This window comes from Acipenser ruthenus, chromosome 4, assembly GCF_902713425.1.
Source record: "Acipenser ruthenus chromosome 4, fAciRut3.2 maternal haplotype, whole genome shotgun sequence".
In the NCBI taxonomy this organism is placed as follows: domain Eukaryota; kingdom Metazoa; phylum Chordata; class Actinopteri; order Acipenseriformes; family Acipenseridae; genus Acipenser; species Acipenser ruthenus.
In genome coordinates this window covers 43,739,358-43,861,253 of record NC_081192.1, presented here as the reverse complement: position 1 = coordinate 43,861,253, position 121,896 = coordinate 43,739,358, and the positions used below count along the sequence as shown (strand labels likewise).

Below are 121,896 nucleotides of genomic sequence, written 5' to 3'. Positions count from 1 at the left end.
CACAAATATCCTTAGACCTCACTAGTATTACAAAAAGGTGAGAGGAGCTAGTTGTTTTTTTTTTTTTTACTGTATTGTAACAAAGTACAACAGGAGGCTTGCCAGGATGGCTGGATTTACGAATTGAATGGTTTATTAAAGAATAAACACAGAAAAATAAAAACGCAATGTGGAGCAAAATAACCATCACACAATCTGCAATAACGACAGTGTTCCCTTCTCTTCTTCTCATCAGCTCCAACCAATACAATACAGATTTGCCCTGTTGATATAAGCCTATTCAGCTCACGCCATACCGCCCGTCCCAACAACCACAGGCACGCACCGGTCTCCTCCCCCTGTGCACCTTATGCACCCCACCATTCACTTCCATTGGGGGCTGCATGCATGCCTGTGACTGGTGGTCCTTATTCCCGCCGGCACAAACTGGCTTCATGCTTGGTGTCCCGCACAACAGTCCCACAGGGAGAAACCCCAGCTACACACAACTGTTCCGCCCAGACCGGCTGTTACAGTATTTTTAAATCTGAGAAGTCAGTTCAAGTTATTGGTTGGCAGAAAGTGAGCTTGTGATTTTCCTTGTGTGACTACTTGGCTTATTTAGTTATCCTTTTGGCTTTGTAATATTTTGTATTATAAGGCAATCCTTTGTCATCTTGGCTGAGGGAGTCTTCCTTTATCAGACCTGTAAAAAGTTGTTCTCTGATATGAAGACTTGTTAGTTTGGACCATCCATTTCATACCTGAATGATATCCGTTGAAGAGGGAATTGCCAGAATTCCTAATCCCACTCATGTAAAAATAGTTCCCTTTCAAGTACGTGTAACCATTACTGTATGGCTATTTACCTCCTAAAGACCCGGAACCTGAATAAGATACCAAAGCTGCTCAGCCTGAGACACAGTCATGCCCCGCCCCCGAGGGTACAAGAGGACTGCACTCACAGATCTTAGCGCCATTTTTCCTTTCAAGACTGACCTGACCAGAGAGCTCCCCCCCCAGGCTGCAATAGTTCCAACTGGAGTTATTTATTCCTTGTTATGGCTTTGTCTAAAAATACGAGACATTTTATATTATTTATGTAATTGTTTAAATTACTGTATTTGTTAAGTTTGTTTTTATTATTATTATTATTTTTTACAGAGACTAACGCAGGCCTGTCTGCAACGTGGTGCTCAAGCACACATGCAGCAAGAGCAGCTGCTGGGCTCAGCAGCACTGTGCAGGACCAAGATACTTGCATCGGTTGTGATTGCTTGCAATCTCTTCCACAGTATCTTGATTATTATTATTTACTTCTTAGCAGACGCCCTTATCCAGGGCGACTTACAATTGTCACAAGATATCACATTATCTTTACATACAATTACCCATTTATACAGTTGGGTTTTTACTGGAGCAATTTAGGTAAAGTACCTTGCTCAAGGGTACAGCAGCAGTGTCCCCTACCAGGGATTGAACCCACAACCCTCCGGTCAAGAGTCCAGAGCCCTAACCACTACGCCACACTGCTGCCCACTGCTTCCGTTTTGGTGACAGCTTTAGCATCACCATTTCAAAGGCTGTTAGTACCATTCTAACAAACAGGCTTTTCTATCTCTGTCTCGTGGTACTGACTGAGTGGTTTTGCCAATGGCTTGTACAGGTGGGCATCCCTGTATGTTGCCACCTGCGGTGACTGCGAACCAGTGGACCTGTACTGTACCGTTACCAAGGTCACCGACCCGGTGCTAAAGTCAGCGTCCTGGTACTAAAGTCACCATCCCAGTACTGTGACTTTAGCACCAGGTCAATACGGATACGGTATCAGGTCGGTACCGGTACGTGTGCACTGGTTCGCGGCACCGACCTGGTGCTACAGTCACCGAACCAGTAATGAACTGGCCCAACCAGGTTCTGAACCACTACCGAGCCGGTGTTAAATACACCAATCTGATTCCAGTACACTACTGACCCGTGCTCAAATGAAAGTGCAGTCGGTGCAGGTCTTGATGATTGACAGTCATTTAAACAAATGAGAGCATTCTAGCACTGCTTCTGTCAACGAAATCTGTCAGACCAGGATGAAAGGACTGATGGTGAACCTACAGTAGCCTATTAAGCGACCCCTAGCCATTCCGAGCAGAATGGAGACAGGACAGACAGCAAGTATAAAAACTACACAAACTAGAAATTATTTCTAAATTATTATTTTTGGTAAGAAAAAAAAGCGAGTGGTTTTACCTACATTTATCCTATATAAATTTATTTTGGTCAAACTCATTTTGTGATTTTCACGTTTTACCAATTACAGTAGCAAGCCTAATAATAATTCAACGTTTCATACATTTGTATTCTCATAGAAACTGCTATCAGATCACACCTCACTGCTTTTTCACAAATTGCTATTTGTTGATGATTAGTTATATTCTGGTGTCCTTCACCGAGACCAGTAATGAACTTTGTGAATTCCAGCCCAAATTAAGCGAGCCTGTTAACACTCAGTAAATCTAAAAAATACCTCAAGAGCAGTTACTTGCATTGGTTGACTTTATATTGACGTGCATAAACCATTGTGGAAATGCAGGATTTATTGCATGAAGGTTTAAGCTCACATACTAATATAACATGACCAACTGTATATCCAGTTTCATGTGTCTGACAATTATAAATCCAGTTTTTATAGGTCTACATTTCAAAGAAATTCATAGGGTGTTGTTGCTTTAACTCTCTACACTGAGCAATTCTGTAAAAATAAAAAAAATAAAAATATTCCCGACTAGTTGTTTGAAAATCTGTCATTTAAAAGAGATGTCTTGTATTTAATGCCATAGGCTTATTTTTCACTTGTATCTAAACATGTATTAAATATTACTCCACACCTAAAAATAAATAAATAATAATAAAAAAACCTCAATTTGTATTTCAAAACAAGCTTTTATGCCTCATTGGTAAAATGTTGTATCTTCTTGTTGAATAACTTGGGACAAAGATTTGATGTACCATGTCCCCTTATTGCAGCCTAGAAAAGACATTCCAGTCCTTATTTTATTAACCCCTGTCCATGTCCTCCTAACCCTCCAGGGCCAAAGAATGAGAGAGGACCAATAATGTAAGACTACACAGTCTAAACACACTTCAAATCTTTAAAACGATTATTTTTGTGAAATTACAGTCAACCAAATTCAATGGGATAGTTTGTGCAGAAAATAAAAGATCTGTACATTAAAAGAAAGCTATTTAGCAGCTCAGCATTATTGTTGAAATATGGACCCTACAAGTGGGCATTTATTTTTATAAAAAAAAAAAAAACGGCTTTAAACCTGGAATAAATCAAATCAATTGTAAAATACCTTAAGTGCACCTTTGTAAAGGAGTAAATAGTCAGTTGATGGCCCTTCCCTTGAAATATGTAGCTACTCTATTATTGGAACACATTCATTCCCTCAACTAAACAAACTAAAAGTAAAACACTTGCATTACTATATGACCTACACAGGTGTTCTAGGTCACGTGTACAGCCACAGTAAAGGGTATAATATGTTATACTGCATTTCCACAGCATATTCCAGTTTTTCAAAAAAGTTGAGAAGCAGCAAAAGTGATTAAGAGTTCCATCTTAACTTGTATATTATGTCAAGCTTTATTCTGAAAAGTTTTTAGAAATCAATAGCCAAATAAGCAGTGTTGTGTTAAAGTAATTTGATATCTACAGTATGTACAGAACAGTATGCATTTTTTAAAGGTTGCCTTAAGTAGCAAGCGTATTAAGGATCAAGATGTTTGTATTACACAATTTTTTTTTTTTTTTTTTTATACACAGTACTTAAGGGGTTGGGGATATTCAAACCTAACTTAAGAAAAATAAATGCCACAAAAAATTTACTATTGTACTTTTTTCAGTAAAAAAACATTTAATTTTTGTTTTTTTTACTAGTCTTAATATCCTAAATACATATCTAAAACCACTGCAGATTAAATGAGTGCATTTATAGTTCAGGAAATACATTACAACAAATCAAATCTGGGAGTCCAACCAGGACAGAAACATAAGACATGTTTTTCATCCTCAAGTTTATTTTGAAATTCCCTACTTCCTCTATACAAGAAAAACTCACAAAACCTTCCAGAAAGGCAGCAGTGAAGTTTCAGAAATATTAAGTATTTTGTTTTTGGGCAAAAACATAAAATATAATAAAATATAATAAAATAAAGAAATTATAATCACAGTGTAAATTACACATTTTTGCTGTCATCTTTGGCTGGGGTTAGGCTAACAGTTTACTGTCTAGCCAAATACCTGGGAGGTTACAGTCAAAACTGGTAGAGCCAAGATAAGTGGGCTTTTAACTTTACAAACCCAATGCAGGAATGTATGCTTACTCAGAAAAGAGTACTGCCAGGGATTATAACAGCATTAACTTCCATTACATTGTGTAGACAAATAAAAAAAGAATACATCTACAAAACTGCAACTAGTAATATTACACAACAATAAACATATCTGTTTTTGTCATCCTACACAAAACCAAAGTTCTTGGTTTTAATGGCTAGTAACAGTTTTTGTTTGAGAATCTGTTTGGAGGAATAGAGTGGCACATAGAGGCGGGAGATACAAGTGTTTGCAGTTGGCAAGTGCTGGTCGTCGGGGGGTCTAATTGTGATGGATGGCATGGGCTGGAATCCCTCCTCGCTAGCAGGCAACGATGGGCTTGATGTCCAGAAGTAAACCTAAAATGAATGAAAAGATGACGTTTAACTTCCTTTATCTACCCCAAAACAAAACCACAGAATCTGTACATTTAAATTCCCCAGGAACCAAAAAAAAAAAAAAATTCAACAACTTGCCAGGTCTTGTCTTTCAGTCATGCTCATCTTCTCTACAATTGACCAAAACCAACGCTTGAACTGCAAAAGCTTCTCAGCGTTTTCCCCTGTTGCAGGCACACAGAAAAACATTTCAGATGCATTTTCCTCAGGATTAAACAAACTGATCACACATGTTTTTAAACATATATCGCAATAGGCACACTGTGAAACAAATACCATACCCAGTCATAAGAATTAACAGCTACATACCTGATTCATCGTTAAAGGAAGTAAAGCTGATGAGCATCTGTACATTCACTTCTCCACAGCCATTCACCAGCAGCCTGAAATCCTCAGCTGTAAGGTCTTCAAGGGAGTTTTTAGGAAGTACATCCAGTAGTCCTTTCCTCATTGCCTGAAGTGGTGAACAGAGTCAGGTGTTTCACTCTTCAATTCACTTACTTATACTGTACTGTGTTATTTATTAATTAGTTAACCCAGGTTACAAAATGCCATAAAGATAAATAAATAATGTTTTATATAATATATAAAAGTATTTCCCCCCTGTCTGATTTTCTGCAATTTTGCATATTTTTGACACTGAATGTTATCAGATCTTCAACCAAAACCTAATATTAGATAAAAGGGACCCTGAGTGAACAAATAACACAACAATTTGTTACATATTTTATTTATTAAAGAAAGTTATGCAACACCTAATGCCCCCGTGTGAAAAAGTAAATCGCCCCTTTAGACTCAATAACTGGTTACGCCACCTTTAGCAGCAATAACTGCAACCAAACGCTTAATGTAGTTATTGATTAGTCTCTCACAGCGCTGTGGAGGAATTTTGGCCCACTCCTCCATGCAGAACTGCTTCAACTCAGTGACATTTGTGAGTTTGAGGATGCTCGTTTCAGGTCCCACCACAACATCTCAATGGTTTAGGTCTGGACTTTGACTAGGCCATTCCAAAATTTTACATTTCTTGTTCTTCAACCATTCTGACGTAGACATGCTTGTGTGTTTCGGATCATTGTCTTGCTGCATGACCCAGCTGCGCTTCAGCTTCAGCTTATGGACGGATGGCCTGACATTCTCCTGTAGAATTCTCTGATACAGAGCAGAATTCATGGTTCCTTCAATGATGGCAAGGCGTCCAGGTCCTGATGCAGCAAAGCATCCCCAAACCATGACACTACCACCTCCATGCTTGACCGTTGGTATGAGGTTCTTACTGTGGAATGCAGTGTTTGGTTTTCGCCAGACATAACGGGGCGCATGTTGGCCAAAAAGTTCCACTTTTGACTCATCTGTCCATAGAACATTGTTCCAGAACTCTTGAGGATCATCCAGGTGCTTTTTTGGCAAACCTGAGACGAGCATTCATGTTCTTCTTAGTGAGCAATGGTTTCCGCCTTGCTCCTCTGCCATGAATCCCATTTTTGCCCAGTGCCTTTCTGATGGTGGAGTCATGAACACTGACCTTAGCCGAGACGAGAGAGGCCTGCAGATCCCTGGATGTCGTTCTAGGGTTCTTTGTGACTTCCTGGACGATTTTACGCCTTGCTCTTGGAAAGATTTTGGCAGGACAGCCACTCCTGGGAAGATTCACTACTGTCCCAAACTTTCTCCATTTGGACAATATGGCTCTGACTGTGGTTCGGTGGAGCCCCAGAGCATTAGAAATGGCTTTGTGACCCTTTCCAGACTGATAGGCATCAACAACTTTTTTTTCCCCCGGAGGTCTTCAGAAATTTTTTTTGTTCGTGGCATGATGTGCCTCTAGAACCTGTGTGCTGACAACTTCACTCTGATGGTAAGGGCCAAAGTTAGTCAGATTTATATTGGGCAGGGCTGGCCCAAATCAGGCCTGGTTGTTAACCAAAGTACTCCACCAGCTGACCCTAATTGTCCCTTTAATTGGGTTGAGTTAACTAGGGGGGGGGGGCAATAACTTTTTCACACCTGACGATTGCATGTTTGGATTACCTTGCACATCAAACAAATGAAAGAAGCACCAAACTTTGGTGTCATTTTTTCTCTCAGACTCCCTCTATATACTACTACAACCCACAGGACAAAAGGTGACTGCAAGATGAGGCTTAATTTCATGAAATTATAATTTCACACATTTGACAATTCTCACTAAGGCTGTATTCTTTTCATGGTAAGAAATGGCTTATTTCACAGTCTCGAAATAATAATGAAGATATTTCATGATTGTCACATTCAAAACCGATCATGAAATCTGTGAAAGAAATAGCCTTAATTCTCATTAGTACCTTAACAAAGATCAATTAGTTTCTCGAATAACTAAATTCCAAGTCAATTAGAAGTATACTTCATTGTACAACAAACTACCGAAAGATCAGCGCATTACTTTGTGACAAAAACACTTACATGGAGAGGCTGCTCTGCAACCACCAACATCCGGTGTTCAGCATATTTTCTGACATATTCGTATACATTCAGAGGAGTAACTGGTATATTTACACCACCGGATACAAGTTCCACCTGGGGAAAAAAAACAAATTGTATTCCTATTTTCATTTTTTTTTTTTTTTTTTTATACTAGGTATTCACCAGGTTGGATTTAAGCTTTAATTTAAAAACAGAAGCATTAAGAATTTGGTCCTGCTGGGGTAATAAATACATTGCCACCTTTTCTTTATGAAGACCTTGGAAGATACAAATAATGCATGCATTCAAAAACAACTGTTGATGCAATCCCTGTCCATTACAAAGCGACAACTTGTCCCTTACAAGCATAACATATAAAATGATGTTCAAATAAGATTATAGTACTGATTAAATAGTAAACATCCCTACGAAAGTAAAACTAAAGACCATTTGTATAGCAAATCTGTTAGTTTTACCTGTCCTCCCCCCTCCTCCTTACAGAGGTCAATTGCGAATGCCAGATCCATTGCGGCAAAGACTGCTTCCGCATCCCCACTCTGAGAAGCCAGGATTAGTTGCCGTAAACTCTCATACATCACAGGATCAAAGAAAGCAAAATCGTGCCAATTAACCTAAAAAAATAAAAATTAGAACACATTGGTCAAGTAAAGTTAATACATCAGGGAACAAATTAACCACCACTTTTCTTCCTACCAAGGCTACTGCCATAACCTACCTTCAGGTTTAAGACCATTACTGTTTTAAATGCATCTGTTAACTTAATTACATCCATTCTAGCTGCTGAAACAGAGATAGGAGACCGCAGAGTTACAGATACCAAGTTCCTGAAGTGTCCAAATCACTTTTAATGAAACTGTTGAACAAATTTGTTCCACTCACCTTTTAACATATACATTTAACATAACATGATTTAATTCCTGCTGTCAGCACTTATAAGATAAGTATAAGTTAACGTGTAAAGTGTATAGATAAAATTAACGTGTATAGATAAAATCAATGCTTACCTTTCTACCTAGTAACACCTTGATAACATGCCTATTTAATGTTATAGGGCACAGTTCATTCTGCAGCAGGCATAACCCAAGTATTCTGAAAGGAAAGAACACAATCATATCTTTACAATTTCCACTTAGCTGCTTAGTTGATTTGTGACACACTGACTATTCGCAAGTAACAGCTGTCTGGGTTTATTTTACAATTAAAAGAACCTACCACCACCTTCTGCTATATGAAATACTATATCAAATATTGCAAAGAGAAAGATAATGGTAGGTTTCCTATATTTATACAGGGAAACTAATGTCAAGATTTATTATGGCACAGGAAGCAATCTATACCTGCCAATGTTTCGGAAGCAATTAAGCCGTGCCTCTGTGCTCTTGCCTGGCCGTGGTGAATAGAAGCCTCGTTTTCCAGGTTGATAGAAAAGTGGTGCATTGTCATCACCATCTTCTGTATCATCCAGCTCCATATCCACCACACTGCGACTGGAGCCATGTCGTTTTCTGCTCTCTTGCTGCAATATATTCCAAAACAGTTCATTCATTCATCACATGATAAATTGTGTTACAAAAGAAAGGTCTGACTACACTGGCCACAGTAGCCGAACACCACTTAGGATAGTAACCAGAGAGATTTTTTTGATAATACCGCAAGGCAAATTTCCATCTAGACCAATCAACTGAAGTTGTTGTGTGACGTTAACTGCACTATGTACAGCAAGAGGTGGCGAACGAGAGTGCAAAAATGCCCTCAACTGTATGATACGCCCGTCCAGATTATAAGGATACGCTAAAGAAGCAAGACACTTGGGACACCATAGCGGCCAAGCTAGACATGTCAAGTAAAAATATTTGCATTTGAAGAGCAACAGAAAATACACTATATAGCGTACTGTATGCCATAGACCTCCAAGCAAAACACTTCAAAGTTGAAAAAGAAAAAGTGGTCTCAATAATGACAGGCTTCTTACAGTATTTCATGGAGGTTTTTTGTACAGGATTTTAAATTATATTGCCATAAAAAACTCTTGGATTTGCCATGTCAGGTAAATAATTCAGTCACGCAATGCACACTATCTTTACATGGTGCGGAATAACATTGCTTGGTTCAGACATGAGTTAAAAATAAAAACAATTATATATTTTATTTATTTATTTATTTATATATATTTTTATATCTCATTATGTCATTATACATTATACATAACGTTTACTTATTCTCACCTGGAGAATGCACAAATATAGCAGACCATAACAGTCTAAATGTTGGACGACACAATATTTAATATGTGTATGGTTCAAGTTTAATATTGGTAAGGGAAGACATTCCAATTCACATTATTGGTTCACTTGCCTGTGTCTTGTCAGATGCATCTAGCAAGCCAAGGTCCAATATACTGTCGGCACCATTTTCCCTGTAAAAGACATTTGATAAATATTTCAGAATTTAGCTTACATTAAAACAGATATTACCCGATGTTAATGCAGCAGATATAGATTATATATATATATATATATATATATATATATATATATATATATATATATATATATATATATATATATATATATATATATATATATATATATATATACACACACACACACACTTTTTTTATTATTATTTTTTTCCTGGCCTGTATTGGAACTTGACTTAATCATTCAATACAGCTCTATAAAACAATAAATGTTGTCTACCAAGTAGGTTTTGACAACATAACAGCAGCCCAACAACCAATTAGGAGATTGAGAAAAACAGTTGGGTAACAAATGTGAAGCCAATAGCATTTTGTTAGGGCAGCAGTGTGTAGTAGTGGTTAGGGCTCCGGACTCTTGACCGGGGGGTCGTGGGTTCAATTCCAGGTGGGGGACACTGCTGCTGTACCCTTGAGCAAGGTACTTTATTTACCTAGATTGCTCCAGTAAAAACCCAACTGTATAAATGGGTAATTGTATGTAAAAAATAATGTGATTGTATGTAAAAATAATGTGATATCTTGTAACAATTGTAAGTCGCCCTGGATAAGGGCATCTGCTAAGAAATAATATTAATAATCCATAAAACTACAAAGTCACAGGTCAAAACAAAGTGTGCCATTACATTCTGGCCTGGAGTTTCCATAATACTGAAAGAAATATATACTGATGCACAAAAGAAACGCAACACTTAGGTCTAATGGATTTAAATCAAATATCTTAAAAGCAGATATCAAACAAAAATCACAGAAAATGTGAACAAATACAGATCAAAGAATCATGATAAGTTCAGTATGAAATGCGACACACTGTCAAAGTTAGTATTGGGTATGACCTCCTGGCAGCGTTGACGAATAGACCTGATCAGCCTCAGGACAGACTGCTGTGGGATGTTCCGCCACTCTTCCTGTGCAGCTGCAGTCAGCTGGCGAAAGTTGGCTGGTCGTGCTGGTCTCCTGTGGATGGCGATTTGGTCCCACAGATGTTCTATTAGACTCCGGGCAGGAGAAAAAGCTGTCCACGGCAAGACCTCGACATTGTTTTCTTGAAGTCATGCAATTGTAATCCTAGCACTGTGGTCTTGCATTGTCCTGCTGGAAAATAGACACTTCCGGAGTGGCTTGCAGGAACAGAAAAACTGTTGCCTTAAGGACTTTGTCAATGTATCGCGGAGCAGTAAGGTTGCCCTCAATCTGCACCAAAGGTGTTCTTTTGTTAAAGGAGATTACGCCCCACATCACACTTCCTCCGCCCCACCGGTTGACTTGAACAATGCAAGAGTCAGCATAACGCTCACCACGACGTCTCCACACACGCTGTCTTCTGTCAGGTCTGTCAAGGGCAAAACGACATTCACCGGTGAATAAAACACTCCACTGCTCTCTCTGCCGCCACCTAAGATGTTCTCTGTCCCACAGAAGACGACGCTTTCGTCTCAGCTGTCCACATGTTGCCCCTGAACGGCCTCCGAGCATGCAAATCACTTTCATACAGATGGCGAGCTACAGTCATTCTGCTGATCCACGGGTTATTTCTTCCTGGAATTTCTCGTGCTGTAGCCACTGCAGTCTGAAAACGATTACGCAGATGGATCAGTCGGATGTGACTGTCCTGGGCCGGTGTGGTGACCCTCTGCCTTATTTATTTCTTAGCAGACGCCCTTATCCAGGACATGGCCTGTCCCTCACAGAGCCGGTTTCCTGGTTTCTCTAAACTAGTCTGCTGATTGTTGAAGCAGAACATCTCAATCTCCTGGCAACTTCTCTCAGACAGACAGCCTTCAAATCATGTTGATAGCAACCAAGCGATCTTCGTTATTGAAGCAGGGCATGGTCGCTGTTCTTGCGTTAATTAAAATCATGTCTTTTCAAAATGGCTATTTATACAGATTCTTAAAATCAACTCATTTTGGCAATTTTAACTCAACTCAAATACCAAACAATGAGCACCTGGGGTTCTTAAAGAAATTTGAGCTCAGTATTTTGTTATCCCAAGGAATAATACTATTCAAACAATCAACAAACCTATCCGCTCACTATTTAAAATGTAAACATTATGTATGTGCCCAATGAGCTATTGATGTAAAACTTAGACTGTTGCGTTTTCATTGTGCATCAGTATATATTTTTTTTGATGAAAAAGGAATGCACGATAGTACTTTGTTTTTTTACCTTCCATGTGCAATAATAAGTTCCATTGCCTCATCCACACGGGCCCGTAGGGAATCTTCACTAGCAAGAAGTAACAAAAGCTGTGCGGGGGAGAGTTCCAACAACATTCCTGTGATTTTACTAGCAAATGCCTAAAATTAAAAAAAAGAAAGAGTCAGTGCTTTATTTTATTTTAGTAACACACCAATAGAATTGGTAAGTAACATTTCTATAGTTGTAAACCTTACCGGTTGCATGGCTTGAACTCGTGGGTAAAGCCTCTCCCCAAGTGCCTGTCGATGTGCTGGGAGTGGGTCAGGGTCATCACTAGGATTGCCTTCTAATGCTGGTCTGAAGGGCCGGGTGTCTATTGACAGCAGCCTCCTTGAATCCCTAGAATAGAACCACAATGGTTTTCTTCACAAAAACAGCCACCGTTAAGGACAACATAAAAAATAGGGCTGTTCCGATTAACAGATTAAAAATTGGACCAATTAAATCACTAAAGAGTTGATCGCAGATTTTTTTTTTTTTTTTACACAATTTAATCGTGCAGAACTTTTTTTTTATACCAATTAAAAATCAACCAATAGAATATCTGCATGTTCTCCGCGGCAGTCCAATCATAAGTGAGCCGAGTCGGGACAAACGAAGGTCTTGGGTAAGTTTAACCAATGGGAGAGTCAAAGATCTGCTCTGGTTTTGCAGCTGTCCAACCATTAGTGAGCAGAGGCGGGACAAATATGATAAGGTAAGAGTTGTAGAATACTTGAATTTCGCGCAATATTGCTTATTATAGAGACCATTACTGAGAAGTAATATTTCGAATTAGTTTTTACAAAAAGAAAATAAAAAAAATATATATATATATCAATATATCGTAGTCGATTTGGTTATGAATCCATTTTCAAAAAGAACTCAGAAAAAAGTGTTAAAGGGAGGTATACACCACAAATACCTGAATTGACACAGGAAGGGATATATTCGCCACTTCCAAAATCCAAATTATTAAAAAGGTGTCCCTGGCTTACCAGTAGCTATCAATTTAAAAAAAAAAAATAATAATAATTGCTGAAACTGTTCTTGTTCAGCACAGAAAAGGCGATATATCTACAGCAATCTAGAATGTCCAACGAAGTCAGCAAAAAAACATGAGCATTCCCAAGGTCACTTGTGAGCCACTGTAATACTCAAAACTTTAGGACAAACCCGGATTGATGTTCAACTGGATGAGCAGAAGCGCAGGGATTAGGGATGTCGCGGTATCAAATTTTGATGGTATGGTAACAGTGTTTTCAGGTATGTGACAGTGGCCAGAAACAACGGTTCTGTAAAAATGTATTTACTAAAATAAAAATACCAAATGCTTTAAAAAAAAAAATTCCCATTGGGCTTTGCTTTTTTTTTTTATTCTATTGATTACGTATTACTATGCATGACAGATATAAGATCATTACTTTTATAAAAAATGTGGACGGATTAATCTACCGGTTAAATCAACTAATGCCCATAAATTAACCAAATCAAAGATTTTAATCGAGTAACAGCTCTAAATATAATCTAGCCTCAGTTAGTGGGGGTGGTAAGGCAAGTTGTTACTTAATATGTATTCTATTTTAGGTTGATAATTGCAGTCTCAAGTTTTACTTCACGGTAAAGTTCCTGCATGTGCGACATTTACTCACCCACATATAATTTATCCAAAACTGATGAGTCTGGTTTGAGATGTCATACATACCTGTCCCTGTCTCTACGAGAACCTGCTCGCAGTCCACCACTTCTTCTTTCTCGCTCCCTGTCTCTGTTCCTCAGTCGCTGCATAAGATCTAGGCACACATAAGGTAAAGGTCAAATGGTAAATACAGTCAAAACACATTTTCACACCACAAGAAATAAATTAACTGAGAATAAAAACTTATAAAAACAGACCAACCTTTAAAATTGAAATTGCCTTTAACACATGAAAAGTATGTTTCTTTTTGGTCTTACCCTTTCTGGACTCAATTTATAACTAGGCATATCCAAGATAGTGTTTACGAGCAGGTTCAATTTAACTGTACAAAACCACACATTAGTACCGATACATTTGTATTTTTTTAAAGTTACAAATTGTATTGCAAAATGCAATACAAATGTATGTGCTCAGTGGTGTTCACTATATTTAAAAGGCCTGCTTGTACTTACTACTAGTCTGCATTCCCTTGCTGACATTCTGTATGCAGTCAAGATTGGGAAGTTTCTCATTGGACAGGAATGCCTGCGCTACAGCAGTGTAGAAACTTCGAGCCACTCCGCTCCCCTCTCCTGGCTCGTCTTTAAACGTGACCTTGACTCTGTGCACTGCCATGGGAGTTGTGGTGCACCTGCGGCCGAAGTGGCTGTTCAGCTGCCTCATGGTCTGCTGAATCAGGAGGTCTCTGTCCCGATCCACTTCCAATGCCAAGTCTCTCGACTGCTGGTTCCGCAGTTTCTCCATTTCCCGGCGGAATTTTGATTCCTTCACTTCAAAGCCACCAAGCTCAGTCAAAATCTAGATGAGCAGAAATACAAATGTTAGTTCCAACAACTCAATCTGTGATCAACAAAGCAATGAAATACACTTAAAGTACACACTGAAATACCCAAGGTTGGTCTACCAGCCTACTGACCATTATAGCAAACTGCAGTGTTGAAAAGGGTTAAACTAAACTAATCTTAATTCTAAAGAATGTCTCCACAAAATAGCATTTTACACAAAAGACAGACAACCTGGGGAGATGAGGTAAAACAAAAAAAAAAGCATACATACTACCACCACCAAATTTTTAAATACATACCGATCCAGGTTCAGCACCAACATCTTCCATGAATACTCGTCCAAAAAGTTCTAAAGATAGACGCCATCGTCCGAGAAGCATGTCGTGAGATATCACCATTCCCATAAAACTACAATGCGGCCTGGAAGGGAGAGAGAAAGGCATATATGTAACATACAAAACACCAGGGTTATTCAATATATATATAAAAAAAAGGCTGTAAATTGTGAAGCACCTGAATGAGGACAGTGGAGGTCCCTCGCTCTCAGTAAGCCCAATCTCTGCCAACAGGCTACTCTTAAGTTGTGCTGCCAGGTCATGAGCAGAGGGTCCAGGCTTTGTGCTCTCTGCGTCTCCTTCTGGCAAAGTCTGGCCGTCCGCTTTCTGTCGAGACTGCATACTCATGACATTCTTCATATTGGCAGAGTATGACATTTTAGTCGGAAGAACCTAAAGGTGGTCAGATAAAGCAATGTTAAGTCAAACAGCTGAAAGCTACATTTTTTGTATATACAGGAGTGGTAGCATAATGACATACAAGATAAAGTATGTTCATTATAACTTCATTCTCCATTAGCTCGGGGAGGGTGGGTCTGTACTAGACATGGGTATTTTTGTGGAGACTTCAAAAAACCTTATTTTTATACTGAAACTTGACCCAGAGAATCATATAATGGAGTTGTGTACCAAATGTGAATCCAGTTTTTCAAAGCAATTCAAATCTGATCATCCAGAAACCAAAAAATAAGGAGACAGTTACATCTGAGTTTCCTTTTAAGGAAGCTAAAAACTAGAAGTTATGCTTTTAATCTTTACCTCAAGGCAGTTTCTGTCCACAGTCACCTCTGTCAGCCCTTTTGTGCTGTAAGAGGAGGAATACAGACCCTGGCTTGGACGCCCAAAGAGATCTTCCTTTCTTGCATTTGGCTGTAAAATGTTGAATAAAATTCACTCAACTTGCTAGGTATTGGTTATACCATAATCTTTTGCCTTGCTACATATTTCTCAACTTTCCTTGTGTGCATTTTATCCAATACAAAAACAGGTCTAAAACATTCACGTTAGCTACAAATCATTGTAGCTAACATGTGCTTCGTTAAAGAAAAGGTGAATTGATATGAAAAATCATGATAATTAGTGCCTTGAAGAGAAACTAAACAATAAATAAATGCATGGTTTGTAAGGCAAGCCACCTTTATGCTGGTAAAATGTTTATTCAAAGATGCACCAATTACACAATTAAATGTCTTGGCCGTCATTAAATGATTCTCTATATAAAAAGGCCCTGGATACCAGTAAAGTCTACTGACAAAATAAATCTAATTTCCTAATCTTGATGTCCCAAACACCTTAAATATTCATTTAAATCACAGGTCTCTTAACAGCTATGTGCAGAACTTACACACAGAAGCAATGGGAAGGATTGCTTGTATGGAGCTGAACTTCTTGTCTGCAGTGGTGTGACCTTTACCTGTAACAGGTGAGGCTGGTCAGCCAGGGGTATAGCTTCTGCCAGAGATACTTCAAATGGGTTTGGAGGGATACAACCAAGGAAGGTCATGGAATCTGATCGTCGGAAGAAAGCATGGTTCTGACCGCTTTCTGCTGGGGCAGGGTCATCGTCCTTTTCATTCAGGGTACAGCCTGAATGACCAGTTAACAATGGTAAAACTGTTCACACTAAAAATAGTCACACATTCAGTTTAAACGATATGGGCAGTGTGGATATTCACAATATATATACATTGTTTGAAACAAATAGGATCCAAAAAACATAATTGACAGCTTTTGATTTTACACAATTAAACTTTCATACGATTTAAATTACTTACTAAAGGCTTGCCATGTTAACAGTCCTACAGTTAATTGTTGAATGGTTATCCAGAGAGGAAAACCATTTAATAAATCAAAAGTGCTGTGTACCCCCACTGTCCTAGTCTTAAGTTATGCTGCACATTACCTTTCCCAAGTGCTTTCTTTCTTCTGCTTTTTCTCTGCTTTATAGATCCCCTTCTGTGCCTGCCTACCATAACCGGAAAACCTACTTAGAATACCAAGTACATCAGTAAATACTAAACCTTTTCAGGTCTGGCTTTAACTTCAGGAGTATTTGTCCTATTTTACACAGCAAGCTTAAAACGATCAAAAGACAAAAACCCAGCTAAGAATAGCCAATTATAACTTTGTTGTAAAACTTACTCTGATTCGTATCTTCATCATTTTCATGTTCAGAGTCTTCATTGTCCAAACCCAGCTCCAACAAGTCACGAGTTCTACAAAAGAATAAAAACGTATTGTAGGATGATGGTTCCAAAATGAAGGTAAAAATGTGTATTCAAACCCTGGTTCAATATTCATTTATAAATTTTACTTCAAATAACATGGACAATTAAACCTGGAGTCAACCATTTCCTTTCCTTTATACTAAGCAATGCATAAAGTAATGCTTATGGTACATTACTGACAAATAAACCAGTCAAGCATAGCATTCTAGTTGTTGTTTAACTACTACAAAACATTTATAAAAATTACCTTTTCCTCTCTAGCTGAGGTGTATCCAGTATTGTCTGTAGGTTCATTGCTTTAATCCAATAAATAAGTGCTTGGAAAACATACGCCACATGTTTAAGTGAGCAGACATCCAGAACTGGCAAGACATCGGAATGCTCATCGTTGTGAGATCGCATCAAAGAGAGGGCGTAGTTCAGGAAATCGCCACGTGCTGATATCATCCCCTGGCGAGCACTTAACAGCGTGGCACGTCTAAAACAAAAACAGCTTAGTTTTATTGCTGCTCCATTACCTCAAATCCTTTGGCTACTAAACCACTGTACATTTTTTTGCAACAGAACAGCATACAAATCCAGTAAGCCTAACCAGTCAATAAGTTAAATTTCAACTAGGTTTCAATTAGGTCCCCAGGAAGCTGTGATACTGTAGTTTTTGCAGTATAACCCACAACCATTTGCATATTATTGAGGATGATGAAGAGGGGTGTGCATAATGCATTGAAGTGTGTTACCTAAGATTTGTTTTTCAAAATTGGTATGTTTCCCGTGAATGTGCAACAAACACAGGAGTGCACATGTCGTGTGCATAGTTCTGTGACCACATGTATGTTGCAAAGCACAGCCGAGATGAAAAAGACTCCACTAACTTTAATATTGAAATATACAGACTTCCTGAAAAGCGTACAAGAGCTGTTGGTAGTGGAACACAGTACTTAACCAATGTGACCATATAAGGATTTCTGCAACCAATGACAGAATAAACAATAGTATTTTTGTGTGATGTTTTATTTTTTGCTAATACTATATTTACTATTGATGTCCTGTGCATTATAGTAGTAACACTAGGAAGATGTGGTTTAGAGTATTTAAGATTTATATAAGATATACTAAATTAAAATGCATCAACTAAAAATATATATATCACATGGTACAGAATTTGTATAAAGAGGCAAGTTAGCAGTAAATAAAATGCATAATGTAACAAAAAGTATAAAATTTAAGCATGTTGCTGAGCCCATTGATGATGTTTACAAGTAGATAACCTGTTTCCTAGGTGGTCAGTCAAAGAAAGTTCTAGATCAGTTAACCCTTTCTTATGCAGTGAATTGTGGGATACTAAAAGACTAAATGGTGGCTCTTTTTTGTGGTGTGTTTAGTTATACATTGTTAGGGCTTTCTCCCAAAATAAATGTGGATTGTTTGATTGTTACATTGACTTTTATACTACAGACTATGAATGACGGCAAGGTACTTACTGTTTGAACATGCCTATGTTTGGATTTATTTTAGTTTAATTGTTTTTTTTTTTAAAAGCTTGATGCAGTCCAAAAGTTTGCAAATGTTAGAAGCTACATAGTAAGGTGTTATTCATAATTAGTGTGACATACTTTAAAAGGTAACAAAATACATCAACTGTATTTCACATTTAAGTCGGTTTATTTAATTTCTTTGAAGTTTGATTGTATCCTTACATTGTTTTGCAAGCCTGAGTTAAATAAAAACAAAACAAACGTCACATGACAGAGCTGTTAAAGAATTTAAGTTGAATACAGTTATTTAAATAGAATGGTTTCTTGAAAATTAAAGGATTAGAAAAAATGTGTTTTGATTATATAACCTCATTATAAAACTTAATACAACATCCAACATATTTTTTTAATTTTTTTTTATGCTTTAATTATTTTACCAACAATATTAGAAAAAAGTCTGGAGAACAGCTTTTAACCCATACGCTTATTCTAAGTGAAAATCAACAAGCTTGTATTTTTTTTTTTTTTTATTAATTCTATGACATCAAAATAGTACCATACATTTATTAGCCCTTTCCATATATATATATATATATATATTGATTGTATTTCTCATTTCAAATGAGAACAAAATGGACAGTAAAGCTCCATTTAACCATATTTGTATTTATGCAATGCAAAATACAACATTGGAAAACAATATATACTTTCAACCAGAAATCTCATTTAATATTACCAGTATCTGAAGCCGTGCAACGAGAGAGATGACAAAAGGAGGGAGGCGTCACATTAAATTTATATTTAGCCTATTAATTTCAAATAGGAGTTTAAAGCTAAATATATTTATTTTTCTAACATATATTCCACAGAACAAAATTCAAGTGCGTCATTGCAGATTTTGAACCTGATCTAAAGTACATGGTTTGTATTTATGTGAAGTATGCAGAGGAAAGTAGGGTTAACAAATCGATAGCGAGGTCTCAAACACTGTGCATTATCCATAGGAGCACGTAATACAACAAACTCATTACAGGAAGGACAAAAAGTCTGCGGCAAGCATCGAAGTGCATTTTAAAACGGTGCGTGGCTGTATCTGAAAATTCCGGTATATATTAAACAAGTACCTTCTGCCCTCCAGTGTTCTTAAACTAGCCTCCTCACGTGCAGTCATCCTCTCTCTCCTAGCAGAGTTCTGTGAAGCATGGAGAGGATGGCTGGGGTGCCCAGGGTCTCCAGCTGAAGACAGTGCAGAGCCATACCGCAGCTGAGCTTCAGTGGAGTCCATGATACTGACCATCCAGTTCCAAGTGGGGATAAGTTTATCTTCCACATAATTCTGAAATCAAAACAAAAGTTGTAGGGAGAGAATGAATTAGAAAAAAGCAATATATTCCAACATCAGTTTTATTATTATCATTTCTTTTGGTTTCTATTTTGGGGGTGAGGGGTGTTTGCATTTTTTTGTAATGGAGTAAACCGTAAGTGTCCATTATCTGTCAATGAAACTTTTCTTTTAATAATTTGTTAAGCTATTAAAAGTATACTAAATAAAAATTACAATTTTTAGTGACATATCTGAGACATGTCATTGATTCACATGGTTCCTGCCAGCTGCTAAAATACCAGCTTTTAAGGTGGGGGCAGCCGGTGCAAAATGCATCTCAATGGCTGTCACCATTTTTTGAAGAACACACAAAAGGTCAACGTGGCAAATGCTTTAACAACTTTGACTATGTTCATGGTGTTATTTTTGACACATTTGGCGTTTGCTCCTTGATTCTTTCTGGAATAGTGTGTATTGGACGTATTAATAAGGAATTAGTAAAAATATGTGTATACCTGCAAATTAACAGCTTCCTGGTATGTGAGCTTCACTGCAGCGGGTATCTGGGTATACACCAGGTGGTTGTACTTGGGGATCAAACCCATGAGGTCTGAAATCTGGCGGATGACGATGCTGTAGGCCCTGGCAAGACTGCTGGCTGAGGTCAAGTAGCTGCTTGAATTGCTGGCTTCGAGAGCAGCAGCTGCTGCGGCTGCACTGGTGCTGATGGCACCACTTCTACGCAGATTAGTTGGGTCAATATAAATTAATCCTGTAGAGCTGGCTGCAAAGACAAAATAATGTGCTAAATGAATTAAACAAGAACACAAGGTCAAAAAAACAAAAGAAAACAGGGCACCAGATCTACCCAATATGACATGCTTGAGTCAGGAGATGCTGCTCCAGTTGCAACTGTTTCACTAATCCAGTCTTCAGGTTTTTTTTTTCGGTTTTTTTTTTGTTTGTTTGTTTTTTTTAAAGCCGAGCAATATATAGCATAAGCATGAACTGCCAACTCAGTCTTTTCCGACTTGCCTGCTGGGGCAGATGTACTAGAAGGGGCGCTGCTCGTTGTTCGCTGGTTCTGGGTGTTGCGCACTGCCCACTGCATGGAGCGAGGAGCCTGTGCAGCGCTGTTGGCATGGGAGCTGTTGGTGGTCCTCTCCAGTGGCTCGTCAACCATAAAGGTCTCCTGGTCAACATCGTCGCTCTGACTGCTGCTGCTGTCAGAGTCACTAGAGTCGTTGGATTGGGAATCGTCCTCTGAAAAGAAGGCAGGGACACTGCTGGCACCTTTAGAGGGATTGAAAACACAGGTAGTTATGTGGGACTGCTGTACAAATCCTGTACTCAAGATTAGTCACGTTCAAAGCCACCACAAGAGACATGCCACCACTGTTAGTACTGCCACCGAATACCACAATTCCTTTTTTAAAACATCCAAGACAGGTTAGCAAAAACAAAGCAAAATTGCTTTAAAACAGGCAAGTATTTAAATGACTACAACTTCTACACAAAATATTGCACGTTACTTTGCAAGTGCAAGATGTTAGCACCAAAACCAATTTATGATCAGATAGCATTGAATAAAGCTAATATTGTGGGTTTCCTAAATACATCAATAAACTCAAATATCAAACTATTTACACTCAGCCTCAAATATAGGCATAAAATAAAGAGATTCCCATACCAAACAAAGGAAATGCCAAGGAGACCCTACTTCCTGCAAATGAAATAAATCTTGTGTTGAACCAAGGGCTACATTGGAAAACAACTGTAATAAGACCACTGGACAAAAGTGGTTCAGCATGACAATTATCTTTCATACAAAAGTGAACTATACTAGCTTGGCAAATCCGTGAATAAAGCAGAGAGCAATATATATATAAAATTGTTGGATGTAATTAAGTGCAGGAAGAAGAAAAAAAAAACCCCGGCAGGTTTAGAATCTGCATTTCTAAGTTTATCAAGCCCAATTCATTGTGCGTTGTACAAAAACCACATACCTGCTTCAGACCCTGCAGTGGCTGCTGTGACAACACTCCTTCGACCACTGGCATTATCCTGGTTGCTGTGGTTACTTTCACTGTCGCTTTCCGTTTCTGCAGCTGCCAAAAGATCAAGCTCCATATCGCTCCCTAAATCAAAATGAAGCAAAACATTTTATAGTGTAGGCTGTACAGTATAATACAGACATTAAGACTATATAGCAGCGACATAGCTTACATTTTTTATTTTCAAAAGATGGACACAAAGAATGATGCAACTCACACATGCAAAAGAGGGTATATTTCACAACAGAAGAGAAGTGCTTTTAAATTCCAAATAGAACGTATGCATTATCTTACCTATACTGCCCCAAATTTGGAAAACTCACTTAACATACAAAGGTTCACAGTTAACAAATAGCTGCAGATAAAGCAATGGGTGTTTTGTTTGATAAATACGTACCATCCTCGTCATGCTCATCATGTTGTCCCTCTGCGTTCTCCTCCCCCTGCTCCTCCTGTTCATCATGGTGATCCTCTTCTCCAGCAACACCTTCCACAACCTCAACCTGGAACCCAAAGCATGACATTACACCCAAATGCATTTTGGGCATTCATTTTAGGCAACACACTTTCTGCCTAATTTTAGCTACCCTAATGAGAGATTTGCGCTCAGTGTATTATTGGATCTTTATTTTGAAGAAAACATCAATGCATCGATTATTGTTGATAAATGCCTATACAATAAGCAAATAAGAAATTAGGCTGTCGACTGCACCACTAGTTACAGTAGCTAATCTTTGTGTATTCTCCACAAGTGCAGTTTACTACAATTTGATGAAAATCTATTCACTCTTTTAGCGATTCAATTTGCAGGATTTTATATAAACGCAAAAGGCAAGAATTCGCCACTTCCTCACCAACTACTCCACGCAGCTCCTAGTTCAGGCCCTGGTACTGCCCCGCCTCGACTACTGCAATTCCCTCCTGACCAGCCTTCCTGCCTCTGCTACCCGTCCGCTCCAGCTCATCCAAAACTCTGCTGCTTGCCTTGTCTTTTCCCATCCTTGTTTCTCCCATGCTACACAGATGCTACGCTCTCTGCACTGGCTCCCTATCACTGCTCGCATCCATTTAAAAACTTTTGTACTCACCTATTGCTGTCTTGACCTTTCTGCTCCCTCCTATCTCCAGACTATCATTTCTCCCTACACCCCCTCTCGCCCCCACTGCTCCTCCACCTCTGTACTGTATTCTTTATTTTGCTCTTACTTAAATTTGATCTTATTGTACTTTCATAACTGCTCTTATCTGTATTATGATATTCTGTAATGTGATATTTTATAATGTGATAACTTGTAATGTGATATTTTATAATGCAATAGTTGTACCGTGACATTTTGTAACAATTGTAAGTCCCCCTGGATAAGGGCATCTGCTAAGAAATAATAATAATAATAATAATAATAATAATAATAATAATAATAATAATATGGATATGGCATGGTATGTGCTGGTATTCTTCGTTTCCTGCCCTTGGTCTTGATGACGCTCACGTCATGTGAATCTTTAAATATGTGGTGATAATATAATCAGCTAGCCAATAAACTACTATACAATGAAGTATCGTGTATTTTGGAATACAATTGTAATTATCAAAGTATCTTGCCACCATGACAGACTTTCTCCCTTTATTAAGGACACTTACATTTTATGAGCCATCTTTAGACACTACAACTCCAAATTTTACAGCTGTTATTTCCAACAGGCAGACCCATTTTATTGACAACACAACAAAAATGAAATATCAAACAAAACTGACAGTATGACAGATGGAGATTTAAAGAAAAGTATTTTATTTCTGTATTACCTCTTCAACGTCAGCAGATACTATATCATCCCGCTCCTCATCTCTTCCACGAACAGGCTGAGACTGACTGATGTGTCTCTGCTGAGGGTTTCTGATGATATACGATGACTGAGATAGGCTTGAACTAAAAACGTAAAGAAAGTTATTCTGCAACAACAGCTTGTCTATAAAAGCATTTAGCATGCATGTCAGACAATTTTTTTCAAACCTCGTACTTTAACCTTTAGCGGTCCATTTATTCAGCACGTCAGGTCCAATTTATTTTCACATGCGCAGTTTATTTTTAATCGCGCTCTTTAAAAGTATTTTTTTTTTCACAGTAAAACAGGTTTAAAAGGCACTGCATATTAACAGGACAAACTGTACCGCATATCGAGCCCCGCCCCACAACTTGTTGGCTATATTTTTCACATATGTCTTAATAGTACATACCAATAAATCATCTCCTGATCACTCGTTTTATCACCAAACTCCTCAATAATGAGATCCAAGTCATTATTTTATTACTATAACATCTAAAAAAAGCCCTGCAAATGTCTGTGATATTCTTTGAGCGCTGGATGCAGAAGCAGCTATCTTGTTTGTTTGTCCGTGTTAGCTATGTGATGCCGGGGCTATCTAATCATGATACGTCCTTTTTTTCTTTTCGGCTTCTCTCGGCTCCTATCGGTCTCACTCGGCCACTGAATGGTTTTCTCAGCTTTTTCCAGAGAAAAAGTGACTAGAGACCTGTTTTTTACGTCTTTTTGATGATGACTGACAGGGTCCGACATTGGAACGGAAAGGGAAAATTGCAATGTCGGACCAGGTCCAACATAGGAATGCAAAGGGTTAAAAGAAAAGGCCTTGTGAATAATGCAATAAGTACCTGCTAGACTGATCAGGTGAAGGTCTGGGTGGAAGGGGCTCCACTGAAAACAGCTCTTCGCTGCCTTGCATGGCATCTATGCTGGTGCAAGCTAGGGTGAAGGGAGCCGTCGGCCTTGCAATCCCCATCCTGACTGGTACAATCAGGGACTCTGCTACATTACACAGCTCCTCTACTGCATATGGCAGCAAGGCCTGAAAGACGCGCTTGCATTTCCCAATAGGCTGCGGAATAAAGTTGCTGAAAAGAAAAACAAACAAAGGGAATGAAACACTGCACAGCATATTTTTGCTTAGTGTTTGTCCACAAAAGTATAAATATACAATATTAACAAATGCCACATTAACCACTCATTCTATTATATTTATTTTATCCAAAACATAAATTGTGTTTTGAACCACTACATCAAACCATTTAGATTACACTGAAGGACAAACAAAAACTTACTTTTTCTTCTTTGAAGATGCCATCTCCACACTGAGAATGACGAAGACCCTGGCGACAGAGCGCAGAAACCTCATGGTTACATTAATCGCCTCCTCTCTTCGACCTGGAGTGTACTTATTCTGAAGCTCTTTTACTAGAGTTCCCAGAAGAGTATCTAAAAGCTAAAACAGAAAACATCTTTAAGTGTAGTTGCAAACTGAGTATTTGCTATGATTTCTAAAAGCTCTTAAATTAAGTTAAAAGCAAGCCAAGTTGCCTCGCTGGACAGTGCATATTGCTGAAACACCGACTGTTTGAAGAAAATGGACCGACTTCAAACTTACCAATATATCTGCAGTACATTTTACAATCAAGCAGTGGGTGAAACAGTCTAGCCTGATGGTCCCACTTTGCTGGTTAAGGTATACTTGCTCTTCAGGAAGTAGATGACCTATTTTGCTACTTGCACTTAACCTACCAAAAAAAACAGAATGGACAAAAATTAGGGCCAGTAGATCCAAGCTATTTAATATAAGAAACTTATACTTTTTTTTTGTAACTCACAGATCTTTGTTTTCCTGGGATCCGAACATGACCATGGATTTCAAAGCGTTCCAATCCTGCAGGACTCTCTCAAGGGCAAGTTGGGCAAAACGGGGAGGCTCCAAGTCATGATCAGGCATATCAGAATCTTCAAGAGGAATTACATCACTTGGATTACTTAATTTTAAACTTCAGATTCATTTTGCAATATAAAATACGAGCTCTCCGAGTTGACAATTTGCTGGATTTTCATGGTGGCAAGAGCTCTAATGCAAATTAGCAGTTACTTTACTTGCGTCTGACAACTATGAATTAAAGTTCCTAGACTGTAAATGGTCAAAGAATTACCTACAGTAGTGTAACCGAATCCCTACACCAATGAGTGAATGAAGTTACACTTTTACAAGTGATTAGTCATTATATATCACTGCATACCTTCAGCATTAGCAGCCTTACGGTTTCTATCCTCTCTAATTCGGGGAGGTCGATACTGGCAGTGTTCTACAGTTTGCCTGGCCACGGTCTGCACCAAAAACAGAAGGAGATGTTCTCCCCTGCAACAAGAAATAATGGATACGTTAATACAGAAAAAAAGGGAGACCACAAAGACTTTGCAAAGAAATTAAATTTAAACATGTATGCGACTTCAGATGTATCTGTTAAATCAGTACTTGCCTGCTATTTGGCATTGTCACAAGGTTAGTGGTGGTAAGCAACCTGTAGAGCAGATCAAGGCGTGCAGACTTCTGTCCTGCTATCAAAGTTTTACATTTGCACTTCTCCCAGCAGTCACAGTATGCTGTTGGTGATGTTCTCTTGAGTCTGGAAACCAAAAAAAAAAAAACACTTTAAATAACCAAGGCTACAATGCATTGTTAAAAAGATACCAGTGTCACAAATGAACCTAAAACCTGTCTTCCCTTGCACAAGGTGCAATCACTTTTTCTGAGTGAAAGGTGTATGCGGCAGAGATAGATGTCTCTGATAGAAACAGTTTAATTTATCTGAAGTCTTCCCACTGATGATGGGAATGGGAATGTAGAGATGGAAGCTCTGCTAACAATATTTAAGTTATTGCAGGTATCAGGCTTTTAAAAGACACACATGTGGTGGCTTTGACAGACTCACTGAGAGCAGAAACTGACCCAAGACTGTGACAGCTACTGGAAGCAGGCTGATCTTTGGGATACAAATTGAACATTTGTGAAACTGCATGCGTGTTAAAATGTTGTAATAACTACTGTGTTTTAAAGAATATAAAGCCAGCAGAAATACTAAACAAATTGTTAAAACGCACCGTTCATACAAAAAATGTATAACATGCTATGTATTAACCTATAGTTATGCTAGAGCATTCTATATTCCTGTTTATTCTGTTATAACAGTAAAAAATATTATTGGATCTTTGTAAGTGAGTAATAAGTGAGCTAGGTTGGGGTCACGTTGACCAAAAAACACCTGTGAAATGAGCTTAGCTTGTATTTGTCTGAGCTACTGATGCCAAGGTTTATAACCTTGAGGAGAAAAGCAGAAATGAGAATCTCATTTAATTAACTCAAATGTTCAGTCAAGTCTCTTATTTACAGAAGTAAGCATTATCTGAAGGTAGTCTTTAAGCTAAACACAGGTATTCTAGAATAATTCAAACAGAATATAAGTGCAAATTTTAACAGAAAAAACTGTTAAGTTTGAAAATAAGAGAACATAGTGCAGAAATTAACTTAGAAGTAGAAACTTCAGTCAAAGCATAATGGTACCAGTCTGTGTCAGGCATATAGTAGGATCTGCCAAAAAGAATGTAATTAAAGTGTTAACCTTGTCTTTGCTTGAAACTTAACAGTACCAGGCGCGTGGGTAACTGGAGAAAATAACTCTTGGCAATTGGTCAGCAGTTTTACATCAAAGGTTTCTATGATGGCTGATCTTTAAGAAACAACTTCTGGTACTTGAAAGGGAGTATATGGTGAACTGTCTATGGCTTCATTAAATCATAGAAATTAATGAAGACCTGGTAAAACAAGTGAGAAGGAGCAATAGCATAGGACCATATTTGGATTTAGTAAGAATGCCATACGTCTGGGAAAATGCTTACAGAAGAAACTTCTATTAACCCTTTGTGGTCCTATGTCGGACCTGGATAGTCATACTTGCCCCTGGCATCAGATAACGCCGGCCATAAGGAAACAAGCTGGCTGCGACTGCATCAGCGCTCAGAGAATATCACAGACATTTGCAGAGCTTTTTAGAGATGTTATAGTAATAAAATAATGACTTGCATTATTGAGGAGTTTGGTGATAAAACGAGTGATCAAGAGATGATTGATCGGTATGTACGACTATTATTATTATTTCTTAGCATATGTGAAAGCTATAGTGAACGAAAGGATGGGGTGGGGCTGGAGATGCCTAGTGAGTGCTTTGTTGATATGCAGGGCCTTTTAAACCTGTTTGACTGTGGAAAAAAAAATGCTTTTAAAACAGCACGTCTAAAATTAACTGCGCGTGTGAAAATAAATTTGTCCTGACGCGCCAGACACGCACTTAATAAATGGACTGCAAAGCGTTATTGATGAATGACCTTGGCAGAAAAGCAGGTGATCTTAAACTTGCCTCAACAGGACACTCAGTACTGCATCTCCAGCCCCGCTCCACCCCTTGTTCACTGTATTTTTCACATACCTCTTCATAGTCGTGCATACTGATAAATCATCTCCTGATCACTCATTTTATCACCAAACTCCTCAATAATGTGATCCAAGTCATTATTTTATTACTATAACATCTCAAAAAGCTGCCCTGGATGCGGAAGCAGCTATCTTGTTTGTTTATGGCCGTGTTATCTCTGTGGTGTCGGGGCTATGTGTATTGCTCAGATCCACCCCTTTTTTTGTTCGGCTTTTCTCAGCTCCTATCAGTCTCACTCGGCCAATGAATGGTTTTCTCTGCTTTTTCCAGAGAAAAAACGACTAGAGACCTGTGCTTTACGTCTTTTTGATGATGTTGGACAGGGTCCGACATCGGACCGGAAAGGGTTAAGATTTAATTACGACTTCCGATGTAAAAAGCGAAGCAAAAACTCTATAAAAAGAGGTAAAATCATATATATATATATATATATATATATTACACAGTACCAGTAAAAAGTTTGAGTACACTTGCTGGAAACTAGGTGTTTTTCATAATTGACAATGTTTTATGTCGTATATGTTTCTGTAAATACTTAAATGAAAACACGTTACAATATACAAAACATGAAAATTGTCTAAATCTTGGATTCCTCAAAATAGCCACCCTTTGCCGTAACAGCCTCACAAACACGAGGCATTCGGTTAACAAGTTTCAGCAGGAAATCACCCGACATGTCTTCCCAGCTCTTCTGCAGCAATTCCCAGAGATGTAGGGCACTTGTGGGTAGCTTTGCTTTGACTCTTCTGTCCAGTTCGTCCCATACAAGTTCTATGGGATTGAGGTCTGGAGACTGGGCAGGCCAGGTCATTAGATTGAGTTGTCCTTCACTTTCCTTCTTCACCAGATAGTTCTTGCACAACTTTGAGGTGTGTTTCGGGTCATTATCTTGCTGAAGAATGAAGGACTGCACAACTAGCCATAATCCTGATGGAATGGCATGCCTCTGAAGTATGCTATGATAGTCATGCTGGTTGAGCTTGCCATGGACTTGGAAAAGATCACCAACTCTGTCACCAGCAAAGCAACCCCAGACCACGACACTGCCTCCTCCATGCTTGACAGTGGGAACCACACATGCAGAACTCATGCGCTCACCCTCTCTGCGTCTTACAAATACTCGGCGGTTGGACCCAAATATTTCAAATTTTGACTCATCGGTCCATAAGACCGACTTCCACTCCTCAAACATCCAGTTTCTGTGTTTTTTGGCCCAGGCAAGTCTCTTCCTCTTATTCTGCACTCTTAACAATGGTTTCTTTGCAGCAATTCTTCCAGTTAGGCCAGCTTCACGCAATCTCCTCTTAACAGTTGATGTTGAAACATCTGTACTTCTAGTAGCATTTAGCTGAGCTTGTATTTCAGGGGCAGTTAAATCGCCGGTTTCGCAGACTTGTGACTCAATGAACTTGTTCTCTGATTCTGAGGTCACCCTTGGCCTGCCTGACCTGGTTTGGTCCTCATGAGTGCCAGTTTCTTCAAATTGTTTGATGGTCTTGGCCACAGCAGTTACAGACACTTGCAAAGTTCTTGTGATTTGTCTTAAAGATTGACCTTCATTTCTTAAGGTAATTACATACTGTCTTTTTTCTTTGCTTAACTGAGCGTAGTTTGCCATTTTCTGCTCCCTTACATTCAGGAATGACAAACTTGTGCCTATGCTACCTATATTTATAGTAAACTATAAACTCGGAGAACATCTAACAAAGACACTTTTATACTTAGGCCAGTGTTCTAACACTGTGTTATACACATTTCAGACTTTTAACTGACTTGGGCTTCAGACTGAAATCCCCTTGCTTTGGGTGACCATTTCATTGAAATTTTTACATTTTCATTTAAAAAAATTTTTTTGAATGCAATTCACTTATGATTATCAGCTTATATAAGTATACTTATCATATAATGAAATATTAAGTGTTTATAGACAAGTCTATACAGTTAAAAGCATAGATAATCATGAAAAACCTGGTTTCAAGCAGGTGTACTTTTGACTGGTACTATATATATATATATATATATATATATATATATATATATATATATATATATATATATATATATATATATATAGTTATGTGTTATAACCATAAACATATTTAAGTATTAATGCTATTATACCTGTTAAAGCACTGGACTTCAGGATTGCCTGTCAGCTGGGATTCGACGTAGCCCAACTACTCAATCCATTTTTAAGCATTTAATAAACCAAAAGAAGTACTAATACTACTCTGATTCGTTAAAACTTCAAATCGAATGAGTGTGAGTTTCTTGATTATTAACCCTTTGTGGTCCTATGTCGGAGCAGGTCCGACATTACAATTTTCACTTTCCAGTCCAATGTCGACATCAAAAAGACGTAAAAAACGGGTCTAGTCGTTTTTTCTCCAGAAAAAGCCGAGAAAACCATTTAATGGCCGAGTGAGACCGATAGGAGCCAAAAAAAAAAAAAGGGCCGCATCTGAGAAATACAGATAGCCCCGGCACCACAGAGATAACACGGACATAAACAAACAAGATAGCTGCTTTCCGCATCCAGCGCTCAAAGAATAATCAGACATTTGCAGAGCTTTTTGAGATGTTACAGTAATAAAATAATGACTTGGATCGCATTATTGAAGAGTTTGGTGATAAAACGAGTGATCAGAAGATGATTTATCAGTATGCACGACTATGAAGAGGTATGTGAAAAATACAGCAAACAAGAGGTGGGGCAGGGCTGGAGATGCAGTACTGAGTGTCCTGTTGATATGCAGTACCTTTTAAACCTGTTTTACTGTGAAAAAAACACTTTTAAAACAGCGCGTCTAAAATAAACTGCGCATGTGAAAATAAATTGGACCTGACATGCCTGAGATGCGCTGAATAAATGGACCGCTAAGGGTCAAGTCATCTGGATACATTGCAAGCGCAGTGCACGAAAGATTCACAGGAGTCCGAAACATCTTCATGTCCTCCCTGAACATCTCCCCTGAGTTTAAGAGCATGTATGTATGTATGTATGTATGTATGTATGTATGTATGTATGTATGTATGTATGTATGTATGTGTAAAAAGATAATCTGACACCAGCTACTTCATTTATGGCACAGACATTGCACTAATCAACTTCAATGTTCTCATCTTAAACAGAAAGTCTTCTTAAAATCCCTCCAGCAATAAAGCAGAGATACATGAGGATATTTCTGCTTAATAATCTTAAAACTCATGTCAGTTACCTCTCTTCAGGAATGGCTAAAGTATACTCACTTGCAGTCATGTCCCTTGTGGCAAACCCTGGCACATTCTGTGCAGCAACAAAGTGACTCCAACAAGCCACATGTTCGACACTCAAAAATATCCTGAAAGACCAAAAAACAAAAAAGGAGTCCTTAGTTTCCACTAAACTTACATTTTTAGACTACCTTTCATACAAAGTCTCTATCTGACCTCCTAACTTCTGTAATCCCTTAGACAAAACAATTGGTTTAACAGCTCACCTGATTGATGTGTTCTGCTCCAGTCCACGTAAAACTGCAAGTGTCATTGCAGCAAAGCACATAAAGTGGAGAATCATCTGGATTGGTTCCAGGTGGGCAGATCATTTCCGTAAAAACAGCATCCTCTTTCTCATTGGATGTAGTCTCACCTATAAAAAAAAAAACAATGACTCTCCAAATGAATACATCTATTTAAAGAATTCTGTTTTTACACAGACAAACTTCCTTTGGACTATCATGGAAGGTACAATATGTACAAAGTTTTTCTTCAATATGCTAACACGGTCATTGACATAACGCCAGCGTTCCAAAATAAATTATCAACTCAATCTGCTTTGAACTTTACTGAGAAAGATCATTGCAAACGGCCCGTGTCATTTTAAATTTCAGAAATCTAACCTAGTAAATACAACAATTCAAACTCTATATTCTGTAATTGACAATAACGTACCTTTAGCTATTTTTTGTGCAGCTTCAAGAATTGTTATAGCAGCTGGATATGCTCTCCCACTAACAGCCAGCATAAATGGAGTCATTCCTCTTGCATCCCTGTAAATTGTAAAAGTAGTCCATCAGTCAGGTTTTTTTTTTTTTTTTAAGAATACCAACAATTAAAGGTTTATGGGAGAGAACTCGCAGCATTTTTACAAACATACTTAACATTAGGTTATGATAACTCTGGTTCCCTGAAATAGAATGTAACCATTACCGTATGCGTATTAACCTTGTAGAGACCCAAAACCTGAAGATGATATACCAAAGCTGCTCTCTGAGCCAGTGACAGTCATGACCACTGAGGGAACAAATAGACTGCACTCACAGATCCGGTCGTCATTTTTCCTTCAAGCCTGCTTCAATCATGGACGCAGCAACCATGAAGGTTAACGGTTACATTTCTATTTCCAGGAACCAGGGTTACGATAATAACCAAACGTTCCCTTTCAAGTACGAAACGGAACCATTACCGAATGGGTGAGTGTAGCAAAGCCGTCGCAAGGGCAATATTGCAGAATGACTGGAATGCTACAAGTCTATGCTGAGAGGCTGCCTTGCGCGTTATCATATAGAACACCAGTAACAAGTAGCTAGGTTAAAAAAATTGAGGGAGAAACTCACCTCTATGCCGGTGTTGTAAAGGTCGACTGAGAAACCCTCCTTAACACTCCAGTTCCAATACCAGGGTGGGGTGCAATAAATGTTCATTTTTCAGAATTCACTTGTGTAGTACTGTTGGTAGGTCAATAAAAGTATCTGTATAGTTTTAATGTATAGGTTTTAACGCTAAGTGTAAAAAACAACTCTGAAGTTGACACCTCTATGAAAAGTTCAACTCACTCGAAGTTGCGGCTAATTTATGCATGACGTCACACCAGGACAAGCTCGCCATCCCGCCCGCTGCTTTCCTGCATTACCACTCACCAAAACACAACACACCCAGGGGAGAGATACCATGGTAAATAGGTGTGTAATATATGGTTGCTCCAACACAGCAGGGCCGGTACGATGCCGGCAATGGATGAAGTTTGTGAGGAGGACCAGGCATTGGGATGCTTAACCCAACAGCAGCTGCATCTGCAGCACCCACTTTACCAAAGACAGCTTTATTAATGTTCAAGATGGGTGCTGTTAAATGTTTTAAATTAAATAAGGATGCAGTACCATCTATTTATCCAGATGGTACCTGCAGGACAGCAGCATCATCTTCTAGTTAAAAATAGTAAAATCACCGGGACTCTAGAAGCTGCCAGGAAGAGAGGTGCCGTTTGATGAAAATATGTATGACAATGTGACAATTATAGCGCCAACAACCTCCCATGTACATTATTAATAAATATGATAAAATTATCATGCTATGTCAAGCTCTTGTATGCATTCCTGTTAAGTCTCTCGATTTTGGGCTCCCGAGTGGCGCAGCCAGTAAAGGCACTTGCCTAGGGGGCTCCCGAGTGGCGCATCCAGTAAAAGCACTCGCTAGAGTGCAGGATGCGCTCTATAGCCTGGACGTCACCGGTTCGAGTCCAGGCTATTCCACAGCCGACCGTGGACGGGAGCTCCCAGGGGGCGGCGCTCAATTGGCCGAGCGTCGTCCGGGGGGAGGGAGGGTTAGGTCGGCCAGGGTGTCCTCGGCTCACCGCGCACCAGCGACCCCTGTAGTCTGGCCGGGCGCCTGCGGGCTTGCCTGTAAGCTGCCCAGAGCTACGTTGTCCTCCGACGCTGTAGCTCTGAGGCGGCTGCATGGTGAGTATGCAGAGTGTAAAGAAGCGGGCGGCTGACGGCACACGCATCGGAGGACCGTGTGTGTTCGTCTTCGCCCTCCCGAGTCAGCGCGGGGGTGGTAACGGTGAGCTGAGCTTAATAAAATAATTGGCTATTCCAAATTGGGAGAAAATAATAAATAATTGGCAACGACAATTTATATATATAAAAAAAAAAGTCTCTCGATTTTGTCGGGATACTCCCGCGTAAGATCTTCTGCCTCCGGATTATTTAGATCGACAATCTTAACATAAACTTCAACTTTATTTATTGTTATTATTATTATTTTCCCCCATCTGACGTGCAAAAATGTCTTAGGCTACTTTATGATGTTGATGTAGGCTATATCAGATTCTAATAGGCTACAAGTTAAGAATAAAGTATTATTATTTACTGTATATGTAAGAATTATTATATTGACTTGTTCGGAGAAAGTTGTGCATTAAGTCCGAAAAAGGAGACCTCTGGTTCTTGTGTGTTCATAAGCTGACACGTATTACTGTACTTGTTTTGAATGTTAAATTGCAGCTGATTTGTTGCCACGGAGATCTGACGCACTCTGTGTCTATTGCTAAGAAACGAGAGACTGGAGTTCGGAAACAGAGTACAGAGTTCGTGAGCTGGGAGAACGCACCTTTTTTGTTGTTTGTGTCTCGAAACAAAGACGGTAGAGTCGGTATTCTTTTTTGTTTGTTTAAAGGGTGTCAGCCAACCGAGTGCTTAAGAACCTGTGCAGCGAGGCCTACATAGACAGTGAAGGCTATCAGGTTGTATGTGTGGGACGCTGTGTAATTGACTGTACTGTTATGTAAAGTCTGGTGTTACCACAAGTAAATCCTATCACTATTGAACATCTTAAAAAATTAATGTAACAATAACTAAAACTTTCAGAATACTTCAGGGTCTATGTCTTGTTTTTATTGTGAACCTGAACAATAAATACTCAATTTTTTTGCAATCTGCCTCCTTGTTGTTTTGTATACTTCCTATCAGTCGCTGATGTTCTGCCCAGTTAAATACCTGTGCGGGAGATAATTAGAGATCCCTCACCTTTATTGAGGATGTCATAGTCGAAACATACAATTGATCATTTAACCTCTTGTTTGATTAACAACTACATTCCAGTAACGAGCCACAGCCGAGATGCAACAATCAAGCAATATTCTTCAAAATAAATTCACCGTCTGAATAAGGATGCGTGGCACATGCTTTTCACTAAAAGCAGGCATGAAAATACTGCCAAGAAACAAATTAAAATTAAAAAACATGAAACTGACACCAAAAAAAAAAAAGTCATATGCTACTCTACCATCAAAAGACTACAACAAACCACAGGAGAGAAGTAACAAGCTGGTTTTTTTCACATTGTGAAGCCAATATAAATGAAGCACAACCAACATTTCCGATCTGTTTGACTTAAGATGCTAAAACATCTAAACTGGTAACATCGCTTTCACTTCTCTCCTCCATCTACTGCATTTGTTTACAACAGTGAATGTCTTGGAGTGACGTCACGCATGTGCGCTCTTCCAGGTAGAGGTCTCAAGGGTTTTTGAAAACTGTCTAAATTTGCCTTTTTTCCACTTTATAAATAACAAATGTGAATGAAATTCAGCACATGTATAGAGTTTAGCTGCACTCAACAATGACTTTGTCATTGCACCCCACATTTAAGTCTATAAAACTTAGTAAAGGTATGGGTAGCCCATACCGCTGCATTACAAAATGTCCTTGACAGATGCACCCTGGAATAAAGACCACAAAGCTGCCATGCCCCTGGTGGAATGTTTGAGCTTTTCTGGAGGGGGCAAGTTGGCCAGTTCATAGGCAGTCCTGACCATGTATGCTATCTGCTTGGACAGCCACTGCTTAGACAGGGCATAACCAGACAAAAAAAAACGTCGACTCCCTCCAGCTTCTCATCCTGTCAACGTAGTGCGCCAGGGCCCAAACTGGGCAGAGCACATTGACCTGTCACTCTGTCATTCTGCAAAGGAGATGGATGGAAAGCCTCCAGTTCCACAGACTGGTTGAAATGAAATGCTGAGTCTTTGGCAAAAAGGCAGGATTGGTACAGAGCGTAACCTTTGTCCTGGCATGTCTAAAAATAAAGCAGGCTGTCCCCTCGTAGAAAAGGTCCTGCAAAATTGCAGTATAACCCACGCGGCAGACACCACGTCTGAAAAGCACCCCTCTTGTACCCGTACTGGGAACGCATGGACAGTTCTCTGGCATTCTGCAGGGTGTCAATGACCTTATTAGAAAACCCCAGACGGCTCACATACAGCCGTTCAGGGGCCAGACCCAGAGCTGCAGGCTCAATGGGCCAGGATGCCATAAGGTCCAGAGTTTCCAGGGCCAATAAGGGGCTACTGGGAGCACCTTGGCCCGGTCCAGACACTGCGGGAGCAGGGCAAACGGTGGGAAGTCATATAACAGTTACCTCGACCATTGGTGTGCCAAGGCATCTATTGCCAGCGGGTACCCGCCTCCTATTATTGCGTGTGCCCAAAGCAAAAGTTTGTGGGCCACGCAATGGAGACTGGGCGACCTGAGGTCGCCCTGGTGGTTGAAGTAAGCCACCACTGTGTTGTCTGTACAGACAAGCACGTCTCCCTCGAACCTCCTGCAAACAATTCTGTAAGGCCATGTAAACTGCCTGGAGCTCTACAACAGTGATGTGGAGACCCTGTCAATGGGGGTTCCACACACCTTGCACACCCCTGCCATTCTGAGCCCCAGCCCAGGCTAGACGCATCCGTGGTGACGATCTCACTTCTGGTGACACTGCCCAGCGCTAAGCCGAGGCGTGGATCGGCCAGCTGTTTTCACCAAGAGAGAGAGTGCCTTTAGACAATGATGAGACACTGTCGATAGTCAGTTGGGGTTCAACGCAGAGTGAAAGACCTTGCTGTTGATCCAGGATTTCAGAGGGCGCGTGCGCAGGAGACCCAATGGAAGGGTCTGAAAAGCTGCTGCCATTAAGCCCAGAAGTTTCCGGAATGTGTCTACCGTGAGCGCTCTGTTGAGCCGAAAGAGCTCCAAAACAGGCAGCTATTCTCGTCTGATTCACCGTAAGGCCCAACCATTGAAGGTGGCTGGTGACCAGTTCTATGTGGGCCTCTGCCTGTGCTCTGATGTTTATGTCTCAATTGGGCCAGGATAGCTTGCATGCACTTCAAGAAAGCATGGGGAGCTAGGGAGAGTCCAAATGGCAAGACACGGAACTCATACGCTGTTCCCTGAAAGGCAAACAGCAGGTACTTGCTGTGCGCTAGGGCACTAGGAAGTACCTGGAGTAGAACCCTTCCCCCAACTATTTGTGCAGGGTGTAAAACGTCTTGCACTTTTAGCCAAAGCCAAAACGAGAAATAATTAACTCCAGCTGGAGCTATTGCAGCCTGGGGGAAGAGCAGAAAATTAGCCAACTTATGTTGCTGGATCCCTGGGAAGCAGCGACTCTAGCTGCTGGCTTCACGCAGGGCACAAGGCCGCAGTGGGACATAAGCAACAGGCTGTGGTGCACAAATTACGTGTAATTAGTAAAAACTATTACAGCAATTATATTAATATCACATATAATTTGTGTAAAAACATAATACATGTGAAATGTATAGCAGATAGAAGTAACAAGTACTTATCTGAACAAGGATCTCCGGTCAGGTCAGTCTTGAAAGGAAAAATGGCAATAAGATCTGTGAGTGCAGTCTATTTGTGCCCTCAGGGGCAGGCCATAACTGTGTCACTGGCTCAGAGAGCAGCTTTGGTATATCGTATTCAGGTTTCGGATCTCTACAAGGTAAATACCCATACGGTAATGGTTACATTTGATACTTGAAAGGGAAATGGATTTCAAAATTAACAGTTTGAAACTAATATACATAGATTATGTATGTATTTATTTATTTATTTATTTATTTATTTATTTATTTTTCTAAGATCACATACTTAGCAGAAAGCAATTCACGGAGATATGGACGAAGACCCATACTGTCACACATCAACTTGAGTATTAAATGGGCATTGGCTTTCCGATCCTTGGACTCCACCAACGAGTTTTCAGATGAAGGGCCTATAAAAAGAAAACAACTTATTGTTAAATATAAAACATTTTTTGCATTATTTACATTTTACGTGCCTTTGTAAAACCATTACTGAAAGCCTCACATGTCTACTTAACAGCAGAGGGTACTGATATATCCAAAATGAAAATACTACTAACTTATAGTAGCAATTGATTACAAACACTGATCTTCTGCCTGCTGGCCATAACTTTCACTTATTTGCAGTTCTTAGTTTGATTAGAACTTTCGGTAGTTATGAGCCTGCTTTATTGTTAGTCCGTGTTGAAATGTACATCTACCAAAATAAAATACTGCTGACTAAAAGGATAAACGAGTCGAAATGTTCAGCTGTGTCTAGACAGTGCTTTGTTCACAGCAAAGCTAACATTGCTATTTCTCCTGTATCGGGTTTATTTTGTTTTCTTTGTTACTTTGGGAAGGTTTTTGTGTTGCTTTGGACGTCATTTAATTTTTTAAATACAGGATCGCCTGGACATTTAAACCGTGCTGCGCAGCTGCAATTTACATAGAGGAATCTACACAGCAGACTGCAAAATACATCCAGATGAGGTCAAACCTTTCTTTAAGTTGTAACTGTGATTGAAATATAAGTTTTTGAATGATTATTCTGTTTTTTCATTGGATTCTATGTTTCTTGGATTATTATTTTATGGAACTTTTCTTTTCGGATTTGTTTTGTTTTCTGTGAAAGGGGCTGAAGTCTTATTTGAAGATCTGCTGCAGCTAAGCATAACTTTTGACGTATAACCGAATTGTACTAGGTTGTATGTGTTTGTGGGAAGAACCAAACAGTAATGTAGGCATATTATTAGGTGTTCTGTGATATACTGGTATGTTCAATAATTATACATGCTTACAATTTATTGCCTATTGCTGGTTAAACTAACTTCCACTTTATGCATAGTGTGCTTTTACTGTGCAAGTGTTTTGATAAAGTTGGCTGATATAATTTGTTTAAGTATACTCCGCTGGTCCCCTTTAAATCCCTTATAATGCTGTAACTTATTACATTCTAAATATTGAATGTTTTATTATGGAATTTTAATATTATAGAATATTATGTCCTAAGTGTTTAGTAGTAATACTAAGGAAGTTTTGCTACAAGCTGCAGAGTCACTTACAACAACATCTCACCCGAAAGACAGAGCACAAGGAGGTTTAGTGACTTGCTCAGGGTCACACAGTGAGTGAGCCAGGATTTGAACCAGGGACCTGGTTAAAAGCCCTTTTCTTTAACCACTGGAACACAAAGCCTCCTAGATAAGTTGTAACTCACCCACATGTTTTTATCACTGTCTCTCCCCGAGACTAGTGCAGTGTATCATTTCTATTGCTAGCAAGGAACTAAAAAATTACATATCCCATACACCACTGGTAAGTGTGTGCAACGACGTGCATTTTGATCAGTGTTCAGTACTAATGTTTTGCAAGACAGCTGTAAGGGCGTTAAGAACCAAAAATATATTTCGACAAGATTTTATTTTACGTACAATATTGGAAGACGTAAAAATGATGACACACGACAGGTCTCCAAGTTACTGCATTTTAAATAAAGAAATAAGCAATAAGAATAAATCACATTTTATACAAATTTGTGCCTAAGAAAAAAAGTTAGTGTACAGCCCTGGCTTTGAGGTATGTTGGTAGATGCAACCAAGTAGGACACCAAGTACTAAAATAGAAGGATCATATCATTTTAAACAAGTGCTTTATCAATAGGCATTTATACAGTGTCAAAAAATCACTTTTGTGGATGGTTTAAAACACTACTTTTTTTAAACTCACCTGGTATGGTGGACGTGCTGGGGCCTTGGCCAGTCCCAGCTGATGCTGTGGTGAGAGATCCCACAGCAGGGGCCAGAATAAAATCAATGTCACCATCTAGTGAACAGAAAGGAATTAAAAATGAGATACACACAGCTATGGCCAAAAGTTTTGCAGCACCTAGAATTTTAATATTCAATATGCTAACGTAACATTAAGTGTTTCATTTGACTTTATGAAGCAAAATTACTTAATTCTGTAGGGTGATGCAAAACGTTTGGCCATAGCTGAAGATGAAAGGGACTATCAAACAGATATCACAAAGCAAAACTGGACAACCATTTGACAGGTAAGCCTATAAGCAGATTCTTGTGACCAGTAACTTAACTAATACATGTTATGGTACTGATTTAGTTAGCTTAAAGGAATGAAAGAATTCTAAGATCACATTTTATCAGTCGTTTAAGGTGTAGGTAATTTGCTGTTATTATACTTAAACTGTACTGTATTCCTACAAATGTTACAGTAATTTACTGTACATACAATCTCAAATATAACATTGTTTTCATCTCTCTTTTTGGAGGGTGGGTGGTTATTTAAAGCTATTGCACACAGCAGTCTACCTGGATCCATTGGAGGTGGGTCCGGGACCCAGCTGGGCGGGGCGATAGGAGGAGACACTGGGTCCTGGTGGTCACTGGAAGAAGGTCCAGACTCATGTCGACCCAAACCTGCAGCTCTCAGAGATCGCCTCATCATTTCACGTAGTCTCAGACTGGGAAGAAATGAATTTTAGTTTTGCTAAATATTTAAAAAAACATCTGTGCCACCAAATTAAAGCAAGATAACTGTTGCTGTGTGAAACAGTTAATTCAGTTTTACCAAGGTCATAGCTTGCATCAACCCAACATGTTTTCTATAGAACTTACTATCACCATTTCTCTGTCCCTTTGAAAGCTAAATTCAAGATCATTGCTGGGAGGCAGTGGACTGGGTATGATTAAGTATAATTACATATGTAAAATCTGTATGAATAAGCTAGATACCCAATGACAATATAGTAAGACTTAACTGTTGTGAAAATCACCTCAAATTTAAAAATATAAAAACATACCTCCTACTACTGGACGATCCAGTTCGGTTTGCAGAACTGTTGCTAGACACTACTGAGATTGCATTGGCAATAGCCTCAACTGCAGACAGCCTCTCTGCAAATGTGTTTCTTTCAGACCGCTCAGCTTCTGGAAAACAAATACATTAACTTTGACCTGAAATTGAAATAGTAAAAAAATTATAAAAAGCATGCAACAGTTCCGATGTGATTTTTCTAATATATTACTATATTTGAACAGGGCTGGTTTTATATATTCAAGTTTAAAAATACATCTAGCCAACCATGACCCAACTTCATGTAAATCACTTGATTACAAATGTTACATTACTTAGTTGAGGTTCAGTGAGCAGCATTTATTTAAGCATTAATTCCACTTAGCTTACCTTCTTCCTCTTTCGTTTCCTTGTTACTGGTTGGGAAGCACACAGATACACAAGCATGGAGGATATTGCGGTTTCCATCACATCTGTGACCAAGGAGTGCGTTCAGGGATTGAGGTATCTGCTCCAGCAGAACAGCCTGCTCAACATTCATTAGATACTGCCTGCAGGCTTCATAGTCACATCGCAAAATGTGCTGCATTAAAGTTTGTTTCTGTAAAAAGAACATTTAAGCTTAATTGCTGACAAGACCAAACAATGCCTTCTCTATGACAGTCCTCCTGTTCATACTTGCATTTTTATACTGGTATCGGTAAGGAACAGTATAGCTACGTCTGTTCACAATGGAGTTGTTATCTGTGTCCTACCGGTATAACTATCGACATGAAACCCAGACAAGACTAAGTTTCATACTGGTACAGTTGCAATATGTTCAAGTGTGGATCTGTACGATAACTGAATAGGTGAGTCTAAGGAATGTACAGCCTTACACCAAAGATATTCTATATTACCAATATATTCAACGTAGCCTTTACTTCCATCAAGCGGCACAGAGGAACTTGGTACAGAGAAAGCTCCGGGGTTATTTTTCTATTGAGTGTCAATGGAGAGGGGTCGGATTGGGCTGATTTTCTCAGTGTTTAAACATTGTAAAAACTTTTGAAGTCTGTTTCACTGTTGCCCAGGGTCCCCAGAAAAAATGTATTGGCCTGGTGAATGAAGACAAAATGACTGATAAGAAAAACAAACTTCTCAACAGAGTCCTTCATCTGCGCAAGCATAGTTAGATCACCTGTTTTTTTTTTTTAGTGCTGTCTAAAACATGTTTTGTGATTGCAGTATCATATTGACATGACAACACTTAATTTACTGTAGTAATATGGTAATAAGCATTCTAGTTTGCTGTACAAATGCACTTAGGCTATTGTCATCGCTATTTAATATTACCATAATGAAATGTGAAATAAATTAAATTAGCTTTATTGATTCCAAATTTATTGAAAACTTCTCCAATTGTATATATAAATATGTCAAAATTGCAATCAATACGGGCGTGTTTTATTTATTATATGATCAGTCAAATTTGGGCTCCCGAGTGGCGCATCCAGTAAAGGCGCTCCATGTGGAGTGCAGGATGCGCTCTATAGTCTGGACATCGCGAACATCAAAACTGACAGCTAATACCAATACATTTTTATAATTGCACCTGTCCACTCTGTACTGTTGTGAAGCCATCTCACCTGGCATGCACCAACTCGTGTGTTCAGAAAAGTGAATTTTTCGTCAAGAAACCCTGGGCAAGAGTAAAACAGACTTCACAGGTTTTTAAAATATTTTTAAACAAACTCAGCTCAAAAGAAAACTTTGAGCTTTCTATGTCCCATAACCCTTTTCGTGCAGCTTGACGCAAGTCCCCATAGAGACTCAGCAGAGTTGAGTATCTTGGTGTAAAAGATTATCTTTGATGCAATATCGACTGAGTAGACAGCCATTTCTAAAAGAAAGTGAAAGGGTTCTCTTTGGAAAAAGAGGTCAAAACGATTTAAGTCACTACTGGTATATTACAATGCACTTACTTCAATAGCCATTATGATAATAGCAGCTTTCTTCTTGATGGTGGAATTTGCAGGAAGGTTGGTTAATGAATGAACTCCCATGCCAAGGCTAGAGATAGGTGGAAGATCTAACCAATCAGGATCTCTAATACCACCCATACAGTCTTTAGCCATTGGGTAGATGGTGCCATTTCCATCCCGGAGAATGACAGGTGATTCCTAGAACAAAAGTATAAGAGGTCAACAACATGTTCCTAAACATTAAGTTATTATCATAACCGTGGTTCCCTGAAATAGAAATGTAACCAAAACCAAATGGTATTTACCTCTTGAAAACCGAAAACCTGAATAAGATATCAAAGCTGCTCGACGAGCCTGTGACGCAGACATGGCTCGCCCTCGAGGACATAAAAATACTGCCGTCAACGTAACGTTTCCTTAAAGCTTGCTGCAATCACTGACGCAGTGACCTTGAAGGTTAATGGTTACATTTCTATTTCCGGGAACCAACGTTATGATAATAAGCTAACGTTCCCTTTCAAGTACGAAATGTAACCATTACCAAATGGGTGAGTGTACCAAAGCCGCTGCAAGATTGAAGACGACTGGAATGCTACAAGGCTAAGGTGAAGGCTGCCTTGTGCATTACCATTCAGAACCCCAGTAACAAGTAGTTAGGGCTAAAAATTTGAGGTAGAAACGCACCTCTATGCCTGTGTTGTAAGGGTCGACCGAGAAGCCAACCATAATACTCCAGACCAGGTTTTTGAGGATCCATGACATTAAGTTTGTAGAAACTAGTAAAGGTATGGGAAGAAACATGAGATCATATCCAATTAATTTTAAAGGAGTTGCCAGGACTTTTTAAATATATTATTCACTTAAAGAGCTCCCAAAACATACCAAATGTTTAGATTTAAAGTCTTCTAAACGCATGAAGCAGAGGAAAAGTTCTATAAAAGCCGAGGCAACACTCCAGTAAAGTACCATTCAACTGGCTAACACAAGCTCTTTGGTCCACTCTCTGAAAAGCTGGTTGCTGTTTAGTCATATTCTGCATATTCAAAGACAGCTCTTGTCTTTACTTATATTCTACACAACACTTCCATATATTGGGAGGCAAGCATAATCCTAAATTTATATCTCACTTATACTGAAGCATGGCTATAAGGATAGGAATTATATTTTAGCTTTAGGAGAGTGACATATTAGATGCTTTAGATTTTTAGCGGTGGTCATTTATCAGCGTTTCGCATATAGTACTGGACCTCCCAGATTGCCTATTAGCTGGGATCCGATGTGGTCTGTAACCACTCAATATATTTAAGCATTTAATAAACTGAAGGAGTACTGATAATGCTCTGAATCATTGGAACGTCAAATTGAATGGGTCTGTGTGATTATCTTGATTACAAGTTGTCTAAAGGAATCACACTGTAAGATAGTACACAAACTATGGACTTCAGGGTTTGAACCGCCTATATATCTCCCTGTTAGCCTCCCCTGGGTTCTTGGACGAAGAGTCAAAAGTAGTCAAACTCAAAAGTGACAAAGCTCAGAAGTTTCTGGAACGTCACTACCATGATAGCTCTGTTGAGCTGAAAGCTCCAAACAGGCGGCTATTCTCTGTACTCTGCCGTCAGAGAGTGGACAGCATCGACATGCACACTCCTAGATAGGAGGCTGTCCGAGAAGGCGAGTTGGCTCTTCGCATGATTCACCGCAAGGCACAAAATGGCCGGTGACAAGTTCTGTGTGGGCCTCTGCTGGAAACTGGGCACAAATGAGTTAGTCGTCCAGATAATTGAGCACTCTGATGCCTTTGAGTCTTAACCCTTTGCAGTCAATTTATTAAGTGCGCGTCAGGTCCAATTTATTTTCACACACGCAGTTAATTTTAGACGTGCTGTTTAAAAGTATTTTTTTTTAAACAGGTTTAAAAGGCCCTGCATATCGACAACGCACTCACTAGGCATCTCCAGCCCCGCCCCACCCTTTCGTTCACTATAGCTTTCACATATGCCAAGAAATACATAATAATAATAATAATAGTCGTACATACCGATCAATCATCTCCTGATCACTCGTTTTATCACCAAACGCCTCAATAATGCTATCCATTATTTTATTACTATAACATCTCAAAAAAGCTCTGCAAATGTCCGTGATATTCTCAGAGCGTTGATGCAGTACCATCCAGCTTGTTTCCTTATGACCGCCCCTATCTGATGCCAGGGGCAAGTATGACTATTCATGAGATGCGCCCTTTTTTTTCCAACTTGTCTCCGCTCCTGTCGCTCCCTATTGGCCAATTCTCGGCTTTTTCTGTAGAAAAAACGACTAAAAAACATTTTTTGCGTCTTCTTGATGATGTCGGACAGGGTCCAACATTGGACCTGATAGGAATAATTGCAATGTCGGACCAGGTCTGACATAGGACCGCAAAGGGTTAATGGGAGATAGAGAGAGGCCAAATGGAAAGACACAGAACTTGTACGCCGTTCCCTGAAAAAGGTCGAAGCTCGGTCTGGGGCCACCATCCCACTTGGACACTAGGAAGTACCTGGAACCCTTCCTCCAGCTGGAGGGGGTTTATCATGTGAATAGACACCTCCTGAGACACCACCGCAGCGTCCTGTGGATCAATGACTGATGTTACATCCTGCTGCACGGCTTGTGGCCTGAGGCTTCTCTCTCCGCGCTGGGTGGTGGAACCTATTAGAGCCTCTGCGGCGAGCAGCCACGGGCCGGTTCTGAACACACCTCTGGCAGCAGGCGCAGCCAGCTGTGTTGGTGGTTTCTAGGACCTAGGGTGCCAGTTTGCCGCTGGTTCACGCACTGGGGGTGGTCACTTGGGAAGCAAGCAAACCAGTTGCGTCATCTCGTCCACCGCAGAACCAAAAGGTATGCTCTGGTGTAATAGGGCCCCCAACAGCAGTGATTTGTCCCAGTCAGGCACGTGTGCCTGGGAATGCCAGAGTTGCCTATGTGCAGCTATAAGCGCAGCCAGGTTCCTGCCTATAGTCTGGCCGTTAAGCTTTGACATACAAAGAAGGTTTTTGTTAACCAGGCACAGCTCATTCAGCTGTTCGTGGTGAGGGCCTGTGACTGCCAGAAAGGGACCTCAGCAAATAGGACTGGTAGACTACCAGAATACTATTATAATTGCCTAGCTGCTCGGCAAACGCACTGGTTAAATAAGCAAGCTTGAGGATCACCTCCGAGACCCGGCACTGCTTGTTGGGGCAGGTAGTGTCCTTGAACAGGAGCACTAAATTAGGCACCTGTACCAAGGCAACTGAAGCCTCCACCGGCGGAAAATGGGCCAGGCCCAGCTTCTCCGCATCACACACCCTGTATAGGGCATCCATCGACCGGCAAACAGCAGGAGCTGCAGTGGCCCTCTTAGTCAGCGGTAGAAGCTCTGCTGCAGGGACAGCTTAACCGCAGGGGACATGCCGTTGGACTCCACGTCCTCAGACGGGAATGCCAGCTCCTGTTCGTCCACCTCATAAGAGGCAGCGATGGACAGTACGACTTTCTATGGCCACTGTGCCTGTAGCCCCGAGGCCCCAAGGTAATTCTGCTAGAACCGTTCTTTGGTGGGAAACAGCTGCCCAGAGCTTTTCCAACTGCTCCGAGTCCACACATCGTCTGGAATGGCGACTCTTCTTCCTCGGGGAAGGAGAGAGAGAAACACAGGAGGCTGAGTAAGAACGTGAAGACTGTTCCCTGAATAGGCTACTTTTCCGTGTGCATCCGGTTTCCCTTGGCACAGAGCCATGGGGTGAGGATGCAGCCACCTCTCCAAAGGAGGGTGATGGGGAAGAGCTCTGTGCAGGAGTAAGGGACGCAGAGCGCTCTGTGGAGCTGCGGGAGAGACATTTCTCCAACGTGCGCTTAGAGAAATGTGCACAAAAGTCACAAACTGTGGTTCACCAGTGTCTCCTTGGCATGCTCTGGCCCCAGGCAAGAAGAGCATCTGCCATGCTTGTCCTCAACAGGCAGACTAGCCTTGCATGTCTCGCAGGGATACAACCTAGGCATGATGCAAGAAGTAAGCAATGCAGGTGTACAGTATACAGATGTACGGTGCTGCCTCAATCTGCTTATAGATATCGACCGGGCAAGTGAAGACCCGAACAAAACCAGTTTTGTAGCGGGCCGTGTAGGACCGGGTAGAAACAGGGTCGGTGACTTTAGCACCGGTGCGGTAACCTCGGTCCTGGTTCGGTACCGGGTCGGTGACCTTAGTACTGTATGTGTCCACCGGTTTTCTCAGTCACCACAGGTAGCAATGTACAGGGATGCCGACCTGTACAAGCCACTGGCAAAACCACTCAGTCAGTACTCGCATGAGACTGAGGGAAGCCTGTTTGTTAGAATAAACCAACAGCCCTCGTAATGGTGGGGAAAAAGCTGTCAAAAACCAACATCAAGATACTGTAGGAGAGATTGCAAGCAACCATAATCGAAGCAAGTATATTGGTCCTGTGCAGCGCTGATGAACCCAGCAGCTGCTCTCTCTACATGTGTGCCGTAGCACCACGTTGCAGACAGGTCTGCACTTAGTCTCTGTAAAAACAGAAGAAAAAAAAGGATAAACAAAATACAGTAATAACAATTACTTTAATACAAAAACCATCTTATAATTTTAGCCAAAGCCAAAACAAGAATAAAAATTCCAGCCGGAGCTACTGCAGCCTTGGGGGGGAGGGGGTGGGGAGGAGATCAAAGTCTGCCCACTTGTTGCTTGATCCCTGGGAAGAAGCAAATGAAGCCACTGGCTTCAAGCAGGTCACAAGGCCGCAGTGGGACGTAGCAAACAGGCTTTAGTGCGCAAATATGCATAATTAGTAAAACAGCAATTTAAATATCACATATTTGTAAAAACACAATAAATAAGAAAAAGTTTACAAGTACTTAACTGAACCAGCTCTCCTGTCAACTCAGTTCTTGAAAGGAAAAATGGCATTTAGGTCTGTGAGCGCAGTAATTTTGTCCTTGGAAGCGGATCATGACTGAGTTGAGCAGGTTTGATACATCTTATTTCAGGGTCTTTAGGAGGTAAACACCCATTTTATGGTTTAAATGGTTTGTTTAAACTTTGTCAAATGTGCAGGTCAAATAACGGATACTCAGTTTTTTTTTATTTTTATTATTACTTCCTTTTATTCACCTCCCAATGTCCGGCATTCTTTTGGTCACGTGACTAGTCTGCGTCTATGAAGCTGGATATAGCATGGAGGAGGTGGGGCCCAGATGCAAGCAAAATGTTAAGAAATGCGATAAAATTCAGGCTGACAACATAACACGGTTGATTATTGAGACGATCGCAAATGGCATGCATGCAACAAATTTCAATTGTGGAGGATATCGGATTCAACTTAAATGTCTTTTGTTGAGCCAGATTACAGAAGGCTGTGTTGATTTATTTATTTTTGAGAAAAGCTTTCAATGGCCGAGTGGGTGCGATAGAAGCCGAAAAAAAAGGAGGCGGATCTGAGCAATACGCATAGTCCCTTCATCAGACATAACACGGACATAAACAAATAAGATAGCTGCTTCCGCATCCAGCACTCAAAGAATATCACAGACATTTGCCAAGCTTTTTCAGATGTTCTAGTAATAAAATAATGACTTGGATAGCATTATTGAGGAGTTTGGTGATAAAACGACTGATCAGGAGACAATTTATCAGTATGCACTACTATGAAGATATGTGATAAACAAGGAGTGGGGCAGGGCTAGAGATGCAGTACTGAGTGTCCTGTTGATATGCAGTGCCTTTTAAACCTGTTTTACTATGAATAAAATTACTTTTAAAACACCACGTGTAAAATAAACAGCTTGTGAAAATAAACTGGACCTGATGTTCCTGTCAGGCGCTGAATAAATGGACCGCAAAGGGTTAATGTTTTTATTCGTTTTGTTTTAAACAGAAGATTGCTTCCATTTTATGTATTTTTTGGTCATTTTTTTCTACTGCTGCCAATCAGATAAGTACAAACTATTGCTATTATTAAATTATTATTATTATATTATTAAATTATTAAATTATTAAATTATTAAATTATTATTAATAATAATAATAATAATAATAATAATAATAATAATAATAATAATAATAATAATAATAATTTATTATTATTATTATTATTATTATTATTATTATTATTAAACAGAATATTGATTCTTTGAACCAACGTGATACTGTACTTGGAATAAAGTCAGTTTGGTGTGAACATAACTAGTTCTTGTCTTGCATACAGTAAGTAGGCTAAATTAGCGAGATGCATTTTAGCACTGTTTGAATAATTAGACTGCATAACATTTCTGTAATAATGCAATTAATGCTCGCCCTCTAATCAAAACAGACCATTATCGTACCACCGATGCTATTATTTTCTCATACTGCTTCACTGTTTTTATAAATATATTTATATAAACGGCTTAATTTAATAATTTACTTTATTCAGTTATTTTTTTCTGTCAAACAACTTAATGTGTTTTTAACTAGGCCAAGCCTTCATTTTTCACGTACAAACGAGATCGCAACATGTTAATAAGCGACTTATTAAAGCTATAATGAAAAATACAGCATTTTGCTGGACACATGTTATGATGAGTAACTGTATTTAAATGAATAAAGATGAGTTGCTTTGGCATTTAAATGAAAAAGTAAGACTTACCATTTAAAAGCCCATTTAGTGGTTTCACAGAAGAAAAAATATAAATAAAACCCATTTTTACTATTAATGCGTTTCTCAGTTGTGATTGAGATACACAAATGAATCAATTGCATTTAAGGAGAGTAGAAAAGCCGACGTAAAAGACCTATTTATAAACATACACGCAGTCATTTATTTTAAAATGCTCAAAGCCCTTGCAGCACTTCCAAGATGGCCGACTTCCGGTTTTCTCCTGCTGTCAAGACTGCACATCGAAGGGGATGCATACTACCCCCCTTATAACAACGTCTTTTCAAAATGTTTTTATTTTAACATTTAAATTCTATATTTAAAAGTTTTAACGTTTACTAAAATTAAACGGAATCAAGCACCCTTAATATATATATATATATATATACATATATAAAATCGAACACCACGCTTTTTCATTTGCCATTTTTTAAACTGTCACGCAACTTCTGGTGAGGCTTTAAATAAGTGCAAGGTATTTTTGCCACTTCTGGCGAATACGAACATCTGCTTTTTGTATCCGAATACTTAATTTGTCCCAGCGCCAATTTAATATACTACAATTGACAGCAACTAAAATAAAACAATTAAACAAAAAGAATGTCACAGACCTGCCCAGCAGTAAAAATGGCCACATTTCGCTCATTCTGTCCCAGAAATGCAAGGCTGCTTGTAGGAAAGTTATTTTCCTGTTCAGCTTTTCCTGTTGCCAGGTCAAAGATGCAGTATCTCACCCAGTTGCCAGTCTTTAACACAGCATGTACCCCTATTGAAGAAACAAGCTCTGGTTAAAAGTGTTGATCACATTCACTTTTCTTACACAAGCAGATACAATTTAAAAATGTGACAACCACCATCCAAGAGGAACAGTAACTGGTTTGCATAATGATCACACAAGGACCTATGTGCAGCATGATGCCGTGTGGTTGGGTCACACATAAGGGAGAATTCTATTTAAGAAGATTAAGCTAACTGGCATCCACCATAGACAAAGTGTGACTTAAAGAAACAGAAGTTTCTTCTAATCCTACTAAGCCTCACAATTGCCATATGAGAATGACATTGTTGAAGAATAACCATCAGCAAGTGGGATAGCCTCCCTGAAGTGGCAGCGTACGCCTTTACAAACTGTGCAGGTGCATCAGCATTTTTTTTTTTTTTTACCATCTTTGTTAAATAATGCGTTGGTGGCACCCTCTTGGCCTTATGAAAGTCACCTGAAGCCACCTGAAAGTTGTACATTCTCATTCATACATATGTATATATGTATGAATGAGAATGTGCAATATATATATATAGCAAATGTGCAGTTTTATTTTTATACTTTGTCAACACTAACCTTTAGAATCAACATTCACTGCCAGTATTTCAGCTTTTTCAGGGATACACAGTTTTTTAGGAGTCCGTTGGAAGCAGTCTGGAACCTTTGGTGTTCCACCAGTTTTCACTACCTGTTAAAATAAATAATATGCATCAGCAAAGAAATGCTAGACATTAATAATAAAAAGGGGAACGGTGACAGACGTACTAACAAATCTGGCAATGGATTACTTCAAAATGACAAACCTTACAATTACTGTAGGAAGGTACACAACAATGGTGCTTTTTAAAATAAATCTAAATAATGTAGTTTTGTATTTTTATAAAGAAAAAAAAATACTTCAACTTCAGTCCAGTAGATAAATGTATCAGCTTTATGACTAAAATCTTTGCAAATTTATTTGCAAATGTTGGTCTACTCTGCATCTAACAAATATCTTAACTGCTTTTTAATTGTGCTTATTATTTTACCAGCCCTGGACTATATATACCTGTAGTTCATCTATTCTCAGCAGTCTGCAGTCCTGCAGTAGTGAGGAGGGATCAGTCTCTGAAGTGGAGGTGCTCTGGTTGCTCACACTGTTGGATGTTCCTGGAAATTTCACAGCAACATATGCACCATCGACTTTTAGTACCTTAAGTTAAAAAAAAGAGCTGTTGCAATGGCTGTATCTTGAAACTAAAGCAGACAAAAAAAAATCTATTATCCATTCCAGTATACAGATTCACTGTAAATCCAGATGTTATTTAAGTTTATTTTTTATATAAAAACATAGACCATGCATTTTTTTTTTGCTTAATAAAGGCCTGCAATATTAAATTAGTGTTTTTTCTATTCCAGTCTTCAAATATGCATTGAAGTCCAAGATCCAGTACTGAAATGGAAATGAAAACAATTTAGAAATTGTGATTTAAAACAGGACAAGAAGAAGTTTGGTCAAAATGTTTTCTCCTTAATTTTACTTCTATTTTAGAAGCTATTGCTAATGCTGGTACGTAGACATGTAGGCTCAAATAACTATGGCCTTTCCTGGTGTACTGTGAATAACAGGCTGTTGAAGTTTATTTAAATTTTAAAAACCTAACCTTTCCAACCGGAACATTCTTCACATCTTCAACAAACACAACTTCTCTCAGGCACCACTGCTCTTCATTCACTTTCTCCTCTTCTTTAGGTGCTGGGGTTGAGCGCCGTCGCTCTGTAAAGCAGTAATTAATGACACACAAAGACACATCTGGAATTACATTTTAAGTTGGGTTTCTGTGCTCCAGTGGCCCTGGGGAGGAGCAGAGCGAGTACTATATACTAGTGTTCTGCGATACCTCACTTAGGGAGCATCGATACGATACCATGCACAATATCATGATATTCGATACTATCACGATACTTTGGATGTTTTGTCCATTACATGTTAAATGGCTACCAAATTCCTTTTTTTGCAAGTGCATCAGAGGCGAATACACAGCTAATAACACCATGTAACAATTTTTTTTTTTTTTTTTGGTTCCTGGGTAGTAAGTGTTATTTCCTAATTGCTTATGCCTCAAAAGTATAGAAAATGGCTATTATTCCACACAAACTTTGCTTTTGTGACCAGGACAGTGATATTTTGAAATTTACCTATTTCCAATGAGAAAACGGGCGAATTTGTGTCTTTTCGTTCACATAAAGTCAGAAAAAAACAACATAAGAATCCAAATTAACATGTATTTATACTACAGTAATACAAAAATGACTACAAAAGCTTTAGAAGTGAGTAGGTTTTCGAGATTTACGATTATACTGTAAATCACTTTCACGAATCAGCCCCCAAATGTAGTCTCCCATCATGTTCTCGTTATATCTTACATACAGGGGTATCTCAGAAGGCTGTAAAAATATGAGCAAGGAATAAAAAAAAATGAAGCACTGTGTGGAAGCTGATTCAGTGGGTACTTAAAGAAATGGCTTGGAGGTTCTTACTTGGATCAATAAACAACCAAATGAGCAAGATGGGCCAAATGGACCTCTTCTTGTTTATAACATTTCTTATGTTCTTAAAGTCACATACAACATAATACCTCTATGAATCTATATTGTTCAAATCTTTTAGAAAGTAAAACAGAGTATAAATCTTAAAAGTAGACAAGCCTGATTGATTTTGGAACACAAACTTTTTTTTTTTAAATGAACACAGTAATGTGTTACATTTGGGAACACACAAACGTTAGAATCCTTAATTTTAAACACTATGCATTAATTTTACAATTTTATAGTGTTAGATTTTCAAAATCACCACTTATAATAATTTAATAAAAATTAGTTCAGCAGATATAAAAAATTAAAAAGTATTTCCGGCAAAGAACCGATTCTGATAGTACTAAAAACGCTGCTAACATGCACAATTTAAAGTTAAGTATTATATTTAATGCTACATTTCTAAAACAAAACAGGCCACTAATGTAGAGGCTTTCCTCTTATGTGCTATTAGAACATAATTCTGTTTAAGCGTAGTCAAAGCCAAATGTCTCCGTCAAAACAATGTCCCAGTGCACCTTAAATAAGAACATGACATTTTACTAGCGAGAGGAGGCCATTCGGCCCATCATGCTCATTTGGGTGTTAATATTGCCAAGAAAGTAAATTAAACAAAAAGACAAACACTCTGGCTACTGTAATAAACTGCAAGTCCTTTATATTGCTTTCATGCTGAACCAGAGCATGTAAGCGGAGGGGAGCGAGGAGGTGCGTAGAGTGGAGTGGGTAAAGTGCCTGATCGGAGCGTGAAAAGCCTCTGGCACCACTCCTTCACCAAAAGGTGATTTGCAAAGGATAAATATTTGACACTGTATATATAAGATATGATCCATAAACGATGCAGCTTTTGCGATGCTCAGACAATATTGTGCAATCTATGAAATCACCCTGTATAATTAAAGTTAACAAAATAATCAATATCCAATTTGCACAGTAAGTATTATATTACAACAGCGAAAGCCATTGTGTGCTTGTATATGAGCCATTTTAATTGCAAATTTCACAAAGCTTATACAAAGAAAAAAACCTTTAACCACATGGTATGTGCAAAAGGGTCAGTGCATGTTAGGATCCCAAGCCGCAATATGACCCCATCAGCTTGGGGTTAAATTACTTTTTTTAGATAGCTGAAATCATGTCGTGTTCGGCTTGGGGTTGTCTTACGAATGATCCCATTAAGATTAATTTTACCCAAAGCGTTTTCATCACTTCATGTAAAAGTGAGATTGAATTATTATCCAGGGAAATAAATATAATTAAATAAATAAAAACTTTAAAAAACCTGTTATTGTTGTAATAAATATTTTGCAGACCTTTTTTTCCCCCGAAGTGAGAAAATGTCAATTATAGTTATCAAATTGTATTTGACAGAAATTAACGTTTTAAAAATCAGTTTTGCTAAAAACATAATAGTACTCACTGGAGCTGGGTCCCTGATATATGAATCCGGTTCATCTGTGTCAAAGCAGGAACTGGGTACCCAATGTCAAAGGAACCGGTTTGCACATCTCTACATTTTGGAAGCGATTTACACTAGCAGTAAAGCGGAGCATGAGTGGAGATGGCTGCAGAATTAGAAGCACTGGAGCAGAGCGCACTGAGGAAATAAAAGCCTGGAGCGAGCTGTTTCAAAAGAGGAAGAGAGCAAGGAGCGGCGTTTGAGCACTCCATTCTGCTCACATGCTCTGTGCTCAACCTGCAGCTGACTGCATTGGCAGACTTTTGCAATGCGACTCGGGAGCTTCTAGGTCCTGCGCTTTCCTCGGCAGGTGAAGCCTCACATTGATCCTATTATCTGTAGGGAAACTGGTTTGCTCGCACTGAAGTCTGTATTCATCCTGGTCTTTCCACCGCTAATGCATACAATTCACAAGTTTCACAGCTATTACATTACATATACAAAACACCGATTTTACCACAAAATATAAAAGCATTGTTAACATTTGACATGCGGTAGAATTTTAATGCCATGTCTGCAAAGTATATTTTTGCAGCTTATAGCAAATGCACTGCAATGATGAAAAAACAATTATCAATGAATTCCCTCTTGATCAGCTTTTATCACATTCCTGTTTTATTTGTTATCTTTGCTATGCCTTTTTTACAAGTAATATGCACCGGGGTGGCGATCTGAAAGGTGTTTCAATAAATTGGTGGTGTTTCCTCCCTTGTTTTTCTCTTCTTTAAAACACTTTTCACATTTTGGCTGTCCGCCATCAACTAGATTGCTGTTGTCATCTGGCTGAAATCCAAAATAGTTCCACACCAAGCTTCTTTCTCCATCATTCGCCATTACTGCTGCAGTAATTTAAATTTTCCCAGAACATGCAGGGTAGTAGGTTACTTCCGCTAAGCGGAAATTAATAAGCTTAGTTCATAATTGTTTTTGTTGCACGCAATTAGTTTTGTTTTAAAAGCTCAAAAAAAACAGACACAGACACACGAAAAATCGCAATACTTCAATATTTTTTTTTAACCCGATAGTAGATATTATAGGATTTTGGTATCATGATATACCGTAGGTATCGATCTACAGCGGAACACTACCATATACTCCTTGCCTATTAATATGGCATTTTAACAGGATAGATTTGATATGCTGCTTCCCCTCCTCTTTAAAACTAGTATAGAAACTGAAAACTTGGAGAATTTAGGAGGGTCATTTTTGACCCAAACACACAGGCCCTTAACTCAGCTTTGCTGAATATATGAAAATATCAAAATACAAGTTGTTATGGTGAAGGCTGTGTACCAGAATATTTCATTATGTAATGGCACAGTACCATGAATGACAACAATTCTATGCCCACATTAGTTACACGAAAAAAGGGAAAAACCTACTATAAGGCAGGGATGCACTGCTGGCAATGGAAGAAGTGTCACTACAGGTGGAAGCTGGGGAAGGAGGAGGTCCCATCTCAGTCTTCACAGACTCGGGTTTGTTTTCAGTCCTAAAGTTGGATATTAATTCAGTACTCAAGTGCTTTTATGCTTTTATCAAGAAACAAACAAAAAAAAAAAAACCCACAATATATAGAAAGATAACATCAAGACCGCAGTTGACATTTAGTGGAGAAAAACAAGGAAAGGATGTGCAGTTACATTCTGGACCAGGCCTGTTTTTGCAAGCCTGCCAAATATAGCAAATTACATTTGCTAATAACATTTCCTTTTCCCAGCCAATAAAATGAGAATAAAAAAAAAAAGGTAACTGGTTCCACTGAGCCATTAGTCAAGATTTTTAGTTAACATTTTCTGTGCCGTAATGTCTCCAAAAGTAAAAATGAAGTAAGGCATTGCTAAAATTAACGGTCTGGTGCACAACGTACAAAACACATTTTATAAATCTTTAAAAATAAAATGTCTTCAATACTTTTTAGGCAATCTGGATAAGACAGTAGGATTTTTGAATCTGAAGCTGTAACCCAAGCCAAAGCCCTGAAAATCTCTCTAGAATATACTGTGAGATAACTAAATTACATATCCTACATTTAATACATAAATATGAATGTTTATTTTTGGCTGAAAATTCTTAATTCTGGAACAATGGGATGTTACAGTTTTCACAATGGCACACTAGGAGGCAACACATTAACGTAAAGTGCCAGCAAAAAAGTTTCACCAGAGTAATCAAGGGAATAGCCTAATAAACTGTGCCAGACATTGCATGAACCTGACCTCATGGGATCGTATGTTCAACCCTGTGAAAATACCTGGCCAGCTCCATGCCATCTCCTTTTTATCGGCGTCCTTACTGGTTGCTGTTTCGTACGCTTCCATTTTATTGAGTATCCTTCAAGTTAGTTTAAGACGAGCAATAGTGATTTTATGAAAAAAACACCAATAAATAAATAAATCAAATCACTCACACTTTAGAACACAACTGAAATGATATCCTTACTTTGTTTCTGTAGCTTTGCTGGTTTTCTCCATGTTTTTCAAACTCTCTGGTGACCTGAGCTGGAACCTACAGCTGTCGTTCATATTCCACACAGACTCCATCAGCACTCCGACTTTGGGAATACCAGCATTGATGGAAAAGGCAACAGCACCAGTGTGGTAAAGGGGGTTGTTTCGAAGACACACCTAGCAAATAACACACAAAACCTTTTTGCAAGCCATTTACAAATATACCAGATAAACTAAAAACATTACTCTTGCCAAAAAATGTGTTTTATTATTGAAAAGATTACCAGTAGGAACCCAAATATCAAAATGCAGCACCACAAGCTCAGTTTTATCTGAGCAATGCCAGCGTGCGTCAAGCACATAACAGGCTTGTGTCTTACTGGATTTAAAAGCAAAACTACTATTCAAAAGTATAGATAGATGGCTTTAAGATTGTTGGCTCAGGAAGGTGAGCTGTTGGTAAGGCATAAGGTCTGCTAAACACATGAAGTGTTATTTCGATCTAAATATATATTTTATTACCATCTTGTGTATAGAATTCCAAAACAAGAGGATCATTAATCTGTTGAAAAGAAAATAAATAAGTCACCCACGCTGGTATTACTGACCTGCGTTCCAACAGTAATATTCGGCATTGAAGAGATGCCTGCACTGGACTTTGGCTTTTTGTTCTTTGCCCTGGCCTTTTCAAGCATCTTTTTCCGCTGACTAAAGGGCACAACACCCCTAGAAGTAAAAAAAAAAAAAAAAAAACAGCAAGGATGTTTAGCACTACTACAAAGTTGCTTAGTCTAGTTTGTTGTAGAGTAGACTCTCGCTGATCACTGCAATGATCATAATCTGAAGTTTGGCCTACCAGGGTCTAGATTATTGAGACTAATTAAAGAGAAGTAATAAATCAGCAATGCAAAATAAACCATGGCTACCAATTTGTTTTACCGGTTCATTTAATTTCAAGTGGACCAATGGGGGTTATTTATTTATTTATTTATTTACTTACTTTGTCAAGGTAAGCAACTTAAATGGTCATTCACCCCTTTCAGACACAGTCTCACCACGAGGGGCCCAAGTTAAACACATATCCGGGAAGCCTTTTGTCAGAATTTGATTCAGTTGAGCTGGAATGACCTTATTGTAAATCTAAAAAATCTGAGTGGTTTGATTCAGTAGTAAAGAATGCATACTTGAAAATATTTCACTTTTTGACATCAAGACAACATATTAATTTTAATAATGTATAATAATCTGACAAGAAAGAAAAGGAACATGTGCTGCTTGGAACCATACTACACTGCTTACCACCAATACAGACAGTTTTCCAGCTGTGCACAGGTGTAAAGGGCGCAGCAGTGCAAGGAGACAATCCGCTCTCCCTGCAGCTCAGGAAAGGTCTGGGTGCTGTGCTCCAGTTTAGAAGCTACTGTGCTGAGAGTGTCATCAACCCAGGTTGCCACCTTAAAGAAAGACATGAACAAATACAATGTGAATACATTCATTGTGTCAAAGATTGCTTTTAAACTTCAATATTGCCATTAAATACATTACAGCAGGTTTTTTCCCCACCAAATTGTTACAGGAGAGTCAATTATTCGATCTTTGATTAACCGTACTGTCTAACCAACCGAACGCACCTGTATTCACGTGATGAATAGCGTGTGGTGTATTACGCACACAGCTCCTGCTCCTAACATGGCTATGAGATTTAGATGCCAAAAAATGACCAGCTGACTGAGGCAAATTAAATGTTACAGAATTATTCAGACCACCAAAACCTTAAATGGAGCACTGTGTGCTATAAATTGTTACAAATTAAAACCTTGTTCTTGAATTGTCTTCTAGTTCGTCAGTATGGGCAGCTAAGAACTTATATTTTATTCATTTCAATTGTACGTAATTAGAATGCCTTAACAGCAAGTATCAAAGTAAAGAAACATTTTACTGATAATGATTCCTAAAATTCTGCAATGTGTCAAGGTTGTACTGAACAGTAATTGTTATTACCTGTTCGATTATCCACACAAATTTATTATGCAAACTAGTATCGTCCCAATTACCGTAACAATCATTGTAGACGTCGCCCCCACTTTGAGACTTCAATTTCAAGAAAACACAATGTGTTTAAATTCTCTTTTTTTTTTACAATTGATTTTTTTTCCTAAATGTGCAACACCGATAAAGATACAGGTTTAGTTTTGAAATAACCCGTTTGGAACATTTTATTCCATTAACAATTTTACAGTGTTGTTTTTCGTTTTTAGTTCAACTGCTATTCTGTTTTTCAAAAAAAGGTAACAATTAACGGAGCGTAAAATCAAGTTATACATCCCACATCACTGTATTAAACTACCTGTATTTTATTTTAGCCTATCAAGTACCCAAACAAGTTCAAGAACCTATTTTATTTGCTTTACTGAACATTTCTTTCCAAAATCATACTGTTTTGAAATTGTCCGGTATTAAATTCGGCGGATTTGCTACCTTGGTAGATTGACGGTTTTTGAATTGCCGTTTTCCACTTAACACGTTCACAAAGAATAACAGTTTTGTAGTCTACTTTTAATTTCAAAAACATTCAAATGTTTACTTAATGAAATCTGTCTTCTAAAACAATCTCATTTACAGTAACTTCAGCAACTTGGATAAGGACAAAGAAGGCCTTCTAAAAATGAGTTACAGCATTATCGTTATATAGTCCTTAATTTTAAAATACCAGTAACTGGAAAGGATTAGTAGCTGCGGTACACTTTAAAAAGATAGGCATTTGCTATTTCTCAGTTTTAAAGCGTAGCTCTGGTTCACCAACACAGTGGAATGATCACAATATAATTTAGTAATTGTAGGACAGTATTGCTACGTGTGAAAACTTTAACAATAAAGCTGAAACAAACATGCTTTAAATTTAAAACTAGTTAAGATTAGCAAGCACTGGCAAAATCAACTCTTTTATACAGTGCAGAACCAATTTATTTTAACATATTGTTTAGGGACGTTGCGATACCTGCACAGTGGGTGTCTTAATAGTATCTACAACAAATCGACAGTAACAATCCAAAGCAAATTTGCTTTTGTTACAGACTAACAAATCTGTAATAAACTATTTTGGCTGTTGCAGTACTTAATTAACCCCTTGTAAAAAAATAACATAATACTGGTTAACATAAAAAGGTACCATAGTAGCAGGTGCAGTTTACACTGCCTCGAATGTTCCTGATCGTATCATAAAATTACAGATTTTCTAAATCCATTGATGTAAATATCCGGTCTGCTTTTAATTTTTTTCAAGCAAATTGGCTTCATCACACTGCCACTCACATTCACTTTGACTTCCGACACATTATTTCCCTTGCCCAGCGTTTCTTTTTTAACCTGTGCTGCATACAAGTCTGTCAGAGCCCGGGATCACTCACTGTATGCCACACTCTGATTGGTGGAAGAATTATTGGCGATCCAATCAAAACCACAAGCAAAAAAAAAAAAAGTGCACCATCTAATAACCAGTAAATATGTTACATTAATGTAAAAGAACCTTTAAATTTTGTACTCTAAAAACAACATTTAAACTTCTCAGCAGTCAAAGACTATAGTTATATTATTGGTGTACTATTTAAAAGCTCTTGTGTATGCTGATGTAGCTAAAACTACATTTGGTGACCTTTCAGTGAATTCTTGTTTTTTTTTCTGCAACTTGACCGTGAAATGTACTAAAAATCACTGTGCCAAAATCGTAGACTTAGTTAACAGTGAAACAGTATAGCGTCTGGAGGAGGTCAGTCAAGAGTCTGAACGCTTGCATTTAACATTCAAAATGACTAAGGGTATTGAGAGTGGCAAATTAAAACTTAATTAGAACAGTGTTTTTGTGTTTCTACCTAGCAACATGACCTGAATGTCGTAGATCCCCAAAAAAATAAATCAGGTTGTTGACAGTTAAGTTTGTGTGAGCCATAACCCATGGCACTGGTACAGTAGTTTAATATTAGACACACCGCCTCATACGTCGCACCGGTGTATTAGTCGCTTCCCCCTTTTAACGGACCCACAAAAATGCCTAGAAAATCTACTTGTACAGCGGTTTTGACGGTAGATTGGATAATCGACTGTCTACTGTATTATATTGTAAAAAAATAAAATAAATAGCTTTAACCCTTTGCGGTCCATTGTCGGACCTGGTCCGACATTGCAATTATTCCTATCCGGTCCATTGTCGGACCCTGTCCGACATCATCAAAAAAATGCAAAAAACGGGTTTCTAGTCGTTTTTTCTCCGGAAAAAGCAGTGAAAACCATTCAATGGCCGAGTGTGAGCGACAGGAGCCGAGACAAGTAGAAAAAAATAAATAAATAAATAAAAAGGCGTATCTCATGATTAGTCATACCTGCCCCTGGCATTACATAGGGGCGGTCATAAGGAAACAAGCTGTCTGATACAGCATCAGCGCACAGAGACTATCACAGACATTTTCAGAGCTTTTTTGAGATGTTATAGTAATAAAATAATGACTTGGATTGCTTGTATTGTACTGCTTACTTTCATCTCAATGGGCACCAGTGGTTTATTCCACATCAAGCAGACTAACTTTGGGACTAGAAAATCCCAGTGAACAACAAAATTAGACTCAATTGCAGTGTACTAAAATCAGAAGATCCAGTTAGTTCAGCTGATCTGATCAAGAGGACCAAGTTAGCCTGATCAAGGTAACCAACCCATAGACCGGTATATAGAAAATATACACCAGGATCTAAACGATTTGAAGAATCATTTTCTGTTCAATGCAGTGCAAATACAAATTAGACCACATTACTTCCTACATCTTCATACAGGAAATGTATACAATTAATTGTTTTGTTCCCCATTGTATTGCTTTTCAGCACCGACAGGACTAAGATCTCATTTAAAATGTAACTGGAATCCAGAGCTACATAATTCATACAATGTAAAATAGAGTACATTTGCAGGACAAATCTAGACAACCCTAATGATCGTTAGAGAAAATGTTTTAAATCATTAAGTTCTCACCTTGTTATTTTCTGTGGCAACAGTGGCTCTGATAATGTTTACTGAAAGAAGAGTAATTTTCTCATTCATTAACCCTAGAAAAGCAGCTCTGGGATGATGCATGGAAGGATTCTGCAGGGGAGGGGAAGGAGGAAAAAAAAAAAAAAAAAAAAAAAAAAAAAAGTTACTACACATTGCAAAAAGCACATTCTATGCAATAAATACTCCAAATAAAATCTAGCACAATATAATACCTGAGAGTTTCTGTATGGTTCAACTTCACTCCATTTCCACTGGTACAGCTCTCCCTTGGTACTCACTGCCACCAGCTCAGAGTAGAGGGCACCAATGCTGGCAAACTTTGTCCCATCCTAAAAACAAAATGAAGTTTAGCTCTACCTTGTATTCAGTAATCTATATAGGGTAAATGGACCACTATAGTCAAAATTACAAATTTTAGGAATTGGGGAAAACATGGTGAATCCAGCTTATCCAGTTGGCGGAACAGGACGTGATCATGTTATCCCCTATGAGAACAGTGTGTGCAAACAGTGAATGTAGCAGTTTTGAAATCGATGTAAGATTATCCCAGTAATCATCAATTGCAAATTAAAGTATGTTTGAGTAGTTTTATGTTTACAGAGTTCTAAAGTCACTACATATCACAAGAGACAATGACACCTGCTGTATTAATTGTAATAATCATTTTTCAAAACATATAAATCTCACAAAATATAATTCTTTGGATTGTACAATTCACCTAGATTACATTCGGCACCAAAAAAATCATATTTAGAAAGTGGATTTTAGTATTGTGTAACAGTTTGTTTTTAATAGGGCTGTGTTCGAATATATATATATATATATATATATATATATATATATATATATATATATATATATATATATATATATCACATTAGAAACAAAAAAAGTTATAAGGACAAAGTTTACAAACGAGAGGAGGCCATTCGGCCCAACATGCTCGTTTGGTTGTTAGTAGCTTATTGATCCCAGAATCTCAAGCAGCTTCCTGAACGATCCCAGGGTGTCAGTCAGCTTCAACCACATTACTGGGGTGTTGGTTCCAGACTCCCACAATTCTCTGTGTAAAAAAGGGTCTCCTATTTTCTGTTTTGAATGCCCCTTTATCTAATCTCCATTTGTGACCCCTGGTCCTTGTTTCTTTTTTCAGGTCGAAAAAGTCCCTTGAGTCAACATTGTCAATACTTTTCAGAATTTTGAATGCTTGAATCAGATTGCCGCGTATAGTACAGTACTAAGTAGAGTTTTGTAATTATAAATTAATTATACAGTTAGCAACGCTTTAATTATATGCATTACATGAATTAAAGCACACTCTTTATAGAGAATGCACGTCTGTTTTGATTTTCTTTTAAAATGTTTTAACGCAGAAGGTAAAGTAGATTCATACCAAGGGACTAACGGGGTTTAACTTTTGCAAATAACACTTGTTTATAATATAGTCGAGTCCAGGGACATTACAGTTGTAATCCAATTATTCTGTTTATTACAGTGACTGCAACCACTGACTCAGAATTGAATGCAAGGTATTTGAATGAAGAGCAGATTGTACACTACTAAAGAGCAAATTATATGTTGCTATATGCCTATTCAATATTAAAAGGAGGCTGAACTTTTCCAAACATGTTCTATCTGATCTGCCTTTATGAAACAGAAAGACCATTATTATATAAAGAAATAATCACCCTTGATTATTAATATAAAAATAAATAAATGTACCAGCAGTACTAGCAGTATTGCCGGCCGCCAATTATCCAGCAACACAATCGCGATAACTGTGACTTAGTACTAGACAGACGGCTTTGACCAGCCTTGTACACAGCCCCCTAGCTGGCAGTATACTTCATTCATTCTGCCAATATAAATTGCGTCACCATTTTCCATGACACTTCCAGGACATTTATTTCTTTCTCCATTTTCCATTACTTTTCCAGGCCTGGAAATTAACTTAAGACATTTTCCAGGACACGTGGGAACCCTGAGAAGTGCTATGGTAGAATGTTTGAAACATACAAAATAAATGCTTACACTACATTTTAAATTTCGAAAACTGGGCACCATCCGGCCCTCCCCCCTCCAGCTCGTGTTACCCAGGGGCAAACCTTTAATTTCATCTCATTTGTCATCTCGACAGCAAAGTGTTGTATAGCGTAAGCTGTATTGAAAGAAATGTCGTCTCGAAACACCTCTGCTGTTTGGGATTTATTTGTTAAATGTCCAGACCAAAAAAAAAAAAAAAGTTGAATGCAAACTAAGCAAGTGACTCTCTGGGGTCACTTGACAAGCGCAAGTTCATATTATTATTGGTATTTTTATTATTAAGACTTTGTCTTAATGTTTATTATTATCAACTTTGGTTGGATCTACAATCTCTAAACTAATCTTCTCTGTTCAGTAATAAACTAATGTTGCTGAATTACGGTGTATAAGCGGTTAGGGCGGATATGTGACTGGTGGATACGAGACAGGTTTATCGAAATTTAATTCATTCTCTGTTCTCGACAATGGCAACAGCGCAGTTTTGCTGTAATGAATCATCTGTGTTGGTGCCATGCTCTTACCACCTTCTGCTCATAGGAAGATATGCGGTTTTCAAGAGGCTGGTTTGTACACAAAACATCGATCCCCCAATATAAAGCGGTTGTTCAGCTTAGGGTAACATTCTTAATTTGTTATTCATTTAGTACAAATATATTGCCAATTTCAATTACGAAAGCTCAAAGGTCGGCAGAAGAATTAAATAATCCAAGATGGCCGCCAGATAAATAAAGAAGCTAAATTCGGTGAGTAAAAAGGTGTTTTTACACGTTTAAAAAGTATTTGTATGTTTTCATTTCAGATATGTTTAAGTTATATGAAAACTGATTACAAAAAGCGAGTTTTGATAAAATCTAAAATTACGTTTGACCACCCTACTTAAGACAATGTCAGCATCTATACTTATGCACAATGAAAACTAACAGTAAGTTTTACATCAATATCTCATTGGGCACATACTGTTATTTACATTTTAAATAGTAAGCAGATTAGTTTGTTGATTGTTTGAGTACTACTGTTCCTTGGGATAACAAAATACTGAGCTCAAGTAATTTGATTTCATAAGAAAATCAGGTGCTTAAGTGTTTGGTATTTGAGTTGAGTTAAAATTGCCAAAATGAGTTAAGAATCTGTATACATAGCTATTGATTTTAATTGACGCAAGAACAGCAAAAGATACAACCATGTCCCGCTTGAGTAATGAAGATAGCCTGGTTGCTGATTGGCATGATTAAAGGCGGCCTGTCTGTAAGAGAAGTTGCCCGAAGAATAACATGTTCTGCTTCAACAACCAAGAAAAATCGGCTCTGTGAGGGACAGGCCACGTCCTGGAAGGCAGAGGGTCACCACACCGGCCCAGGATCACCACATCCGACTGATCCATCTGCGTAACCGTTTTCAGACTGCAGTGGCTACAGCACAAGAAATTCCAGGAAGAAATAACCCGCGCATCAGCAGGATGACTGTAGCTCGCAATCTGCATGAAAATGATTTGCATGCTCGGAGGCCGTTCAGGTGTGACATTCTGTGGGCCAGAGAACATCTGAGGTGGCAGCAGAGTGTGGTGGATTGTTTTATTTACCGATGAATGCCGTTTTGCCCTTGACAGAACGGAAGACAACGTGCGTGGAGACTTGTAGTGAGCGTTATGCGGACTGTTGCGTTGATCAAGCCAACCAGTGGGGCGGTGGAAGTGTGATGATGTGGGGAGGGATCTCCTTTAACACAAGAACGCCTTTGGTGCAGATTGGAGGACATCCTTAATGCTTAGCGACACACTGACAAAGTCCTTAAGTAGCAAATTACATAGTTCATATAAAACATGTAGATGTTAGCTTGAAAACCAGAGTTCAGCATTATGGGCGTTATCACCACTAAATTTAGTTGTGATCATGTGACACTATTAACATCTTGAAATTAAACACACACTAGAACCACCAACCTTATCAGGCCACCACTGTAGCTCTTCCCCAAGAGATACAGGGCTCTGCACTGGGATATTCTTCTTGTCTAGGGGCAGCTCCCCTTCCCTGCTTGTAGAGCCTCTTTCAGCATCAAAAGAGGCTCCATCAAGCCACCGCCGCTCACGCAAACGTAAAACAGACTCACGCTCACGCAACAGCTCCGAGTCTCTCTCTAAGGGAAGAAGGAGAACTGGTATGCAATGGGGTCACACCAGTGGAATAAAAGTAAGCCACTCTCTGGGAAAGACCCTTCACAAAAACTATAAGGCAAAATAGTCTACCTCACAAATTAACAAACACATGCAAAATTAATCAAATTAATGTTTCAGTGGCTGCTGTCAAACAACCTGTTCTAATTAAAAGTACCATCAGGGGCCTTTCTCAGAGAGCTTAATGTATTTTTGTCTGGTGTGTTCATGCATCTCAGGTTTGCACAAAAATTAAGCATGAATAATGAAACACAGACTAAGCTCAAGTATAAAGTACTTTCCTGTTCCTTGTCAATTAACTTAGACTCCTTTTTGCACACTCTACTACAGCTACTACAAAGAGTACAGAAAGGGTTAAACATGAAAAAAAATATACAAATTCTATGGATGACTTGATAATCCAGCCCCAAAAGGCTGAATATACAAATGTATTTGCCAACTGACTCACACACACAGCATTTACAGTCAGTTATGCATTTAGTATGATTTTCCCCTCGACAAACCCGCCCCCATCTGAAACTATCCTGACTGTGCTTAGCTTTAACATATTTTACTTAATATACTAGCACTTTGGGTATTTATAATTTAGTATAAAACAAAACTCCCATGTTTTTATCTTTCAAAACATTGTTTTATTATACTTTTGACTTGTATGCCTAACACATAAACCCATCCATTGTAACACAGATTGAAAAGGAGCTTAAATCAAAGCTCAAGTTTTGATTAAGTTTGAGGATAAAGAATGTTTTGAATTACCTCGTGATGAGCCAAGTCTGGAGAGAGAAGAACGACGAAATGAGGGATAACCAAAGTAACTGATGTCTTCAGAAAACATGGCATCCGCATCGATGATAACACTGGGGTGTGCGGAGTGGATGTCTGCATCTAGCAGAGACATTAGATCCTCTACAAAATGCAAAAAGGAAACAATTGAAAGTTAAACCAATAAACCAAAACCACATATATACGTTTATAAATTGTACTCAAGAACCATAAAAAAAAAAAAAAACATTACAAGTAAATGTACAAATAAATACCTCATGAGAGGTTCCACACTAAATACATAACAAGAGGGGGCAAAGGGGTATTACTGTGAGAATCCAACACTAACCTCCGGGTAAATAAGATTCACTTGCTGTGTCGTCACCATCATCTCCATCCTCATCATCCCGACTCAGCAAGTTGTTTACAGCAAGATTTACATCCAGGTTAGTTCTCTGTAGTTCACGAATGATCACGCTCCTGGACTTTCCCTGCAGTACAACCTGGGCCTGTTAACCAACAGTTTATCCATCATTATCATCATCATCATCATCATCATCTCCAGTTTGGGAATTTGATGCACCCAGATAACTGAAATAAAAACCTTTTGACAGTATACATTTCAAAAAGGATGGTTTTGTAAAAATGCATATCACAAATACTTGCATGTATCCTTAAACTGATATATTTATATATTGTCTATTTTATACTGTCTTTTCATATATTGTCTATGATATACTGTATTTTATTATTGTATTCTTCTAACTCCTCTCCTATCTTAGTCTCCCATCATGGTTTTTTTTTTTTCAATTCAATTTCTGTTTTTAGGCTTCCAGGCCCATAGTGCTTGGGCTTCTGCTTCTTCCAGCTAAAAGTTGCTTGAAAGCTGATAATTCGGTAGGATGGTTGATGCTTATGGGAAGTTGGTAAATGTTAATTTAACATATACAAATAAATACCTCATGAGAGTTTCCACACTCGTAAATACATAACAAGAGGGGGCAAAGGGGTATTACTGTGAGAATCCAACACTAGCCTCCGGGTAAATAACATATGTTGTGGGTCAAATGGTTTGGCCGCCATATTGGATTGGAAAAAAAAATAAAAATTGCCTAAATGTATAAATTCATCTTTCGAAAACCACTTATTGCATAGTGCTGAAACTTGGTATAGTTGTTGAGGGATAGTCCAAGATTAACTGGTGTTCGTCAGAAGCTGATACGTTGTGTGGTATGGCTGCATGACATAAAAATTGCACGCTACAGACGTCAATCATAAACTAAAAAGACCTTATTCCAAATTGCTAGTCCGATTGAACCAAAAATTGGCACACATGATCCTAGTATGGTTGTCCAAGATTTGGTCAAGGGAAGTTGCTACAATAAAAAACATGGTGGCCACGTTGGATGACATCATCAACATACAAAACTGGCTTACAAAAACCCTTCTCTCTGAAACCGCTAGTCCGATTGAACCAAAAATTGGCTATTAACTCCTTAGAGTGCAGATAGGGCCATGGTTACTATGGAACACATAGTAACACATGTATGCTCTATTAAAAAATGTCATTACCTGTGACCTTTGACCTCTCCTAAAGGGAAACTCCTTAGAGTGCACATAGGGTCATGATTACGATGTAAAAAATGGCAGTCTGCACTATTTGCTAATGTGTTTGGTACTGGAAGCCGTAAAGTTGCTGGCAACTCTAGTCTTGTAATTTTAACCCCACCAGACTACCTGTGAAGTTATCCGACTTCCACAAACAAGCTTTATTTACCTGGAAACTTTGCTTTTGTCACAACTTCTCTCCACACAAAACAATTATTTGGAACAATCAGTATATTACATCTAAACAAATATTTTTTTTAATTATGGCTCGATAATGGTGTAATTGTTGTGCTGGATCTGTTGGACGAGATAGGAAACCTTCTTTCTCGTCAATATCTTATACAGAAATGTAAATTTCTGGTTACTACAAAGGATTACACTCTAGTTTGTGCCATATACCTTGTTACATTAACTCAAAAGTTATTACTTCCTTGATAGGCCAGGTAAAGCAATCCCCTCTAGTTATAAATGGTATACATGTTTTGGATCAGAGATGTGATAATAAACATATAAGGAAGATACTTATTTCTCAAAACTCCTCTAGACCCCCCTTACCACTTTCCTCCCTTTACGGTCCTATGTCGGACCTGGTCCGACATCGTAATTTTCCCTTTCCGGTCCAATGTCGGACCCTGTCCGACATCAAAAAGACGCAAAAAACAAGTCTCTAGTCGTTTTTTCTCCGGAAAAAGCTGAGAAAACCATTCAATGGCCGAGCGAGACAGATAGGCGCAGAGAGAAGCCAGAAAAAAAAGGGGGCGTATCATGAATACTGATAGACCCGACACCACATAGATAACACACAAACAAACAAGATAGCTGCTTCCACATCCAGTGCTCACAGAACATCACAGACATTTGCAGAGCTTTTTTTAGATGTTATAGTAATAAAATAACGACTTGGATTGCATTATTGAGGAGTGTGTGATAAAACTAGTGATCAGGATATGATTTATCGGTATGTACTACTATTACGAGGCATGTAAAAAATATAGCGAACAAGGAGTGGGGCGGGGGCTGGAGATGCAGTACTGAGTGTCCTGTTGATATGCAGTGCCTTTTAAACCTGTTTTACTGTGAAAAAAAATACTTTTAAACAGCACATCTAAAATAAACTGCGCGTGTGAAAATAAATTGGACCTGACGCGCCTAACATGCGCTGAATAAATGGACCGCAAAGGGTTAACATGTAAGATTAAAGAGCTACATTTTACCCATCAAGTACACTTTACTGAATACACTGCAGTTTAGAGAGGCGAGTTAAAAAACCTGACCTGCCTTAGTGTCCCGAGATTCTGGAGCCTGTTGGCAACTTTACTCTCAGATCAGGTGACACAGGTTGAAACGTCATTAAAGAAAATAGTGGGTTATGGCAAAGATGCAGCTCTCCTTTCTTGAAAGGTAAAGCAAACAGTTCTGTATTTTGACGTTTCCATTGTGGGGGGAGGGGGCTAGCGGTAAATTGTGTAAGTTTCAAACTGAAATCTTATTCCGGGATATATTTCCATTCGGTAATAAAAACACTATGAACTAAAAGGCTCAAAACTATAGATTGTGTCCGTCCCTTGTTAGTAGCTGCCAGTCTGTTTTTCATTCAACAGTTTCCTTCAGTTTTCTTGACCTTTTTTGTAGATTCAGTATTCGGCCGAATCTTTTGAGATGGATTCGGTATCTCAAATCTCCGAATCTCAAACTTGGATTCGATGCATCCCTAGTACTGTCAGACAAACTGAAAAACCTACTACTACTGCAGGGTGGTCAAAACAGTTTTAGATTTAAACAAACAAAAAAAAAAGGATTTTATTAATCAATTTTAACCTAACAAAGATATCCAAAACAAACCATTAAAAAAAAGCCTTTTAAATGTGCAAATATCAGATCATTAACCGGAAGTCCATCTTGGATTTACTTTGAGTTTCAATACTTGTTATTTTAATATAATTTAAATTAATTCAAGTAACGCGAACTTGTGTTGCATTGTGTTGTTAGAAGAGCAAATCCCTGACTTGTACAATACGTGCCTCAAAAAACACCGATGTGAGCGACAAATATCTGTTATACTTGCAGGTCATTCCGAAAAAATGTAATTGGTAACACATGGAGAATTGGTTTTAAAAGCACTGTTTTGTACAGTACTTTTATAGAGAAGATCATAGGCAACGTTGTTAATTTAAAGGAGGTCTATATTTTGTAGAACTTTTATTTTAGAGTGCTACTGTGGAAGGATACATGCTGTTAAGCAGTGATGTTAAGCTTGTGTACCACGCAGATGCCAGTGAGGCAGAGATTAAACTACTTGTGTCGCAAGACAAACAGAGTGGTCCCTCAAAGCACGCAGTTGCATGTGTGAAGTTGATACATGTTTTTCCTGCACTTTAACATTAGTTTTTGATTTTCATAGTTAATGTTTCACTGGGCTGTTTTGTTATAAATTTATGAATTAAGAAGGTGAGATTAAGATCCATTAATGTAATTTTGAGTTACCATGCAATGACCCAATGATATCAAGACACAAGGCTCTACGAAATACAGTGCTCTATCTTCCAATTTGCATCGTTGGGAACTTGGATTATAAGCACTGTCTCTTGTTAATTATTTATGTGACACAGTTCTCTTAAAATACCCTGGGAAAAAACTGATTTATTTGTGGCTGCTGGGGAACTACCCAGTGCAAGTCCTCTAGATGAATGAAAATACTAGAAAACAGTTTTTTACTGATGAAGGTATTTCATTCTTGGAGCAGACTGAAGATTGTCACAAAGAAAATCACAGTACATAATGAATTACTTAAAACATGTTATGCATCTCTTTAAAAACACACCTGGGAGATGAGTTCCTCAGGAATGACTGATGCTGGGATGACTGGCTGAGGCTGACTGCCCAGGAGCCCTGATCCCCTGTCACGCCCAGTGCGAATCACTCTGGTCTGTCGCCTCGAGTCTCTCGCTGCTGTGGAGGATCTTCCAGAGGAGCCACCTCCGCCTCCATTCACCCCAGAGCTCCAACGGCTCCTGACAACCCAAAAACACAAACCCCACAGGTTAGACTACCCTAACAAAATCAAGTGTTCATATCAAAATAGGGTTACAACCAGAACAACATGTATCAATGTTAGATGTGTATTTAAAAAATAAATCTTGTGCTTCTGTATAATACCTTTATTAGATCAGCCATGACATAGCATGATGAGAAGATTTAATTTTAAAAAAGTAAAATGTTGTTTATTCTAGAAATCTACATTTATAAAATGTACAAATGTCAGTTTTTTTTAAAAAGCAATTTTTCAAAAATGAAATCTCAAGAAACTAGCAAGGAACTAAATCTTCCATGCAGTTTTCTTCTTCAGTTGATAAGTTTTAATATGTACAATTGCCAAATGTTTATTGCAAACGGTTTGAGTGAACGGTTAGCCCAAAAGGATTGTAAAACACATAGCGCATCTGTCAGACTACTACATGCATTAAAAAAAAAATAATGAATATGAATGTTTCAATTTATATATTTTTAGTAATTCAAGAAAAAAACTGGCTTTATTGAGAAACATGATATTTTCTCATTTATTAATCTGACGGAAGCGTGCAACATACACTGGACTAGAATACAGCTTTGTGTCATTTTAATCAAGAAGCACTTTTTTTTTTTTTTTGGTTGCTCTAAACATAAGCCTAATTTAAGGTCTTTGTGACAGTTAACTCTGCCAAAACTTACCCAAGGGTATTGCCTGCCAGTCTACCCAGTGTGTCAGAACCAGACAGAAACCATGGTGGATCACTTGTCCTGCCTGGCCTGGAAGTCCTTCCTGTCCCTGAACCACTGCTCAACTTTGAACTGAAAACAAAAGAGGGGAGATCAGTTACACTTATGGTTTATTAAAGTAAATGCGAAGTCCCAGGTCTTGCAGGTCAAGGACTTATTTTTATATAAAGACCTGCCTGAGCAACACCCTTGGGGAATGTTTTGGCTATTGCACTGCAACTCATTTTTAACTTTCTTACTTTGCTATCAAATTGCTATCTTGATTTTAATGTCATACAGAAGTTTTAAATATGAATATATATGTACATGTATATCTGTAGAAAGACATCTAAAATGGCATTTTTTGGTTTTACTGTAAAGTAGCTTCAGTGTGTCAACAAAAGAGGTTTATCCCTCATTGAATATTTAAAACATGAATGTCATGCTTGGCTAACTTCCCTAATCAAAGAGCCAGCATGTGGCAGGGATTGACTTTAGAACCCGCATGATGGACTTTTGCGCAGTTCAGTGGCACACCAAGCAGCCAATAAAATGTCTCATATGTAGTTTTCTATATTGCTCCCCCTTTAAGACATGGTTTACCTCAGACATGATTTTTAAATCTGGCATCCTTTATTGCCCAATAGGTTACTGATTTAATGAAGATTTTTAAACTACAACTTGTGTATTTGTGCAAATTCCAGTTTACATTCATGATATTCATGTCCATAGATTTATTGCATAAACTAGTAAAACAATTACCTAACAGTTCTCAAACAATTTAAAGTACGCAAAACAATTATCTAGTTCTGCAAAATTTGTACAAAATGTTTCTGTACAATCTTAACTGCCATACACTAATACATTGGAAGTTTTGGGCACATCTAATCAAACAGATAGACTAAAGACAGTAAAAGGCTCTAAGGATTCAACATACCTGCAGTTATCAATATACATTAATTGTTTTAATCTATTGTTGACACTCCAATTAAACTGATTAAACAAATTTGAAGATTAAAGTGTAGTTTAAAATCTTCTGCATTCATGTGCCCAGTATGTCAGGTTGTATTAAAATGCATCTTTTTATAGAATACATATTACACTAAGTTAAAACATTTTTTAATTTGTCTCTTGGCAATAATATATATTTTTCAGAATAACTATTAATGAGTTTAAAAGTTTACAACAACTCAAAATAAGGATTTCATCTATAACAATTCAATAAATAAATAAAACTTTACATCAAAAATGCATGTTAACAGTAATACATAATTCTCCAGTTCATGAGAAAACAGCTAATAGTATTTTAAGATACATTTCATACATATTTAATAAATAAAAGATAAAAAGGTGGTATCCAAGATGTTTCTATTAACATGCTTAAAGCTTTGTTCCAAAATTTAATGAACATATTTCTGAAATGTATAGTAATAGTTTCTCTTATTCTAAAAATTCTACTGAATTGCCTCTCCATAACTCAAATGACGGTGGACTGGTATCCTTCGAGTTTATTAGGATGCAGTGTTTAGCAGTGGTTAGTAAAAGCAAAAAGGACTCTTTTCTGAGATTTATTTATAAAGTAGAGATGATAATTCCTCCAAAATAATGTGTTGAGGATCATTTCTTATAAGTAATCCAATGATATTTGATATACAGTGTATTTATTACCTTTGACCAGAATCTTTATAATTTGCTGCATTCCCAAAGCATATGTATTAATGTTCACTGTCAAATCAACAATTTGAGTTCTGTTTTAGATTTGATCTGTATAGTTTATATGGTGTATAATGGCAGCGGTTTATAATTTTGAATTGAATGGTGCAAAGCTTAGCATTGATGGAGCAAATTAACATTAGAATTGATATGGCTCCAAGCTTCCTCAGAGATTTCAACCTGCATATCTTTCTCCCTTTTTTTTAATAGAATCATTTTTTATGTTAGTGTGAAGCAATATGCATTTGTAAAAATCTGAAACAAGTTTCTGAGATGCCTTAATATTAAGAAGGTGAGATTCAGTTTGTGTTAATTTTGGTTCAATGATGCTTGGATCCACACCTTTCAATTGTTGAGCAGCTTCTAAAAATTCTCATATTTTCTTGAGTCAAATCCAAATTATTTTTCAACATTCTATAATTCTAAATTGTCCTTTACAAAATAAATCACCATAACAATGAACTCCTGCTTTAGCCTATGGCTCTTCATTGAGCATTTTCTTATTACACAACAATTTGTGGTTATACCATACAACTGAATAGTAATAGAATGGTTTTGAGTCATTTAACATACATGTTAAAGTGGAGAAAATATGATGTCCAAATTTAAATATACATGTTTAAGAGGAGGTGGAGGGCCATGAAATAAAATTGTCCTGAGAGAGAAAGACGCAGACAAATTTAGCAAGATAAAAAGCCATAAAAGGAGGGTTAGGATGAAAGAAAAACAGAATCTTAATGACCTAAAGTGATGCCACAACAGAATGTTTAGTATTAGGTAACAATACCAACCTCCAACCCCACCCCATTATTATGTGAAAGCAATAAAGCTGATAATTTCAAACAAGCTTTCTTCCCATTCCATATAAAATTAGAGCATAACTTAGAAATATCTTTAAAGGTGCCAGGTAGAATTATAGGTAACAGACAATGTATATGCTAATATAGGAATCATACTGGAAGTATTTTCCAATTACCTAATTTTAATTTAATCTTTTCTAAAAGTGGTTTAAATTTGAAATCATACATTGTTTTATAATTTTGGTTACTTGTCAAGCCAATGAATTTAATACCTTTCTGTGGCCATTGAAACCGATGACCCCCCCCCCCCCCCAAAAAAAAAGGGATGGAAAACAATCTTTTCAGATTAGTAATGCTTGAGATTTGAACCAGTTAACCATGTAACCAAATGTATCCAAAATCTTCAATGGCTTTCATAAGGCTAAGAATTTGTTGACTAGTTTAGGTGACTAATAAATCATATAGTAGAACCTTAAGTATTTTCTTCAATTGTTAAACCTTTTATAGAGTCATCATTTCGTATATGACGCCAGACTTTCTATTACTAAATTCAATAATGGGGAAAGCGGACATCCCTGATGCATTCCATGTGAAATATTAAAGGGCTTTGATAAAACAGTACCGGTATATACAGAAGCTATTAGACTTTTGTATAATGTGGAAATCCAATTTATAAAAAGTTGCTTTTAAAACCCATGCGACATAACACTGCATAGAAGTAATTCCATTCCACCCTATCGAAGGCTTTATCCACATCCAAAGATATTACTAAAGCTTGTAGCCCTTGATCTTTGAAAGCCTCTAAAACAGTTTTAATTATCTGATGAAAATCTTTGTTTCATGAAGCCCTTTTGGTCCAGACGAATAATCCCTTCCATTACACTGGACAAACGATCAGCTAGAATGCAGGCTAATATTTTATTCAGTTTATATTCGTGCTATTGGACAATTAGGAGCAGGACAGGGGGTCCTTAACTTCCTTATGAATTAAAAGTAATATGAGATAAGTTCACAGATTGTGGTAATTGTTGGTTAGCAAACGCATATTGAAAAACATTAAAACTAAAAATTGGGAGCCAACAATTCCTTGTTAAATTTGTAAAATTCTGCTGATATCCCATCTGCTCCAGGAGTTTTTATTGCATGGGAGTTTATCAATAGCCCTCAACACTTCTTGCAAAAGAAATTGGGATTTCAAGACAGTTAGCTTGGTCCTCTTAATTCGAGCTTAAGTTGAGCTTTATTTAAAAAAAATAAGTAAATAAATAAATACATAAAATAAATGATTCAACACATGTTATCATTAATGTTATTTGAAGAGTAGTTTCTTGTAAAAGTGCTTAAATTCTTTATTAACTTCTTCAGGATTAGTAATTACTTGGTCATCTCGATTTTTAATATCGGTTATGAATGTAGACTCACTACATTTGAGTGAATTTGCCAGAACTTTCCCAGATTTGTCACCTTGCTCATAACACAGCTTTATTCTATTAAGGTCGAACACTGCTTTTTCTGAGGAGTAAGTTGTTTAGTTGAAACTTAAGTCGAATAAGTAAAGCGTAATTTGCTGCCGATCGATCTTTAATAAATTTAGCCTCAGTTTCTTTGATATTTTTTCAAGGATTTGAATTTCGGTATTTTGTTTTTTTCTTTTTTGCTGATAGAAGAAATTATTCTCCCTTTGATGTAAGTTTAAAAGGTGTCCCATATGACACTTGGTTTTGTTTCACCATTACTATTAATCTCAAAATATTCTTTAATAGCTGACTGAATGTAGTCTTTAAATTGTGTGTCTCTAATGAATGAGTTATTAAACCTCCATGTTCTTGTTTTTTTTTTAGACGTATTATCAAAATCCAGTAAGAGTGTGACAGGGATGTGATCAAACACTTGAATAGCATCAATAGATGTATCGAGTATTTGCAAAAACACATTTTGAAATAAAATATAAATCAATCCTGGAAAAAAGTTTCATGTGCAGCTGAGAAAAAAAGAATAGTCTCTTTGTGGGGTTTAATAAATCTCCATATGTCCACTAAGCCACATTCAGTAATTACATTACAGTGGAACGTTGCATAACCGCCCCGATCAATTAACCGCCTTGTTAAATAAATAAATATTAAAAGTAGGCTATGAGAGTAATGGCACTGGCAGCAAATGCAGCTTCTGCGATGGAAACAAAGAAAGCGTTATAGCAATCAGCCTTTTGGTGCATTCCCCTTTAAGAGAGGCGGGTTGTGTGCATGTGTCAGTCAGCTTTTTTTGTGCAATGTGTTTATATGATGAAGCACGCTTGCAGATATTGGCAGCATGTTGTTGTAGCTTTTAAATGCATTTGAATTAAACAAACTAAGCTTCATAAACGCAATACTTACCAGCCGTTTGTTTAAAATAGCCGAAGCAATATTCAAACCAAGCTGCTTATCGGCTGTTGGCAATATCAAGAAAAAGTGCAAAGTACCGTGACAGAGATATTAAGAAAGCAGAACCAGGAAGGCAGGGACTTCTAGAGTTAAGAAAGAAGCCATCAGTTGCAGATTACTGTACATTTACCATTTCTTTTGTATTTTTTTTAAAAAAGCTTTGCGTGGAGATGGCTTATAGAAAACCGCATAGCAACACTATTTGTAGCCTAATTAATCTTGTTTACGTTTTCTTACTTTTAAAGCCAAAAATGTCCCCATGTTTAAAGCAGTTTGCATGTTGTTTTTGTTCACTAACCTATTTATGGATGTGTAAATGCTTTTTCTATAGATGTTCGCAAATCCGACTTTCACATATCCGCCACAGGGGATCGGATATGTGACATTGTACTGTATTTAAAGCTGACGACATTCCCTTAACTACACATTATCTTCAGATGTATGGTCAACAATATCATCCATGGTTTTAGTTTTTGCATTAGTGATTTACAGAAATCTTGCTGGTTAAAATTAGGGGCATATATACTAGATAAAATAAAGACTTGGGATATCTAGATTTATGTTTAATTGCTATAATGCGTCCCTCTGGACCTTGTAGTTTGTCAATACATGTAAAGTCATTTTTTATTTCTTAATATAGCAAATCCCCTGGATTTTGAGTTATATATCAAGTAAAATACCTACCTACCCATCTCCTCTTTAGTTTCTAACAAATGAGTTTCTTGTAGCAATGCTATATCACAGTTTAATCTTTTTAAGCAGGACAACATTTTGTCGTTTAATACAGTGATTAACCTTTACATTCCACAATAACCTTTAATCTGTGCTGATTCCTGTTACGTAACATCTTCAGAGAGCATTCGAATATTACGTACATACATACATACATATATACTTGTAAAAGTGTAAAACAGAGTACTAACAGTTCAGCTAAGAACTAGTGAGAATAATAAAAAATATAAAAAACCATTGAGAAAAAAATACCCATTGAGGGTTAACCAACCCCTAAAACATCCAGCAAAAACAACTCATAATACACTGCAAGTCTTTGTCAGGGGAAAAGATAAAAAAAATAAACAAAAAAAATAACGCTTCTCCTGCTCAGGAAAATAAACATAAACTAAATAAAGTAGTTAGCAATAAAACTAAAACATTAGGAGCCTGAGTGAGCTCAATTAAAATGTTAATCTTGCAAGAATGTACATAAATGCCTGTATCTATACGGATATACAGACGTTCATAGACACAAATAATACAAACATATTGATACATATACACACACACGTATATTACTGTATACATACCAATACATACACGCATATTTTTCCATTCATACATTCAAGTATGAAGTCCCCGTAGCATTATACACAAATAGGTTCATTTCATTATTGTGCTTCTTAATGAGACATTTTCTCCGTTTACACAGCAAAATCTGGAAACTTGCTTTTCATGAAGGGTTGGGTTCCTCCAGAGCACGAAAAATATATGTGGAGTTTTCAAAAGTAAGTTTGAAGGATGCTGGATACACATTTCCATACCGTATATTCTTGCCATGTAGGTATCTTCAAATTGAATCATACCCTTTCCTCTTTTCCTGCAACTCTGCTGAGAAGTCTGGATAGATGCTGATGTGGTGCCCTTGATACTGCAGTTGATTAGCGACCAGTCTAGAAAGATCCACCACTAGCCGTTTATCCTGGTACCTCAGAAACTAAGTAAGAGCTCAGGGTCTCTCTCCTGGAGCAGGCCTTGGTTTCAGTGTACGATGTGCACATTCAGTTTCAAGTCGATGCTGTCTCTCAAGTTCATCCTTCCCAAAAATTTCACTAAGTAGCTCACAATCAAAATCTACCGAATTCTCGGTCTGTTTTTTTCAGGAACACCAATAATTCCATTATGGTTCTCTTGGTCTTTTATCTCTTAGTCTCTATTTATTTTGAATTATCAGTGGTGTCACGGTTTGTGGTGTTGTTACTGTCCTCTATGGAAGAAATGAGTTTCCACCTCAGTTATCCTTTTCTTCCAGACTTGAGTATTTCTTGTGTTTTCGTGTTATTTTCAACCAGGTTTTTAAGTTCTTTAATAGCCTGTAGTTCCTTAAAAAGTGCTTTGTGTAAGGCGCTTCCACTGAGTCGTCATTACTATTCAGAGACACACTCCTGTCGCATTTTTGGTGCTGCTGGAGTAATTTTAAATTCCTTTTTTTGGTTGAAGGTGGCTTATTCATGTTCTACTGTACATTAAGACATTGTCCAAAACGGATAATATTATAAAATCCTGAGCGGAGCGGTGTCATCTCACGTCCGTCCGACTTTCTGCACCACATGACTCCAGCGCTAATCTTGGACTATCTAATGCTACTTTAGGTAGGGTGGGCAAACCAGGGGTCTGAAAGTTATGCTGTGCTGTTCAAGAACTTGCAGTTTTCAACTCATCATAATTGACTACTAATCCGTGAAGCACAATCTTTCTGCATTTTTTTTTTTTTTTTTTTTTAGAAGTATAAATACTCTGGTAATTATAAATAATAAAATCACAATACTCATACTTTGACATTTGTTGTTTTATTTCCCTGTAAAAAGCACCATTTTCCATCGTCATTTAAACCAAGAGCCAACCATGCTCAGGTTTTCAGTTATATGGGTGGAAATGTAATCCACGCTTGGGAAATTTACAATGGTGTAGAGGGCAAAGTGAGCTTCACCCAGTGCTGCCTCTATCACACAGGGGCTTTTTAACCTATTGTAAAAATGCACAGTGACATAAGCATATATATGTAGTAGACAGAATTGCTGTGCCCGTGCCATGCTGTTCTTGACAGTCTGCCAACAGTGAAAGGTGTGTTTTTGCTTGTACACTTAAACTTTTGATCTTTCCATTTAAGACCACCATCTAGCTTAGAATATTGATTTTTATTGGTAAAGTATGATTTATTATGAAGACTCAAAGTCAGTAGAGGACAAAACTCAAATCCAAACTGAATTTGGTGAGTTACACAATTTTACATGAATAAAACGCATTTTGATTTCAGATATGTTGTTTAAGTTAGTTAAAACAAAATGTAATATATTATGGATTTTGTTTGTTGAAATCTAAAATTTCATTCGACCACCCTAGGTGAGAATTCAGAAGCCAAACTTTTTTTCTTGTTAGAAACAGTTTAGTGGAAATGCAGCAGGGGGATACAGATAAAAGTTATGGTACAATCCTTACCCATCATTGCCATCAGGTTTACCCAATTCCAACCTGTCAGGCTGAACTGCGAAACCAATTCTACAGATGCGACCATCCTAGAACAAACACGCAGAAGAATTAATGGTGAGTCCAACATATTCATGGAATACACTCACATTAAATTATTTCTAAAAATAATGGATATAAATTTTTCGTAATTCAGGTAAAAAAAAAAGAAAAAAATTACCTCCAGAAGAAATGCAGCATGATTTGGTCCCACAACACACTGTTTAATGGTGGCCTGTTCCAACACATTCAGAGGGGGATGACTACCAAAAGAACACAAAACAGACATTTTAAAAATTAGGTTGACCAATATTGATTATGCAGGTTGCCGATATGGATACCTATAACAGAAAATCTAATAGCCCACACAATGTTACCGATATAACACTTGAAATGTTACTGAACCTAGCAGACAGTGTACTTGTGATAAATTCCTTTAATGGCGCTACACAAACATTGAAATAAAAAAGTATATGCACAATTAAGGTTGTATGTTGCAAATGTGTTAAGTGCTACCTCATTATTAAAGCTGGTAATTTGCAATAGTAATATAATTTCTACACACGTTGTCAGGATACCGGAGGGTGCAAGATCCAAATGTAATAATATTACTACTGAATTATGATTTAAATCAACACACACAGCATATGCCTTGGTTTGTTAGTGATGTCTTGGAAAGGACACATTAAAAATGTATTTCACCAAAATATACGATACTGACAATTCTGGTTAACCATTACGTTTTACCTTCAAAACAGAAAGTACTGTAGCCAGTTTAACCAATACTCCTATTGCTTAGCACCCCCCACCCCCCTAAAATGCAATGGCACATTCTATATTTTCCGTTTTTCCAGGTTAAGCCACCGACAAGCGCAATCCAGCGTCAAATGATACTTGCGTCAGCTACTTTTAAAATATTACGATTATTTTCAGGTACTAAAAAAAAAAAAAAAAAGCATATTCCTTTTGTCATGAGATATTGGGTGGGTTGTGTCATGAATAGAGGCTGTACTCCTTTAAGAAGAAAGGCATGCTGGGATATCAGCTGAGCCCTTGTCAGCGGACGACAGAAGATGAATGGGAGAGGGAAATCTGAGGAGGAGTAAGAGAGTTGAGAGAGATTGCACCAAACTTTAAAAATAAATCTGTCAGACTCCAATACTTGGCACCGATAGGCACTAACACTAGTTCAAGTTTATGAAAAGATATTTTATTGAGGTAAATTAATATTTGGTATGTTACACACACAAAACATAAAAGTGTATTATTTTCACTAAGTATATTTAAAAAAAACTTGACGAAGTGCATATCCTTGAAAAAAAATGGTATTTGTGACCTACCTTAAATTAAAATCCTTTGTTATTTGTTTTCAATGTATTATTTTAATGAAAATGAAATGAGATACGTTTGCGATAACTAAATAAATACATAAATTCAATTAAGTTCTTTAAATCGGGTGGTTGACTATTATTTCAAGTACTTTTGACTTTTCTGTATATACAACTCCAAAATCATTCCACAAAATAGAACTCACAAAACAGCTATTTGCTTTTTTTCGGCTCACACAACACAGGCAGCGCCGCAACAAAGACAGACAGTCCATCATGCCCACAAAACCACCAGTTTTCTCGTTATGCAATGATCCAAATAAACATACAAAAACATTTTATACAAGCATCAGAGTTAAAGTTAAGTAAGATGCAATACAAAAAAATCACAACTTAATGCTGAAAGACTTGATATTTAGATTTTTCTAAAGAAACACATGAACAAAGTTTGTACTTTAATAGTTATCAAACACACTGCTTAGTATTTTCCCCCCCTTTCTCAGAAATGTGTTAAGGAGATTTGGTTAATTAAGTTATCCAAATCTGATATCCCAGAAACTCTAGCTGACACTGCTTTGTCTTTAAACTCAAACAAGTGCTATACAACTTAGTGGTAAATACATATAATTGATTTTCAACTGAATCTGTGTATAGATCTGAAATATGTAAGTCTGTCGAGCAGAGATTAGTTTTTCATAAGTATCGTGATCTGAATCATATCGTGGCTTGTGTATCGCGATACGTATCGTAACCTTGGTATATCGTCTCACCCCTACTGAACAGTAGAGTTAACAATATAGCACAATCTATGAATTTGATAGATTCTGTAACATGTAAGGTGTGTTTTTTATTATTATTGGTTTTGTTTTTTGAATATAATGTAAAAGAAAGATTTAGTTTATTCACTTTGTGCCCACAGGTCCAGCACAGGTACATCTCAATAGTGCAGTACAAATACAAAGAGACATTTACTAAGATAAAAATAATAAACAAATGTGTTTAAAAAGACCAAATTACCATGGGGCTTTTTTGTTTTGATTTTTTTTTTTTAATTTTATTGATGTTTTTAGTATTACATGCAAGAAAGCCACAATAAGATTGTTACCTTTATTAAATTTGCATATTTGTAGTTAAGTCTTTGCGATGTTAAAATGTTATTTGCTTATTTAGGGGTTCTTTGCTTGGAAAATACTTACCAAAAACGCCTTTATGTCAATGTGTATGGGGAAAAGTGGTCTATATTTTAGAACCAGCAACACAATGTATATACAACGAATTTAGAACAATTGGAAGCTAAAAAAAATGTATCTAATGTATTCTTTTCAAGTAACTTATATACAATACAGTATAAAGAAAAATAAGTACTGTATTAAATAAATCAGTTTTAAAAGTTGCGATATCCAGTTTCTGCACACAAACCTGACTCTTTCCGCCCTTTTGAAATTTCGTCTAAGATTTTCTTTCAGCGAGACTGATGAACAAGATCTCTTACCACTCCAGCAAGAGAGACAAGTGTGTTTGGAAAAGTGCAATGTGAAACCCTAGAACTCTACTAGATGAAGCGGCAAGTGAACAAACAAGCACATTTGATTTAACTTGAAAAGAAACTCAAGTTTGCTTGAATTTTTCTGGTGTGAATCAAGCCAAAGCAAACCTGAAAAAAAATGTGTTTGTTTGCAAGTGAACCACGATTTGAATCACTTGCAAGTGCATGTGCCCTGAGATGCTATACAGTGTAATCTAAATAAATGTACTTGTTATAAAAAGTAGTTTAAACATTGCAAATGTCCACAGTTTTTGAACTAGCCAGCCGTATACAAAACATGAAACTTAAAAGCAATTGGTCATCATTCAGACACAACCTCACATTCAAAGAGTAGAGCTAACTAATGAAAAGCCTGAAAAAGTAAAGAAATAATTCAGAGTTCATAATAACATTCAAGTAGTGTTCGGATACATTTTGCTCCAGGAGTGGCGTTACATTTTTACCACCTTATTAAAATGAAATAAGATGTTTAAGCTCTGTTTAATGAACCAGCCTTTGTATATGCATGCAATAAATAGAGTCCTCTAATACATAATTGCACAGTACATGAGATTAAATATTAGCGTTTAATCAGGTCGGTGCAAAATCAAGAGTTATCGTGTTACCCATAGAATGTGACAGACGGACAAACAACGTATAAAAGGTTCCAACAGTAAAAAAAGTGACATGTAAACTGGCTACATAAAAAGCAATACTCACTCACCTGTTTAAGTTGTATTTGTTGAGTTTCTCAGAAACTTCCCGTAATCTGTTGAAAGATTAGAAAAAAAGCAATGTCATTTCTCTATTTGTCTCATCTGGTCCCATGAGATTTTAAATGGTAGCAAGGACTACTTTGCATAACAGCACAGTCCAGACTACCAGGAATGTTATTTTTTTTTATTTTTAACTAGAGAAATCTAAAGTGTTCAAATGTTGGTTAGATACAGAAAGCAACATTATTTACATATAGGTCTTTCTTATAAATTATTATGTTTTCCACATGGAGCAAAAAGCACTGGGCAGCAGACTAATAAAAGTTCATAAAGTTACAATTTGCAAGACAGGAATGACCTGGTAACACAATCAAGCTGTTACCGCTACCATTCCAATCAATAACTAAAGACCATCTAAGATTGGGTATCTATACCCAATCTTAGTCCTTTGTATTTGAAAATCTGTCTTTTTTTTTTAAAAACACTTAATGAAATCTAGTGCTTTTTCTCTGAAGTTCAATACAAATGCACATCTGTATGTTTACATGCTCCACATGGAGAGAGTATGTGAAAGTGGTATTTTGATGACCTTTGACAAGGCTTTCCAACAAAAAATCATTAACTGACTGACGCAAGAGGTTAAGTAACCTCTGTTGAAGTGAAAAACATGATGATATGAAAATCTGCTCCTCTGGATTCAGATGGGTGAATCCAAAGCACTTTTATCTCATAGAAGACTTGATATATGTAAACATTAAGAATAGCATGTTACTAGTGTGAACTCTCTACCCCCCTCCACCAGCAGTAAAAGTGGCGCAGCAGCAGACAACTTAGCCTACAGTCCTATAGTGCTTGCTACAGTACATATCTTTTGTACATTAGGCAGGATTCTTTGCACATTCAGCGCTCCTGAGCTGCTGTGGAATTCATCAGCTGACTAGGAAAACTTTACCTGTGGCAAAGAAAGAATGGGTTCACATCAATTTTTAAATCAGGATTAAAAGGACAAGTCTTGATAATTTAGAAATTAAACCAACAAAATAAACTGAACAGAAGAGTCAACTAGCTATCCAATACCACCAAGCCTTGGGTTAGAGTAAATTGGAGGTGGAGTTATTGTATTAAGGTTAATCTCTGGTACTCATTTAAGGCGCGTTTACACTTACAAATAGGACCTGAGCTGGCTTAGAGTTGATCAGATTAAAAGATTCTATCATTTGAGCCACCCAGTTTACACTTGAGCACTGACCTTAGCTGGCTTTGGCCCTGTATGCATGCACACAGCCCCTGAACAGCAGTGCGTGCCCAACAATGTCATATCAACCACCCCTTGTGTGAAGACATTTCCACTCTCCAAAACACAGATGCAGAAGTGATTAAAACAACAAGCGTGTTTTGTGTCACTTGTATGTTTTCACTTCAAGGTGGTCGTTTCTGTGCCAATTATGTTTTAATGGAGTGAATCAAACTTGTATATCGGTAATGCTTATTTGTCAGACTCCTCCAATATGTAAATAAAACCGGTTTCTTAAAATGTCCACTTGCAGTCTCTTCAAGGGTATGTACACATCAGTCCGACAACTGTTCTTGTATGTAAACAATAACGGTTTATTTTCTTACCCATGAAAAACTTAGAAACATCTGCGACTTTCAATCTTGTACGTTCTCCCCCCGAACAAGTTTATTCACCATATACCAACAATGCATCACAGTACTTTCGATGACAGTCGATGCCATTTAAATCAGGACACTGATAAATCCGGGTCTATGCTTAAATGGGACAGATTTCTGGGAAACTGTTCTTCCCAATGCTATTTGTCGTTTAGTTGGGATGTCACTCGGTTTAAACGGAATACAGCATTTTCAGATGAGGAATGGAGATCTTTTTTTTGAGTATCCCAGTGATTAAGTGATTGCGGTGGGACTTGCATCAATTGTGTAAACCAGTGGTTGTTGCCTCACCTGTCATTTGCGAGTTGTCATCATGGCTGAGAAGCGAAAAAAAGGTCGATTTTATTTTGTTTAGGAATAATAAAAAAAAAAACTCTTATTTCAAATACAGTAATCCGTCGCGTATCCGTCCGTCACATATCCGCCCTACCCGTTTACCCACCGTGATCAATCGCTTCAGCAACGTTAGTTTATTATTGAACAGAGAAGATTAGTTCAGAGATTGTAGATCCACCCGAGTTTTTGTACACTGTGTTGTATTTGCTTCGTGCGCAACCACTGCTGGAAGTGTCACGTGAGCTGTTCAGTGTGTTGACTTGATATGTAAATAAATCCTGTTCGCCTGCGGGGGGCGTATCAACTTCAACCTAGTCTCGCTCTCCTGCCTGTCACTACGAGAATCACGTACGCAGCACTTAAAATATCCAGCACTACTATTAACTTTTTATTTATTTATTTACTACTACTCAGAATGCGACTCATAGTGCTCTCATCACTGACACCCACTTCCTTATATATTGTAGCGTTTCAGGCAGTAGCTTGGTGTCTTAATCTCTCCGTGGGATTTTCCCGCACTGAAAGTTGCAGATATGCGGGAGCAACTTGGAAAATGCGTGATTCCCACGATCCCGTGCTGAAATTCAAGCCCTGATTGCTTATACATATATTATTATTTGATATTATTTGTTTATTTAGCAGACGCCTTACAAGAGACTAGGGTGGGTCTAGGGTGATCCAAGACGACTTACAGAGACTAGGGTGTGTGAACTATGCATCAGCTGCAGAGTCACTTACAACTACGTCTCACCAGAAAGGCAGAGCACATGGAGGTTAAGTGACTTGCTCAGGGTCACACAATGAGTCAGTGGCTGAGGTGAGATTTGAACCGGGGACCTCCTGGTTACAAGCCCTTTTCTTTAACCAATGGACCAAACAGCCTCCATATTCACATCACTTACAATTATACACTTTCAAAAATAAAACCTATGTACATATAAATTGATTACACTTCCACAAGCTTTCGGCTTTATTTTTAACTGTTTAATTGTTAGAGCCCTGATCCATCAAGGGTGTGCAATTTTTGAAAAAAAACTTATCCATGGGACAAAAGGCTATAAAAATCTACTTGGCCCCTCCCCGTCACACAACACACAAACAAAAAAGTAGAATATAACTTGTAGGATTTTGGTTTTATTTAACAGTGAACACAATCAATCAATTAGTGATTAACAGGGGCGGATCTAGCCTTGTAGCTTGACGGGTTCACTAAATTCTTCAAGATACACAAAATATTCCCTGTGACCCCACCTCGCCTCAACAAATGTGTAACAATGTGAGTAAATGTTACTTTCAGTGCAGTTTGGAACACATTTGCAAGTGTATTTATTTATTTATACACACACACACCTTATTTAACATCATGTAATCAAAGACACTACAAAATGATGTCGCAAAAGTCTATTGAAAGCCATTACACTAGTACAGTATTTCATGTTAGATTTCGAAACAAATTTTTCAATTTCTCAGTTTTTCATAAAATATATCGAGCCCTATGAAATTTGTATTTTTCTGTATTTTCTGACTGTTTTTTTACTCCCATTTTAATAAATGTAATTCTGTTTCCATCTGCTATCTGCAGATGTAATATTGTCTGTGATCGTGGTTTGTAGTGCTTGGGAGCCTTGCGGACTCATACTTAATGCTATTGTTTAGATGGATTATTTACATTAAAATGATCTTTGCAGGTATCTTTTCAGGACCAGGGAATTGAATGTTGACAGTATTTGCAGAACATCATACCACTCGCTTTGTAGAAGTCATTAGAGAACAACCAGCAACAGTTAATGCCCGTCCCAAACTTACTGGTCACAGTATTTTGGCAATTCCCAGGCAGGCTACAATTAGCTGTGCCAGAATTTCTATCTGATTCATTTCTAACACAGCATTTCCATTATCAGTAAATACCAGTCAGAGACGGTTTCAAAAGCAATTTGACTGGCAGATAAAATGACTGACTGGCAGCTAGAAAAATTGACTGTCACTAACAAAAGCGAATGAGTGTGCCTCTAGAACACTCCCTTTAAAAGGCACAGGCCATCGGAAAAGTGACTGATTTGGCAGTTCCTGCCTGAGCACATGCTTGTTGAAAGCAAGTCACTGATAGGCTCATTCAATCCACGCCCCCTCCTTTGTTCCTCCTGGAGGGAAGGATTTGTTTATTTTGTTTAAATCCAGGATTCTGATTGACTGTGCCTCGTGTGTTCGTTGATATGAAAGCATAAAATGCCAGCCACCTTTTCACTTTCATGAATGGCTCAATACATGCTACATGGTCCTAAGTGCACAGATTTTATTTGCCAGTATACAGAGTAGCCAGTAAACACATACCAGTTATATAGAGCTCCAACTTATAAAAAGAAACACTGTGTTGGCTCCTGACAGTGATTTTTTGCCTGTTTACTTCACAAACGACATGTCCCAGGTATAACCAGAAAATCTTAAAACAAGGAAGAGCATCAGTGTTCCTTTCTTCCAAGAGTTAAATGTATCTGAAGTTCATGGTACTTTAGAATGTAAATGTGTCCAACAGAAAAAACCGAAGGAAACGTGTGTGGCATAAATCAGTAAGTGGTAAAACATTTGTATTCTAGCTGAAAATATCACTACTTAAACAAATGTTCCTGACAAATGCTGTTCTTCGCCAGTACTTTCATGCATCACAGGTAAAGTATTCCCATGTACTAATTAAATGGTAATCATGAAGTGAGAAATCAAAGATTAAAACTTGTGGAGAAAACAGAAATCCAAAGATATACCCACAGATGCCTTTGGAAATTTCTTTGAACATAACCTTAGTCTGGTAACCATTAAGATCAAAAGCAGCATCACAGATTAAAATGTATACTATTTCCAAAACAGAAACTTTCCACTTTCAAATTGTGGCCTAAATTAGGTTACCAGCTTCAGAGCAACTGCCTACTTCAACCAAAAAGCTTGAACATAAACAATTCCAGATTTTACCAAACAAAGATCTTATTTGATATGATTACAATAAAGGTTTGTAACATAGTACATTACTCAAGGCCTACAGCTGAACATCCTGAGTGCTACAGGGCCATGAGGATGAGATGCACCTTTAAACATTTCTACCTACATAAGATCCAACAGAGACACAGTGTGCAGTGTGGGGCTGCACTTCAGGACAATAACAGTTTCAGCCAGGTTACCTGAAACAAGTATTTTGTTTTCTGGGAAATTTAGCAATTAGGACACAACACCAATGCTCCGATGGATACATAAAATGACCACTAAATCAACAATCCATCGATAACCCAGGTATCGTTTCCAATAAAAGGGAACTTATAAAATGTCCAATCATCGAGACGACATCAAAAAAATACAGGACACTTTGCAAAAAGCAAGCATGTCATTTGAAAGCCATAAAGCATCAAATTACCGAGCACAAAAAGAAACGAAAAGAAAAACTGCCAAAAATATTATAAAACTGCAAAGTGACAAAGAGTTGCCTTTCCTGAATCTGAACTTTCAAATAGGGGTGTGCAATTTTTGAAAAAAAAAACTTGTCAAGGGACAAAATGCTAGAAAAATCTACTTGTCCTTCTTAATCTACTTGCCCCCTTCCCCGTTGCACATAACACACACAAAAGTAGAATATAACTTTTGGTTTTATTTAACAGTGAACACAATCAATCAATAGTGATTAACAGGGGGGCGGATCTAGCCTTGATGGGTTCACTAAATTCTTCAAGACATAAAAAAGGGTTCCCCGTGACCCAACCTCACCAACTGTGTAACATAGTTTAAGGAAATTTTCCTTTCACTGCAGTTTGGAACACATTTGCTAGTAAATTTAAGTAACATGCTAAGAGTACTTCATAAGCAATACTTGGAAGTCATTCAAATATAAAAACAGCTCCTGCCTGAATCACAGATACGAAATAATTGCCAACTATTATTGCTGATTTTTCTTGACGTTCTTTTAGTTTTGTAACTGCTGAACACCATATTTTTAAAGGACTTGTGTATAACTTGTCAGGTTCTCTGCATTTTGTACTGTTTTTCTACCAAAATGCACGCACTATTTACAGTGGGGTCAAAATTAGTTTCTTTTGTTTATTTCTATTACAAACTTTTTTTTTAAACAGTGTACAACATTTTACAGCTATTTTTCCTTATCTAACATCATACCTCATGATGGCTAATTGAAACATATATAGGAGGCTGTGTGGGCCAGTGGTTAAAGAAAAGGGCTTGTAACCAGGAGGTCCCCAGTTCAAATCCCAGCTCACTCACCGACTCACTGTGTGACCTTGAGCAAATCACTTAACCTCCCTGTGCTCCGTCTTTCAAGTGAGACGTTGTTGTAAATCACTCTGCAGCTGATGCACAGTTCACACACACTAGTCTCTGTAAGTCACCTTGGATAAAAGGTGTCTGCTAAATAAACAAATAATAATAATAATAATAATAATAATAATAAAAAGCATTTTATTTCTATCATTATAAATATATTTGTCAATCTTCATGTTTCAATAGTTTCACAAATCGATGGATTGTGCATGTCCAATAAATAACTAATTGCTTCTGTTCAAATCAAATCAAATATATTTTTTTATATAGCGTTTAAAAATATGGTAAATAGCAAACTAGGTTAGCAACACTAAAATCGAAAAAAAGGGAAAGTTTGTCTTGTAATGCTTCTAAACTTTATTTTTTTTATACAACATCCCAACAATGAAGTACACACTTGACCATGAAGTGTTACTAATTACACAAACGATTTTTTTTTTTCGAATCCACGAATACCTTAGGTGCATTTAAACGTCAGGTTCTTGTATTAAGAAAGCAGTATCACTTATTTGCTAATTTACAAAAAACGTAAATACCGGCGATGCCTTAATTTAAAAGATTACGTCTGTGCGTTGCCAGAATCTCTCAGGTAGCCATTTCTGGGTTTCTTTGTAACCAATAGAAGATCAGCTTCTTCCACAGCTAGCCAATAAGATGTGATAGGGGTGGGACATAAACACTTCCGTAATTCAGTTTTCAGAAACTTGCGTGGCTCTCTATGAATATACCCGGAGTGTTATTCTAGCAACAGAACGAATATAGGAAAAATAAATAAAAACTACTTGTCCGATGGGCAAAGTAATGGCAAATCTTGTTGTCCCGGGCATTGGGCAACATGAATTGCACACCCCTGAATATACAGGGATGGAAACAAGACTCTGCATAGCAGTTTGAACCATTATTGGTTTTACTATGAGAGTTTAAGATACACCTGAGCTTGTTATCTATACACTGTGGCTAATCAAACTGGTATTAAAACCTGAAAATGGGTGAAACTGCTATGCAATAGGTTTCTTATTTCCATCCCCAATCTAGCCTCCTTTCAGCCTTTGTATAACTGGCTGCCTGACAAGCCAACAGAATATAGTTTGGGCAAACCACCAAAGACCAAATGAATATATAAAAATTGCACAATACTTCATTCAATTTACTATTAATACTGCAGAAATGTAATTGGAAATAAATGGCAACTAAACCTGTAGTGTTCCAGTTAAATCGGCAGGGCTAAAAATCCCAATCCTCTCACTGACCTACTGCTTTTTTTTTTTTTTTTAATGACATATCTTTAAACCAGAGAAACATTAAAAAAGAGAAAAATAGGTGGCATAAAATTCATCTCACTGCTCCCTTTGCACCATCCTATTTGTTCTAATCTCCAGAGAAATGTTCATGTCAAATACTCCAGCCCCTCCAGCTTGTGACACTTGTCAGTGTTCTCATTGGGCCAACCAGCTGTTAACTGCTCCCAACATGCTCTGAAATTTCAGACCAGTTTTACAGCAGCAATTACTGGTCTCCACTGGGAGACTTTCCAATAGTCAAGGCATGTCCTACACAAACAGAAGCATAGTGAGAACCAACAGCAAATGACCTGGAGTGTACAGAAAACAGCAAGCATTTCACACAGTTCAGCCTTTATCTTGGTGTTGAGAACGCAACATGATTGCATTCTATTTTAATCAAAGTGACACTGGCCTTCGAAGTGTGGGTAAAGCAGTCAATCAGTGATGAACTGTCAGACATTCATTGGGTATCCAGGGTCCTCTATGAAATTATTCTTTTGGTAGCTTTATCTTCCATAAACATACAATGCCATAATGACCTTGCTGGAGTTCCCCATCAAAGTTTATTATGCATAACTAAAACCAGTCCCCTAAAAAGTTGCCAAAGACCAAAAGGCCATTTAAAAACAGGGAATAAAAATAACTTCCAGTAACAGAAGCCTAAAAAATACCTTTTCTGAAAAATAATGTAGTCATACTAGCAATGCTAAAACTGTTGTAAAGAATTAGAAAATGGAGTTGGGTTGTGAACACTTTAATGTTAAATAAGTTGATTTAATTGATTGCCCACCACTAGTAAAATTACTGGGTTTTAACCATTAAACACAAACTCTGACTTCCACAGAATTCAAAATGTCAATATTTAATGTGCCAGGCACATTAAGTTATCAGTTGGTGTCATGTTTCATTTATGTGATAGACACAACATGAATGGTTTCAGTATATAGCTTAATTTGACATGGCAGAAAGAAAACTAATAAAATAATAATTACCCAAATTGTTACTGTATAGTACATTTTAAAAAATGTGTTAATTATGTAAAAAGTCTCAATCATTTAGTTACATGCTAGGTTTCTTGGGTAGGCCTGTCACTAAAAGGGTCTGGTGCTGGAAAGTTGATGGAATGATTGATAATGATGATGTGTCATCGGGTCAGGATAAAAAATGTTTCAACTTAAATGAAAGCCAATATCTGAACAAATAATTGCGTTTAGTGTCAGGATTCAGTGTTAAGTGTTAATTATTGTGTCAATCTATGCACAACGACAAAACGCATCTCGACCCAATTGCCACAATATAAACGAAAGCATGAAAACCCAACGTCAATAGTATTAGTACTGGTACATACTATACTAAAACACAGAAATAAAAACTTCTACATACTGCAATAACCAAACAATCAAGCCGTCTCTATCAATTGTATATTTAGTGAAAATCTAAAGCAATGAATTACAATAAATAACCCAGTAATGACGACACAAAAAATTCTAATTCAACGAGAAACAAAACTACACAGTCCAAAAAATATATGGTTAAGCTTGACGTGTACTGTGTATACATTACCAGATAAACAAAAACTACCACATTATTTTGACCAACTGAACAAAAAGCATACAGGGCTTGACAATGCCTGGGCATCATCCTGCATCCTAAAAAAAGACATCGTACGAAAATAATTAATTATACAACAAATGTGTTATTTGCCAAATACATAAATATCTTTGTATCCTGTTATTACGAAAAGCGCAGTCCTTATGTCGTTTAAACACTTATTTGATTAATCCTATAAACATAACAGCAATTTTTAAACACGTTTCAGTTGACCTTCCTTAAAATATGCAAATTTCCGATTTCAGAAAAAAATATCAATATTCATTTTCATTTAGGTTCCCTCTCTTTTTTGTTTCTTACCCCCCCATCCCCCAACCCGCATTGTCTGTCTCAGTTCAACTCTGACTAGATCCTTCCAGCCAGTCTGCGTCCATATACTGAGCGAAAAGCCGGGCCTCTTATTTTACTGCATATCCTGCCTGTACTCAACTAGAACCACAAACAACTGTTTCGCCATTTTTTCCCCAATAACCAGAGATGAACGCTCTTGTACCACACCCTGCACGTTAATTTTGATTTAAGCCCCCTCATTCTCCGGCTACAAGAAATACCTGTCATTGAGCTGGTCCTCGGTCCCGGGCAACGGATGAACCACGAAGTGTATAGACGTCATGAGTTCAATCCAGAATAAGAGGAATAGTTTGAAGAAACGGGGTGAAACTGTATTTTCGCTTTAACTGTAGTGATTAGGGTTCGTATAATTCGAGTTAAATGAAGAAGAGCGGAGCCTTAAACTGCTACCTCCTTAACTACACGCCGCCATCTTAACTCTACCAGCTCCCTCAGTCTGTGATGGTTAGCGCAGATACAAACTCGAAGCTGATTGGATCCCCAAAGTTTACGGGTTCGGATGTAAGAAAGTAAAGGATTGGTTAGAAAAAAGAAAGGCAGTGAAAAAGGTCAGTGACAAGAGGTCGGTTTTGTCGTGAGAGGCCTTGGCAATGTGCTTGTAATGGAAGTTTAGTGACATTCTACCGTGTTTTATTTATTTACTGGTTTATAACACAGTAATTTACATACTAGTGTTTGGAGGGATGCGAAATAAAATTGTGAAAATGTATTTCTATATTGAACATAATGTAATACTGGTTTTGTCTGAAGTCAAGAGACTATTTTTATTAATCATTTGGAATTTGAAGATACCATTTTAAAACATAAAAAATGCAAGTAGCCTATATTTTTTTTATAGCACTGCTCACAATCATGCGAAAAGAGATACGCCAGAACTGAATAAAGTGTATTTACCATAAAGAAAACTGCATACATTTTTTTTTTGTTAATTGATTTTAATTATTTTATATTTACGCTCTTTTTACTTAAAACAAACATTAACTTTGTTGTTGCCTTTATATACGTTTGTCTAGTGTACTGGTTTTTAATAAATAATAACATATTATTGCTGGTGGCAGCTTATCCATGTGTGTTACAAACACTTTATGATTTAGTCTACTTTATGACAGGAACATGTTTAGCAGTTTAGCAACTCAATAAACACTTTTCCCAAAAACATTAACAGAAGGTAACAGCCTGGGAACACAGCATGTTAACCAAATAAGGACCAAACATTGTACTGTTTATCATCAATATTATATTAACTAATGAAATACAGTTATTAAACTGGAAAGTCACAACGGTCAATTCTGTCTTTGGCAGGCCCTTTTCCAGTTCTTTACCTGAATTATGTAATATATATATATATATATATATATATATATATATATATATATATATATATATATATAACCTTAAAGTCTCCCTTAAAGTAGCTACCTGTACTCAAACAAGAGATTGGATTCATAGGCTTGTGCTTTTTCTAAGCATGCAGAATTACCACCAAGCATGATCCTATCAGATCTCAGGAGCCTTGCCATTAGTTGGAGGGGATGGAGACTTTCAATCTACCATTTACTCTCAGTTTGCAGGCCTTGCTTTCAGATAGTTTTGCACTTTCATGGTCTTTTCACCTTGAGTGTGAAATTGTCCCCGCCCCTTCAGGGACTTCTACCCTGTCTAACCAACCAGCTGCTTTTCCTAATGACTGGTTTGCTTGGAAGCCACTGCTGAGATGAATTAACGTTGGAAGTGCAAGTGTAACACATTTCCTGGAGGGCAAGGCAAGCAAACTGATAACTTTATTTTACTTATAGTAGTACAAGATGACATGTTTTAATATTAAAATACATGTTTGCAATATTGTATGTTTCTTTGGAAAGTGCTCAGTGAGACCTGTATAGTTAACAGCAGGGCATAACAGGTAAGATTTATGAGAGTATTTTGTTGTTAGCTACAACCACTTTAAAGTCCCACTCGCCTCTTTTGAAGCAGTAGTTTGATAGTAAATAAATTACCGGACCAAATCTGAGATCAAACACTAATCAACAACCCCTAACATACCAAGTCTGTGAGAAGTGTTGTGATTTATTGATGTTGTGAAAGGGGATTGTGGGTATCCACTGACAAAAGGGAGAGGCAGGCAGCAGGTGATGCGATTTAGTAACCACGCCCCAAGGGCTCAGAGGATTGTGTAGAATTAGCAATTAATGCACCACTTTCCATTGTTCTGTATTCACTGAATATTGGTAGCATTTTAGTTTGTACAGCAACATACATGTTTAAATAGATATTAAAGTAAAAACTGTTGTACATATGTTAAATAAATACATAAATAAATACAATAATGTTGTATATATTATTTTCCTGTTAGTGTATTTATTTAGCATGCAGTTTCTAATTCTGCTCATGAGATAGTGCTCTAATTGGTCAATGATTAACATACCTGCTAGGGATACAGACAGTAAATCCCAGTGGGGGACTTGTCTCATGATTGTTATTATAACCAACACACAAGAGGGTTTCAGGCACACAGTGGGGGAAGGAGCAACGCTGTGTGTCATTTTGAACATTTTTAAATAAGATAAAAATCAGAGCAACATTCCCATCTTAGCTCTAGTAAAAGCTCGGGGGCATGACAGATATGTATGTACAGACATTACTGGTACTGTATTCTGTGGTGATGTTTTGATACTTACTAGCTAAAAACTAGTATGAGAAGAGAGATTCCCCTGCTTAAGGATAATCAGCTCATTGGTCATTGTGGAAGGGTGGTGGGCAATTCACTGACACACACAGGAGACAGAAGGTTTTATTTGTAACGCCGCTCAGGTGCACTGATTTATTTTTACCTGCAGAGGGCGCTGTTGTCTGTGGCCTGAATACTGGCAACAGTAAACTGGACCACGAGGTTACCAATACTGGTATACAGTCCAGTGCACATACAAGTGCTCAAAAATAATAATGAAAACAAAAGGCGAAAGAAAAAGGAAAAAAAAACACAGTAATAAAACTACGAAAGTGCTGCTTACGCCTTCGACCTACGCTCCGCTATTTTCTATACACTGGGGTGGCCAGAGTTCCCCATATAACTACACACGTCCCCTTGGGTACGTAATTATTTATTTTATTTTTTAGTTTCTTTTAAGCAGGCTGTCTCACTCAGCCGTGCTTGCCTGCTCTTTCTTTACACCGACGTCTTTCTCCAGCATCACTGGGTATCCTCTCTCCGGCCACCCGAATGCACAACCAAGCGCAGTTCTTATGTCCAGCTATCCCCCAAGGCCCGCCTCTCAGCTACTCAGAGAGAGGGAAAGCCAACACACCCTCTTCCCCACCTCTCCGTGCCATCGCCATGACTGACAGGCGGATCTTACGAGGCTGCTGCCCTCTTCCTGCAGAACCATGCATACGCCAGATAGTCAGCACAGACCTCCCCTGTTACACATCCTCAGAATGGCACCACCGGTCCATTCGAAAATCCTACACCCCCATGCCTTCCCGAGAGAAAAAAAATTGCGTTTTGATGCAGTTTCCCTGCTCAGTGGACTACCCTGAAGGCATAGGGCTGCAGGGCCAAGTAGTTTTTTATGAGTTTTACAATACTTTTTCCAGGCCTGGATATCGCTGTTTTATTCCATGACTTTTCCATGATTTCCATGACCGTACGAACCCGACATTATTATTGGCCGTTTGTTTAAGACTGCCAGCACGATTACTTTCAACGTGTGCTGGTAGGTGATCAATACAGACTGTTTAGTTTGATTTCATTTTGCCCAATGAAAGCCCTTTACTAGCTTGTTCACGTAAACCTCGGCTGATGCAGATGAATCAGTTACAGACGCAGGGTGCAGCATAAGTGCATGTATCAACGTGGTTTCAGCTGCCAGTGCTTTTTCTTCAGCCATTTTGAATGTCAAGTCAGGTTCGGACAGCAGCCGACGTTGTAGGGCACGAGGCAAACTATTCTGTCACGCAGCATGTTCTCCAACTGGTCTCCAAATCGGCGCAACTCTGCAGTATAACTTGCAATGTTTTGGTTTGGTTGTTGATAGCATTTATGAAAACGCTGCACAATTGCAGATGGCTTGGGGTTTAGGTGGCGTGGCGGCACTATCAGTGAATGTATTATTGAGTAGGTGGCGGTGCCACACACAGTCAGCAGCACCAAACGTTTCTTTCCTGCATCTTCAATACCGCTTGCATCAAAAAATACATCCCAGTCTCTCAGCATATCTCCCAGCATAAAAATTCTACAGACAAATTATCAGAATCATGTTCCAAAAGATGTAGCCCAAGGAATAGCAACCATGTAAACACAACTAAAATATGACCGTGATAGTCACAGGGAGGTGAAGCAGTCACCACCTGGAAGTTGGTTACTTATTCCCGGTTCCTTATTTGCGATGTAGTTGACAAAGCAATGCGTTTTCTATGTGTTTTAACTCACTTACACATCTTGCTCAATTAATATATTGCCACTATTTAAAAAATAATCGCTCCTTCTTGAAAAAAAAAAAAAAGAAAATATTAATAACAAATCTGTATCAGCAGCATAGCGGTTCCCTATATTACCCGCTTGTTTCGCCCCATTTAACCCACCTTAGACGCCTTGCTCACTAAATATCCAGGTATCCCTAGATAGGTTATAACCCCCTCTTTGCAAAAACACTAAAGATTTTAGTGAGCAAGCCGTACCCCATGATCAGCAGCACCCCAAAGTGTAGCCCATTATAACCTATGCAGAACAAATGGGGGCACGTTTTGGATGACCCATTTACCTCCTTAGACGGCTTGCTCACTAAATATCGAGGTATCCCTAGATAGGACATAACCCCCTCTTTGTAAAAACACTAAATATTTTAGGTAGCAAGCCGTACCCCACGATCAGCAGCACCCCAAACTGTAGCCCATTATAACCTATGCAGAACGCATGGGGGCACGTCTTTGGATGCCCGGTGTACCCCCTTAGACGGCTTGCTCACCACATATCGAGCTATCCCTAGATAGGTTATGACCCCCTCTTTGCAAAAACGCTCAAGATTTTAGTGAGCAAGCCGTACCACACGATCAGCAGCACCCCAAACTGTAGCCCATTATAACCAATACAGAACGCATGGGGGCACGTCATTGGATGATCCATTTACCCCCCTTAGACGGCTTGCTCACTAAAATCTTAGTGTTTTTGCAAAGAGGGGGTTATAACCTATCTAGGGATACCTCGATATTTAGTGAGCAAGCCGTCTAAGGGGGTACACCGGGCATCCAAAGACGTGCCCCCATGCGTTCTGTATTGGTTATAATGGGCTACACTTTGGGGTGCTGCTGCTCGTGGGGTACGGCTTGCTCACTAAAATCTTTAGTGGTTTTGCAGAGGGGGTGACAACCTATCTAGGGATAGCTGGATATTTAGTGAGCAAGCCGTCTAAGGGGGTACACCGGGCATCCAAAGACGTGCCCCCATGCGTTCTGTATTGGTTATAATGGGCTACACTTTGGGGTGCTGCTGATCGTGGGGTACGGCTTGCTCACTAAAATTGTTAGTGTTTTTGCAAAGAGGAGACGATAACCTATCTAGGGATACCTCGAAATTTAGTGAGCAAGGAGTCTAAGGGGGTAAATGGGGCAAAACAAGCGGGTAATATAGGGTACCGCTATGCTGCTGTTACAGATTTGTTATTAATATTTTCGGGTTTTTTTAAAGAAGGAGAGATTATTTTTTAAATAGTAGCAATATATTAATTGAGCAAGATGTGTAAGTGAGTTAAAACACACAGAAAAAGAACACGCTGCTTTGTCAACTACATCGCAAATAAGGAACCGGGAATAAGTAACCAACTTCCAGGTGGTGAAGCAGTCCTGGTTTCAAACATACCCACTGGTCCCCAAAGAACATTTTCACAGACGGCAAGCCAGAAACATGCAGCTTCCGTTTTTTGTTTCTTTTTCGTTGTTTGCAATCTTTAAAATGTGTTGAAATATATTTTGGAAATAGTAACAGTGGATTCGAAAGAGGAACAATTTAATAAAATAAACACATTTATTATTTTTAAAAAGGAAGGATTCGTCTCACTATGATATATTGAGTTTTAATGTCAGAATCGCTGCAATATTACTGTCAGTAGTCCCAGGTGAAAGAACACGGTAAAAAAAAAAAAAAAAAAAAAAAAAAAAAAAAAAAAAAAAATTAACACAGTCGTGGCTGTATCCTACTAATATTATTAATCACATTATTACAAGCTTGTGTAACTAGAGCTGTGGTTGGTCAGGTAGGCATTAATGTTAACATACACTAATAGCACTGACCTGCAGTGGAAAGAAAACCGCGTCACAGTCAAAATAATGTAAAGGATTATGCAGTACATGAATATCTGCAAACCTAGTCAGAATTTAGGAAATCTGTAATGACGTTTTTTTCATGTGGGACTAAGTTTGGCATTTATTAAATGGGAATCAGAGTTATAGTGCACTTTACATATACTGTTTATGTGTATTGTAAAGGGTAGGGTCTGGCATTTAAATATTTACATGTTTTCAAATACAATACACGTCGTTTTGCCTTGTGAAACAGTATGTTTAACTTGTTTACAGTATTGTTAAGTGGCTTACGTTTTTCCAGTATGGTTACAAATGTAAAATTACTTTAGCCACAATGGCTACCGTAACCCTGGTTCCCTGAAAGAGAAGACGACCACCAAGACATTACATATGGGATATGCCTGCCCATTGGGTAGGTATTGCTGAGCTCTCTATACCAGAGCAGCCAATAGGCCCCTTCCTGGGATGATGCACTAGGTCCCGCCCATCGAGGGGATAAAACTGACATCCAAAAGCCATTTCTCTTTTTCCGTTGCACCCGTGAGGACGACCGATGCGACCTCGCGGTTGGTGGTCGTCTTCTCTTTCAGGGAACCAGGGTTACGGAAGTAACCTAAGGTTCCCTTTCAATTCGAAGACGACCACCAAGACATTACGTATGGGACAAGGAATGGCAGCATATGAGGGACACACAAGCTCTGTCTAACCCAGAGGTTAGTGGTGTGAACACCCACAAGGACCCTTGTGCTTACAGTAGGCAAGGCAGGGTCTACCACATTTAGACGGTAGAACATGGAGAAAGTATGCGGCGTAGCCCAGCTAGCTGCAGTACAAATATCAGATATCGAGGCACTTCTGAAGAGGGCCCAAGATGTAGCCAACCCTCTAGTGGAGTGTGCGGCTACCCTATCAGATGGAGGCAAGCAGGCACCATTATACACAGTCGAGACTGTATCCACAATCCAATGTGACAGACGCTGCTTAGAGAGGGGCTGTCCTAGGGTCTGTGTCCCATGACAGACAAAGAGCTGGTCAGATTGACGCAGAGATCTTGTCCTATGCACGTAGCATCTTAATGCCCGCACTGGGCAGAGGAAATTCAATCTCTCATCCTCTGTTGAAACAAACAGAGGTGGATGGAAGGACTCCAGTTCCACAGACTGATTAATGTGGAAGGCTGTGATCACCATGGGGAGGAAAACAGGGTTGGTGCGCAGAGACACCCTGCTGCCATCCTCCCAAATACGCATGCAGGAGCTGTGCATAGACAGTGCCTGCAGCTCACTGACCCGCTTAGCGGAGGGGATAGCCAAGAGGAAGGCTGTCTTCATAGACAGGTACTTCAGCTCTATGGAGTGTATGGGCTCAAACAGGGCCTTCGTGAGAGCCTCCAGTACAATATTAAGGATCCATTCGTGGAGAACAGTCCTCCTGGGAGGGCGTAATCGCCAAGCTCCTTTAAGAAACGGGTAGCCAAAAATGCGAGCCCGGAGACATTGAATCTACGGGGGCATGGCAAGCAGAGATAGCCGCTAAATACACCTTCAAGGTGGAAGGTGACCTAGCAGCATCAAGCAGTTCTTGCAGAAACTGTAAGATGACTGGTATGAGGCAAGATATATGAAAATACCTCCACTTATACGTGTACAAGGACCTAGTGGAGTCTGCTCTAGCGCTCTGCAACGTACCCACAACTGCATCTGATAGCCCTAGGGCTAACCAGCAGTCCCTCTTAGGGGCCAGACCCATAGCCGGAACCTGCCCGGTTCCGGGTGCCAAAGAGAGCCTTTCGCCTGACTGAGGAGATCTATGCGCAGTGGAAACTCCCAGGGCTGGCTGTGCAACAGCTGGCACAGGGTCGAAAACCAGATTCTCCTGGGCCACTTGGGGGCCACTAGGAGAACTGACGCTTCCTCTAACCGGTCCTTTTCGAGGCCGGGAGCAGCGGTATGGGTGGGAAAGTGTACAAAAATGCTTTGTGCCACTTGTGGGCTGCTCTCAGCTCCCACGCATTTATGTGCATGGATGTCCAGTGATCCGACCAGGGTCCGTGAACTCGTCTGCCTGCCCTGTCATCACCAAGTGAGTTGTGTATCACTCCTATCCTTAAGTCTTCGCTCAGGTGAGAGGCTTGCCTCCACCAGCGTAGAGCTTCCCAGCATAGGCGAGACATGGTCAGCCGACGATGTCTGTCGCGCTTGGGGTGTAGACGAAGGCACTGAGCCATACTTGGATCGGGTGCATGTGGAGTAACCCTAGTTGGGTGGGTGATGAAGCCGACGCCATACCAATAGTTTTTAACACAACACCAACTGTACTGTGAACCCTTGTTGAACAGGGCCAGACAGTTGCAAATGGCAGCTACTCTGTCGTCTGACAGGTAGGCTTGCATCGTACAGGAATCCAGCCGGAGACTCAAGCAGACCATACTTTACACCGGTATTAAGAACATAAGAACATAAGAAAGTTTACAAACGAGAGGAGGCCATTCAGCCCATCTTGCTCGTTTGGCTGTTAGTAGCTTATTGATCCCAGAATCTCATCAAGCAGCTTCTTGAAGGATCCCAGGGTGTCAGCTTCAACAACATTACTGGGGAGTTGGTTCCATACCCTCACAATTCTCTGTGTAAAAAAAGTGCCTCCTATTTTCTGTTCTGAATTCCCCTTTATCTAATCTCCATTTGTGACCCCTGGTCCTTGTTTCTTTTTTCAGGTCAAAAAAGTCCCCTGGGTTGACATTGTCTATACCTTTTAGGATTGTGAATGCTTGAATGAGATCACCGTGTAGTCTTCTTTGTTCAAGACTGAATAGATTCAATTCTTTTAGCCTGTCTGCATATGACATGCCTTTTAAACCCAGGATAATTCTGGTTGCTCTTCTTTGCACTCTTTCTAGAGCAGCAATATCCTTTTTGTAACGAGGTGACCAGAACTGAACACAATATTTTAGGTGAGGTCTTACTAATGCATTGTAAAGTTTTAACATTACTTCCCTTGATTTAAATTAAACACTTCTCACAATATATCCGAGCATCTTGTTGGCCTTTTTTTATAGCTTCCCCATATTTTCTAGATGAAGGCATTATTATTATTATTATTATTATTTATTTCTTAGCAGACGCCCTTATCCAGGGCGACTTACAATCGTAAGCAAATACATTTCAAGTGTTACAATACAAGTAATACAATAAGAGCAAGAAATACAATAACTTTTGTTCAAGCAAAGTACAAGTGTGACAAACCACAATTCAATAATACAGCAGATAATAGTGATAGTTACATCAGGATATGATTAAATAGTGATAGTTACATCAGGATATGATTAAATACAAAGTACTACAGGTTAAACACTTGGCAGATTACAGTATTCTGAAGTACAGGATTAAATGCAGTAAAATAGGGGGCAGATAAGAGCAAAATAAAGCACATTTACATGAAGGGTGATAGTGTCCCAGGATACAAACAGAGGAGTTCTACAGGTGCTGTTTGAAGAGGTGAGTCTTAAGGAGGCGCCGGAATGTGGTCAGGGACTGGGCAGTCCTGGCATCTGTAGGAAGGTCATTCCACCACTGCAGAGCAAGGGTGGAGAAGGAGCGGGCTCTGGAGGCAGGGGAGCGTAGCGGAGGTAGAGCTAGTCTTCTAGTGCAGGCGGAGCGGAGAGGTCGAGTGGGGGTGTAGGGAGAGATGAGGGTCTGGAGGTAGCTGGGTGCAGTCTGGTCAAGGCATCTGTAGGCTAGTACAAGAGTCTTGAACTGGATGCGAGCGGTGATCGGGAGCCAGTGGAGCGAGCGGAGTAGTGGAGTGAGTCAACATAAACTCCTAGGTCTTTTTCATAGATCCCTTCTTCAATTTCCGTATCTCCCATATGATATTTATAATGCACATTTTTATTGCCTGCATGCAATACTTTACATTTTTCTCTATTAAATGTCATTTGCCATGTGTCTGCCCAGTTCTAAATGCTGTCTAGATCATTTTGAATGACCTTTGCTGCTGCAACAGTGTTTGCCACTCCTCCTATTTTTGTGTCGTCTGCAAATTTAACAAGTTTGCTTACTATACCAGAATCTAAATCATTAATGTAGATTAGGAATAGCAGAGGACCTAATACTGATCCCTGTGGTACACCGCTGGTTACCTCGCTCCATTTTGAGGTTTCCCCTCTAATCAGTACTTTCTGTTTTCTACATGCTAACCACTCCCTAATCCATGTGCATGCATTTCCTTGAATCCCTACTGCATTCAATTTGAGAATTAATCTTTTATGCAGGACTTTGTAAAAAGCTTTCTGGAAATCTAAATAAACCATGTCATATGCTTTGCAATTATCCATTGTCGATGTACCATCCTCAAAAAAATCAAGCAGGTTAGTTAGACACGATCTCCTTTTCCTAAAACCATGCTGACTGTCTCCCAGGATATTGTTACCATATAGGTAATTTTCCATTTTAGATCTTATTATAGTTTCCATAAGTTTACATATAATAGAAGTCAGGCTTATTGGTCTGTAATTTCCTGGTTCGGTTTTGTCTCCCTTTTTGTGGATCGGTATTACGTTTGCTATTTTCCAGTCTGTCGGTACAACCCCTGTGTCAAGAGACTGTTGCATGATCTTGGTTAGTGGTTTATAAATAACCTCTTTCATTTCTTTGAGTACTATTGGGAGGATCTCATCCGGCCCAGGGGATCTGTTTATTTTAAGAGCTCCTAGTCCCTTTAACACTTCTGCCTCTGTTATGCTAAAGTTATTTAAAACTGGATAGGAACAGGTCGACATGTGGGGCATGTTGTCCATGTCCTCCTTTGTAAAAACCTGTGAAAAATAATCATTGAATATATTTGCTATTTTTTTTCTTCGTCTATGATTTTGCCATTTGTGTCTCTTAGACATTTAACCTCCTCTTTGAATGTTCTCTTGCTGTTATAATATTGGAAAAACATTTTGGAATTGTTTTTAGCCCCCTTAGCAATATTGATTTCTATCTCTCTCTGCCTTTCTAACTTCCTTTTTGACTTGTGTTTGCAGTTCCAAGTACTCTTTCTGTGTACTTTGTTTTTGATCCCTTTTAAACGCTCTGTAAAGTGCCTTTTTTCGCTGAATATTTTTTTTTTATTGACCTATTAAACCATTTTGGCCATTTTGTTTTAGATTTAAATTTGTCTACTTTATTTTACTCCAATCTACTTCTGTTAGTCTCTGTTTCATACCTTCATAGTTTGCTTTTGTAAAATTGTAAACCTTAGCTTTAGTCATTACTTTTGGGGTTTTAAAAAACATGTCAAATGAGACCATGTTGTGGTCTGAGTTTGCCAATGGCTCTCTGACCTCTGTTTTAGTTATTCTGTCTTCGTTATTTGAAAAGACTAAATCAAGGCATGCCTCCCCTCTAGTCGGTGCCTTGACAAATTGCGTTAGGAAGCAGTCATTTGTCATTTCCACCATTTCATTTTCGTCCATCGTGCTCCCCACCGGGTTCTCCCATTTTATATGGGGGAAGTTGAAATCCCCCATTAGTATGGCTTCTCCTTTTCTACACGCATTTCTAATATCATTGTATAACAGATTATTTTGCTCGTTCAAATTGCTGTGTGGGCCACTGCTCCTTCCTGCAACTGGGGCAGATCAACCAGTTGTCCAGGTAATTCATCACCCTGATCACTTGCAGCCGCAAGGGAGCTAGAATGGCATACATACACTTTGAAAACGTGTGGGGGGCTAAGGAGAGGCCGAATCACAGCACGGAAAACTCGAAGATGCTCCCCTGTAAGGCGAAGCAGAGATACTTCCTGTGTGCTGGACGAATAGGAACGTGGAATCCACGTTCTTTCGTTCCAGCCTGGTGAGTATGGCAGACGCCAGCGTCTCATTCTCTACCTGCCGAGACGCCTTGCGTTCTCGGTGAGAGCGCTGCAGCAATTCCTCAACCGCTGGTCCAAAGGAATGGTCAGGGGAGGTAGGGGCTGCTTTTGAAGGAAGGCACCACCTTCCCACGAGGCTGTGATAGAAATCGCATCATGGTCCTCCTCAGCAATGCTGAAATCCGGTTCTGTAACATCCGGGGCAACCACCGGTGCAGGTGGGGTCAGCTCCGGGGCCGGCGTTATCGGCTGAGCTGGGGCCAAAGCAAGGGCTTGAGCCTGCTGCCTGGCCAGGGGCTCCCAACTAGCCGTGTATTGAAGCACTCAGGCACTAAGGGTGCAGACGCACAGAGGACACTGAGTGAGGTAGAACACAGTACTGGTGCACCAAAAGCTAGTTTTTGTTTTAAATTGCTAGGCAGTAAAGAAAAAACACATAAACACACACACAACAGCAAAGCTGTGAGGGTAATACAACAAACACTACGGCAACGCGGGTGCACCAAGAGGACGGGCTGAAGCAGTCCCGCAGAATCAGCTCCACAGCGGTGGAGGATCACGCGTCTCTTTTTCTTTTTAAACTGCAATATCAGAGGAAAACACAAAACAGCGACCACTGTAAGGTTTTAAAGCAGACTGCAATTGCAAAACGATGTAGGCTGTTAAACAGAAAAAGAGTAAACACAGTACAGTAACTGGACAGGGGTGTCTAGCCTGGACTAGGTGCAGTCACACGACCGGGGCAGAGTGCAGCACCGTCTACAGGCAGAGGGCAACGAGGCACCTCGAGGGCACTATGGGCACTGAGGTACTAGACACCTACCTGCCTACCAAGCACTGTGCGCACAGAGTACCGTAAGCACTACGTGCACCGAGTATCATGCAGCACCGTGAGCTGTTGCACTAGGTCTGAGGCAGTGGCCAAGCACCGTGCGCACCGTGCATCGTGCGTGCTGAGCCCCGTTCGTACCGAGTACCATGCACTATGTGCACTGTTTACCGTGCAGAACTGTGCATGCCTGCACTAGCGTTGTACCAAGCACCACGTGCACCGCGTGCACCATGCATCGCAAGCGACGTGAGAACTGTGCGTTCCCGTACTAGCATTGTAGCAGTCGGTACCAAGCACCATGTGCACTGCGTGCACCAAGCACCGCATGCACCGAGTACTGTGCACTATGTGCATCGCGTACCGTGCAGCACTGTGCGTTACCGCACTAGCATTGTAGCAGTGGGTACCAAGCACCTTGTGTACTGCCCGCACCGTGCATACCAAGCACCGTGTGCACCGAGTACCGAGCACTATGTGAACCATGTACCGTGCAGTGCTGTGACTGTTCACTGATTCTGAGGCGCTGGGCACCGTGTGCCGTATGCACTGAGCAGTTGTGCACCGAGATACATGAGTATCAAGGGCTATACGTGTTCCGCGGTACCGAAGCACCGGGGGGGCCACTATGCAAATGTGACTACCCTAACCACGTGGTCACACACACCTGGTCAGCGCGTAGCGTGCACCAGGGGGACACAAGGGCCGAAGCCATGGTGGGCGAGTTGAAGCAGACAGCAAAAACACGGTAGAAAGATAATATAGGGGAGAGCACACTGTTTGTTTACAAGGCCCGACTCACCGAGGTGGGTGGGCCTATGCAGCTGGCGAGGTCTACTCGACAGCGGGGATGCGGCAAGGCCTAGCCCCGTGGAGGAGAGCACGGCTGGAAGAGTCACTCAACAGCGGGGATACGGCAAGGCCACAAGCTTTCAGGACGAATGCAAGGGAAATAAATCGACTCGATTCGACTCGAGAAGCTCGACATAGAGGTCTTACCTTACCATCTTGAGAAGGAAAAAGAGAAATGGCTTCCTTTGGATGGCAATTTTATCCCCTCAGTGGGCGTGACCGAGTGCATCCCAGGAAGGGGCCTATCGGCAGCTCTGGTATAGAGAGCTCAGCAATACCTACCCAATGGGCAGGCATATCCCATACGTAATGTCTTGGTGGTCGTCTTCGAATTGAAAGGGAACTAAATGAAAGTCTTAGAGGGAACCTAGCCTCCCCAGGAACTGCTGGTCAAGTTTGATTCCAGCATGTACAGCAAGTAGCTGATACTGCTGTAAAATTGGAGACAAAGTGAAATGTATATAGTTCACTTTTCTGTTTTTAGAATTCTGATTATGCTGTGCTGCAAGACCAGTGCAGTATTGCTGGTGTGACTTTTTGGCAACAAAGTGGAATGTATATAGTTCTTGTTTCTGTTTCTGAAATTGTGAGTATGCAGAGGTACAAGACCAGTGCAGTCGGTAAGTGTGAACATTTTATTTATTGTTAATTGCTATTAGTATTGTTGGGTGTGTATGGGGTTGCATCCCCCCCCACGTCATTCTACTACTTACTTGTTGATTGGGCCACTTTTGGGAGTCTTGGGCAGGATTTTAGCTGTGATTGGGCTATAAACTGGCTACCAAATCTGGCAACATTGGAGAGCCCTCAGCTGTCAGTCTGGTGCACAGCAAAACAACACAGACGCTGTATAACCTGCTGAAAGAAACATTATAGCAGGGCTGAGCTCTTTTTTGATTCAAGTAATAGCCTGCTATTACTTAGACTGTTATTAATGTATTTTTAAAATGTGAACTTTCGGTATTATAAATTACATGTACTTTAAAAACATCAAAACACATCTCAAAATAGTGCAACATTCAGCATGACACCATACTTAATACCTTTAGAGGTGTCGTGCATGTATACGCAGAGAAGATTAAATTACTTCCGGATTGGCTAGCCTGTACAGTGAGGTATAGAAATATTTCAGTTTTGAGGTGGCTGATGATGGCATGGAATAGTAAAACAATATAACAAGACCTTGCTTTTCTCCATGGATATTGCGAAGCAAAGCACCACTAAGTTAAAGTAAGTTATTGCTTTTCTTATATATCTATCTATCTATCTATCTATCTATCTATCTATCTATCTATCTATCTATCTATATATATATTTTTATATATATATATATATATATCATATTGCATTTGTGTTATTGAATTTTTCTTTGTTTTGGAAGACTGATATTATTGATATCAATATCGAAATACGTGCACGATATCGATATACAATTTTCATATCGATGCCCACCCCTAATATTAACTAATGTTCATACCTGGTTTTTCCTCCATGCTGCACCTCTCACTGACCTTACCTAAGCCCGAGGTCCAATCAAGGTAAAATGGACCCCGGAGGCTGAATCCGCATTTCAGGCACTTAAAAATGCCCTTTGTGCAAACCATGTTTTAATCACTCCAAATTTCTCAAAGGACTTTATTGTACAAACGGATGCCTCTGAAGTTGGGATAGGTGCAGTATTGTACAGTATTGTACACGGTGAAGAGCACCCAATTTTGTTTTTTAGCAGAAAACTTCTTTAAGAGAAAAACTATGCAATCGTGGAAAAATAATGCCTAGCTATAGGGCTTTAGAAACCCACAAATATTATCTGCTAGGTAGAACATTTAAATTCATCACTGATCATGCCCTCCTTACATGGATGCACCAATATATCTCACAATATATCCGAGCGTCTTGTTGGCCTTTTTTTTATAGCTTCCCCATATTTTCTAGATGAAGACATTTCTGAGTCAACATAAACTCCTAGGTCTTTTTCATAGATCCCTTCTTCAATTTCCGTATCTCCCATATGATATTTATAATGCACATTTTTATTGCCTGCATGCAATACTTTACATTTTTCTCTATTAAATGTCATTTGCCATGTGTCTGCCCAGTTCTAAATGCTGTCTAGATCATTTTGAATGACCTTTGCTGCTGCAACAGTGTTTGCCACTCCTCCTATTTTTGTGTCGTCTGCAAATTTAACAAGTTTGCTTACTATACCAGAATCTAAATCATTAATGTAGATTAGGAATAACAGAGGACCTAATACTGATCCCTGTGGTACACCGCTGGTTACCTCGCTCCATTTTGAGGTTTCCCCTCTAATCAGTACTTTCTGTTTTCTACATGCTAACCACTCCCTAATCCATGTGCATACATTTCCTTGAATCCCTACTGCATTCAGTTTGAGAATTAATCTTTTATGCAGGACTTTGTAAAAAGCTTTCTGGAAATCTAAATAAACCATGTCGTATGCTTTGCAATTATCCATTGTCGATGTACCATCCTCAAAAAAATCAAGCAGGTTAGTTAGACACGATCTCCTTTTCCTAAAACCATGCTGACTGTCTCCCAGGATATTGTTACCATATAGGTAATTTTCCATTTTAGATCTTATTATAGTTTCCATAAGTTTACATATAATAGAAGTCAGGCTTATTGGTCTGTAATTTCCTGGTTCGGTTTTGTCTCCCTTTTTGTGGATCGGTATTACGTTTGCTATTTTCCAGTCTGTCGGTACAACCCCTGTGTCAAGAGACTGTTGCATGATCTTGGTTAGTGGTTTATAAATAACTTCTTTCATTTCTTTGAGTACTATTGGGAGGATCTCATCCGGCCCAGGGGATCTGTTTATTTTAAGAGCTTCTAGTCCCTTTAACACTTCTGCCTCTGTTATGCTAAAGTTATTTAAAACTGGATAGGAACAGGTCGACATGTGGGGCATGTTGTCCATGTCCTCCTTTGTAAAAACCTGTGAAAAATAATCATTGAATATATTTGCTATTTTTTTTCTTCGTCTATGATTTTGCCATTTGTGTCTCTTAGACATTTAACCTCCTCTTTGAATGTTCTCTTGCTGTTATAATATTGGAAAAACATTTTGGAATTGTTTTTAGCCCCCTTAGCAATATTGATTTCTATCTCTCTCTGCCTTTCTAACTTCCTTTTTGACTTGTGTTTGCAGTTCCAAGTACTCTTTCTGTGTACTTTGTTTTTGATCCCTTTTAAACGCTCTGCAAAGTGCCTTTTTTCGCTGAATATTTTTTTTTTATTGACCTATTAAACCATTTTGGCCATTTTGTTTTAGATTTAAATTTGTCTACTTTATTTTACTCCAATCTACTTCTGTTAGTCTCTGTTTCATACCTTCATAGTTTGCTTTTGTAAAATTGTAAACCTTAGCTTTAGTCATTACTTTTGGGGTTTTAAAAAACATGTCAAATGAGACCATGTTGTGGTCTGAGTTTGCCAATGGCTCTCTGACCTCTGTTTTAGTTATTCTGTCTTCGTTATTTGAAAAGACTAAATCAAGGCATGCCTCCCCTCTAGTCGGTGCCTTGACAAATTGCGTTAGGAAGCAGTCATTTGTCATTTCCACCATTTCAATTTCGTCCATCGTGCTCCCCACCGGGTTCTCCCATTTTATATGGGGGAAGTTGAAATCCCCCATTAGTATGGCTTCTCCTTTTCTACACGCATTTCTAATATCATTGTATAACAGATTATTTTGCTCGTTCAAATTGCTGTGTGGGCCACTGCTCCTTCCTGCAACTGGGGCAGATCAACCAGTTGTCCAGGTAATTCATCACCCTGATCACTTGCAGCCGCAAGGGAGCTAGAATGGCATACATACACTTTGAAAACGTGTGGGGGGCTAAGGAGAGGCCGAATCACAGCACGGAAAACTCGAAGATGCTCCCCTGTAAGGCGAAGCAGAGATACTTCCTGTGTGCTGGACGAATAGGAACGTGGAATCCACGTTCTTTCGTTCCAGCCTGGTGAGTATGGCAGACGCCAGCGTCTCATTCTCTACCTGCCGAGACGCCTTGCGTTCTCGGTGAGAGCGCTGCAGCAATTCCTCAACCGCTGGTCCAAAGGAATGGTCAGGGGAGGTAGGGGCTGCTTTTGAAGGAAGGCACCACCTTCCCACGAGGCTGTGATAGAAATCGCATCATGGTCCTCCTCAGCAATGCTGAAATCCGGTTCTGTAACATCCGGGGCAACCACCGGTGCAGGTGGGGTCAGCTCCGGGGCCGGCGTTATCGGCTGAGCTGGGGCCAAAGCAAGGGCTTGAGCCTGCTGCCTGGCCAGGGGCTCCCAACTAGCCGTGTATTGAAGCACTCAGGCACTAAGGGTGCAGACGCACAGAGGACACTGAGTGAGGTAGAACACAGTACTGGTGCACCAAAAGCTAGTTTTTGTTTTAAATTGCTAGGCAGTAAAGAAAAAACACATAAACACACACACAACAGCAAAGCTGTGAGGGTAATACAACAAACACTACGGCAACGCGGGTGCACCAAGAGGACGGGCTGAAGCAGTCCCGCAGAATCAGCTCCACAGCGGTGGAGGATCACGCGTCTCTTTTTCTTTTTAAACTGCAATATCAGAGGAAAACACAAAACAGCGACCACTGTAAGGTTTTAAAGCAGACTGCAATTGCAAAACGATGTAGGCTGTTAAACAGAAAAAGAGTAAACACAGTACAGTAACTGGACAGGGGTGTCTAGCCTGGACTAGGTGCAGTCACACGACCGGGGCAGAGTGCAGCACCGTCTACAGGCAGAGGGCAACGAGGCACCTCGAGGGCACTATGGGCACTGAGGTTCTAGACACCTACCTGCCTACCAAGCACTGTGCGCACAGAGTACCGTAAGCACTACGTGCACCGAGTATCATGCAGCACCGTGAGCTGTTGCACTAGGTCTGAGGCAGTGGCCAAGCACCGTGCGCACCGTGCATCGTGCGTGCTGAGCCCCGTTCGTACCGAGTACCATGCACTATGTGCACTGTTTACCGTGCAGAACTGTGCATGCCTGCACTAGCGTTGTACCAAGCACCACGTGCACCGCGTGCACCATGCATCGCAAGCGACGTGAGAACTGTGCGTTCCCGTACTAGCATTGTAGCAGTCGGTACCAAGCACCATGTGCACTGCGTGCACCAAGCACCGCATGCACCGAGTACTGTGCACTATGTGCATCGCGTACCGTGCAGCACTGTGCGTTACCGCACTAGCATTGTAGCAGTGGGTACCAAGCACCTTGTGTACTGCCCGCACCGTGCATACCAAGCACCGTGTGCACCGAGTACCGAGCACTATGTGAACCATGTACCGTGCAGTGCTGTGACTGTTCACTGATTCTGAGGCGCTGGGCACCGTGTGCCGTATGCACTGAGCAGTTGTGCACCGAGATACATGAGTATCAAGGGCTATACGTGTTCCGCGGTACCGAAGCACCGGGGGGGCCACTATGCAAATGTGACTACCCTAACCACGTGGTCACACACACCTGGTCAGCGCGTAGCGTGCACCAGGGGGACACAAGGGCCGAAGCCATGGTGGGCGAGTTGAAGCAGACAGCAAAAACACGGTAGAAAGATAATATAGGGGAGAGCACACTGTTTGTTTACAAGGCCCGACTCACCGAGGTGGGTGGGCCTATGCAGCTGGCGAGGTCTACTCGACAGCGGGGATGCGGCAAGGCCTAGCCCCGTGGAGGAGAGCACGGCTGGAAGAGTCACTCAACAGCGGGGATACGGCAAGGCCACAAGCTTTCAGGACGAATGCAAGGGAAATAAATCGACTCGATTCGACTCGAGAAGCTCGACATAGAGGTCTTACCTTACCATCTTGAGAAGGAAAAAGAGAAATGGCTTCCTTTGGATGGCAATTTTATCCCCTCAGTGGGCGTGACCGAGTGCATCCCAGGAAGGGGCCTATCGGCAGCTCTGGTATAGAGAGCTCAGCAATACCTACCCAATGGGCAGGCATATCCCATACGTAATGTCTTGGTGGTCGTCTTCGAATTGAAAGGGAACTAAATGAAAGTCTTAGAGGGAACCTAGCCTCCCCAGGAACTGCTGGTCAAGTTTGATTCCAGCATGTACAGCAAGTAGCTGATACTGCTGTAAAATTGGAGACAAAGTGAAATGTATATAGTTCACTTTTCTGTTTTTAGAATTCTGATTATGCTGTGCTGCAAGACCAGTGCAGTATTGCTGGTGTGACTTTTTGGCAACAAAGTGGAATGTATATAGTTCTTGTTTCTGTTTCTGAAATTGTGAGTATGCAGAGGTACAAGACCAGTGCAGTCGGTAAGTGTGAACATTTTATTTATTGTTAATTGCTATTAGTATTGTTGGGTGTGTATGGGGTTGCATCCCCCCCCACGTCATTCTACTACTTACTTGTTGATTGGGCCACTTTTGGGAGTCTTGGGCAGGATTTTAGCTGTGATTGGGCTATAAACTGGCTACCAAATCTGGCAACATTGGAGAGCCCTCAGCTGTCAGTCTGGTGCACAGCAAAACAACACAGACGCTGTATAACCTGCTGAAAGAAACATTATAGCAGGGCTGAGCTCTTTTTTGATTCAAGTAATAGCCTGCTATTACTTAGACTGTTATTAATGTATTTTTAAAATGTGAACTTTCGGTATTATAAATTACATGTACTTTAAAAACATCAAAACACATCTCAAAATAGTGCAACATTCAGCATGACACCATACTTAATACCTTTAGAGGTGTCGTGCATGTATACGCAGAGAAGATTAAATTACTTCCGGATTGGCTAGCCTGTGCAGTGAGGTATAGAAATATTTCAGTTTTGAGGTGGCTGATGATGGCATGGAATAGTAAAACAATATAACAAGACCTTGCTTTTCTCCATGGATATTGTGAAGCAAAGCACCACTAAGTTAAAGTAAGTTATTGCTTTTCTTATATCTATCTATCTATCTATCTATCTATCTATCTATCTATCTATCTATCTATCTATCTATATATATATATATATATATATATATATATATATATATATATATATATATATATATCATATTGCATTTGTGTTATTGAATTTTTCTTTGTTTTGGAAGACTGATATTATTGATATCAATATCGAAATACGTGCACGATATCGATATACAATTTTCATATCGATGCCCACCCCTAATATTAACTAATGTTCATACCTGGTTTTTCCTCCATGCTGCACCTCTCACTGACCTTACCTAAGCCCGAGGTCCAATCAAGGTAAAATGGACCCCGGAGGCTGAATCCGCATTTCAGGCACTTAAAAATGCCCTTTGTGCAAACCATGTTTTAATCACTCCAAATTTCTCAAAGGACTTTATTGTACAAACGGATGCCTCTGAAGCTGGGATAGGTGCAGTATTGTACAGTATTGTACACGGTGAAGAGCACCCAATTTTGTTTTTTAGCAGAAAACTTCTTTAAGAGAAAAACTATGCAATCGTGGAAAAATAATGCCTAGCTATAGGGCTTTAGAAACCCACAAATATTATCTGCTAGGTAGAACATTTAAATTCATCACTGATCATGCCCTCCTTACATGGATGCACCAGAATAAAGATAACAATGTGAGGGTAATAAGATGGTTCTTCATCTTGCAACCTTTTAAATTCTCTATTGAGCATCGAGCTGGAGCAAAACAGGGAAATGCAGATGGTTTGTCCAGCGTGCACTATTTCCGATCAAAGTTTGCTCACCCCATTGGGTCTAAGCTGGAGGGGAGGAAATGTGGTACAGTGTCAGGTAAAATAGAGGAGGGAAGATACACAGGGCTACGATTAATGCACAGCCTGTACCCTCGGCATTAAAAGAGAAATGTAGTCCTGGCTTTAATTCTGGGGAACGAGACTACATTTCCCAGAACTTTGCTCGGTAACAAATGGCAGATCATAAATATACACAGAGTTTACTAATGTGTCTAACCTGATGGTAATTGACACAGGTATTTAAGCAGGTCTAATGCCTTTGGCTCTGGTGGTGTTAAGGCTGAGACCTAAATAGATACCCAAGGAGATTACTTGTGTGAGCAGTGTGGTTCAAAACATGTATTTGCTTACGATTGTAAGTCGCCCTGGATAAGGGCGTCTGCTAAGAAATAAATAATAATAATAATTCTGCATTACTGTGTTGACAGATCAATAGTGTTTGTAGTCGGATTCAAGTTCGAATTTGTTTTGTTTATTTTGTATTTACTTAGAAAAAATAAATATACAGGTACCTTGCTGTTTTCCTGAAATTTGTTGTGACCAGTTCCTTTTCCTGCACTAGAAGACGGTGTTTAAGGTGCCAAACAGTGTGATAAAAGTCACGATAATGACTAGTTATATCACAATACATAAAACATGAACAATTTGGAAAGCATTGCTGTAGTAATGTTTTGCACGTGAGATCTGGTTGTTTACTCCTGGTAACACTAACATTGAGAGTCAGACTTGCATATGTTTCTAAAACCCTCAAATTAGGATGCAGCTATATACCCTATTACAAAATGTTTCTGATAGACTTGCCAGTTTCAGTTGAAAGTAATGACACCCTTGTGGCTAATGGAAACTAAAAGGCTTTATGCAAACTTATTAAGCTGCTATCAAGTAAGAAACAAGACACCATTTTTGGCTAATTCCTTCATCACTGTGTTATTTTATTATTATTTATTTCTTAGCAGACGCCCTTATCCAGGGCGACTTACAATTGTTACAAGATATCACATTATTTTTACATACAATTACATTATTTTTTACACATTCTTTTTACATACAATTACCCCTTTATACAGTTGGGTTTTTACTGGAGCAATCTAAGTAAAGTACCTATAAAGTAAAGTACCTACTAAGTAAAGTACCTATAAAGAAAGATTTAGAAGCATCAGGCAAAATAGTGCATGAAAGAACTGTACAAAGGCATCTGAACTCAAAAGAGTTGTATGCACGTAGACCTTGCTGCAAACCATTTTTAAAGAAAATGAATAATATGCTGGGCACTCTGGCAGGGGCAGCAGTGCTGGGCACTCCGGCAGGGGCAATACTGACGCTGGGCACTCTAGCAGTGGCAACGGCGGTGCTGGGTGCTCCAGTGGTGGGCACACCGCAGAGTACTGCGGCAGCGGCAAAGCAAGCCATAGTCACACCCACAGTGGCAGCACAGGCCCCGGCACGACAGCGCAGGTCGAAATATGTGTGTGTCCTTATTTTCTTCGCTGACATCACCTGTGGACATGATGTCAATGGGATTCAGTTACATTTTTTTTTTTTTTTTTTTAACATATCTTTATTTAAAGATGATTATAAATGGGGATAAAAAATAAGTTAGTGTATCTCTTTACAACATGCCAAAAAAATACAACAAACCGTTTGAAGACAGAAAACTGCAAGCAATGGCTGAACAATGGATTTAATACATATATTGCACAGTGTTTCTGAAGGCACAATTATCTGGTACTATAACATTGAAATGGATTACCAGTTTTAATGGTTTAAATTTTGCATGCCAGCATATTACTGGTGTACTGTTAGGTACTGTCAAGTCCCCTGCACACAAAAGGTAACCACAAAAAAACAAGATTGTAATGTTGTTATCGACAGACATTGTGATGCGATATTGAATTGTGAAACACTATTGCATTGCTAGTCAAGATAATTTGGTAAACCTTTACTTAAAGGATGTTGTATAATACGCCATCTGGTGGTCATTTAACGTTGCCTATCGAATTTGTGTTACAGTCAAACTTGTTTAATATGACTGCGATGGACAGAAACGGTGACAATAAGCAGAGTTGATATTATCAGGAGTTCACTAATAACAGCATTTCTGGGTACCATTAATAACATAGCTGTTATACCTTTTTCTGTGGTTAAACTCAATAAACTATGAGCTATTTTGTCATTAATATATGACAGTTTGTTAATTGTTTTTATTAATAAACATTAGCACAGCAGTTTTTTTTCTATCTAATTATCAACTGTTTGTCTGCTGAATAGCTTGTTAAAACACAACAGCATTTTGTTTTGCAGTCTCATGACTCCTAAATAGCTTTCTCTGTACAGAAAATAAACATTGCACTCATTCAGTAAATACAGCATTTTCCCCAAAACATTAAATTGCTATTCACACAAATCTATACCATATTGGGCCCTATTCACAATACCTTCAACATAGGTCTGTTCAAGAATTGAACCATCTTCTTGGTTTAGCTCAATCTTATTTTCTCCTGTTCTTTGTTCTTCATCCTCAAATACAGAGTAATTGTGAGTGAAGTCTGCAGGTCCCATGGAAATCATCCAGACTAGAGGCTGGTTAGTTCACAAGGTTATTACAGAATTTGGTTGTGTTCCTGGTGTTTTAAATGGAATATGCCTTAAAAACTGAATATGTTTAAAATCAGTTTCTCCAACCATATGTAATGATTGAAGTTAAATAGATTACTATTCCCCAACTTTAATAACCAAGGCTTTAAAATCCTCCTTTTCTTACCTCCTACACATATTAGCATCAGGAATATTGGCGTCTTTATCATTTAGTTGAAGCTAAATTATTATTATCATGTTCTTTTTTGTTTAAGCATGCACCGTTTTTTTCAGTTTCCACCAGATAGATAAGGAACATTTGAGCAATAAAATTATTCACCAAATCTTTTTTGCAATTTGCTGTCAGGGTATGAATGCATGGCAGGAAAACTTATGACTTTTCTTAAAGTGGTTGTAGTTAACAAAAGTCTTACTTATCATGCACTACCATACACTGTAAAGGCCTCACATGTGCAGTTTCAAAAGAAAATAAGATATTGCAAGCATATTTCCTCATCTTTATGCAATATATCTGGTACTACACTTGCTTTGTCTTCCAGGGAAGTATGTTCCACTTGTACATCCTAGGCCATTTGACTTTTCTTCAGGGTCAAGCATCCTTACTGACTGCAAAGCATTTTCTGTCAGGACCACTATTTCAACACCTTTATTGAATACACTGTAACTTCCCTTACTGCTTGTAGTTGAGGATACCCTGGCCTTTATTCAACTTTGACAGCATCCCCTGCTGTTGTCCATGATGTGTTTGGCTATGTCTTTGTTTTCCTGAGCCACAGAGCAAACACCCGTTTTGGCTGCCTAATGAAGACCTTTTTTTGATTTTCATTAGGAAAACTAATATTTCCTGTGTTGTAGAATAATGACTCAATGAGCATGGTAGTATTCTTTCATTGACCACCAAAATCATTTTAACAAAATACAAAACAAAATCACCCAAGCAGTGTTATCACAGTGACGCCAACACCCAGAGCCCATCCTGCTGCTCTGGCTGCAGAAAATGAGCCGAGGTACGATCTCCCAAGTGCTGAAGCACAATTGGCAATTAATTAACCAATTTAGCTTGACCACATGCTTCCATGTTTTCTTTTTTTTTTTTAAGTTCCTCTCCAGTCAGATCAGACTAACCTGTCCAGCCACATTCTCACATGGCTGATTTGTCTGCCTATTGGAGGGGACCTAGACACAATGTAGTGTTTATTGATTAAATTAACACGTACTTAAGACAATACTAAAACCCCATATCAACAATAAAACACAAACAATGTAGTTAAATTACTTTATATTAGGTTTAATTAAACCAACAATCTCAATTTTATCAACTTCTGTGATAGAATAAAGACAGTGAATTCACACATACGCTGAATTCTTTAACAGTATACAGTACTATGGCTTCTGTGTAAAACAATAAAAGAAATGCATAATGCTGTTCATTTAATCACCCAGCAGATGGCAGACTGTTACACGAGTTGCAGATTCTAGCTGCCTCAATCTTTGCTGCATGGTGACATAACCCAGTGGGACCCCCCCATCCCCACCCCTTTTGGGGATTTTCCATTAGCTTGTGTTCACCTGCCATGGCGGGAATGTCTCCAGTGGGCTATGTGTGTACTGTTCAGTGTTTAACTGGACTGATTCATTTACCCATAGTTAGTATTGCTGTAAAATGCTGGCACTGCATGTGTCCTACTTAAATGTCTGAAGTCACTGAGTGTATGAAATAGCTGAGCTGGAAATTAAATCTAGGCTGGCTATAGGTTCTCAAATTGAACCAGTGAGCTAGACTACTACATCATTGTATTTTAGATCTACTGGTTTATTTTGAAGTTTCTTTCAAACCTTGAAGAGTTCAGCATTGGCCTATGCCATGTTTATTTAGTGGCTGAAAGTCTGTTTCCAAATATTTGTTTACAGAACTGTCACCTATTCAATAAGATAAGATCAATCGATGGAAATTATCTTGGCAGACCATGAACAAAGACAAGGTTGTTCGAGGAAAAAACTCTTGGCATTCTTTGAATGATGAAGTTTAGTAAATAAGAAAATAAAATATGTTTCTTGTTAGTAAATCATTTATCAGGAGCTGTTTAGTGAATTCTAAAATTGTCCAAACCTTCTACACAATTATAGGGGGGCTGAGTGTAAGTGCCCATTTACAATGTGTATACCCGTATATTGCCGCAGTATTTTTCTATGGAATTTTTGCAGGTTTACCATGCTTTACTATGCTATGCATTTACCATAGTTTACCCGGGTTTGCCATGTTTATTAATATGCTATAGAATACCTTGTTGTTCTTTACAGTGCGTGCCTATCTTTATCATGCTTTTAATGTGCTTTATTACACTTTACTATGATAAACTTTTATAGGGGTAAAACTGTCTAAACCTTTCTTAAAGTAATTGTAGATAACAAAATTATTCCATTAATCTTACCCATTATGCACTGCTATTTGCTACATAGGTCTGAATTGTGCGGGTTTTAAATAAACACATGTTATAGCAAACATGGATTTTCATTTTTAAACATGATATCTGCCGGTAAAGCCACTCTGTGTGGAGTGCAGGATGCGCCCTATAGCCTGGAGGTTGCCAGTTCGAGTCCAGGCTATTCCACTGCCGACCATGGATGGGAGTTCCCAGGAGGCGGCACACAATTGGCTGAGCGCCACCTGGTGGGGGGGGGGGGGGCTTAGGTCGGCCAGGTTGTCCTCGGCTAACCGCGCACCAGCGACCCTGTAGACTGGCAGGGTGCCTGCGGGCCTGCCTGTAAGTTGCCCAGAGCTGCATGGTCCTCCAGCGCTGTAGGTCTGAGGTGGCTGCATGGCAGACCTGCAGAGTGAAAAGAAGCGGACGGCTGACCGCACACGTTTCGGAGGACCTGTGTCCGTCTTCATCCCTCCCGAGTCAGCGCGGGGGTAGCAGCAGTGAGCCGGGTTTAAATAAAAATAATAATAATAATAATAATTGGGCTTACCAAATTGGGGAGAAAAATAAGAAAAATAATTGGCGATTCCAAATTAAAAAAAATAAAAATATCTGGTACTCTAAAGAAATCTCTGCTTTCAAGCAATGCCATCCCGTCTGATAAATATCAAACAGGCGTTTCAAAAAGGGTTCTCAAAAAAAGGCGGCCTTTATGCGCTGATCATGTCTGCCATACTCTACATGACAACTGTCTTGATCATGATAACTGTTTTTATGGTACAGTAGTCTCCACGTCTAGGAACACCTCCTAAGAGAACCCTTCAGCTTAGGGAACAACCTTGTGGTGAAACAGAATTTTCCCATTGTAAATGCACCGCCTAAAGAAACAGGAACTTTGCTCAAAAGAACACCTTTTTGGCACTGATACCGATTCGTTGCTAACCGATTCAAAACTGATACAGTACTGTTTTGTAACCTGATAACTCATCACCATCAAGCTCAAATTCAAATGGTTTATTCAATCTTTTCAAAACTGACTTGTCATCGTGAGAGTAATCCAGAGCTGCAATATGTTGTAACATATAACAATATATTTTAAAATATGCTAATTATTGCCGTTTTAATATATAAATATATTGGCAACGTATATATTTTTAAAATATAAAAAATATATTTACAATATAAATTATTTATATTGACAAATATATTGTATATTCTAAGAATATATGTTGCCAAATATATTTATATCTTAAAACGGCAATAATTAGCATATTTTAAAATATAATGTTATATGTTACAGCATATTGCAATATATTTACCAGAACAATACGGCAGTATATTGTAAAATATATTTTCAGGCAGGACAATCTTGCCAAAAATTGAACCCAAACAATGGGTGAATAAAAATTAAAATATCTGGAGCATCCAGGTGCCGCCTGCTAAAAAATAAACAATAAAATAATACATCTATTATGGTTCACCCCAGGCCTCAGCCGGGCGCACCGGTTTCAGAAAATAGGCATATATTTATAAATATATTTAAAAATGTATTTTTATTGATGACATGACTATATAAAATATGTAATGAGATATATAAGACTAATGTATTTTAAGCAATTATTAAAATCTATATATGTATACGTACTTAACTTACACTCTCTGTCACTCTGCTGAGTACACTGTGTGAGGCTGTGTGGTCCAGTGGTTAAAGAAAAGGGCTTGTAACCAGGAGGTCCCCGGTTCAAATCCCACCTCAGCCACTGACTCATTGTGTGACCCTGAGCAAGTCACTTAACCTCCTTGTGTTCCGTCTTTCGGGTGAGACGTAATTGTAAGTGACTCTGCAGCTGATGCATAGTTCACACATCCTAGTCTCTGTAAGTCGCCTTGGATAAAGGCATCTGCTAAATAATAAATAAACTCTTTAGATCGCTTGTCATAAAAATAATACTGTCAAACGTG

The 121,896-nt window shown here is 38.8% G+C and overlaps 1 protein-coding gene across 10 annotated transcripts; it reads right to left on the bottom strand.

The window, feature by feature from the left end:
• Positions 1-3,598: 3,598 nt before the first annotated feature.
• On the bottom strand, positions 3,599-93,860 carry LOC117399524 (E3 ubiquitin-protein ligase UBR5). 10 transcript variants are annotated; one of them, XM_059022435.1, is made up of 58 exons: positions 93,547-93,857; positions 83,789-83,833; positions 80,393-80,474; positions 80,185-80,261; positions 72,009-72,128; positions 71,122-71,311; positions 67,042-67,201; positions 66,687-66,836; positions 65,700-65,911; positions 61,930-62,046; positions 61,697-61,807; positions 57,979-58,133; positions 57,288-57,405; positions 56,672-56,856; positions 55,612-55,721; positions 51,840-51,952; positions 51,245-51,388; positions 50,773-50,884; positions 50,045-50,199; positions 42,754-42,951; positions 41,180-41,390; positions 40,797-40,923; positions 40,306-40,457; positions 39,704-39,799; positions 37,782-37,905; positions 32,029-32,126; positions 31,578-31,726; positions 31,348-31,439; positions 26,089-26,235; positions 25,849-25,967; positions 25,435-25,561; positions 25,215-25,344; positions 24,892-25,052; positions 24,445-24,684; positions 23,577-23,700; positions 22,170-22,275; positions 21,725-21,856; positions 20,750-21,011; positions 20,234-20,498; positions 19,519-19,730; positions 17,167-17,397; positions 16,834-16,907; positions 16,106-16,278; positions 15,451-15,561; positions 14,870-15,084; positions 14,656-14,776; positions 14,024-14,369; positions 13,578-13,665; positions 12,088-12,232; positions 11,861-11,991; positions 9,569-9,628; positions 8,550-8,732; positions 8,217-8,301; positions 7,668-7,823; positions 7,192-7,305; positions 5,059-5,203; positions 4,828-4,913; positions 3,599-4,710 (listed from the first exon to the last, which is right to left on the bottom strand). In XM_059022435.1, exons 1-58 carry the CDS (start codon positions 93,606-93,608, stop codon positions 4,498-4,500), a joined length of 8,367 nt encoding a protein of 2,788 aa, XP_058878418.1. In that variant the 5' UTR covers positions 93,609-93,857; the 3' UTR covers positions 3,599-4,497. The 10 variants fall into 10 exon arrangements, with proteins under 10 accessions (XP_058878418.1, XP_058878410.1, XP_058878409.1 ...); XM_059022427.1 differs by lacking the exons at positions 3,599-4,710; positions 4,828-4,913; positions 5,059-5,203; ... (2 more) ...; positions 8,217-8,301; positions 8,550-8,732 and adding exons at positions 16,595-16,678; positions 21,409-21,441 and having other exon boundaries at positions 9,466-9,628; positions 16,037-16,278; positions 40,797-40,920; positions 93,547-93,860; XM_059022426.1 differs by lacking the exons at positions 3,599-4,710; positions 4,828-4,913; positions 5,059-5,203; ... (2 more) ...; positions 8,217-8,301; positions 8,550-8,732 and adding exons at positions 16,595-16,678; positions 21,409-21,441 and having other exon boundaries at positions 9,467-9,628; positions 16,037-16,278; positions 93,547-93,860.
• Positions 93,861-121,896: the final 28,036 nt, after the last annotated feature.

Coding starts and splice junctions, on each gene's coding strand:
- LOC117399524 (XM_059022435.1), bottom strand. CDS start 93,608: ATGACGTCTATACACTTCGTGGTTCATCCGTTGCCCGGGACCGAGGAC. Junction 15,085..15,450: donor TGGACAGAAACTGCCTTGAG/GTAAAGATTAAA, acceptor GACCACCTTTAG/GTTCTTCCGACTAAAATGTC. Junction 8,733..9,568: donor GATGCATCTGACAAGACACA/GGCAAGTGAACC, acceptor TTGGAATATATT/GCAGCAAGAGAGCAGAAAAC.